Source organism: Mustela putorius, unplaced genomic scaffold (genome assembly GCF_011764305.1).
Source record: "Mustela putorius furo isolate JIRA1106 unplaced genomic scaffold, ASM1176430v1.1 tig00000056_pilon_pilon_pilon, whole genome shotgun sequence".
Taxonomy (NCBI): Eukaryota; Metazoa; Chordata; class Mammalia; order Carnivora; family Mustelidae; genus Mustela; species Mustela putorius.
Window position 1 is genome coordinate 3,026,071 of NW_025421263.1, and position 121,896 is coordinate 3,147,966.

At 40.2% G+C, this 121,896-nt stretch overlaps 2 protein-coding genes and 1 pseudogene across 3 annotated transcripts; 2 read left to right on the forward strand and 1 right to left on the reverse strand.

Moving 5' to 3' along the window:
• Positions 1 to 8,793: 8,793 nt before the first annotated feature.
• Positions 8,794 to 41,835, reverse strand: LOC123394171 (annotated as a pseudogene).
• Positions 41,836 to 48,195: 6,360 nt separating this feature from the next.
• On the forward strand, positions 48,196 to 121,182 carry MND1 (meiotic nuclear divisions 1). Of its 2 annotated transcripts, XM_045082456.1 has the most exons (8): positions 48,203 to 48,437; positions 55,745 to 55,810; positions 59,807 to 59,864; positions 64,233 to 64,381; positions 97,267 to 97,341; positions 100,149 to 100,263; positions 113,235 to 113,279; positions 120,943 to 121,182. In XM_045082456.1, the coding sequence occupies exons 1-8, from the start codon at positions 48,435 to 48,437 to the stop codon at positions 121,047 to 121,049; spliced, it is 618 nt and encodes a 205-aa protein (XP_044938391.1). In that variant the 5' UTR covers positions 48,203 to 48,434; the 3' UTR covers positions 121,050 to 121,182. The 2 variants fall into 2 exon arrangements, with proteins under 2 accessions (XP_044938448.1, XP_044938391.1); XM_045082513.1 differs by lacking the exons at positions 113,235 to 113,279; positions 120,943 to 121,182 and adding an exon at positions 110,791 to 110,880 and having other exon boundaries at positions 48,196 to 48,437.
• LOC123392787 (60S ribosomal protein L22-like) lies at positions 114,655 to 116,367 on the forward strand. Its single transcript, XM_045082596.1, has one exon. The coding sequence runs from the start codon at positions 115,320 to 115,322 to the stop codon at positions 115,704 to 115,706; it is 387 nt and encodes a 128-aa protein (XP_044938531.1). The 5' UTR covers positions 114,655 to 115,319; the 3' UTR covers positions 115,707 to 116,367.
• Positions 121,183 to 121,896: the final 714 nt, after the last annotated feature.

The following is a 121,896-nucleotide window of genomic DNA, read 5'->3' on the forward strand; positions in this document are numbered from 1 at the left end:
TCCTGAAGGGCTCCCAGAGCCACATCTCCTACACAGCCCTGCTCCTTGTACAATTATCCCTCATTCTATTCCCTGACCCTGACAGTCCACAGGAGTGTTGCATCCCCTACCTGTATATACTTTCTCTCTGGTACATATTAACTGTTATTTTATCTTTCCATGTCCTGCATACTGTTTATTTGTTTTAAATAAAATTACTTGTTTTTACTTGAACACATCACAAGCGTTAAGTGCATTCCCAATGCTGTGCCACACCACAGAACACTGCTACAGGACATCTCCTTCCCCAAAGGAGACCCTGAACCATAAGCCCTTCCTGCCTATTTCTCCTCCAGCCCAGCCTCTCACACCCTCTAAGCTGCTTTTTCTATGTTTATGTGATATAGAATTTCCCTTATTCAATATTGAAACCCTCAATGGATTACAGATGAGATGTAATCATAGAGGCTCCTTTAGGAATTATGAGCACAATCTCAGGGTCAAGACCTCTGTCCCTGCTGGGACACCACAGCCTGACCCAAGACAAGACACAGCTGGTTCCTCCTGTGGCCCACACAGAAACCGGGAAATGCAGAAAGCTGGCAGACACACCACAGAGGGCAAACACATTGCTCACAACCCAAGGCCAGAGAAAAGTTTCACTTGACTCTGCTCAAACCAGTCTCCAGGTCATGGGGTTCCACAGGGACAGAGACCAAATGCATGCAAGTCCAGATGGGAGGATAGGCATGTGGGGAGTATGTGTCAGAGATGCAGGAGCTCCCAGGGGAGGACTCTGGTGAAGGAAACCCTATGATGGCAGTGCTGGTCACCCTCAGAGTGGCAGGTATGGTCTGGGGACCAGCAGCCCTGGGAAGAATGTGAAGACCAGAGGTCTAATGCAGGTCCCTGGAGAGAAGGGTGACAGGCAGCCCTCTCTGGGAGAACAGCGAGCAGCATCCATCCCAGGCCACAGGTGCACCCATCCCCTAGCAGTTCTTGGCCTCAGATTCAGCCCCAGAAACTCTGGCATGATTTTTCACAGATGTATTTTCAGGAGTGTTCAGCACAGCAAGTGGTGAAGAGAGCAGGGAATGGAACAACGCTAATGCTCAAGAAGATGCATGGGATCCACAGTCCCAGTCCTCATGAGAGAATGTCCTATAGCTACTGTCCCAGGGTCAGCTAGGCACAGGATCTGGGAAGCCCCTCCTAAAACACCCCCTCCTGCCACCCTGCTCCTTGGAATATTCAGAACTGTTTGAGGAGGTGAAGAGGATCCACGATGACAGCAGGGCCAAGGAGAAGGAAGGTCAGCACTGGGAGGACAGATGGATGTGCCCTAAGCCACCATCCAGGGCCCAGGCTGTGATGATGCCCTCAGACCTCACACCCAGTAATGGCTCCTGATGTATGGACCGGACTTCTGCTCTTTCACTTCCTCCTTCCCTACCTCACTTAGTCACTGTCTCCTTCACTACCTCCTCTCCCTCCCCTACCCCTTCCTTCCCTCCCCGACTCCGTAACCCTCCCTGCCTCCCTCCCATCGCCCTCCCTCGTTCCCCTTCCTCCCTCCCTCTCATCCTTCCTCCCTCCTCCTCCTCTCTCCCTTCTCTCCATCCTCTTGCCTTCCCTCCCATCCCCCCTCACGCTCTCTTATCCTCCCTCGCTCCCTCGCTGCCTCCCCCATCCCTCCCCGCATCCCCTCACTTCCTCTTTTCCTTCCTTCCTTCTTTTCCCTCCACTTCCTCCCTCCCTCATACCCTCCTTCATCCAGCGGAAGGTCTGGGATCCCTGCTCTGTACTGAGCACTGGAACACTCCCCCCAACCTACGTGGTCATGTCCACTGTGGGAGGTGACAGGGGGCAGTCCTCAGGGCTCACAGGAATGATGAGCACCAGGAATCCACTCCTGAAAACAGGCCCGTTGCACAAAGAAAAGAATGGAAAGACCCAAGCTTAGCACTTCCTCTAGAAAAATCTAGTCCTGAAAAGTGATGAAAAGGGACGCCTGGGTGGCTCAGTTGGTTGAGCGGCTGCCTTCAGCTCAGGTCATGATCCCAGCATCCTGGGATCGAGTCCCGCATTGGGCTCCTTGCTTGGCGAGGGGCCTGCTTCTCCCTCTGCCTCTGCCTACTGCTCTGTCTGCCTGTGCTCGCTCGCTCTCTGACAAATAAAAGTGCTCTGACACTTTTTTTTAAAGTGGTGAAAAGTAAATATACCCTAGACTTCATGCAATGTGAGTGTTCATGGCCCATACACCCTGATTCCTAGAAGCAACAAAGCAAATCATCCAGTGTCATCTGGGGGTTTGTGACACAACTTTTCTGACCAAATGGCAGCATTTCAGCCAATATCTCCAGAAACTCCAAGTTTTCCCAAGGGTCTCTGTGATCCTCTGACTCTTCCATCAACCTCCTTGGGAAGCTCTGTTCTGTTGTCTTCCTTGTCTCCTGACTTTTATGCAACCTTTCTGTGATCTCCCCACTCCCCACCAGGGCCACTCTCACCAGGATTCCCCATGCCCCTTGGCTGGGTGCCCACATCACACACTGGGCTCCATGAGCCCTGTGTTTTGTGCAAGGCCTGCATGCTCCCTCTGGGGTCACCTGGTATCTCCCTTGAAGTGGCCTGCACCTTCCTCCACTGGGTCTCTTCTGATGAGTCTGTGAGGTCAGCCTGTGCTGACCATGTCATGGGCATGGAAGCATGAGTCCAGAAGGTCCAGATAACCTGCTCCCAGTCCCAGCGTGTGGAGCCTGGGCCAAGACTAGGGCCTGAGCAGAGGGGGAGTTAGGCCCAGGGAGCCTGAGGGAGGACATGGCACAGTGAGCCCTCAGGAGGAGAGTGAGCACTGTGAGAGCCTGGCACTCAGGCCTGCTGGGAGACCATGTCCCACCCATACTGGATCTGTCCCCAGGGCTGGAGGTCGTTGGGGTATCCACCCTCCAAGAATGTAGGCTGGCAGTGACTGGTATAGGAGGGGCACAACTGGTGCAGGAGAAAGCCCTCAGTTAGAGAGGAGGGGGCAGGCGCTCCCCCAGCAGCAGGTGCACTGGGGTGGTCTGAGGGGGCATCAGCAGACAGCAGTATCTGCAGCTGGGGTTTCCACACAGACCCCCTCCTGAGGCTCAGGACAAGCTTGTCTGGGTGGCCTATGTCCCCAAACACAAAGTCTGGCCCAGGACCTCTCCTCAATCTCCTACTCCCAATCCTTTGTACTCTGCTCAAGTACAAGAAATGACCAATAGTTTAGGTGGTGCTGGGCGCACAGAGACATGTGATTTTCTGGCCCATGCTGTAACATTTCTGGCTTTTAAAGATCTCAGGCCTTTGATTCAAAAATGGTAGAATGCCAGGGACCCCAGACAACTTTCTGGGAACCTGCCTCTGTGTCTTGCAGCCCTCCCACCCCACCAGCTCTGTTCAGAACCCCACCAGACCACAGACCCATGGTCTTGGGTCCTCAGATGGCCCAGACAATGTACCTTCAAAAAGCAATCCAGATGGGGCACCAGGACACACTGCGGATTCCGGTAAACCCCCTCCCAGAAAGTGAGGGTACTGCTGGATAAGCTGTCTGAAAACAGCCAGATCAGTGTTTCAGGAAAACACCAGAGGCACAGGAGTAACTGAGGAGCATCTGAAGGTTATGTAGGGACAGTGGGAATCTCAGGTGGTTTTGCTCAGGGACAGCTCGCATCCCCTTAAACCCTCAATGTGATGACTCCTCTGGGGGATGGGGAAGGGACCATGCCTGGAGGACCCATGGCTCCACTGTAAGAGGTGACCAACCTGATCTGTGCACAGGAGGGTAAACCCCGCCACACCCCAAAGAATTTCTGGAAACAGTAGCCATCTCAGTGGCAGCCAGCCTGGGAGGTCAGCCTTTCAGCTGCCTGAGGTGGGATTGAGCCACAGATCATCACAGTAGCCAGAAATGGAAGGAGAACCAGTTCTTCATTTCAATAGTTTCTGAGTTACTGGTTTGTTCCTATAATTATTATACTTTGCAAGGCCTTGAAAATATTCTCCTCATGTTCTCTGCTGGAGAAGTTTTTGAAAAATATCTGGTTCTTAGGTAAAATCATCCAGAATTGACCTTGGTTGGCACAGCCATGCTGGGAAAAGTATGGAGCTTCCCCCCAAATACTAAAAATAGAACTCCTGTATGATCCCACTACTGGGTAGACATTGGCAGGAAATGAATTCAGTTTCTCAAAGAAAGATTTGCACACTCTCACCCAATCTTCCTGAGGAGGGGCGGCCACCCTTTGCAACAAGGACAGCTGTGTGGGAAGCCATAGACAACCCTCCTCTGGATGCAGGTGCCTCCCTGGAAAAGGGGCTGCCCCAGGGCTGGGATGTCTCCACAGCAACACACTCAATGTCCTGGATACTAGGAAGAGACATAGTACAGCACCAGGCCAGTGAGGATCAGGACACACTACCCCAAATATGACACCTTGGCAAATTAAATATAGAAACTGCAAGAATTTTGCATAGAGAAGAAGCAGGAAAGTCCCTCTGATCCCCAGCCTTTAGCCCTTCTTCCCTGAAGCAGGTCAGAATACTCCCATGTGGCACTTTCTCTCCCCAGACTGCAGGGAGGACATGCTGATCACCGGAGTCAAGGAAGTTAGGGCCACAAAGGCTATAGGAACAAACCTGGCTAAACTAACCTTTATCTTCCTAGTTACTTTTTTTTTTAACCATTTACCAATCCTAGCTCAAACCTCTGTGTCTCTCAAGTCTTCACAAATGTATTGCTTCTTTGCCTAAAATGTAGAACTGTCTTCTCCAACTGCCTATCCTGGTCTCCATGTTCTTGTGAGACTTCCACCAAAAAAAAAAAAAAAAAAAAAAAAAAAAAAAAAAAAAAAAAAAATTCCAATACACTTGGCCACCTTTTCTCCTTATCTGTCTTTGTCAATTTCCAGACCCAGCCAGGGACCTTAAGAGGAGTGGAAGAAAACTTTCCTCTCTTGCAGCCCTGGGTGGAGGGTGGTGGCAGGTGGAGTCAGGAAAATCTATCCCATCTTCCTGACCTTGGTTTAAACTGCCCTCTTCTGGGAAGCAGCACAGGACTGTGCAAGGCTGGGGTAGCTAGGGAGAGGCAGGTGGAACCTGTAGGAAGCTACCTGACCCCTAGCCGGGGGACTTGGCCCCACTGACAAGTCCACAGTGTGATGATGAATATTATAATGGAACCATCCTGAATATCAGAACTTCCTTATCCCAGGCTTCATTATTGCTGCTCATTGTGGTTGCTACTATTGGCTTAGTGGCTTTTCTGAACTAACTTTGTCAAGTCTGTGTTCTTTGTTATGTGTGGCCACTGAATCCCTGTGCTGTTAACTTAGTGGCCAACCAGTGGCTGGGCAGAAAGGTCACCCATGTTTCTGCGCTATGGCTACAGATTGGAGGGCCCCACAACCTCTTACTCAGGTTTGAATAGTCTGCTTGAGTGGCTCATGGAATTCAGAGAAACACATTACTTAGTAGATGACCATTTAATTAAAAGGACAGAACTCAGGAACAGGCAGCTGGAAGTGATGAGCAGAGCAAAGTGTGTAGCAGAGGCTCAGAGCTCCCCCACTCTTGGAGTGAAAGAGGCTTTTACCCACCTCCACTCTGACCTTTATCTGTACTTCCTAACCGATAACGTCCCTCCTTCAGGCTTATCTGTTAACTCAAGTCAAAGGCCTGGCAGACACCAAAACGATCCCTCAAGCAATAACCACAGCCTGACATCAGCAAGGCCCTGTGTGATGGACCCCAAGACAATGATTGACTGGAACTTTACTGACCTCCTGCACCTGCCCACCAACCTTTGTCCTATATTTTCCTAATATAAAAACCCAGGAGTGTTTTCAACACCTTGAAACCATGCCAGTCCTTGGGATTCCAGTGTTAGCAGCACTGAAATACATTCCTTTCCTGTGTCACCACCACTTATCTCTCTGCCTTTGGATCTGAAACACTGTGAATAGTGTAACATAGCAAGTCAAATATCAGTTCTTCCTTGCCCCCAGGGTTCACTGCTGCTGCTCCTCTCACTGCAGTTCTGCTGTTGGCTTAGTGACATTTCTGAACTGATTTTGTCAAATCTGTATCCCTTGTCATGTGTGGCCACAGAAGTGTCTGATCTGTGAATGTAGGGGTCAGCTGTTGACTGGGTGAGACTTGCTTAAAAATCTGGAAACTGCTCTCCTTCTGAAAACAACACACACACACACACACACACACACACACACACACCCCTTCCAGTCTTTGCAGATGGGGAGGAGGGCTCTGAACTAACTTTGTGTGGGCGTTGGGATACACCTTCAGCACCAGCCAGTCCTCTTAGCACTCTACCTTGGCCTTTACTTCCTACTTGCCAAGTCTGACAATCGCCAGAGGGCAAAGCCTAGGGCCTTCTCAGGTTGGCCCTGAGCAGGCACCCAGTCCATGCATGCAGTGTCCCAGAGGCTCTGTAATAGGTCAGAGCTTCCAGGACCTTCTTTCCTAAAGCTCCTTATTACTCAGTCTTTATTCTAGTGATTCTGCTTGGTTTCTATTTGCCCCAACTCTTATCCATTGCCCTAGGCAGAAGAGACTCACATATGCCTTTAAATGGCTTGGACATCTAATGTCCTCCAGTATCCACCTCACGACTCAGAGAATTGGTGGAAAGCAACAAGTCACAGAAGAATCCAAGGGTCTGGACTTGGTGTTTCTCTCTCCTGAGATGGGGACATCTGTAAGAGGAGCATGTGGCCAGATGGTTGGTGGGGTGTGCAGGCACCTGTCGTGGACATGACAGATGGGGTAGGTGAGGTCTGAGACCCCTGGGATATGTTCCTGGCATCTGGACTGAACTGGTCTTCAAAGCTGCAGGTTGTTTGGGATAATCTTCAGGCTTAGGAGGAAAATGAGGGGAGCAGAGGAGACTGAGAAGGCTCAGAACAGACACATAAAAAATTCCTCAGCCTCCCTCAATATGAGGGAAATACAAATCAAGACCATAATGAGATACCACCTTACACCAGTTAGAATGTCTAAAATTAACAAGACAGGAAACAACAGGTGTTTGCGAGTCTATGGAGAATAGGGAACATTTTTACACTTTTGGTGGAAATGCAAGCTGGTGTAGTCACTCTGGGAAACAGTATGGAAGTTCCTCAAGCAAGTTGAAAATAGAACTACCCTATGGCCCAGCGATTGAACTCCTGAGTATTTACCCCAATGATACAGATGTAGTGAAAAGAAGGGCCACCTGCACCCCAGTATTCATAGCAGCAATGTCCACAATAGTCAAATTGTGGAAAGAGCCTAGATATCCTTCAACAGATGAATGGATAAAGAAGAATGTGATCCATATATACATGGGAATATTCCTCAGCTATCAGAAAGGATGAATACCCACCATTTGCATCAACATGGATGGAACTGGAGGGGATTATGTTGAGTGAAATAAGTCATGCAGAGAAAGACAATAATCATATGGTTTCACTCATATGTGGAAAATAAGGAATAGAGCAGAGGACTACAGAGGAAGGGAGGGAAAACTGAGTGGGAAGAAATCAGAGAGGGAGACAAACCATGAGAGACTCTGGACTCTGGGAACCAAAATGAAGGTAACAGAAGGGAGAGGGTGGGGGATGGAGTAGTTGGCTGACAGGTATTAAGGAGGGCATATGTTGTGATGAGCATTGGGTGTTACAGGCAACTAATGAATCACTGAACACTACATTAAAATCTACTGATGTACTATATGTTGGCTAATGAATTTAAGTTTTAAAAATTAAATTTAAAAAATAAAACCGAAACAGAAACCATACATAACTCAGAGGGCTCCATGCTCCTGGAGGCTGAACTAGTGGCTACAGCCAAGGCCTCTGGCTTTCAGGGGACTGAAGGTCTGAGAGGTGGCTCAATGCACCCCTGCCCCTGAAGCCCCATGGCCATGGCAAAGTGGGTTGACTGGGAGGAAGACCCAACAAGAGGCCATCCTTGGCTCCATGGCCACTGCAGGATCACTCCCAGCCCCACAAGGCTGTGTCTGTCTAGAACCAGGAAGAAAACCTTTTCCCTTATTTGTTCTTTTTAAAGATGGTTGCTCAGCATTGACACAGAAAAACATATGACATAAAACTGGAGCCATTCCCAGCTGCAAATGACCCAGAAGTTATCAAAATGTAGTGATAACAAAGAGAGGACATTGCTATCCCAGGCAGGCCTCCTGTGTGTGGGTGCAGCTGGGGGCGCTGGGCATGCCTGTGTGGGTGGGGCTGGGCTCCATGGTCTCCCTTGAAGAGACAGAAGTAGGAACTTGCTCTGACAGCTCTGCTCGGGGAAGCACCCCCTGATGGAGACGGGGACAGCCCCTCATGAGTCCCAGATGTCCTGTTGATTCTTGTGCATGGCCTGAATCTCAGCTTCTTCATAAGCCGGGGGGGGGGGCAGCCCAGGCACCATGGATCCCACAGGTCCTCCAGGGGACAGCCCAGCCACCACGCATCCCACAGGTCCTCCTGGGACAACCCCTCATGAGTCCTAGATGTCCTGTTGATTCTTGGGCATGGCCTGAATCTCAGCTTCTTCATGAAGTAGGGGGGTGGGGAGGGCAGCCCAGGCACCATGGATTCCACAGGTCCTCCAGGGGACAGCCCAGCAGCCACGGGTCCCACAGGTCCTCCTGGGACAACCCCTCATGAGTCCCGGATGCCCTGGTGATTCTTGGGCATGGCCCAAATCTCAGCTGTGTGAAGGGCTGGGGAGGGCAGCCCTTCATGAAGGGTGGGGAGAGCAGCCCAGTCGCCACAGGTCTCACAGGTCCTCCGGGGATAGCACATCGGTGGGCTTGTGGTCCAGGAGTTACCTTTTCAAGTGAGTCTCATCATGCCACACAAACTTGATTCTATTAGCCAGGTCAACCCCCATCACCTAGTGACAGGCCAAAGTCAGTCAGTGAACTTCCACTACCAACCCTCCAAAAAAGGTCTCATGTAGTAAATATCGCCCTGGTACTTGGGGATGCAGGCCTGGGACTGTGGCCAGCACTGGTAGCTGAAGTCTTCATGGGACACCTGGTAGGAACTAAGGTGCAGGGTGTCAAAGAGGGGGAACAGGATCTCCATGCCCACATGGTTGCAGAACTTCATGTCCATATCTGTACACACCAGCACATCCACCTCACAGAGGAAGCACTGCTCACAGAAGCAGCTGACCATTACCATGTGCTGCATGTACACATCCTGCCAGGGTGGAGTTCCAGGGACCTCGGGGCCCCAGAGGACCTCCAGCCCTCCCAGGGGGGGCACATGGGCCTGGCATCTGGTTGGTGATGACCTAGTAGGTGACCCTGTGTCCCACCATGATGGGCTTCTTTGCCTCTGCAGGAAAAGTTCCAGGAAGACCACCTATCTATAGGGATGAGGGACAAGGTGGGAGGAGGGTCAATGTCAGAGGCTGGCGGGAGTACGCCAGAGCTTGGGGCTATGGATGTGTACACTTTTTTCAAGGGGGCAGGACATGGGCTGCTTTAAACAACAGCCACTCTCCCAGCCTGTCCTGAGCAAGTCTGCTCATGGGACCTCCCTACCTCTGCTTCCTGAGATGGAGGCCATCAGGACCCCATCATACAAAGGGGAACCTGAGGATTCAGAGTCAGGAAATCAACCCCGCAGTCAGTATTCTGGAGTCAAAAACACTCCCCCTGTGCCAAGCTCCTAGGCAAATCCTGCAGGTACCCTCCCCAGCCAAACTCCTGCAGGTCCTGTCCTCACCTGCCAGGAGTGTAGCACCTTTGGGTAAAACCCTCTTTTCTATGGCCTACAGGCTGGCTAGAATCAGCAAGACTGGCCTTTTATCCCCACTTTGCTTTGAGTGGGTTGTCTCTGGCCCTCACAGAGCTGTCTCCACCCCCCATAGGCTTCTCCCTTGAAGGCTACTGGGCCTCTTGCTAACAAAGTCTGTATGTCAACCACTGCTATTCCTAGAAGCAGTCACCCTCAAACTCCCCCAGGTCAGGAATTAGGTCCAGCCCATCTCCAGAGAAGGGGAAAGAGGAATGCTGGAAGAAGAGAGGACTTGCTTAGACCCCAGCCATGAATCCAAGAGTGTAAGCTTCCAAGTCCAGGTCTACATCTCCCGGGCTCTGAGAAGTTGGAAGTCTTGTCTCTCTGAGGGGACTACCTGAGGGGACAGCAGCTTCCCCATTGTCAGCAAGTGTGGTGGAACCCCTCTGAGACTGATTTTTTAAGGTTTTATTTATTTATTTATTTATTTATTTATTTATTTATTTATATGACAGAGAGATAGAGACAGCTAGGGAGGGAACACAAGCAGGGGGAGTGGGAGAGGAAGAAACATGCTCCCCGCTGAGCAGATAACCCAACATGGTGGAGTTTAATCCCAGGACCCCAGGATCATGACCTGAGCCAAACCAGATGCTTAATGACTAAGCCACCCAGGTGCCCTGAGACTGGGTTTTTTCACACAGGCACTCAGGCTACTTGCTTATGCCTGCCCCATACCTGGCAGCTTAGTAAATCGCTCACACAGGGAAAGTGGGCATTACATTTAAATAAGGGACAAGACCACACACAGCTGGCAGACATAAGTCAGGGGACAAGTCCAGGTCTAGCCAACAGGGGAACAAGCCAAACACGAAGCAGGGGGAGAGAAGAGTGCTCCTGGCAGAGGGCAGAGAGGATGTAAAGGTCTGGAGTCAGACCCAAGGCACATGTGGATGACCACACACACCTGGGAGGCCCATGAGGGTTGGGGGGATAGGGTGGAGAGGAAGGCTAGGACAGGCAGCTGGGGAGCAGATCACAGAGAGGCTCAAAGGTTATGCTCTGAAAAGAACACTCGGCTGGTTACTGGAGAAGAATGGGCTCTGTACAGCAGATTACAGGGAGACCCTAACCCTAAGCCCTAACTCTAGTCAAACATGCTCAATTTTGAGGACTGACAGATGTACTCTGAAATCACAAGCAAGTCCATTATGCTGGCTTTCACTTCTTGCCCAGTATTGTACTGAAAGTTCTATCCAGAACAATAAGGCAAGAAATAAGGAATCCACATGTGAAAAGAAACAGTAGAACTAGGTCTATTCAGAAACCAGAGATGGCACATCATCTTATATAGAGATCTTCCTAAATAATAATTTTTAAAAAATGATTACAGCTAGTTCCCTAATTCCTCAAAGTTACAGGACAAAATATCAATATACAAAAATCTCTCTTATTTGTATACACTAGCAATGAATCATCCAAAAAGGAATTTAAGAAAACAATTCCATTTTAGGGAACATCAACATTGGTGAAATACTTAGGAATAGATGTAATCAAGGTGTACATCTTGTACACAAAAAATTATAAAACATTGTTGAAAGAAAGTAAGGGAAACCTAAATAAATCTGAAGACACACCATAGTGATGAAAAGACATACTATTGATTAGATGGCAACAGTACACAAAGCAATGTGGAAATTCAATGTGTTCCCAAAAAATTTCACAAAGGCCTTTGGGAAGAAGTGTACAAGCTAATCATAACAGTCATATGGAATTTTAAGGGATCACAAAATAGCCAAAACATTTTGAAAAAGAAAATCAAAGGTGAGAGGTCACACTTCCAAAGTTCAAATCTTAATACAAAGCAACAGTAAATAAAACATTGTGATACTATCATAAAGGGATGCATGCATATACCCTGAAACAAATAATACATTATATGTTAATTAATTGAATTTAAATTTACAAAAAGAATTTTTAAATAAATAAAAGAAAAATTTTTTAGAAGTATGTAACTTTACGGTCAACTAATCTTCAACAAAGCAGGAAAAAATATACAGTGGGAAAAAAGACAGTCTCTTCAACAAATGGTGCTGGGGAAATTGGACAGCTATGTGTAGAAGAATGAAACTCGACCATTCTCTTACACCATACACAAAGAAACACGAAATGGATAAAAGACCTCAACGTGAGGCAGGAATCCATCAGAAACCTAGAGGAGAACATAGGCAGTAACCTGTTTGACATCCGCAATAGCAACTTTTTTCAAGATATGTCTCCAAAGGCAAAGGAAACAAAAGTGAAAATGAACTTTTGGGACTTCATCAACATAAAAATCTTGTGCACAGCAAAAGAAACAGTCAACAAAACAAAGAAGCATCACACAGAATGGGAGAAGATATTCACAAATGACAATACAGACAAAGAGCTGATATCCAATATCTATAAAGAACTTCTCAAACTCAACACATACAAAACAGATAATCATGTCAAAAAAATGGGTGGAAGACATGAACAGACACTTCTCCAAAGACATACAAATGGCTAACAGAGACATGAAAAATATTCATCATCACTAGCCATCAGGGAGATTCAAATCAAAACCACATTGAGATACCACCTTACACCAGTTAGAATGGCCAAAATTAACAAGACCATAAACAACAAGTATTGGAGAGGATGTGGAGAAAGGGGAACCTTGTTACACTGTTGGTGGGAATGGGAGTTGGTGCAGCCACTTTGGAAAACAGTGAGTGTGGAGATTCCTTAAGAAATTAAAAATAGGAAAAAAAAAAAAAAGAAATTAAAAATAGAGCTACCCTATGATCCTGCAATTGCACTACTGGGTATTAACCCCAAAGATACAGATGTAGTGAAAAGAAAGGCCATCTGTACCCCCAGTGTTCATACAGCAATGGCCACGGTTGCCAAACTGTGGAAAGAACCAAGATGCCCTTCAATGGATGAATGGACAAAGAAGATGTTTTCCATATATACAATGGGATATTAAGCCTCCATCAGAAAGGAGGAATACCCAAATTTTGTATCAACATGGACAGGACTGAAGGAGATTAGGGTGAGTGAAATAAGTCAAGCACAAGAGTCATTTATCATATGGTTTTGCTTATTTGTGGAGCATAAGGAATAACACGGAGGACATGGGGAGATGGAAAGGAGAAGGGAGTTGGGGCAAATCGGTGGGGAAGACAAGCCATGAGAGACTGTTGATTCTGAGGAAATAACAGAGGGTTTTGGAGGTGATGGGGGTGGGAGGTTGGGTGGGCCTGGTGGTAGGTATTGTGGAGTGCACATATTGCATGGAGCACTAGGTGTGGTGCATAAACAATAAATTCTGTAACACTGAAAAGAAATTTAAAATAAACAAATAATTTAAAAAGTAAAGAATGCATACAGATCAGTGGAATTTAACTGAGAGCTCAGAAATAAACCCCTTCATCTATGGTCCACTGAATTTTGACAAGGGTACACAACATTACACTGGGGGGGACAGAATGGTCTTTTCAACAAAGGATGCTAGACAGTCAGCTATCCATGTACAGAGGAATGGAACTGGACTCTTACCTTACACCACATATAAACCTTAACTCAAAATAAGCTAAAGGCTTAAATGTAAGAGGTGAAATTATAAACTCTAGAAGAAACAAATAGAGATAAATCTTCATAACCTTGGATTTAGCAATGCTTTTAGATCTGACACCAAAGCATAAGAAGGGAAAGAAAAAAATTGATAAAATAATATCCTCAAAATTAAAAATCTGTCCCAGGTGCCTGGGTGGCTCAGTTGGTTTACCATTTGACTCTTAATCCTGGATCATTCATGATATCAGTGTTTAAAAGATCATGTGTTTAAAATATTAAACACAGAATTCCACTACAGCCTATATGCCCCCAAGAACTGAGAGTAGAAGTACCCATATTCAGGGTCATGAGATTGAGCCCCATGCCAGGCTCCACACTGAGTATGGCGCCTGCTTAAGATTCTCTTTCCTCCTCCCTCTGCCCTTGTCCACTTGCACACTCTCTCTCACTCTTAAAAAAGAAATGTAAAAAAAAAAAAGTAAAAATATGTGTACATCAGAAGACACTATCCAAAAGAAGATGTGGTCTATATACACAATGGAATACTATGCAGTCATCAAAAGAAATGAAATCTTGCCATTTGCAATGACAAGGCACTAGAGGGTATTATGCTTAGCAAAATAAGTCACTCGGAGAAAGACAACTATCATATGATCTCCCTGATATGAGGAAGTGGAGATGCAGTGTTGGGGAGTTGGGGGGTAGGAAAAGAAAAAAATTAAAGAAGATGGGATTGGGAGGGAGACAAACCATAAAAGACTCAATCTCAAAAAACAGACTGAGGGTTGCTGGGGGGAGGAGGGAGGGAAGAGGGTGGTGGGGATATGGACATTGGGGAGGGTATGTGCTACAATGAGTGCTATGATGTGTAAACCTGGTGATTCACAGACCCATACCCCTGGGGATAAAAATATATGTTTATTAAAAAATAAAGTAATTAATTAATTTTTAAAAAAGAAGATACTATCCAGAAAGTAAAAAGACAGCCCCCAGAATGGAAGGAAATATTTGTACATTATCTTTCTAATAAGAGTCTGTTGCTCAGAATATGTAAAGAGCTTCTACAAATCATCAAAAAGACATCCCCATCTTTAAAATGAACGAAGAACTTGGATAGACCATTCTCCAGAGAAATCATACAAATGGTGAATAGCACATGAATAGATGTTAAACATTAGTTAAACTAATGAACTAATGTTTAACATCTATTCATTAGTCTTTATGGAAATGAAGATTTAAACCAATTACCTGTCCTTTTACACAAGTAGAATCACTGACCAAGAAAACTAAAAATAACAAAAGAATGTTGAGAAACTGAAACCCTTAAACCTTGCTTATGAAAAATGGTGCAATCTGCATAAAAAATAGTATGGCATTTACTCAAATAGATCAGAGAATTACCATATAGTTCAACAACTGTAGTCCTAGATATATACCCCCCAAATTAAAAACACTGGTTCAAACAAACAAACAAATAAAAATGTACAGGAATATTCATAGCAGTAGTGTTCATGATAGGCAAAAACCAGAAATTATGAAAATGTCCATCCTGGGGAAAAGATAAACAAAATGAGGTAGATCCATAAATGGCTATCTTGTTCTGCCCTTTGAAGCAATGAAATAAAATGGTTCATTTGTGTGGAAAAAATATGGTGGTTCCTTAAAATATTAAACACAGAATTCCATTGCAGCCTATATGCCCCCAAAAACTGAGAGTAAAAGTACCCATATTCAGAGCAGCATTTCTCACAACAGCCAAAAGGTGGAAGCTACAAGTGTCCACCAACAGATGAATGGATAAACAAAATGTGGTTTATACACTATGGAATATGATTCAGCCTTAAAAACAAAGGGAGTTCTGATACAGGCTACAACACGGGTTGAACCTGGAAGTCATTATGCTCAGTGAAATCAGCCAGTCACAGAAGGACAGATACTGTATGATTCCACTTGGATGGGGTGTCTGGGACACAAAGCTAAATGTGGCTGCAGGGGGCAGAGGGGAAAAGATAATGGGGAGTTGGGGTTTCATGAATTCAGGCTCCCTCAGGGAGAATGAGAAAATTCTGGAGAATGATGTACAACCATGGGAACTCAGCTAAGGCCAGAGAATTGTGTACCTGAAATGTTTTAAAGGGTCAATGTTCTTATGTTTAGTCACTGTGAAAAGTGAATGAAGGACTGATGCATGTCACAACATGGAGGGACAATGAAAACAGCCCCAGTGACATAAGCCATATAAAAATACCACTCAGATTGGAGCCATCTGTGCTCCTTAAGTCCATCAAGTTTACCCAAATAAGGGAAAGTCCTGGAAGAAGTTCCAGAAGAAGAAAACTGGATTCCAATGGATAAGACATTTCAGACCATTGGGCAGGTGGTGTCAGCTGAAATGGACCTGTGGTCTGGGTTCAAATATGGAAACCATCATGATTTCCTCACTTGAAGTTATGTGGTGGTTCCACAGGACAGTGTCCCTGTTTGGTATAAAATGCACCAAAGTAGCCCTTGTGAAGTGGCAAATGTGGTAAAGAAATGACACCTGGGGAGTCTAAGTGTGGAGATAAAGTGTATTTGTGCTCCTGTGACAAGTTACTACAGATTTGAAATCATTGCAGAGGAAATGACTCTTCCAAACATCCATGTTAGCACCACATCACAAAAGCAGAGAGGACATCAGACTTCAGGATGGAGGCCAAGCCCTCCCAGATCCAGTTCACCCACCATGGAAAGGCCACTCACCCTTGGAGGAAGCCACAGGTTAGCAAGAGACTCATGGGAGGATTAAATCGGGCGCTCCTGTGTCTTGGGTGCAGTAGAAGCAATGGGATTTGGTATTCCAATTCCCCACAACACTCCACCACAACCTGAGTAGAACTGTGAAAAAGCATGAAGGGAAGCCTCAGTAAAGTGCACTGGGGATGCCAGAAGGGGAGGCTGAAGGGGTGCCTGCCTCTCAGTGCCCATTACAGACCCCACATTACAATCCCCCACAGGAAAGACTCACCCATTCCAGGCCCTATAAGGGATGCTGGAGGGTACAGATACAAGAAATCCACCATCCCCACAGCTCAGCCGGTGAGAATCCTCCATCACCCTGAACCCCTGCCTTTCTCCAGTGGGCTTTCCCTCCAAGTAACCCTCTCAACTTCTTCCTCCTTCTCCATGAAATAATGTTCCTCTCCTTTGTTTCTTACACTTGCCTGTGATTTGACCATAGCTTGCTCATCCCAGATTGCCATTCTCTGCTATGCCCAAATAAACCCATTTTGCTGGCCAAATACCTGGGAGCTTGAGTTTAGGGTGAACAGAACTAAGAAATTCAAGAAACTTGCAAGGAACAAAATCAATGTACACAAATTAATTGCATTTCTACATGTTCTGAAGGAACCATCAGAAAGAGACTATGGAGAATAATCTCATTTACTACTGCATCCAAAAGAATGAGATACCTAAGAGTCCCCTGAACAAAGGAGGTGACAGACCTGTCTTCTGACAGCTGTGAGACACTGATGACAGACATGGAGGGAGACACCCGTGATGTCTGGGAAGACACTGTGCTCAGGGAAGAACTGACACTGGGAAAATACTTACTGTCCCCAAAGCTGCGCTGTTGCTCCCAAACTTGCAGACTTTGGACCAACCCTGAAGTGTGTGTGGACACAGGAAGGACCCTGCGGCCCTGGGGGGTGGGGAGCACAAGAACCTAGGTGGGCAGCAGCTCCCTGACTGCAGACTGTCTGAGGAGCCCCAGGAACCAAATCCGCGTGCTCACAAACACAGCTAAGGGACCCAGGGCACACATCCGAGCCCAGAAAGGGGAGACCCCCAGCCCCACGCACAGCACCACGGGAGGCCATGTCACCACACACAAAACTACGGAAGTCCCAGTGTCTACAGAGCATGCCCTTCCTCCATGGGGTCCTGAGACCACACACACCCTCGCTAGTCTCTGCTCAGGTGGCTTCTCCTCCAGTGGCCTATCCTGAGGAGGCTGAACTGCTGTCATTGTGGACGCAGCCCCACATCCTCCACAGTGGGTCCTGTCAATGTGGATGTGGACCCACATCCTCCCCAGTTTGTCCTATCAGCATGGGTGTGGTCCCACATCCTCCAGAAGTCTCCACAGTGGGTCCTGAGGAGGCCAGGCTCCTGTCCCAGCTGCAGCTGCATAGGCCAGGCTCAGGGCAGGGGCTGGGGCCCTGCACCCTCTGTAGGTGGTGGAGGCAGTGCAGGACTAGGGGAGCTTACCCTTCAGTGGAAGCACCTGCTCCCTCCAGGGGTTCAGCTGAAGCCATTTAATTCTGGAAATTCAAGCTGCATGGAGCCCAATATCCCCCAACTTCTCCAAAAATAGCTAAGGAACAATGAATTGGAAACAATATGGAATGACAACAGTCCCTGATCCAAACAGTGGCACCGAACATGACCATGGCTCTGACGCAGACCCACACTCTGACCTCAACTTGGCCTCAAGCCTGACCCTGACCCCATTCCAAGAACCTAACCCTAGTCCCGAACCCAAACAATGTTCATAAGAATCAAAAGGTAGAAACTGCAAATATCCATCAGTGGTGAATGCATGAACAAAGTGTGGTGAAGTGTTTGAATTTGGGTTCAGGTTCAGATTTCAGTCAGAGTTCTAGATCAGGTTTTGGGTTTAGGGTCAGGGTGAGGATTTAGAGTGAGGGGCAGGGGAATGATTAGAGTTCAGGACTTTAGGTTTATGATTTAGGATTTAAGAATCAGGGCTTTGGGATTAAAGTTCAAGGTCAAATTTGGGGTTTGGGTTCATGCTGGGATTTGGGTTCAGGGTTTGTGGCTCAGAGTTATGGTTTAGGGTTTGGGTTCATGGTTTAGGGCTTGGATCCAGGGCTCAGGTTCAGAGTCTAGGCTTCAGGTTCAAATTCAGGTTTGGGATTCAGGGTTCCTGTTTGGGCTTTAAGGTCAGGTTAGGTTTTCAGTGTTAAAGTTAGGGTTTAAGGTTAGGTTTAGGGGTGACACATTTTCTTCAGCTGTCATTATGGACAAAAAAATTCTATCTGAACTTTCTAAATCTGAAATATATTTCATCAAGGTGTCAGGAGCTGGTTTAGAATTTAAGATCTCGGTAACTCCCTACTGACAGCATTCTGATCCTAGGGTCTCCCAATCACCCAGAATTCATTTTTGTCCTGGCTTAAACATACTCTTGGCAGAGAAGGGCAAGTTGCTGCCAAAGTTGGGATGACTTCACAATGGTAGAGGTGTGAATCCAAATATTGTGGAACTGTTCATGGAAAATAAAACAGGAGACAAATATTGGTCTACTCCTGATTTTTCCACAATAACAAAGACCAAGTTCCAATAGAATCTGATAAAGTTCTCTAGGAAGGTCTATGGCACTCATTAGCAGTACTGAAAGAGGGCCCCCTCCCCTGACTTAAACTGAGAATCACAGCAGGATACTTCCTACTTTGTGTCAAAAATAAAATTTTATTATTTGGCTGTTCCAGTGGATAATTTGTGGAATCACTGACAACATTTTCTTTTCTCAAATCCTCATCTACACAGGTAAAATGGAGGCAATGTTGTAATGCACTGCTCATTGGAATACTAAGTACAAGGAGGGCTATTAGAAGCAATAAAAAAGATATCAAATATGAAACTCAGAAAAAGCATACTTGATGGGCACTTAATGAGGATCCCTAACCATAAGATCTAACTCTCATCCTATGGAATTCACCCATAAAAATCATCAATAATAATAGCCTGCTGACCACTGTAACCACCTCACCATTAATCTCTAGACTTATAATATACACTCTAACCATTAGAGACACACTTCTCAGCAGCAGAACAGGACTTGCCCACTCCCAGTGAACCAATTCATAGCGAAGTCAAAAAAATCCCACTCCTTGGAAATCCCAGCCATTAGGACAAAGTCACATAAACCACACCCAGAACTCAATAAAGGACAGACATCTCATGAAACGGATGCTGCAGATCACCACCACTCCCACGAAGTAACTACAGTGGACTCCAGATCTGTCCCCTTCCCAGGATTACACAGGGCACTGCATTCTTCGAATACTCCATCCTCAGAACAAAACTGTGAACTGTCCTCATCAGCTCTGTGTGCAGGCTTACAGTGAGCCCTATGAAAGCCAGACACCTTCATGAGAGCACCCAGCCTCTCACACCTATCCTAGCAGGTAGAGGGTGCTGCTCTCCCTGACTTCTATACCAACTAGAGAATATTTGGAAAAAGTCTTTCCATACTCCATGCAAAAGGCATATTCTTCATCTGCAAAATGATGGACAGTGAAATGCCATGAATTCTCTTCACCTTCTTGAACCTAGATAAGTTGGAGATTCACCTTGGCCAGAGCTATTTTCCCCAACCCCCTACACACACACACACACCCTTCCCTTGTGCACTGCAGACCAGTTTCCATCCACTTTGCTCATTCTCAGCCATTTTCTCTTCAGAATAGAATAGTAGTACTGAGGTGCTAGGTGCTAAGCCCGCACCCTGGATCCACTTACATCAGAAATTAATATTTGTTTTATTAATAGATGCATCGCAGAAGAGCTTGCCACCACAGCCATTAGAAAAGTCATTACAACAGAGGTCCTAATAAACTCCACAGTGCCACTCCCTGGCTCCAGGGATTGGTTCATCCTTGGCCATGTGACCTGGTTCCAGCCAATGAGGTGGGAGGAACCTCGGGTCTCAGCCTGCAGAGCCAAGCATAGGGTGGACCTCCCAGGCCAGGGGTTTTTCCATTACAACTGCTGAAGTGGCCTAGGCCAGGCCCATGCCAGTGCCACAGAGGGCCCAGGAAGCCAGGTTCTCTATAACATTGCTGAGGGCTGTCAGACTCATTATGAAGGCCCTGCTAGCTGAAGCCAATGAAGCATATGCTAGATCCTCCACTAACTCAGGAGAACCCTAAATGTGCTCATGGTCTTGGCCTGAAGAAGATGACCGTCTGTGTGATATATGACCTGTAAAATATACCCACCAGGCAATGAGGACATACTCAGCCAAACAATACTTACATGGAATTCAACCACAGACAAACATTTTGTGGGAAGCTCGAGGCCTCCAGAGAGAGATGGGAGAATTCCTGAGGCCTTAATTATTGGCCAATCTCACCATCATCTTTTTTTCCTTTCAAGTGGTGGGGCCAGGGTCAGGCAGGATAGATCCCAGTGTATTCCCAATCTGCCACTGGAAAAGTATACTCCCACTCTACCTTTGGAAAAGAAGAGTCCTCTCCACCATCGTCCATCACGTTGCAGATCTGAGATGTAGGAAACTACCACCCATGGACCAAATGGGACCTCCCCCTGTGTTCTGTCAATCAAGTGTGGCTGGAATTTTAGTTATGGACGGTCTGTGGCCACTTTCAAGCCACAGTGGAAGAGTGGAGTCATTGTCAGAGACACCACATGGACTGCAACACCTAACAGAAAATCTTTACAGAAGACTTTACAGAAAAGTCTGTGCCGATCCATGGTCTCAAAGATCCTAGGATCATGTCACTTTTTTGAGTAGAATGTACACCTTCTGGGTAAAATCTGATTTCACTCCCAGAGGTGAGGACTTCCATCCTTTTAGTCTGAACTCCATATCCATCCTCCTCTATTTATGCCTTGAATGGCACGTCTACATGCCTGCGGCCTAATGGGAATTCAGTTTAGTTTACATGGTAGTAATGCTCAGAAACGGAGGTGTAAGTGTGAACTTGTGAGTGTGAGCGTGTGTTTTCTCTTTGTTAGCCACAGTGTGCAAGTAGAACACAACACAGTAGTATGCTTTCTGTCCCACAGAAACAGCCATGCAATGTGTTTCCATAATGGTCTCAGAAGGAATCCACCTTCATAGAATAAACTTCACCTGGGAGGACTTCCAAATCCCATGTCCTAGGCACTATGTTCCACCAATGCTGGGGGCACAGAGAGGAACAGAGACTCCCCCTGCCCATCAGGATTTTGAAGGACACCTGCTGTTCCAGGACATAAGATCCCATAACCATTCATCCACCTGTCATCCAGCCAGGCATCTGTGAAAGAGATCTACTCCAAGAAGAAAATACAGACAGAGAGACAACAAATGACAGCCTTGTGTGACAAGTGCCACTTGTTACAGGAGGACGGGGGGGTGTGCAGGTTTGGCCAGACCTGGGGGTAGGGAGACTGGGAATGTTCCAGGAGGGTGATCATAATTATGCCACTAGAAGGGATGCTCAGAAAGATGGGGTGTGCAGGATTGGCCAGACCAGGGAGCAGGGGAACCAGAAGTGCTCCAGGAGGATGTTACAGTTGTGCCCTTGTGTGGCTACACATGTCAGTGTGACTGGGCATTGGCCAGACTGGAAATGACAGGGCAGGTGAGGGATGGTGTCCCTAAACTGTCTTCTGCAAAGCGAAAGTTCACTAATGAAATTTCTTTCAGTACAATTTCACTTCACATGCATTTGTGAGTCCCTAAAGCTGAGTGTGTAGAACACAAAGTACGTAGTTTGCCATTTCTTTCAAGCCTGAGGTGCTGGGGGCAGAGCACACTTGATATTTCTTTTTGCTCCTTTCAGAGTATGATGATTTTTCCCACCTTCATCTCTGACCCAAGGACAGGGAACAAAGGCAACACAGATCTACACCTCAAAATGTCAACAGAAATCTGCAAACCCAAGTTCTCACAGGAGCTAAAGGTTCAGGACCACAGTGACAGAAAGAGGAGGCAGAGAGCAAGGAACCAAAAGAATGCATAATACACATGTGAGCGGGCCCACTTCTCTACGTGCTGGAAGTAAGTCATGCCTAACAGGATGGAGTCATACCTGCGCCTAGTCTGTCCGTTTGCTGCCCTTGAGCAGAGCAGAGGATGTGCTGAGATAGGTGTGGGTGTCAGGAGGAGATAGCCTGGTGGCCGTAAATGCTACATGCCAAGTACCTGTAGGACCAGCTCCTGGTCCTCAGCTAAGATGAAACAATAATTATGTCTAGTTACCTATTTCCTGGTACAAGTAATGTCCTCAGTGCCTTGGTGACTACATCCTCTCCCATTTTATTTTTTAAAAACACCTTAAGCAGTTAAGATTGGCGTACATAATCTGTCCATAGTTAATGTATGTAACTTGACCCTGACCCTAACCCTAATCTCTTAGTTAAGATATACTCGATTTAGAATATTGCTCATAAATTAGAGCATGGTTTTTAGGAGCTAAGGAATTCAGGGACCAACCTTCTTCTGTCTTATTCTCCCTTGAATCTGGTAAATCAGAACACATTCAGCAACGTGCTATCTGGAGAGTGGCCACACGGGGGCAACAGTGAGTAAACATTGCCCCAAACTGCCCTGCAAAGCCAAATCCTCCTTCATCCTGTCAAATCTTGTTCAATGTTTACAGATTATTGTATAGATTATGAAAAGTGTGACTTTGATGATTTTTTTTAAAAACCAAACTACTTATTTCAGCCTGTTAAGAATAGAAGATGTTTTCTAAAATCTTGGAGTTGGCTAGCAGATGAAGGCCAATCTATTCAGGTCTATTTAGGAAACAAGGATGAATTCTATTTCACGTCTTTTCAGGAAGAATTTATGTCAACTAGCAGCACTAAATCTACACAAAGTAGTGCAGCTCAGAGGAAAACAAAGGAGAATCAATAGCCTCCAGAAGCAGAGAAAGAGCCACACCCAGGAACAAAGACATACCATGAACACTTGGCTCAGGGCAATTTCAGTCTGGAGCTAGAATGTCCCCAGTGCCCCTGGGGGTCATGGGTTAGGCAGAGAGCACACCTCGATGCTGCACTGTTGTAACCCGTGACAAGCCTCCTGGTCCCTTCCCCCATGAAAAACCCCCTACCTCCTGAGGATTCCAGCCTGCTTCTTAGAATTCCTATTCCCCTTCCTGACCCCACTGTTCACTTTTTTCATCATTGCCATAGTACAGAAGACGTTTAACTACTAACTATTCTGTCATTTAAATTTTTTTTGTCATGTATGCTGTGAAACTATACCTTGCAACATCTACCCTGATGTAGAATCACCTGTTGCATTGCATGACTTAACTGTGGACTCTCAGTGCCCTCACAGTGTCATCATGGGGCTAGTGTCCTGGGCAAGGTCCTCACTAAGCCAGTTAAGCTATTTCAGTGAAGGCCTGATCCAGGCACTGCTATTTTTGTGCAAGTAAGACAGCACATCCAAAACCTTGGTTTGGGTTCAGAATCGCTCATGGTCCCTCAACCACATCAGATGACATGAGTGCACATCCTGAAGACACTTGCTACTCCAGTGTTGCCCTGGGGAACTTCCATGGAACAGCTATTGTGTCCAGTGGGGGAACTCAATAGGAGTGGGGACAATGGAAGTCAGAACTCCTGAGATAGAATCCATCTTGGAGACTGCCCAGAACTTCCTAGTTCATTCCATAGTCTTGAATGAATCAATTAATCTAAAAACATTTTCTCATTTTAGAAATGATGAACTTCAAGCTCCGAGGAAGTGACTCTCCTAGGTCATATTGGAAATCAGCAAAAGGGCCAGACTGAGATGTGTGATGGTCTACAGCATGATCCCCAGAGTGGCTTTAGCTAGAGCTGCAATCACCCATTTATCTTTCCTGGACTCCCAGACACTCATGGGATTCTTCATGGGGCATATTCTTGGAACAAAGGTCATGTCAGAGTCATAGAAAGCTCTGACATTGGTTATAATGAGACTCCATGTAGTCAATGGAGACCCAAGCCATAGGCCATCTCAGAGTTTGTCTGCAAACATATGGCTGGTGGGAAACCCACATGCTGACAGAGGGTAGAGGAAGATGGAAAAAGCTAGGGAAAGAGGGGTGCTCACGTCACATCTGGCCCCAGATGACATGGTGGTGTCTAGCAGGGCAAACTCCCAAATGCCCCCAGCAGCTTCACAGAACTAACCCCTAAAGTTTGAAGCTGAGGTTCATACATGGGTCATGAGCACTCCAGCTAACTCAGGGAAACATGACACAGGACATAATAAAGTCACAGCCTTGAGAGAGATATATTTATGGAGCAATAGCTTTCTCCAAATATATTCTGATATGGAAAAAATTCACTGATAAAACATGGATATTTTTTATTAAAAAGAAAGCCATACTTGTTGAATTAATAAATATTTATGGATTATCTACTTCATGCAAATGTATAGCTCTACTCCCACCTGGGAGCTTGCAAAGAGTGTGGGTTATAATCAATGGATCAGTGATAGGACGGAATGAATGTAGGCTAAGGGCTAAGAGAGTCATTCTATTTAGAGAGGCCTATTAAGGAAATCCACTAAGAAGATGCTTTTAGCTAACACCAGAAAGACAGACCCAGTGAATTCATCTGGGAGAAGAGTCACAGAGCAATTCAATTTTTCATTATTTTTTTAAATTTTTTCCATTTTTATTATCTCTCATTTATTTTTTTTTAATTTTTATTAACATATAATGTATTATTAGCCCCAGAGGTACAGGTCTGTGAATCATCAGGCTTACACACTTCACAGCACTCAATATAACACATACCTTCCCCAATGTCCATAACTCTGCCACCCTCTCCCTACCCCTCTCCCCCTGGCAACTCTCAGTTTGTTTCATGAGATTAAGAGTCTCTTATGATTTGTCTCCCTCCCAATCCCATCTTATTTCATTTTTGCCTTCCTTACCCCCCAAGCCCCTCACTTTGCCTCTCAAATTCCTCATATCAGGAAGATTACATGATAATTGTCTTTCTCTGATTGACTGATTTCGCTCAGCATAATACCCTCAAATTCCATCCATATCATTGCAAATGGCAAGATTTCATTTCTTTTGATGGCTGCATAGTATTCCATTATATATATCCCACCTCTTCTTTATCCATTCATCTGTTGGTGGACATCTAGGTTCTTTCCATGGCTTGGCTATTGTGGACATTGCTGCTATAAACATTCAGGTGCCCGTGCCCCTTTGGATCACTACATTTGTATCTTTAGGGTAAATAGCCAGTAGTGCAATTCCTGGGTTATAGGGTAGCTCTATTTTCAACTTTTTGAGAAACCTCCATGCTGTTTTCTAGTGGCTGCACCAGCTTGCATTCCCCCCAACAGTGTAGGAGGGTTCCCCTTTCTCTGCATCCTCACCAGCATCCATCGTTTTCTGACTTGATAATTTTAGCCATTTTGACTGGTGTGAGGTGGTATCTCATTGTGGTTTTGATTTGTATTTTCCTGATGCTGAGTGATATGGAGCACTTTTTCATGTGTCTGTTGGCATCTGGATGTCTTCTTTGCAGAAACATCTGTTCATGTCCTCTGCCCATTTCTTGACTGGATCATTTGTTCTTTGGGTGTTGAATTTGATAAGTTCTTTATAGATTTTGGATACTAGCCCTCTATCTTATATGTTGTTTGCAAATATCTCCTCCCATTCTGTCAGTTGTCTTTTGGCTTTGTTGATTGTTTCCTTTGCTGTGCAAAAGTTTTGATCTTGATGAAGTCCCAATAGTTCACTTTTACCCTTGCTTCCCTTGCCTTTGGCGATGTTCCTAGGAAGAAGTTGCTGCGGCTGAGGTCAAAGAGGTTGCTGCCTGTGTTCTCCTCAAGGATTTTGATGGATTTCTTTCTCACATTGAGGTTCTTCATCCATTTTGAGTCTATCTTCGAGTGTGGTGTAAGGAAATGGTACAGTTTCATTTTTCTACATGTGGCTGTCCAATTTTCCCAACACCATTTGTTGAAGAGACTGTCCTTTTTCCACTGGACATTCTTTCCTGCTTTGTCAAAAATTAGTTGACCGTAGAGTTGAGGGTCTATTTATGGGCTCTCTATTCTGTTCCATTGACCTATGTGTCTGTTTTTCTGCCAGTACCATATTGTCTTGATGATGACAGCTTTGTAATAGAGCTTGAAGTCTGGAATTGTGATGCCACCAACTTTGGCTTTCTTTTTCAACAGCCCTCTGGCTATTCGAGATCTTTTCTGGTTCCGTATAAATTTTAGGGACTTCCTCAAGATCAAAACTTTTGCACAGCAAAGAAAACAATCAACAAAACCAAAAGACAACTGACAGTTGTTCCATTTCTTTGGGGGAAAAAATTGATGGTATTTTAATAGGAATTGCATTAAATGCATAGATTGCTTTAGGTAGCATAGACATTTTCACAATATTTGTTCTTCCAATCCATGAGCATGGAACATTTTTCCCTTTCTTTGTGTCCTCCTCAATTTATTTCATGAGTACATTATAGTTTTCTAAGTACAGATTCTTTCTCTCTTTGGTTAGGTTTATTCCTAGGTATCTTACTGTTTGGGGAGCAATTATAAATGGGATTGACTCCTTAATTTTTCTTTCTTCTGTCTTGTTGTTGGTGTATAGAAATGCAACTGATTTCTATATAGAAATTTTTGTATAGAAATGCACTGATTTTATATCCTGACACTTTACTGAATTCCTGTACAAGTTTTAGCAGATTTGGAGTGGAGTCTTTTGGGTTTTCCACATAAATTATCATATCATCTGCAAAGAGTGATAGTTTGACCTCTTCTTTGACAATTTGGATGCCTTTAATTTCTTTTTGTTGTCTGATTGCTGAGACTAGGACTTCTAGTACTATGTCGAATAGCAATGGTGATATGGACATCCCTGCCATGTTCCTGACCTTAGCGGAAAAGCTTTCAGTTTTTCTCCATTGAAAATGATATTCACTGTGGGTTTTTCATAGATGGCTTTGATGATATTGAGGTATGTACCCTCTATCCCTAAACCTTGAAGAGTTTTGATGAGGAAAGGATGCTGTACTTTGTCAAAAAGGAGAGGTAGGTTGGGGGCAGAGTAGTTGGATGATGGGTATTAAGGAGGGGACATGTGGTGATGAACCCTGGGTGTTATATGCCACTAATGAATCATTGACCATTACCTCAAAAACTATACTTTGGCTAACTGAACTTAAATTATAAATGTGAAAAACTTAAAAAAAAAAAAGCCACTGGGTGTGGTGCAAAAACAATTAATACTGTTACGCTAAAAAAAAGAAAGAAAGAAAGAAAGGTGAGCTATTACAATAAATATCAAAAAAATACAAAATATTGTTAAAGAATACTATGGGCAAGTAGAGGCCAACACCTTGGACAGACTAGAAAAAATGGATAAGTTCCTAAAAATAATCTAGAATGAAGTGTGAAGGGAAATAAATCTGATCAGACTGATCACTAGGAAAAGGATTGATTCGATAGTCAAATCCTCCCAAGAAACAAATGTCCAAGCCCAGACAGTTTCACTGAGGAGTTCAACCATAGAAGAATTAATACGAACCCTTCCCAAACTGATTTTTTAAAAAGGAGAGAAGGGCATACATCCAAACTTATTTTATGAAGGCAGCATTAGCCTTCTACCAAAACAAGACAATGATGCTACAAGAAAAGGAAAGGCCAATATCCCTCATGAGCAGAGATGCAAAAATCCTCAACAAATTATTGGCAACATTAATTCAACAATACATCTGGAGAATCACACAACATGATCCAGTGGGATTTATTCCAGGGATGCAAGGATGATTCTGCATATGCACATCCACCAATAGCAAACATCACCTTAAACAAAACAAAAGATAAAAATCCTAGGATTCTTACAATAAATGCAGAAAGAACACTTGACAAGATTCAATATGCATTTATGGTAAAGACTCTAAACCATCTGGGTATTGATGGAACATACCTCAACCAAACAAAGACCCTGTATGAAAATTCCACAATTGACATTATACTTGAGGGGGAAATGCTAAAAACTTTCCCACTACCAGAAAGAACAAGATAGAGATGCCCACTCTTTCCAGTTTCATTGATTATCATATCAAAAGCCCTAGCTGAACTATTTTAAAAAACAAACAAACAAACAAACAGAGAGATATAAAATCTAAATAGGAAAAGAAAATGGTCACTATTTGCAGATAACATGATACTATATGTAGAAATCCCTAAAGAGTCCACAAAAAAATAAATTTTCTTATTAACAAATAAATTTGAATACATCAGGATAAACAAATTCAGTAAAGCTGCAGGATACAAAGTCAATATATGGAGACATGTCACATCTCTTTTTTTTTTTAAAGAATGTATTTATTTCACACCGAGAGAGACAGAGTACAAGTAGAAGAAGCAGCAGAGAGTCAGAGAAAATCAGACTCTCTGCTGAGCAGAGAGCCCAATGCCCGGACTCATTCCCAGAACCCCAGTATCAAGACCTGACCTGAAGGCAGACACTTAACCAACGGAGCCACCCAAGTGTCCCAACTTGTATTTCTATATTTCTATATACTGATGACAAACTTTCACAAAGAAAAAAGAAATAAATGCCATTGACAATTGCATCAAGAAAAAAAAAACTAGGAATAAAAGTAACTAAGAATGAGAAAGATCTGCTATACTGCCACATGGTGGAAAAGGAAGGAAAAATATGTGCATGTTGGTGGGTGAATGTTATGGGCTAAAGATTTGGAAGATGACTCAAATAAATGGAAGCATATGTCATTCTCATTAACTAGAAGAGTTAATAATGTTAACATATCCACCATACCCAAGGCAATTTGGAGAAAGAAGAAGAGAGAGAGAGTCCAAGATGGCAGAGGAGTATGACACCTTTATTTCATCTGGCACAAAGAACTTAGCTAGAGAGCTATCACACCATTCTGAACACCTGTAAACTCAACCAGAGATCCAAGAAAAGAGTAACTGCAACTCTAGAAACAGAAAACTAACCACTTTCCACAAGGTAGGAGGTACAAAAAAGTGAATCTAAGCTGATAGGTGGGAAGATAAACTCTGGGGGGAGGGAGCCTCTGTCAGCCAGGTATTGCCAAGTGCTAGGGGCAGCAGAGCACAAAATTGGAAATTTTAGAAGTCTGCTCTGGTGAGGGATGTTGCTGTGGCGACTGGAACCCTCGATGGGACAGTGTGGTCTTGGGATCCTTGGGGTCCCAGGAAGACCAAGGGCACTTGAGGGCAGCAAATCTCCCAGGTATCGGAGCAGGGAAGCCAGATGCAAAGAGTAATCCCAGGAGTAGACTCTAAGCTGGAGGTTGCCATAAACTGTGATTCACAGCACAGTCTGGCCACTGCTCTTTGAGAAGGAGCCCAAGAAGCTGAACAACTGGGGAGAACCCCCCCCACCACCACCAGGAGGAGTGGTGCCTGAGCATGCTGCAGGAGTCTGATGTGTTTGGAGATTCCAAACTGAATTTTGTGTCAGAGACAGAAATGCTTGGTCACAGGTCTGGTGAGCATGGAGTGTCAACAGAGACCAGGGAGACATAAAGGACTGACCACTTTTCTGTGAGAGAACACTGAGGAATGGAGCTCTGAGCTCTCAGCTCCAGGCCAGAGATAGGGAGACCACCATGTTCATTCTCATCCCAAAAGATTGGGATCATTCCCTGCATATTTTCAGACCATGATGCTTTGAAAATGAAACTCAGTCACAATAGGAAAGGTGGAAAGAAACCCAAATACATGGAGGCTAGAGAGCATCCTACAAAAGAATGTATGTGTCAACCAGTCAATTCAAAATGAATTTTAAAAATTCATGGAAACATAGGAGAATGAAAACACAGTCATTCAATATCTTTGGGATGCAGTAAAGGCAGTCCTAAGAGGGAAGTATACAGCACTACAAGCCTTTCTCAAGAACCAAGAAAGGTCTCAAATGCACAACCTAACCCTACACCTAAAGGAGTTGGAGAAAGTAGAAAAAGAAGAGAAATAATAAAGATTAGAAGAGAAACTAATGAAGTAGAAACCAAAAGAATAGTAGAACAAATCAACAAACCAGGAGCTGCTTCTTTGAAAGAATTAATAAGATTGATACACCCCTGGCCAGACTTCTCAAAAAGGTAACAGAAAGAACCCAAATCAATAAAATCATGAATCAAGAAGGAGTGATCACAGCCAACACCAAAGAAATACAATTATAAGAACATAGGATGGCAACTCTATGTCAACAAATCAGACAGTCTTGAAAAAATGGATGCATTCCCAGAAACATAGAAATGACCAAAACTGAACCGAGAAGAAAAGGAAACCTGAAGAGACTCATAATCAGCAACAAAATTGAACCAGTCATCAAAAATCCCCCAGGAAACAAGACACCAGGGCCAGATGGCTTCCCAGGGGAATCCCACCAAACATGTAAAGGAGCTTTAATACCTCTTCTTCTGAAACTTTTCCAAAAAATGGAACTGGAAGGAAAATTTCCAAACCCTTTTGATAAGGCCAGCATTACCTTGATCCCAAAACCAAAGACCCCAAAAGGAGAATTACGGACCACTATCCCTGATGAATATGGATGCAAAAATTCTCACCAACATACTAGCCAATAGGATCCAACAGCCCATTAAAAGGATGATATACCACAACCAAATCGAATTTATTCCTGTGCTGCAAGGGTGGTTTGACAACTGCAAACCAATCAATGGAATCCACTATATTAATGGAAGAAAGAACAAGAACCATAGGATCCTCTCAATAGCTGCAGAAAAAGCATTTGACAAATAAATGTATCTCTTCTTGATCAAAACTTTTCACCGCGGAGGGATAGAGGATACATACCTCCACATCATGAAGGCCATTTATGGGAAAACCACAGAAAATATAATTCCCAATGGGGAAAAACTGAGAGCTTTTCCCTTCCGGTCAAGAACATGACAGGGATGCCCATTCTCATCACTACTGTTCAACAAAATACAGAATTCCTAGCCTCAGCCATCAGACAACAAAAAGAAATAAAAGGCTTCCGAATCAGTAAAGAAGAAGTCAAACTCTCAACCTTTGCATGCAATAGGGTACTTTCTGTGGAAAACCCAAAATTCTCCACCTCAAAACTGCTAGAACTGAAAGAGAGATTAAGGATCTCTTAATGTATAATAATTGTACCCAAAACCATAGGATACTTAGGAATACACCTAACCAAAGAGGCAAAGGATCTGTACTCAGAAACCCATACCATAGTCATGAAAGAAAAGGAGGAAGACAAAAAGAAATGGAAAAACATTCCATGCTCATGGATTGGAAGAACAAATATTGTGAAAATGGCTATGCTCCCCAGAGCAATCCACATATTCAATGCATACCCTATCAAAATACCATCCACATTTTTCACAGAACTGGGATAAATAATCCCCAAATTTGTATGCTAGTAGAAAAGACACCGAATAGCCAAAGGGATGCTGAAAAAGAAAACCAAAGCTGGTGGCAACACAATTGCAGACTTCAAGCTCTATTTCAAAGCTGTGACCATCAAGACAGTACAGCGCTGACAGGGGTGCCTGAGTGGCTCAGTGGGTTAAGCCTCTGCCTTCAGCTCAGGTTATGATCTCAGGGTCCTGGGATGGAGCCCCGCATCGGGCTCTCAGCTCAGTGGGGAGCCTGCTTCTCTCTCTCTGCCTCTCTGCCTACTTGTGATCTCTGTCAAATAAATAAATAAAATCTTTTAAAAAAAAAGTACAGCACTGGTACAAAAGCAGACCCATAAATCAATGGAACAGAAATGGACACTCAACTCTAGGGTCAATTAATCTTCCTCAAGGCAGGAAAGAATACCCAGTGGCAGGTGGGGGGAGGGGGCTCTCTTCAACAAATGGTGCTGGTAACATAGGACAACCATATGCAGAATAATGAAATTGGACCATAGCCTTATACCATATACAAAAAATAGACTCCAAATGGATGAAAGACCTCAATGTGAGACAGGGATTCATCCAAATCCTTAAGGAGAACAGAGGCAGCAACCTCTTTGACATTAGCCACAGCAACTTTTTGCTAGATATGTCCCCAAAGGCGGGGGAAACAAAAGCAAAAATGAACTGTAGGGATTTCATCAAGATAGCAAACTTTTACACAGCAAAGTAAAGAGTCAGCAAAATCAAAAGACAATAAACAGAACGAGAGAAGATACTCTCAAATGACATATCAGATAAAGGCTAGTATCCAAAATCTAGAAAGAACTTACCAAATTCAACACCGGCAGGATAAAATAATCCAATCAAGAAATAGGCCAAAGACATGAACAGACATTTCTCCAATAAGACATCCAAATGGACAACAGAGACATAAAAACTGCTCAACATCCCTTGACATTAGTAAAACACAAATCAAATCCATAATGAGATACCACCTCACACCAGTCAAAATGGCTAAAATGAATGTCGTCAGAAACAGCAGTTGTTCGTGAGGATGTGGAGAAAGGGGAACACTTTTATACTGTTGGTAGGAATGCAAGCTGGTGAAGCCACCCTGGAAAACAGTGTGATGTTTGCTCAAGAAGTTGAAAATAGAGCTATTCTACAACCCTATAATTGCACTGCTGGGTTTTTACCCCAAAGATACAAATGTAGTGATCTGATGGGGCACCTGCACCCCAATGTCTATAGCAGCAATACCCACAAGAGCCAAAGTATGCAACGAACAGACATCCATCGACAGATGTAAGGATATATATGGATATATCTGCCACTGAATATTATGCAACCAGCAAAAAATAAAATCTTGCCATTTGCAATGACATGGATAGAACTAGAGAGTATTATGCTAAGTGAAATAAGTCAATCAGAGAAGGACAATTATCATATGATCTCACTGATATGTGGAATTTAAGAAACAAGACAGAGGATCATAGGAGAAGAGGGGGAAAAAAAAAAAGGGAAGGAGGATGGGGCACCTGGGTGGCTCAGTGGGTTAAAGCCTCTGCCTTCGGCTCAGGTCATGATCCCAGGGTCATGGGATCGAGCCCCGCATGGGGCTCTCTGCTCTGCAGGGAAGCCTGCTTCCTCCTCTCTCTCTCCCTCTCTCTCTGCCTACTTGGGGTCTCTGTCTGTCAAATAAATAAATAAAATCTTTAAAAAAAAAAAAGGGGGGGGGGAGGAGGACGAAACCAGAGAGGGAATCAAAGCAAAAGAGACAATCTCAAGAAACACATTGAGGGTTTCAAAGATTTTACTTATCTATTTGACAGAGAGATCACAAGTAGGCAGAGAGGCAGGCAGAGAGAGTGGGGGAAGCAGGCTCCCTGCTGAGCAGAGAGCCTGATGTGGGACTCAATCCCAGGAACCTGAGATCATGACCTGAGCTGAAGGCAGAGAGAGAAAGAAAGGGAGGGAAGGAGGGAGAGAGGAAGGAAGGAAGAAGGAAGGAGAAAGAAAGGGAGGGAAGGAGGGAGAGAGGAAGGAAGAAAGAAAGAAAGGAAAGGAGAAAGAAACCTCAGAAACTAACCCACACACATGTATGGTCTTAACTTATGACAGCAACAGAAAATATACAATGGGGAAAGGACTGTCTCTTCTGTGAATGGTACTGGAGAAACTGGACACTAAATGCAGAAGAATGTGACTTTCTTACACCATACATACAAATTATGAATGGATGAATGACTTGAACATAAGAATTAAATCCATAAACCTCCAGGAAGAAAACACAGGTAGTAAGTTTCTCAATATTGGTTTTGGGGAAGCATCTTTTACATCAGACACAAAAAGCAAAGGCAACAAAAACAAAAATAAACAAGTGGAAGGACATCAAACTGAAATTTCTCCATGACAAAGAAACCATCAAACCCTAAAAGGCAACCTCCCCAATGAGAAAAAAATATCTGCACATCCTATGTGTGATAAGAGGCTAATATCCAAAATACACAAAACACTCCTTCAAATCCAAACCAAAACTGAATAAAAACTGGGGAGAATATGTGAATAGATACTTTCCAAAGATGGCATACAGGTGGCCACCAGACACAGAAAAAGTTGTTCAACATCATTAATTGTCATCAGGAAAACATAAGTCAGAAGCACAATCAGCTATCACCTCACAACTGAGGGAATGGCAATCATACCAGAGACAGATACCAGGTGTGGTCAAGGATGTGTACACAAAGGGGCCCTGTGCACTGTTGGTGGGAATGGAAATTGGTGTGGCCACTGTGACAGATGCTGCAGAGGTTCTGGGGGAAAAAACAAACACAACTACCACATGACCCAGTAATTGCTCTACTGAGTATTTCTTTGGAGAACACTAAAACACTCCCTCCAAAAGAGAGATGCACTCTCATGTTCACTGCAGCATTATTTATAATAACCAGACATGGAAACATCGACCTTGAGAGCATTACGCTTAGTCACTCAGACACAGAAAGACAAAACACCAGAGGGTCTCATGGATATTCCACATGAAATCCAAAAAGTACTGAATACACATATACTGACAACAGATTGGTGGTTGCCAGATTCAGGGAAGGGGGGAAAGGGGTGAAGGTGGTCCAAGGTGCCATGTTTGAGTAATAAAATCTGCAAGTCATGGAATGTTCTGTGCAGCATAGATATAAAAGCTAACCCTGCAGGATGGGGTACAGGCTTCCTTGCTACTTGAATGTACAGTGTCCTAGGAAACCTTGCACAGAAGAAATGGTGTACACTGAAAAGGGAATGACCATTCATTTCTACAGAAAAATGAGTGAACATGCTCAGACATGAAAAGTTCCTTCTCTTTGGCTCTTCTTAGGCCTCAGTACACAACATCCTAACGGATACCCAAAATAAATGGAGATAAAGCACAGCAGATGCTCATAGACAAAATTCAAAGTTCTGGTGGCTGGATGAGGAGACCAATGCCCATGAAGGAGCTGGTTGGGTACACACCTCCTCTGTAGTGGTTCCCCACAAAACAGATGGTGAATGTGATGCCCACTTTTTGACTTTTTCATAAGAGGGAAATCCTCTTCAGGTTTCTTCCTGCTACTAGAGCTGGGTAATAACATACATCTTTTCAAAAAGCCAGCCGTCTTACCATGAACTTTGAGAAAAGTGTGAAGACTTGTACTTGAAAGTTGCTGAGGGGGTAGAAGTTCAAAATTCTCCCAGACACAAACATCAGCATGTCCACTGTGAAAGGCAACTTCCTCAGCAGGTGGAACATGAAGCACCTTCTACCCCCAGAAACCTCCTCCTTTGCCTCACTGGGGACAACCCACAGGTGCTGGGGGTTACCTCAATTCCTCCTTTCTCCCATTCCCAATATCGAACCCATTGGCAAATCCTGTGAGTTCCATCTTTGACAGGTACCCAGAATAGGACTCACCCCTCCTTCCAAGGCCACCTGTCTGGTCACACTGGAGACCATCTCTTGCCCGAGTTCCTGGAAAGTCTTCATCATTGTCCTCTCTTGGCCATCCTCAACACTTAGGCATCTGTTCTTAACACTGTAGCCAGGATAGCTCAGTGAAACAGGGTCCCATGGGGTCACAGTCCTGCAATGGCTCTCTGTCACCCTACTGTCACCTCCCTAAGGTCATGTCCTAAACTGTCTACTCTGGCCAGAGGGCCTTCCTGCTGCTCCTGGATATATCTGGTATGCTCCTGCCCCAGGACCTTTGCATATGATTTCCCTTCCATTTAGAAGGTTCTTGATGTGACATCACTCACCTTCTTTCTAAGCTAACTTAAGCTTCACCTTCCTAGTAAAGTTCCACCTGGACCCTTCATGAATAACAAGTACCACTGCCACTTCCCCATCAGCACCACAGCCCTGTCTCGTGCTTTCTATCTCCAGAGCAATTATCACAGTCACCAATCTATTTCAGCAAGGGAGAAATGGAGGCTTACTTGGGTGGCTTAACCACGAACTCCCTCCGATTTCCCAGACCAGAGCCCTGAGGGAAAATGTGATCAGAGCTCTTCCACAGCCAGGATGCCTGGGACAATGGGTCCACCCACAGAACCCTGAAGACCATCAGGGAAATGAGTTATAAGAGGAAACCACTTGCACATGAAACCTGAAAACACCTTCCTCAATTCCAGGTGAGCACACACACTTCCTACCTTTGCCTGATGTGCTCATCTGAGAAAGCTGAGCAGAGAATCATCCCAGGGTCCAAATCTCCCTCTGACCAAGGAAGGGATGCCTGGGAAACAGACATTTCTCCTCCCTGCACCAGCCACCTGGGATAGGCATCTGGCATCCTCCTGGGGTGGGCCAGAATGATGCACCTGTCCCTCTTTCCTGGGATGTCATCACAAACCAAACTTTGCTGTGATATTTCAGGAAGGAACCTGCAGCAGCAGCAGCAGCAGCAGCAGGACTCCCAGGTTCGGCCTCAGTCTCAGACTGCAGGCCCCATGTGGAACTAGAGCTTCAAGGAGACTGCTGTGCCATGTGGTCTTGGAACCTAATGGCAGCAGCTGAGATTTCAATTCCAAGTGAAAAGTGTCCTCTTCCACACAACACAGGAAAGTGGAGGATTTCTCAGGGGTGTGGCTCTGGAAGAATTGCTTCTCCTGACTGAATTCAAAAACACCAGGCAGAGGACGCCTGTGGTGCCTCATCTGAAGAAGCAAGGGACACACTAAGCAAGAATCCATAATGCTGCCTGTTGGGCTGCTTCCCACCAAGCCCTCTGCTGAGAGGCGGGTTTGAGAATACAACAAGAAGCAAGTTTTGTATCACAGGGACAGCAGAAGAGTTGGCCAGGGAGCAGAGCCCTGTCCCCTGAGCAAGCTGACCTGTGCATCAAGAGTGATGGCCCACTGCCATTGTCTCACAGTCTCCCAGCTATCTGATCTGACTACCCTGCCAGGCTCACACCTGATGACACAGTGAATCCTAAGATCCAGAGACTGCTTTCCACCCCAGCTCAAAGCTACTCACAGAGAAGCAAACTCCAGTCTCAGAAACATGTTCATCATTAGCTCTGGAATTCTCTGGGTTTGTCTAAACTGGCCCACCCAGGTGTCCCTTCCGAATCATTCCTCCAGTGTCCTAGGGTTTTAAGCCACCTTGGAGCCACCTGCCCTTCAAAAGTCAGGAATGGGTCTATTTAGGCAGAGCAGCCAAGTGACTCTGTGCAGGAAACTCAGACAACATCCTACCTGAACACCAACGCTCCCAAGTCCAAGCTTCAAACCCTCACTCCCTGAGCATGGAGCACCACATCAGCATGAACACTGCCCTTTTAAATTTCTTGTTTCTCATTCTTTAAAATAAGAAGCCAATCTCCAGTCACCACTCTATTTTTCCTTCAGAAAAGTAAGGAAAAAGACAGAATAAAACACTACATGTGCACAGCACACTTCTATTTAAATAGAGTTCCTTGTTCTTTCTCATATGGGCAGCCCGACATTACCCATACTAATGAGAGATACCACAAGCTCAGTCCTCATATATATATTGGACCTTATATTTTTCCTTTTGATATTGGTATCCCAAAGTGAATGTCTACATTGCTTTCTTAAAATAACAAGAATAAAAATGGCATGGTCACATAAAGGTCTGGATCTCCATAACCAGGTGACATGGCTCTGGTTTGGATAAGGATGAAGACAAAACCTCCTCCCATGAAGCAAAACCCACAGCTTTCGGGACCCTGACATACCTCATGGGTGAAGAGCTCCTTTGCTCCATGGAGTTGTCTGAGTGCAAAGAATACAAGCACCCTCCAGGGTTCATTCTGTTTTCTTCATAAATTTCCCAGTTGTAAGTGTTTTACCAGGTCAGGTTTCAGAGCCCAGGATGGGCCACCAGGTGAGCAGCAATCATTCCCCACCCCACTGCCAAGGAAGGCTAACAGGGGTTTGTGTTCCATTGGGAACAAAATGAGCCACTCACCAGGCTCCTAAACAATGTACACTCCTCCTTCATTTCTCCCCCTCACAAAGGGCACTGCACCATGTTACAGCTCTGAGCCTGTGCTTTAAAAAAAAAAAAAAATCCTTTTTAAAAAAGTTTTTATTTATTTGTTTGACAGCAGGAGAGGGAGCACAAGCAGGGGGAGCGGGAATGGGAGAGGGAAAACCTGGCTTCCCGCCAAGCAGGGAGCCCAATGCGTGGCTCAATCCCAGACCCTGGGATCAAGACCTGAGCCCAAGGCAGATGCTGAAAACACAGTCACCCAGGTGCCCTTTAAAAATAATTTTGAAGGGGCACCTGGGTGGCTTAGTGTGTTAAAGCCTCTGCTTTCGGCTCAGGTCATGGTCCCAGGGTCCTGGGATTGAGCCCCGTGTCGGGCTCTCTGCTCAGGGAGTCTGCTTCCCTTCCTCTCTCTCTGCCTGCCTCTCTGCCTACTTGTGATCTCTGTATGTCAAATAAATTTTTAAAAAAATAATAAATTTAAAAAATAATAATTTTGAATATCAGAAAGTGGTTCACAGAAGAGAAAAATATGAACCCCCACAAAGGATTCTTTGACTATTTCAGAAAGCTGTTTTCCCTTTGTTTAATTAAAACAGGAAAAAGAGGGACGCCTGGGTGGCTCAGTTGGTTAAGCAGCTGCCTTCGGCTCAGGTCATGATCCCAGGGACCTGGGATCAAGTCCCACATCTGGCTCCTTGCTCGGCAGAGAGCCTGCTTCTCCCTCTGCCTCTGCCTGCCTCTCTGTCTGCCTGTGCTCGCTCGCTCTCTCTCCCTCTGTCTCTGACAAATAAATAAAATCTTTAAAAAAAAAAAAAAAACAGGGAAAAGAAACACACAGATGCCCCTTCCACTAGCAGGTCTGATCCACTTCAGTGACTGGAAGAAAAGCAGGAAATAAAAGAGGAACAGATGTTCTGATGACCTGTCATTTCCACCATCTAACTTTTGAAACTTCACCCACACACGAAGAATGAAGCACAAACCAACATCATGGACAAGTCTGAATTGGAGTGACAGGGAGAGACGATGAGGTCATGTGTGTTGGCTGAGGCTGGTGGCACAGAAGAAGGTGCTCTGCCAACTCCCCACCTGTGCTTTACCTGTCCTCAGCCAGGAATATGCTTACAGCCCTGACCTGTCACAACTGTCACACAGAAGACACACAGCCACCCTGGAGCCAGCCCTGCTCACTCATTCCTGAGGAATGCATTCCACTCTTCTCCAGAACCCATCAGCTTTACCCAGACTTGGAACTCCCCTATCTGCTGCAAAGCTCCAAGATCCTCTCCCCACTTCTTCCAAATTACCCTGACCCAAGTCTTTCATGAGAAAGGGAGAAGGCTACCTCCTAAATGGTTAACACCTCTATTCCTCTTCTGTCATATTTCTCTCCATTTTACTTTCTGCCTGGGCAAACTGAAAGTAACATATCAATGGAACATGAACATGCTCTGAGAGCTGAATCTTTCATTGCAGCTTTCCGAGGACTCCTTATGCAGTAAGACACTAGTGTATCCTACATCACTGTGTTTGAAAACTATCATCTACACAATAGGAGAGTGAAAAATCACTCTATTTTTGAAGCAGAATATCTTTTTCTTTTCTTCATTGACAAATTCCAGTTAGTTTCCATGCAGTGTTAATTCCTTTGCTTCAGGGGTAGGATTTCATGATTCCTCACCTGCATAGAATAGTGAGAGCTCATCACAAGTGCCCTCCCTAATAGCCAGCACCCATTCAACCCTACCCCCAACACACCTGCCTGCTAGCAACCCTCGTTTGTGCTCTGAGGTTGTGTCTGTTTTCTTATTTGCCTATCTTCCTCCCCGCGCCACTATATTCATCCATATTCTTTCTGAAATGCCAGAGTAGCAAAGTCAGTGGGTATTTGTCTTTCCTTACAGAATTTGTTTAACTTAATCCACTCTGGATGCATCTGCATCCTTGCAGATGGTAAGAATTCATTCTTTGTGAAGCTGGGTCCTACTCCATTGTATATCTATCTCCCATATCTTCTTCCTCCACTCATCAGTGAACAGATGCTAGGGCTTCCTTCATAGTTTTGATACGGTTGATAATGCTGCTATAAACATCACGGTGCTTGGACCCCCCTGAATGTGCATTTTTGTGTCCTTTGGGTAAATACCTAAGAGTGCAATTGCTGGATCCTAGGGTTGTTCAATTCTTAGCTTTTGGAGGAACCACGATACTCTGTTCCAGAGTGGTTGTAGCAGCCTGCATGCCCACCAACAGTGCAGGAGGGTTCTGCATTAAGCAGAACATTACCTGCCAGCAATTTCCTAAGGAGGAAATGGAAAACCTGGGGGGATAACCTGATTCACCAGCATCAGGCAAGTAGTTCCAGAAATTCACCCAGGGTTCCTGATGCCAAGCCCGTTGAAGCCACCAGCATGCCTCTATCTCCTTCTGACTTCACCACCAATGAAACTACAGAGAAAATATGGCATATCCAACTATCTAGATGATCCATTTAGTGAAACTAGAAAGTCAAGCTTCACTTTTAAATCGTCAAAGACTCCCTGGAATCATTTTGACTTTTGTCTCTGGTATCATTGTAACTCTTTGGATGAAAAGACTAATCAGTTAGGAAACTTCACCTTTGACAAATGATAAGACATCATCCAAGTCTCTATCTGACCTCAAAAAGCCACCTAACTCTAGATGCTGGCCACTCCATCACAACCTATGCCCAATGGAATAAACACTGTTAGATGAAGGAACACATTCTATGTTAAAAATACACAATAGTCAATCTCATCTTCCCTTTCCAATCAAAGTGATTTCCTAGGAAAGAGATGTTCCACATACCTTCATAAACCAGAAATGAGCAGATAAAATGGGATCCCCTGTAAAGTTCTCTCTGCAGGGAAAATCAGGAACTCTTGCACCCACTCTAGATTGCTGACAGCTACTTCAGTTTGACTTTGTGGCTCCACTAGAGACAAGAGAAAATCCCAGGAGGTTTGGGGTGAAAGAGAAGTTTTACCTCCCATCTTGACATGGATATGACATTGCATCCAATGTACCTGCTGCTTTCTCTGAATGTTGATGTCCTGTGACAAGCTGCATGACTGACTCAGATGCTGATGTTTAAAACTTTGGGTCTCATGAAGCCAGAGTGGAGAAGTGTTGTCAGGTGGGGATAAGAAGGTACCTCTGACCTAAGGCTTGAACACCTGCTGCAGTTCCTTGAGAAGGGGAGACACATGCTTGTTTCTTAAGTAGTAATTAGTTTCATTCTAAAGTTGACCAATGCCATTATCCTTTTTTTTTTTTTTTTTTGGAGTAGTGAAGCTACTCTCCCAAAAACACACTCAACTCATCTGTTCCAAATGCAACATGAGTCAGGACTGGTTTCCTCCAGGCTCCAGACCCTCATCTGGAGGCCCCTCCTACCCCATCGTGACAACTCATTACCACCAAACTCAGGGACATGGGGCACAATGCTGAGTTGGTGGATGGCTCTAGCTCACTCCTGAACTTGGGGAAACAGGATATAAAGCTCACCACTGCCTCCTAGAGAAACAAGCTCCAGCGCATTACCTCTCAGGGTCTCTCACCCAGCACCTCACCATTGCCCTCAGTGTGAACAGGCTGTACGGAATCATCTTTGACCATCTTTTGCACTGCAGCTCGCCACTGCCTCCAGTGGTGGCAAGCAGCATTGCCATGCCTTCCAGTGACTATCTGTAGCTCACCACTCCCTCCAGTAACACCAACCTGCACTGTCAGACCTTCCAGCGTCCTGCAGTGCAGTTTGCAACATCCTCCACTGGTCTCAAGCCACACTGGCATGTCTTCCACCATCACTCAGACTGCAACTCAGCACTGCCACCAGTGGCGTAAATCCACACTGTGTTTCCTTCCCACGCCTTACACTGTATCTCTCCACTGCATCCCTTGTTCGGAAGTGCCAGTGGTACATATTCCAGTGTCTCACCCACTGCAGCTCAGCCCTGGCTCCCTTGGTGGCAAGCTGAACTGCCCCATCTTTCAGCATCTGTGGCACTGGAGCTCATCACTGCCTCCAGTGGTGGAAAGGCGAATTATTAGAGCTGCTTGATGGCATGGCAGTGCAGAATTATGTCGTTGAAGGCAGTGCTGAGCTGCATTGGGAGAGCTGCTGAAAGACATGCCAGTGCAGTTTGCAGGCACTGGAGGCAGTGGTGAGCCACACTGTGAGACCCTGGAAGAAATGGAAATGTCGGTTCCCGCCCCTGGAGGCAGTGGTCAGCTGCAGTGTGAGGGATGCCAGAAGGATTTGTAGCGCTTTTGACAGCCAGGAGAGAAAGTGTTGAGATGCAGTGCAAGAACATGGATGGCATGCCTGTGGAGCTTGTTCCCATCGGAGGCAGTGTTGAGTTGCCACTGGAAGGAGTGACAGTGAAGTACCTCGCCACTGGAGCCACTGGTGAGCTGCAAGGAGTGGCAGTGCAGTTTTCTACCATTGGAGGCAGTGTTCAGCTGTAATGCAAGGCATGACAGACGGTTTTGCAGTGCTCATTAACGCCACTAGAAGCAGTGAAGATCTGCAGTGCGAGACAATGAATGGCATGCCGGTGCTGAATATGGCCACTGGAGGCAGTGAGAGGGCTCCTACCTTGGGAAGAGTTCACAGGAAGTTTCTGGCCAATTCTCACAAGCTTTCTAACCAAACTGATATTGATTTGGCTAGAAAGCTCGTCAATATTGGCCCACGTTGTCCCGTGATTAGGGCGACCCACTCGGTGTTTGGAATGAGTTCTGGAGAATTGGTTGAGACCTCGCAGGATTATGGGCCAAGTCTGCACCATTCCCCTAAGGGGCCCCACTTTCCGAAGAGTCCGCCTGAGGCTTCCGGTCAATTCTCACGAGCTTCCCACCTAAATCGATACCAATTAGGGTAGAAAGCTCGTGAGAAATGGCCCGCGTTGTCCGATTTGAACTGCGTGCTTGCTTAGTGTTGGGAATGAGTTCTCAGGAGGTTCTGGCCAAGACCTCTCGGGCCAAGCCTGCGTGATAGCTCTGAGGGGCCCCCGCCATTGGAAGCGAGTTTACCAGAGGTTTCTGGCCAATTCTCACGACCTTTCTACCGAAATCAATACCGACCCACATTATCTGGTGATTTGGGTCAGGAGCGTTGGGTATTTGGAACGACTTCTCTCGAGGGTGCAGCCGAGACCTCAGGGGATTAGGTGCCTAGCTGTGCGATTCCCTTGACGCCCTCCGCCATCGGAGGACAGTTTGCCAAAGGTTTCCAGGAATTTCTCACAAGTTTTTTTACCCAAATTGATAGCAATTTGGATAAAAGACTCATGAAATTTGGCCTGCATTTTTCCACCATTCCGCCTACCCGCATTCGACGTCAGAAACGAGTTCTCGCGAGGTTCCAGAGGAGACTTCGCGGGATTACCGGTGAACCCGCGTGATTGCCAAGGGGTCACCCGCTGTTTGAAGAGAGTTTGTGGGACGTTTCCCGCCCCAAGCATTCTGCCCAAATTGAAATCGATATCGATTTGGGCAGAATGCTCCGGAGAATTGGCAGGAAGCCACTGGCAGACTCGCTTCCCATGGCGGGGGCCCTCAGGGGAGCTGCCTGGGGCTAGACTGTGGTCGAAGGCATTGCAACAAGAACCTCAGGACAAAGTGCTCCATACGCGCCCCCCACACCGCCTGCCAGGCCCAAGTCCCCACAGAATGCCAGCCAATTCTGACGAGCTTTCTGCCCGTATCAATTTGATTAGAAAGCTCCTGAGAATTGGTCAGAAACACCCAGCGAACTCGCTTCTGGTAGCGAGGGCCCCCACGGGCGCCGCCTTCCCCGGACGGTGGTCCCGCCCAGTCACGCCGGAACCTGGTGAGAATACGCTCCAAACGCTGGGCACATGCTCCCATGGCCAGAATTGCTGCAGCATGCCGACCAGTTCTCACCAGGTTTCCGCTGATACCGAATTTCCGATATAGATATTCCAAATCGATATGGATTTGGGCGGAAAGCTCGTGAGAATTGGCTGGAAACCCCTAGTGAACTCACTTCCATAGGCGCAGGCCTTCAGGGGAGCCGCCTGAGCCCCACCGTGGCAGTCCAGCGCAGTCGCGGCAGGAGCCACGTGGGAGCACGCTGTAAATGCCACGTGGTCTGAATTTCTGCAGAATGCAGGCAAATTCTTACAACTTTTCTGCCCAAATCGAATTGGGCAGAAAGCACGCATGCGCTGCGCTTTTCTTGTTCTAATAAATTTTAATGAAACTTTGGCCCCTAGAAACAGTAGTTACATGTGTGGCCTCTGCTGCCGGAAGCGAGTTCGCCGGGGTTGTCAACCAGTTCTCGTTAGCTTTCTGCCCAAATCGATAGGGGAAAAGCTCATGAGAATAAGTGCACGTGAGAACTAGAAAGGGACCACACTGTAACTGCAATCTTTAGGGTCCAGAGCTTAATTAAAATTCATTATAATAAACATCAAGCTGACGGCCAAGCATTTCCAGAAGTATTCACAGCATCTAAAGAATATGTTGGACAGTCCTCTGGAGGTTCTGTTGTAAAAGAACCTGATGCTGGCTGTACAAATCATGGGTTATCACTACATCCTAGCTTTTCAAAGAGATTAATTTCTGTCTTTCTTAAGTCAAATAAAATTTAAATTGGTCTCCATTTATAATGTCAAATTTGTCATTTTAATGCCCCTTAGGCGCATGCCAGTAAGTTCCCTATGAGACTTGAGGATAGACAAGCTCTCGATCTTGAATGGTGTATGGATTTGGTATTTGGTCTTTTGTTCTATGAAGGACTTTTGTCCTTCTTCATTGTGTAAACAAGTCATAGGCTTGCATTTATGTATACAGCTTTTTTTCCTGATGTATTTATAGGCTTTTTGAATTTTCATTAAGTCTGTGATTTATATTTTGCTGTGATGGAATGAATATTAAAATTTATCTTTTGAGTGTCCTTTCTGAAAACAATGGAGGGACACTAAAAATTTCTTGTTTGTTTGTTTGTTTGTTTGTTTTTTTGATGATTAAAAAAATCTATAATAGGTTATAAGTCTAGAAGAGGACCCTCAATCAGTTTTGGAAGGAGAGCTAAAACAGAAATGAGAAATAAGCCAGATGGGACGCTACCAACTGGTAACTGTGAATATTAGTATTTTTGAATCCTGCTTCTATTCTTCTATTTCTTTTTGTTTTGTTTTGTTTAATCAAGCAGGGACCATTGCCATCGTGGGCTCTTTGGAAGTTTCCAGAAGCAAAGATATGGCATTCTTAATATAGGCCAGTTGCCCCACATATAAGCATATTTCTAATTGTCCTTTGAGGACTCACTTCACGTAAAGCCAGATGCACCCTTTTCCAGAGCAGACAAGTTCAATTACAGTTGTGGTTTATTATTGCTTAAGTGAAGAGGCAGGAAGGGCAGATGACATTCTATCCTCTACCCAGCCCTAATGTCTTTTGTTATTATCATTGCTTTTGTCACTGAACAAAGGTCTAAGCACTTGCTATACACCAGGCTTTAGGGTAGGTGTAAGGATATAAGGATGAACCAAATCCTATAACCTCTAAGAGCTTACAATTTGGTTAGTGAACCAGGCCAGGCAATTATAATACCAGAAGCTGCTTTTATACGTATTCACTGGCAAATATTTATAGAGTCTAGTTAACTACTGGGGAACAGTAGCGAACTAAAAACTCCCTGTTCTTATGGAGCTTTATTCTACTGGGGTGAGACTTAAATGAATATATATATATATATATATATATATATATATATAGTTGGATACGTAACAATTTGTGGGGACTGGTGCAAAGTGGAAAAACAGAAGCCTTTCTTCAAAAAGAATGTTACAAGGCTTTCCCCTTTTTCCTGTGGCCTCTTGACCTACAGTGATGGTTTTCATTTGCTATCAAATGTCACACAGTCTTGGACATAGGGATACTTGCTAGGTAAGTAGAGACCCTCATGGGCACCTAGGGCCCCACTCAGACTCAACTCAGACCCTTCTGGGCTTGCACCCAGGTACCCTGCCAGGAGTGGAGGGTGGCAGGAGTCGCTGGGTGGAGCTAAGGAAGTGGGTAGCTAAGAACTCACCCCAGAGGAACACAGAGGAGGGGTGTTGGAAGTGGACCACTGATGAGCCAAGGCTTGCTGAAAGAGGGCAAGAGAGCATAAGTTTTCTAGGGAAGAACAGAGACCAAGAAATGAGAGGTGAGACAGGATTACAAAGAAAAGGAAGTTACCTACTCTGCCTGTTCTCCCAGATGGAAAGATTAAAAGAGCATCAGTAACTCTGATACAGAGCAAATTAAGGTAAGAAGCATTAAGTGTTATTAATATAGCACTATGGAAGTTCCAAGTTATCACATGATTGATGGGGACAATACTGATTTATGTTTGTTGTCCTCACATAATGATAAATACAGTCCCTTTCGTCCAGTTTGGATGATAAATTATATACTTATTCTATACCAGTGTTTCTCAACATTTTTTCCATTGTCATCCCTCTCAGGAGACATTTTTTTCTAATCCCTCCCACCCCTACTCTATAAAATTTGAATACCAGAAATATGTCATGTATCTGTTTAGGTACTATAGTCCTTTGGAGGGCCACAAACCATCTGACATTTTTTCATCCTCCAGGAACCAGTTTGGGTATTATTTCTGTTGGGACGGCTGCTCTGTGCGAATGACACAATTGCTTTGCCATTTCTAACTCAGGGCATGCCATGTGACTGAAAAAGGTGATCATGTTAACTATTTCTTGTTGAAGTTTCTCCTCTCTTGGTTTTTTTCATTTTCCTACTGGTTTCCCTACCTTAAAGATTTTCCTGTCTCTTTTTAAATGGCTTTACCTTCTTTTCCTGCTTCCTAACAAGTTTCCTCTCAAGGATGCACTTTCCAGAATTTCAAGGAAGAACTAAGAGAAGGTTCTTTAGTTCAGGGTGCATTTCCTCGATGGAGTCATTCTGAGGTTTGGTACTCCAAAAACAGTTCTAAAATGAATGTGGTGTGCTATGATAAAACTGCAGAGTACTGTAGCGTACCACAGAAGGGACCCTATCTGCTGTGCCGTGGGAGTGGGGAAACAGAAAGATTCCTGAAGGTTACGTCTAAAGCGGTGTAAGAGTAAGCCAAGTGAAGAAGGACCACGTCTGATGGAGGAACAGGTATGGCAGTCTCAGAACCAAGACAAGCCTTCCCCCAAACGTCGCCCTTATGATTTTTGTCAAATCTAGATACCACTAGGCAGTTAATATTTTTCTTAAATATCACTTTCATTTTTTCAGACAGGCGTGTTTCATCCATATCTGGAGGAATGTGTGAGAAATCTAGAGTATAATGTGTTGCTTATGTTTTTTCTAGTACATAGTAAAACATGTACTAAATGGCTACCCATTTACTATTTAAAATCACCTGATGTACCGTCGGTCATATAGTACTGTAATGCAATCTATAACAAACTAAAGTAATGGAACTCTATGCAATCAATATATCCCTTCTTCGCTTCCTTTTCTTAAAGAAGCAATAGGAGATACAAATTCCCACTTTAGATGCCACTCTTTATGCTTTCAGTAAAGTTAGAATATTTTTAAATGGTCCCCAATAACATAAAATAATTTTCAAAACAATTGACAAGTCTGAGTTAATTTTGTAGCGACTTTAGGCGAAGGGGCGCAAGCTTTAGACCCAATCCCCATCTATCCTCAGGTCATGAAGGAGCGAGTTTCCCACAGCTTTCATTTCAAATTCATTCTCTTGGTTATTTAAAAAAACAACAGACTATACATAAACAAGCCAAATATACAAAGGGATTTTTTTTTTTAAGATTTTATTTATTTATTTGACAGAGAGAGAAGTAGGCAGAGCAGCAGGCAGAGGGAGAGGGAGAAACAGGCTTCCCGCTGAGCAGGAAGCCCCGTGCGGGGCTCGGGGCTCGTTTCCAGGACCCTGGGATCATGACCTGAGCTGAAGGCAGCCGCTTCACCGACTGAGCCGCCTAGGAACCCCAAACCACCTCCCCCCCCCCCCCACACACACACACACCCCTTTTTTAAAGCAAACTTGAGCGGGTTTCTGCAGCGCGAAGAAAACACGCACTGAAGTGTCGGCTCAAAGACTTTCTCAGAGAGAGAAAAGGAGTCACGCACGTTCTACACAGGGAGAAGAGGTGGGAACAGCGCGGGGACCAGTCGCGCCGAGCCCCCAGTCCGCCCCTCTCCGGCCGGCCTCTCGGAACCGCCACCAGAGGTCCCCGGGGCCGCGGGTCGGAAGTCAGCTTCCCTCCTACTTCCCTCCCACCTCGTCCTTGTAGCGGCTCCGCCCCGCTGCGCCGTCCGCGCCAAAATCAAACCCGCCTGGGCCCGCCCCGCCCCTCGCCTCCCGCTCCGGCCCGGCCACCGGAAGACCCGCCGCCCGAGCCATGGTAAGAGCTGAGGCCGCGCTCCCGGGTGCCGCGCCTCCCCAGTCTCCGGGCCGCGAGTCCCCTACGCAGCTTGGGGCCTCGGCGGCCTTGGGGTGCTTGGCTCCTCTGTTGGGGCCCCCGGGCCGACATAGCTGGGGCCCGGGGTCCGCGACCCCTGGGCCTCTCCGCCCCTACCCCCGGTGCTGCCCTCGGAGCACACCCGAGAGGCGTTCGCGAACGTGCCCCGGTGTGCCTCGCAAACTTAGCGACCAGTCAGAGCACGAGTCGCTTCAGAACCCGAGCCTCGGGCTCCCGGGGTTTGGCCGCCCAAGCTGCAGCCTCCTAGGAAGTACCGGGAAGGGTGTGAGCGGGACGGACCGAAGCCTTGGATCTTAATGGCTTTTGTGTTTTGACAATTGAGGGTTGCCGTGTATTGTAGTTCTTCGAGCACGTTTCTGAATGGCTCACGATTTCAGCAGTAACCTAGCGAGTCTTTTATGCCAGTAAGATTTCTTTGAAGATCGCTGCTTTTTCCCTAAAGTTCAGGGGTCGATGCCCTTTTGTGCTTCGGATTGCTACTTGTTTGGCCCCTTTATGAGAGAAGCACTGAATTCGCCTTCCTTGCATACCATGATAGGTTAAGTCCTGGTAAGATTCCAGATAGACCTTTTATCTTGGTGAATTTAATGCCTTACACCTCATCAAATCATTTTCATAAACCTTGAGTTTGGTGTCATTTTTTTTTTCTACTTCTGTTGGCAGAGAATCAACATCTAATTAAATGGATCTAAGATTTTAATATCTTAATTTAGTTAAGTGGTCGTTTTTTTTGCTGGGCACGATCTAGGTTGTACGGTATTTATTTGAAGATACTTGCCCAGATGCAGTTACAACTGATAACGGCTTCTTTGTGGTTAAACTAACAACGCAGCCACCTGGGCATAAAGTGGTCTCAGAAACTACAGGACCACAGTTAAATCTGTTGCCAGTGCTGTGTGATTGCATGTTTCTCATAGTTACTAATACAACGGACAGAACTATGCAGCACAAATGCATTAACTTTACCCTTTTATCTAATCTACCTTTACATTTTAATCACCTTCTAATACTAAATGGTAATATGCTGTTAACTATTTTCAGATGATTACCTCTGATAATGAAGAAACATGAAATAAATTAGAATAAAATTTTGAGATACATGCTATTTTTTATGTATGCTGAAGAAGTAAGTTTAGTGTTACCTTGATCAGAGACAAGACAAACCTTTGTTCTCTTTCCTAATTGTGAGTTAATAGCTGTTTGTTTTGATTTGGTTAGGCTTCGTGAATAAACAGTTATTATAAATCCAGGCATATTTTTGGAATCGGAGAAATGCAATGTACTCTCTCAGTTTTGAGGGCAACAGATATTTTCTATTTTAATTTCTCTAAATTTTATTGTAATTGGGAAATGGGGCTGATTTGAGGAATTCTGTTAACTCCTAATTGGAGGTTTCTTAAATGTATGGTTTTTTAAGTGGTTTAAAATACAGGTTTCCAGGGCAACTGGGTGACTCAGTGGATTAAAGTTTCTGCCTTTGGCTCAGGTCATGATTCTGGGGTCCTGGGATCAAGCCCCACATCGGGCTCTTTGCTCCGCAGGGGGCCTGCTTCCTCCTCTCTCTCTGCCTGCCTCTCTGCCTTCTTATGATCTCTGTCAAATAAATAAATAATATCTTTTTAAAAAAATACAGGTTTCCCCCACTCTTTGAAACTAGCATTCCTATGAAGCCTTTCATAATCTGAAATGGCATGAGGTGAGGAAGCAATTATTAATTTATATGGAAAAAATTTTTGAGCATTCCTAGACCCCAAAGAATAACTTCTTAGGCTTAAAAAAATTATTTTTTTTTCCTCTCAGGCTTTTGGGATACCTTAGGACAGAACTTACTAACAGGGGCACAAAATAAATTGAGATACAGCCCAGATTCTCACCGACAGAGTTCAAAGCTGTGGCGGCTTATGCTTGAGGTGCTGAATGTAGTTCCCAGGGAAGGAACATGGTGGGCCCTTCGCAAAACAAACGCTCAACACTATTTTCCTATTTTCGCTTTTTGCCTTTTTTCATACCAGTGAAAATACTCTTACAATTTCTTTTGATTAGTGAAAACAGGTACTAATGTAGGTCTTCTGAAAGGTGGAGATAGCTGTATGTTGGTCAGCCCAAAGATTTGTTGTCCTCAGGTCAGTTCTTGAGTCTCCTGACTTACTAATTTGAAAGCATCTCTAACTTACGTTGTCAGCACATTTTCTTTAATATTAAGTATTAAATGAGCCCCTGTTGATTTCTAAATATGAATTAGCATGGCATCCTTTTTACATTAGTTATTTTAATTCTGGCCATGATGCTGTCCTACTGTGGTTAATTATAAAAACTATTTCCAGTCATGAAAGACACTAACAAATTAGCCTGAAAACAATGTAAATGAATGTTACAGTTCATCCATATTTCTTGAGTAACTATTGTAGCTACTGAACTGAGTGATAAGAGCTTTTGCCAAACTGTTTGCTTCCAGGACTCTACACTGTCTCATAGTCTGTGTCTTGGTGGCAGATTCTTGTGGAGTCTGTGAGTCTCTCGGGGAGCAGTTTAACAATACCAAAATATCTGCAGCTTTTCCTGAAGCTTTGGATCTGTCTTCCACTGATGCAGCCACAGACTAAAGCCCTAAAGGGATCCTCACCCTGACTTGCCTCTAGATTCTGGGGTGAGAAGAGCAGTATTCTCAATCCCAGCGCCAGGTAAAGTACCTGGAGAGGCTCTTAAAAAATTGCAGGCCCAGGCCTGGTCTCAGAGATTCTCTTTCAATTCATATAGCATGTGCCTTGGCATCAGTACTTTTTAAAAGCTCCTGAGATGATTCTAATGGCAGTTTGAAACTCACTAGACTAGAGAAATGAGCCAAAAGAGCCTTCTTAACTGAGTGTGAATTTCATGCTTGGTTATTCTGATACTGCTGAGGCCAGTGCGAAGGGGTACTAATTAAGGCAGGATTGAATGCTGGCTCTTGACTCTTGATTTAGTGAATAGGTCTATATGATTTTTTAGAGATTGTTTACTTGGGATTTCTGTGATTTATCTGTCCAAGAAAGGCACCAAGTAGTTATCACAGAATTTTTTGTTATTAATTTACCCTGTATTGTATTTATGTGAGTGCAGTGGGTGTTATGGGATTTGGGAGATTGAACAGTCTCAAACTTTATGGTTGGGGCTTTAGATACATGGCTTTGAAGTCAAGGGCTGGCCTTTGTGTCTGCTCTAATCTAGCACTAAGCTCTAGGAAAGCATGGGTGGTGTGTGTTCTGAAGAAATTTACAGTCGGCTGAGTCGGTTGAGAAAGAGAAGTATACCAATTGATTTGATGAAGGTGTATTCTGGGAACACATGGAATGACACTCAGACTGTCCTATGAGCTCAGGGAAGCTCTTTTACAGAATAGTTGAACTAAGCCTTGGGAGACTTTTGGGAATTTTAAATAGGCAAAAGGAATGAGTGTTTTAGAACAGTTTTCTCTCTCTCTTTTTTTAAAGGTTTTATTTATTTATTTGACAGATAGAGATCAGAAGTAGGCAGAGAGGCAGGCAGAGAGAGAAAGGAAGAAGCAGGCTCCCTCCTGAGCAGAGAACCTGATGTGAGACTTTATCCCAGGACATTGGGATGCCATGAGACGAAGGCAGAGGCTTTAACTCACTGAGCCACCCAAGTGCCCCAGAACAGTTTCTTTAAAACACAAAGTTGGGAAAGAGCATGCTGGGAGTAGAGAATTACAAGTACAGATCTTCATCGGGACGCCTGGGTGGCTCAGTCGGTTAAGCTTCTGCCTTCGGCTCAGATCATGATCCTAGGGTCCTGGGATTGAGCCCCACATCGGTCTCCTTGCTCAGTGAGGACCTGCTTCTTCCTCTGCCTGCCACTCCCTCTGCTTGTGGTCTCTCTCTCTCTGGAAAGTAAATACATAAAGTCTTTAAAAAAAAAAAGTACAGATCTTCCTCAGCCTGCAATGGAATTACATGGTGATAAACCCATTGTAAGTAAAAAATATCATTAAATAAAAAATGCATTTAATACACCTAATGTATGGAACATCATAGCCTGCTTTAACCATGCTCAGAACATTTAGACATTAACCTATATCTGGGCAAAAACATCTAAGACAAAGCCTGTTTTATAATAAAGTATTGAATATCTCATGTGACTTGTTGAAAACTATACTGAAAAGCAGAATGGTTGTGTGGGTATAGAATGGCTGTAAGTGTATGGGGTTGTTTACATTATGGTCCTATGGCTGCCCAGCATCATGATAGTACCGTATCACCTATTGCTAGCCAGGAAAAAGGCTCGAATTCAAAATTCGAAGTATGGTTTCTACTGAATGTGTGTGGCTTTCACACCATCACAAAGTTGAAAAAGTCAGATGATGGCAAGTCAGGGACTGTCTAGTTTTTGTATTACAGCTCAAGTTGCTTAACTCTCCATGTTATGGTAAAATATGAGGTGGAGAGTGGTATTGGGTAGATTGGGGTCGGTGGGAAAGGGCCTCGTGTATCACTGCAGAGTGATTGGCTACTTCCAGACGGTTCGGAGCCACTGAAGGCTTTTAAGCAAGGGAGAGGCTTGGTTAGATTTGGTTCTTGGCAGGGTGGAATTTGAACTTAGAGGGTGAGACAAAGTGTGGCCAGAGGGCTTACCTACCAGTATGTTGCTGGAGGCAGAACCTGTAATAAAGGCCTGAACTGAGGTCAGAGTTGTAGGGATGGAGCAGACGGTGGATTTGAGAAATATTTCACCACTAACCTTGGCAGAACTTGGTGACTGGTCTAATATGGAGTAAGAGGGATGAAGAAACCTGGGATGAACGCCAGGCCTCTGGCTTGGCTAACAAGGTGATATCTAACTGAGTTCAGGATCTAGAACAGCAGGATTGGGGAGTAGATATAGGAGAAGAAGAGTTCAGTTTAAACCTTCAGAGTTTGAAGTCTGTCCAGCGGGCAGGTAGGCACTTGAGATTGAAGCTCAGGAGCATACTTCAGAGGCTGATGTAAAGATTTGAGGATTCAGCCTAAATGTTAGTTGAAACTGTAAAGGCAGAAGAGATTAAAGAAAAGGTGTGAGGAGATGTGGGGGATCAGTAGAGAACATTGGAGGGTTTTTTTTTTTTTACCCATACAACTCATCAAGGAATGCCAGATAATTTTATTGCTGTGAAAATGAATTAGTGGAGGTACCTGGGTGGCTCAGTGGGTTAGAGCCTCTGCCTTTGGCTCAGATCATGATCCCAGGGTCCTGGGATCGAGCCACAAATCGGGATTTCCACTCCGCAGGGAGCCTGCTTCCCTTCCTCTCTTTCTCTCTGCCTGCCTCTCTGCCTACTTGTGATCTCTGTCTGTAAAGTAAATAAAATCTTAAAAAAAAAAATGAGTTAGGGGTTTTGTAGGTTGTATAAGTAGAATAAAGACTCATGTACCCTGGTATGTATTCATAATGGCAACTTCAAATCCCTTTCCCCATCTATCTTAGGCTTTTCATTTTCTGATGGAGTATTTGGTTGGACAGGCTCAGTCTTTGTTTTTTATGTCTGCTTTATTAGGTGGTGTAAAGTGTTTCTAAGTTCTTACTAAACAGTTTATGTTGCCTCCTAATCTTCTGTGATTTTTGAGAAAGATGCAGGTCACTTAAACATTAGTGTGGAATTCTCCATTAGAGATGAGATTTCTCTCTTTTGTTATTTTCGGTGAATCTTCACCTTGAGAGAATTTGGCTTTTATTTTTTTTAAGGTTTTATTTATTTACTTGACAGACAGAGATTACAAGTAGGCAGAGAGGCAGGCAGAGATGGGGGGGGCACGAAGCAAGCTCCCTGCTGAGCAGAGAGCCCGATGTGGGGATCCCAGGACCCTGGGATCATGTCCTGAGCCGAAGCCAGAGGCTTTAACCCACTGAGCCACCCAGGTGCCCCAGAATTTGGCTTTTTAAAAAAAAATTTGTATTTCACCTTTGTGTATATATCCTGAATACAATATATAGTAAAATTCATTATCAACGGATTTTAGTTATGTGTTAACTATCTTAATTTTAACTTGGCTAAACTGTAGATATAGAATAATAGTAAACTGCAGTAGGCTTCCATTTTCTACTTGGATAGGTTTTTCCATTCTCCATCCTACGCTCCACAATGCTACTAAAATGTCATCTTACTAAAATATAGCTGTAATCTTGTCACTCTCCTGCTTTTGAGGTTGCTCAATAGCTTCTCACCATCTAGAATAACATACATTCCCTTGGGCCGGACAGTCAGCATCCCATGATCTGGCCCCAGACAACTTTTTTCCCCTTCCCTACCACTCCTTCTCTAGGTACCACACAGCAGTCATCCCTGAGTTCTTGTCTTTCTGGAACATTCCACGAACTTCCATAACATCGTGCCTATGTGTGTGGTCTGCCCAGGACACCTTCTCACCATTTCTCAACTTGCCAAAATCCTTTTCATCTCCAGCCTTTCTAGAGAGCCTTCAGCCTTCCCCAGGGTAGAATTCATTCTGTCCTTGTAGCAATTTGTGCAATGATCTTTCCATCATTTATTAGTTATGTCTTTTTTCTCCGTGAGGTTGTAAGTATTTTTTGAAGGTAAATATAGTGACATATCATTGGATCATTTGATAAATATTGAGTTTCTGTAAACTGCCAGACTGTACCTTAACCACAGTTCTTTTTGTTTGTTTGTTTGTTTAAAGATTTTATTTATTTACTTGACAGAGAGAGACACAGTGAGAGAGGAAGAAGCAGGCTCCCCGCCAAGCAGGAAGCCCGATACAGGGCTTGATCCCAGGACTCTGGGATCACAACCCGAACCAAAGACAGATGCTTAACAACTAAGCCACCCATGCTCTATTTCTTTTTTTTTTTTTTTAAGATTTTATTTATTTATTTGACAGAAAGAGATCACAAATAGGCAGAGAGGCAGGCAGAGAGAGAGGAGGAAGGAGGCTTCCTGCCGGGCAGAGAGCCTAATGTGGAGCTCCATCCCAGGACCCTGGGATCATGTCCTGAGCCGAAGGAAGAGGCTTTAACCCACGGAGCCACCCAGGCGCCCCCCAGACTCTATTTCAACCACAGTTCTTCTTACACAGGCAGCACTAATCACAAGTCTTGGCATGTAGTAGTTATAATGAGTCTTTAGAGTTATCAAACCCATTGGCAGACAAGACCATAACATTGCAAACCAAGTTGTTTTAAAATGCAGTCTTTTTTTTTTTAAATGCAGTGTTTACTTTTTTACTTTTGTGCTTTAGTCGAAGAAAAAAGGACTAAGTGCAGAGGAGAAGAGAACCCGCATGATGGAAATATTTTTTGAGACGGTGAGTTGTTTTCTATAAGATTTTTAGTATTTTATGTAATCTTCTCCTTAAGTGTATATCAGTGTTAAACTGTACCTTTTTCATTAAATATCAATGCTGATCAGTTTCCTGTGGAATGGATAAAATTCTGCAAACATTTTTTGTTTCTCTGAAGCTGTGGAGGAAGGAAGAACCCTACCCCAATGTTCCCTTCTGTCCAGAATGATCTTTCTGAAGTGTATATTTGATTGTGTCCCCTTTCTGCCTGAAAATGATAATAGTTGACATCTACTGATTGCTTCCTAGATGCCAGTCATTGTTCTGACCACTTGGTGTATGTTATCTGATTCCTTCTTTCTTAACATCTTCTTTCTACAGATGAGGACCTCTGAGACACACCCAAGTGCATGGGATCTCAAAAATTAAAAACGTTAGTACTAGGATTCAAATCCCGGGACGACCATCTGATTTTTAGAGGCAGTGCTAAATGCTGCCTCTTTACATTGATAAATCTGTCTGTAGTGTAATATATATATATATCATGGTGCATAGGCTCCCTTAATTTATTCCAGATATTTGTGCCTGCCACTAAGAGGAAATAGGTTTGAAGTTTTAGGTCCTAAGTCACAAAGTCAGGATTCAAACCCAGGCACCTGGCTCTAGAGGCTGTTTTCTTTACCATGTTGCTTTATGTTGCCTTTTTTTTTTTTTTTTTCTTTCTAACAGGTTCAAGTCTAAATCTTTGGCTTACAAAAAACACTAACTTCAACTTCCTGTGTCTTAGTGTAATACTTGACTATAACTTCAAAGTCTAGTCTGGCCCCAACCTATGGCTGCTTTCATTATATACAGGTGTAAAGATGTTGGGGAAAATGGCAAAGTAGAATATGAAATTAATAAGATAATTAGTGATATTACTTGACATTTTCATTTTGATAATGCAGATTATCAGTAGAACAAGCAAAACATTCTGGGGAGTTTTGTTTTAAAAACCACCCTTTAAGTGTAATCTTACTAATGTTAACTGCCTGGAATGACTTACCAAAAGTCATTGGCAATTCAGAACAGAGTATCATATTAATAATTATGATTATTAATTAAATAATTGATTGTTTAATTATTTTAATTATTAATTATTGATTAAATGATTAATTAAGAGGTGCCTGGTGGCTCAATCAGTTATATGTCTCTGACTCTTGATTTCAGCCCAGATCATGATCTCAGGGTCATGAAATCAAGCCCACCATTGCTCTGCACTCAGTTCCAAGTCTGCTTTAGAGCCTCTCCCTCTCCCTTTGCCCCTCCCCCTGCTCACACACATTCTCTCTCTAAAATAAATAAATGGAATCTTTAAAAAAAAGAATAATGATTAGAAAGATAAATTGATGAAGTTTACATGTGATGATTATGACTATTCTATTGAGTCTGAATATTTTTCCTATGATCTCAGCAAGAAGAGTAGACTTAATTCTTGTTAGGCAGTGGAAAGCTGGGAAGAGTGGTGGGGGGAATGATTTTGTCCTTTATGATGTTGTTAATTTTCTCAAGTATCAAAATTGGCTGTTTCAGATTGAAAGTTTTCAACCCTGATATCAATTAATAACATGATACTGATTAGTATTAACAGCTTCCAGAAGTTCAGTAGTCACTGAGTTTTTATGTAAAGCTAAAAATTGATACTGGTTTCAGTTCATTTATTCTTGTATATTCATTCGTGTGTGTGTGTGTGTGTGTGTTTGTGTTTGAAGTTGCTAATGTAATAGAAAAACTGAAGAATGGCATGAGAACAATATAACTAAATGAGAAAGCACTTGCACCTGAAATCTATTTTACTGAATAGCTTTGTGAGCTTAACCAAGAACTTGACCTATGTCTCAGCTTCCTTGTTTATTAAAGAGGATGGTAATAATTGTACCCAGCTCACAGTTTTGGTGTGAGGGTTAAATAAGATAACCCATGTAAATCATCACAATGTCCAGGTCGTAAGTACTTAATTAAACATTATCTAGCTCTAAAACTATGTGCCTTCCATGGTATCTTACACATGCTTTTATTTATTTACATATATAAGTTTTATAAATTATAAAAATGTGTATGTATGTATGTGTGAATACACACACACACACACACACACACACACACACACATATATATATATATAAAGAGCTAGAGCCCTTTCTGTTCATCTCTCCTTTATTACCTCTGTTTAATACTGTGGAGAACTAATATTTCCTTAAGACCATTTTCTCTGTTCACTTAAGGGACCACAGTTTAGTTCTGAGGTTAGTACTCTGTAAGCCCACTTATTTACATGGTAACCCCACAGGGGCAGCCAGTATGTTCAAAGCTCTTCCTTGAGGACCACATATAGGCGGAGATCTCAGTGAGTTCATGTTCTTTTTTCAGGAAATCTAAATGTTTGCAGATAGATTTGATTGATTTTTAAAAATGCATTAGAGGCCAGAAGGCAGTAATTTATTGCATGTTTTCTGAGATCCTGAAGTATTTTCTTTAAATGGTTTATTTATAGATGTGCAAAAATTGTTTTCACACTGTAAGAGCAATGACAATGTTTTTCTTAGTTTACTAAATCTTAAGTGTAGTAAGATGAAGTTACTTCTTCCCATATTTTATTATGAAAGACAAAAGAATTTGATAGTTAATTCCTGGATGCCCAACACCTAGATTTTACCATTAACATTTTACTCTGCTGACTTTACCACATATATATTCATCTATCCTCTCCTTTATTCATTGGTATGTTCATTTTTGAGGGGGAGGAGAGGGAATACACTTTAAAAGAATTCCTTATACATGCTGGGTACCTGTCTTTTGTCAGGTATGTTTCATGAATATTGCCTTCTGGTCAGTATTTGTCCTAAGTTTCTTAACATGCCCTTGCATAAGTGGAACTTTAAATTTTTATGAAGTCTATTTTCTATCCTATTGAAGTTACCTTTTCAAGTTTATTTTAAAAGAAATAGATCCTACATTTCCATTTAAAGCAATCACAATAATTCTGTTATAATTACTGAATACTTGAGTCTTTTCAAATATTTCACTTTTGTTATTTAAGCACTTTTCACCACTTCAATCAAGGCTTAGTACAAGAATAAAGGAGTGTTGGGGATGCCTGGGTGGCTTGTTCACCTAAGTATCTGCCTTCAGCTCAGGTCATGATCCTGGAGTCCTGGGCTCTAGCCCCGTATTGGGCTCCCTGTTCAGAGGGGAGTCTACTTCTCCCTATAGGAAGAGTGCTACTCTGCCTGTTTGTGGGTACTCTCTCTCTCTCTCTGACAAATAAATAAAATCTTTAAAAAAAAAAAAAAGAATAAAGGTGTGTTCTACATAGATTTTTTCCAACTACAAGTAAGATTAAATAGTCTATGTGTTTATCTTCCTATAATTTTTTTTTAAGATTTTGTTTATTTATTTGACAGAGATAGCACATAAAAAGCAGGAAAAGCAGCAGGCAGATAGAGAGTGATGCATGCGTCCCACTGAGCAAACAGCCTAATGTGGGGCTCCATCCCAGGACCCTGGGATCATGACCTGAGGCCACTGAGCCACCCAGACACTTCTCTTCCCATAATATTTTGCTTTGCATGTGGTGCACGTGCCACCTGTATAGGTGAATCATTGATAGGCACACATGAATTGTATAATTTCCCTGTTGTTTAGGCATAGCTCTTCCATGAAACCTTAAATGGAAACAAATCTTGACAGTTGTCTGTAATTTTTATATTTCATTAGGAAGATGTTCTTAACATTCTGCTTTCCAGTGACTTTAAAGAATTGTATGTTCTTGCAAAATCTGTCCCTTTAAGTTCTGTTGGAGCTATCAAACAGGATAATTGCAGTTTCTTCTAACCCTAAAATGCTTGATTTCTGTTACACTGTAGATTACCAGACATAGCTTTTATAGTACAATGTTTTATTAATATATGATGGTAAATATAAATATATGGTAGAAGATAAATACATGTTTTTCATCTCTTTTTTAACTTTTTTAAACAGAAAGATGTATTTCAATTAAAAGACATGGAGAAGATTGCTCCCAAAGAGAAAGGCATTAGTGAGTATCAAAGACATGCTGAGACATTTTGGGAAATATTGGTCATCTCTTCTGCAATGGTCTTTCCTTTATGAAAACATAAATTTCTAGGGATGAAGACTGCAAAAACACTTCCATGATGTCCTTGGGCCATTGCCATGATTCTCATGTATGAAGTGTCTGCTTTAGAAAAATTTAAATGGAGTATGCATGCATACTTATGCACACACACATGCATACACAAATGCACACATTTATTTATATGCAGAATTTACTTCAAAAGAAGTAAAAAACTATTCGTGTATGTTCTGGTATTTCTTAAATGTGACTTCATATTTTTACATGGTGTATTAGTTTTTTGTTGGTGTTTAACAAATTATTCCAACTTGGTGGCTTAACACAGTAGAATTATTCTCTCATAATTTTGGAGGCCAGAAGTCTAAAATCAAGGTGTTGGTAGAATTGGTTCCTTCTGGAGATTCTGAAGGAGAATCTATTTCATGCTTTTCTCCTAGCTTCTGGTGGCTATCAGTAGTGCTTTGCATAATAGACACATCATTCTAATCTCTGCCTCTGTTTTCACATAAACTTCCCCCTTTATTTTCTCCCTTTCTGTCTCTTATAAGGACATATGTCATTGGATTTGGGACCTACCCTAAATCTAGGATGATTTCATCCTATGATCCTTAATTGTACCCTTGCTCCAAGTAAGGTCACATTCATAGGTTTTGGGAGTTATCTTTTGAAGAGTCACTGTTAAACCCACTATATATGATATATTTATTTTTTAAACCTTGTTTTCCTTGTATAAACTATACATGTTTATTTGAACAAATTTGAAAATTATAAAGTATATTATCAAAGTAAAATTTGTCATAAGCCCTCTTTTCTGGGATCACCTCTATTAACATTTTGGTGTATTTTGATTTCTTATTCTTAGATTCTCTCTGTCTGTGTATGTATTTATCTGTCTTTTTTTTTTTCCCAGAGAGAATCATGCTGCAAATACAGCTTTGTGTTCATGTATTTTTTCACTTAACATTATATCATCTACATTTCCATATGTCATTTGCTTTTTTAAAAAAGATTTACAGCATTCCATTGTGTATATATACCACAGACCTGTACCCCTGGGGATAAAAATATATGTTTATAAAAAATAAAAAATTAAAAAAAAAAAAAAGATTTACAGCATCTGCATCTCTAATATTTCATTCTGTGACCACCTACTGTACCATAATTTGTTTAGCCTGTTACTGTTATTGAATACCTAGATGGTTCCCAAATTTTGCTGCTAAAATTAATGTGTAACATGCTATCTATAATTTTTTTTCTTAAAGAGCAGTTTTAGGTTCACAGCAAAATTGAGAGGGAGGTATAGAGAGGTCCCATATGCTTCCTGCTCCCCCTCCTCACATGCATAGCTTCTCCTGTTGTCAGCATCACTCATCAGTGTTACACTGCAGTTGACACATTATAATCACCCAAAGTCTATGGTTTACATTGGAATTCACTTTTGCTGTCATACATTCTGTGGTTCTGGATAAGTGTTTAATGACACAGCTCAATCATTATGGTATCATGCGATTATTTTCACTGCCCTAAAAACCCTCTTTGCTCCATCTATTCATCCCTTTCCCTCCTCACCCCTAAATTTTTTTCTACATCTCCTATTACTTCATTAGGAAGTGTTCCTAGAAATAGAATAGAAAATAGAGACTTGGGTCACCTGGGTGGCTCAGTCATGAAGCATCTGACTCGGGATCCCAGCTCAGGTCTTGATCTCAGGGTCATGAGTTCACGTCTCACACTTGGGAAAAAAAAAAGAAAGAAAGAAAGAAAGAAAGAAAGAAAGAAAGAAAGAAAGAAAGGCGGGCCTTGTGTAGTTTTAGGCATTTAATACATACTCTCAAAGTGCCTTTAGGGAAGGTTATACCAAATTATATTGACGTTCATTTCTCAGAACTGTGTTTTCATTTTTAAAATTCTTTTTTTTTTAATTTTTTATTTTTTATAAACATATAATATATTTTTATCCCCAGGGGTACAGGTCTGTGAATCACCAGGTTTACACACTTCACAGCACTCACCGAAGTACATACCCTCCCCAATGTCCATAGCCCCACCCTCCTCTCCCACCCCCCTCCCCCCAGCAACCCTCAGTTTGTTTTGTGAGATTAAGAGTCACTTATGGTTTGTCTTCCTCCCAATCCCATCTTGTTTCATTTATTCTTCTCCTACCCCCTTAAGCCCCCATGTTGCATCACCACTTCCTCATATCAGGGAGATCATATGATAGTTGACTTTCTCCAATTGACTGATTTCGCTAAGCATGATACGCTCTAGTTCCATCCACATTGTCGCAAATGGCAAGATTTCATTTCTTTTGATGGCTGCATAGTATTCCATTGTGTATATATACCACATCTTCTTGATCCATTCATCTCTTGATGGACATCTAGGTTCTTTCCATAGTTTGGCTATTGTAGACATTGCTGCTATAAACATTCGGGTGCACATGCCTCTTTGGATCACTATGTTTGTATCTTTAGGGTAAATACCCAGTAGTGCAATTGCTAGGTCATAGGGCAGTTCTATTTTCAACATTTTGAGGAACCTCCATGCTGTTTTCCAGAGTGGTTGCACCAGCTTGCATTCCTACCAACAGTGTAGGAGGGTTTCCCTTTCTCCGCATCCTCGCCAGCATCTGTCATTTCCTGACTTGTTGATTTTAGCCATTTTGACTGGTGTGAGGTGATACCTCATTGTCATTTTTAGAATTCTTGATATTTCATTTCACTTTGTACTTCTTTGCAAGTGAGGTTGGATGGTTTGCACACTTGGTATCGATTTTTTTTTTTATTTATTAGATCTTTAGTTTTCTGATAGATTTTATTATATTTGGGGATTTGCTGTAGGAAAAATTGAAGCAGACATTAAAATATGGATAATTTTGGGACACCTGGGTAGCTCAGTTAGTTAAGCGTCTACCTTCGACTCAGGTCATGATGCTGGGGTCCTGGGATCGAGTCCCACATCAGATTCCTTGCTTAGTGGGGAGCGTGCTTTCCTTCTGCCCGCTGCTCCCTCTGCCTGCTGCTCCCCCTGCTTGTGCTCTCTCTCTTCTCTCTGACAAATAAATAAAATAATAAAATATGAACAATTTCTTGGTACAGTTTTACTTAATACAAAGTAAGAATAGAAAAAAAAAGAAAGTAAGAATAGTTTGTGAATTTCAAACATTTATGAAATGACTTCACATTTTTATGTTATTTTTAAAAGCTTTCTGATTTTTTAAAAGATGTTATTTATTTATTTGGCAGAGAGAGAGAGAGAGAGACAGTGAGAGGGGGAACACAAGCAGGGGGAGTGGGAGAGAAAGAAGCAGGCTTCCCACTGAGCAGAGAGCCTGATGCAGGGCTCGATCCCAGGACCCTGGGATCATGACCTGAGCTGAAGACAGATGCTTAATAACTGAGCCACCAGGTGCCCCTCTTTCTGATTTTTTTATCTTACTCCTACCTATAACATTCAGTTCATAAGTTTGTTTTTTTTTCTTTTTTAGTTTTTTTTTTTTAGCAAAAAAAGGCAATACATGTTCATTTTTGGAAAAAATTAAGAAAAATGAACCCAAAAAAAAGGAAATAAAAACTGTCTCTTACCCACAGTTTAAAGATAACCACCGTCTAATTAATGCCTGGTGTTTTTAAATTTTATATTTTTTTATAATTCTACAAAGTACATTTTAATGCATACATATATATATATATGTGTGTATATATATATATATATATATATCCATGCCATTAAATACTTTGTAACATAAATTTAATGATTACGTATAGTATCCTATCACAATAAAATACTTTGAAAAGTCCAGTTATTGGACTGGCTTCCGGATTTTTTTCTGTGGAAAACAGTGCTTTGACAAGCATCTCTCTGCATGTCCATCATTATTTTCTTTGGCTGAATTTTTAACAGTGGAATTTCTAAATAAAAGGTATGCATATATCTAAGGTTTTAGATACATATTGCCAGATTTTCTTCCCATATTGAGAGTACCCATTACCCTGAATGTTTTACTATATTTTTTAGATATATTTAATTTAATAGTCAAGAAATCATATCTCACTGCTTTACTTTGCATTTCTTCAATTATTAATAGAGTTGAATATTTTTGTTTATTGACTGCATATTTTGTAGATGTCCACTGATACACTTGTTTTTCTGTTGATGTGTTTTGCCTTTTTTGTTGTTATTTTTAAGAGCTCCTTATTAATTTATTAATCCTTGATCTGTAATATTTGTTGCAAGTGTTATCTTCAGTTTTAGCCTTTAATTATATTTATGATGTGTCAATATAGCATCTTTAAAAATGAACTCTTTTAGCTGCTATGTCAGTGAAAGAAGTCCTTCAAAGTTTGGTTGATGATGGTATGGTCGACTGTGAGAGGATTGGAACATCTAATTATTACTGGGCTTTTCCAAGTAAAGCTCTTCATGTGAGAAAACGCAAGTTGGAGGTTCTGGAATCTCAGGTAAGCCACCACAGTTAAAAATTACAGATCTGCTTTTTAGAAAAAGATTTTGTTTCATTATCTTCTTTTCATTTAGTGGTTTCCATTAAATTTTTAACATGCATTTTTTTAAATTTATTTTTTAATTTATTTTCAGCATAACAGTATTCATTATTTTTTCACCACACGCAGTGCTCCATGCAATCCGTGCCCTCTATAATACCCACCACCTGGTACCCAATCTCCCACCCCCCCACCACTTCAAACCCCTTTTTCAGAGTCCATAGTCTCTCATGGTTCACCTCCCCTTCCAATTTCCCCCAACTCCCTTCTCTCTAACTCCTGTTTGAGTCCAAATCTAAGGATAATCAAGATCTCTTTCTCTTAAACAGTACAGGCTGCTTAGAATGTTTTAACTTTCATTCTTCCATATGCCATGATATTATTTTATACTATTTTAGTTTCTATTAGGGTTACAAATTGGATGGGAAGCTACAGAGAGTTCCCAAATACAGTTGATTCTTTAACAACATGGGTTTGAACTGTATGAGTCCACTTCCACATGGATTTTTTTGATACATGTAATATTGTAAATCTATCTTCTTTCATATGATTGTCTTAACATTTTCTTTTTCCTAGCTTCCTTTATTGTAAGAATACAGCATATAATATACATAGCATACAAAATATGTGTTAAACAACTATTTATATTATTGGTAGGGCTTCTGGCCTACAGTGGGCTATTAGTAGTTAAGTTTGGGGGGAGTCAAAAGTTATATGTGGATTTTTGACTTCACGAGGGTCACTCCTCACCTCTGTATTGTTCCGTGGTCAACTGTTTAGTTCTCCACTAACCAAACATGGAGCATTCTTATGAAACCTTTTGTAAGTTAAAATGGCATAGAGAAAAAGCAATTACCATTAATCTATATGGAAAAAATTTGAGTGTCCATGACCCCAAAAGTAGACTCTGTTAGGTTTTTGTGATACCTGTAAGACACCATCTTGCTAACAGAGGCATAAAATAAATCAAGATAAAGCGCAGATGCTCATAGATACATCTCAAAGCTGTGGAGGATGACACTGAAATGCTGAGTATCATTCCCAGAAAAGGAACTTGGTGGGGCTACGCTCAGTGATCTGAGTACTTGCTACCTCTATACTGGTTTGCTACAAAATGAACACTGAGACATTATTTTTGCTTTTATCTTTTTTCTGTAAAAGCAAAAATACTCTTCAGATTTCTCTGAATTAGCAAAATAGCTACGAATATAGGTCTTTCATAAAAGTAAAACGGCATAACATGAACTTTTGAAAAGTGATTTACATTTTGCATTTAGTGTGGTACATTTGTTACAGTTGATGAACCAACACTGGTCCTTGTCATTAAATAAAGTATCATACTTTATTTATGATAGTTTACATTAGGATTCACATTCTGTATGTTATATGAATTTTGACAAATGCATAAATGTCATGTATCCGCACTTACAGATCAAACAGAGTAGTTTCCCTGCCCTAAAAATCTCCTGTGCTCCAGTATTCATCCATCCTTCCCTCTCCCCTAATCCCTAGCAACCAGTGGCATTTTTTACTATTCTGTAGTTTTGCCTTTTCTGGAATGTCCTATTGTTGGAATCATGCAGTTGGTAGCCTTTTCAGATTGGCTTCTTTCACTTAGTAATATATATTTAAGTTTCCTCCATGTCTTTTGGTGGCTTGGTAGCTCATTTCTTTTTATTGCTGAACAATATTCCATTGCATAGATGTGCTGCAGTTTGTTTATGAATAAACAAAACTTATTTTGTTGCTTCCAAGCAACATGTATTTTGTATTCTTGGTTGCTTCCAAGAACATGTATTCTGTCTGCATTATGAGATTCCTCTACATTTGAATTTTATTTTTTTATTCTTTTATGCAACTGAAGGGGTGAATTATCATGTGGCTTTTACAGTGTATGCAAAAACTGGAACTTTGGGAAATGGGCTTTGGACTTGTTTTGGGATGAGATAGGAAGAATTCTGATTCTCTAGAAGATAACAGGAATAGGAAAAGTTAATCAAGAAGAGTAAAGGAGATGAATTTTTTTCTGTCTGGAAAGAATATGGGATTACATTTCTTCACAGGAAAATTCTGAAACACCACTTTTTTACAGTCTTGCTCCTGGATTTAAGGTCAAAGTTTATAGGCAGCCCTTGGTCAGTCTGTGCTTTTAATCATAAGCAACACAAACTGAGTCTGGCTGCGTTTAGCAGAAAAGGAATTTATTGGAAGATACAAGAAGGACTTACAGAATCACTGGGAAGGCTAGAAACCTAGTTCTAGAAGTAGGCAGGAACTGAGGGAAGGTGCACAGCCAGGCCACAGCCAGAGTTACACCATGAATCCTGTGTGGTGAGGATTCTGCTGCCCCAGAACCATGCCATGGCCCCTGCACCTAGCTCTATTGACATTGCTGCCCTCAGATGATTCCACTGGTGCTCCTGACCCTAGCTAAAGAAGCAGATGTTGCTGCTGCCCCTCCCCCCCTCAAAAAACCTCAAAAATTAAAAAAAAAAAAAAAAAGAAACTTCTGGCCTAGCTATCAGTCACAGTTTTGGGAAGTACGAGTGATTGGCCAACTGGGTTACAGGCCCACACTCTAGTTGTCAGGGGAGCTGGGAAAATAAATAATTGGTGTTTCTAGTTCTGTGATGGGCGCTAGCTCCCTCTTGTTGGCCTCAGCATTTCCTGGAAATAGGAAGGGGTTTTGTATGCTGAGTAGCACTCTCTCTTCTACCAGGATAGATATTTGAAAATAAATCAAGGGAAAACACTGGAAAAAAGCACAGGACTTAGACTCAGAATAACAACAACAAAATTACTGAATACCTTCTGTCTTCTGTGCACCAGGTACTATTCTAGGTACTTGGAATCCATTAGTGGACTACGAATGGAAGTAAGGGAAACCAGTAGATTAAGTTATTGGAATAAACCAGTTGTGAAGTAATAGTAGTTTAGAGCAAGGTGATAACAGTCCACCTATCCCTCCTTAGCTGTAGGCAACTAGTAAGCTACTTCTTTCTTTCCTTTTTCTTTTTTTTTTAAAGATTTTATTAATTTTAGAGCACATGTGAGCAGGGGGAGGGGCAGAGGAGGAGGGGGAGACTATCAAGCAGCCTCGATGCTGAGTGGGGAGCCTGACTTGAGGCTCAGTCTCAGGGCCCTGGAATCATGACCTGAGTCAAAATCAAGAGCCAGACACTCAACTGACTGAGCCATCCAGGTGCCCCCCAGTAAGCTACTTTCTGGGTCTTGTAAATTTTGCTTGTTCTGGACATTGCAAATGAATGGAATCACATAATGTGTATCTTTCATGACTGGCTTATTTCATTTAGTAGTGTAGTGTGCTCAAGGTTTGTCCATGTTGTAATATGCATCAGTACATCATTCCTTTTTATGGCCAAATAGTATTCCATTGTATGAATATACCACATTTTATTTATCCATTCATCACTCGATGGCCACTTGTGTTGTTTCTACCTTTTAACTCTTATATGCAATGCTGCTGTAAACCTCATGCACAAGTTTTTATGTGGACATATGTTTTCATTTCTATTGGGAATTGCTGGGTCATTTGATAACATGATTAATTGTTTAAAGAACTTCCAGACTTCTTTCTAATTTGGCTGTACCATTTTACATTCTTACCAGCAGTGTGTAAAGCTTCCAGTTTCACCACATCCTCACTGAAACTTACCATTACCTGACTTTTTTGACTCGAGCCATCCTACTGGTTGTGAAGTAGCATCTCGTTACGGTTTTGCTTTCCATTTCCCTGGTGAATAATGATGTTGTGCAGCTTTTCATGTGTTTACTGGCCATTTGCGATCTTCCTTGGAGAAGTGTCTATTCAGATCCTTTTGCCCTTTTTTTAAATCTCTTAAACATGATGATGCATTTGTTTTCTCTGCTAGGAAACAACATGCATATTCATCACTGAGCAGCTTTTTTTTTTTTTTTAAGTTAGTTATAATATCAAATGCTTTATACAGAGTAATTTACTTTTAGGCCTTATTGCACTTTCCTGCCTTCATGGTTTTTGCTCTTTTATCCTCTTAGAGAATTCCCTTGCCTTTCTTTTCTACCTAGCCAATTTCTAACCATCTCTCTTCTCAGAAACCATCTCAAGCTCCCATAGCTTACAGTGTTTTGGGCCTTCTCTTAATCTATATATTTTTTGGTTTTACCATAAGATAATGTATTGCTTTAGCACATACTGCTGGTTTCCTATGTAATAAACATTGCCCCTTTCTTTTTTGCTAACAAAACACTTTGTTGAGGCAGCAGTGTGTCTTGTGGAAAAAATGCTCATCTTCCCACACTCCCTTTCAACTAAGAGTGACAATGGGGCGCCTGGGTGGCTCAGTGGGTTAAGCCGCTGCCTTCAGCTCAGGTCATGATCTCAGGGTCCTGGGATCGAGTCCCATATCGGGCTCTCTGCTCAGCAGGGAGCCTGCTTCCCTCTCTCTCTCTGCCTGCCTCTCTACCTACTTGTAATCTCTCTCTGTCAAATAAATAAATTAAATCAACTAAGAGTGACAATGGAAAACAGTTCTCATGAGTGAGATGTAACTGGAAGACTAGCTTTGAGGTTTGTAGGAAAGTGTTTACTTTCCTCATAAAGGCAAAATCTTTTCCCCTTTTCATGATGGGGACATGAGATTATATTGTAACCCTACAATAACAGACATTAGGAGGAAGACCTGTTCCTTAAGAATGTTAGAGCCTGAATAAAAAGGACTTGAGTTTCTGGTGGCATTTTGAGATATGCACTAGCCTTGGACTGATTAACCTTTGCTTAATCCAGTTTTAGTCAAATATTCTGTTATTTTATCAGAAAGTATTCTAAATGGATACAATTGCTTTGAAGACTTCTTTTCCATAAAGGTAACTTAGATTTTTTATTAGTTGTTTATTAGTTTGTAATAAACTGTGTACTCCAAACCTTTGGGGCTTAAAGAAACAAATATCGATATTTCACAGTTTCTGTGGATCCAGGCATGGCTTAGTTAGGTACCTCTGGTTCAGAGTCTCACATCAGGTTGTAGTCAAACAGTTGGGCAGGGCTGCATTCTCATCAGAAGGCTCATCTGGGAAAGGATTTGCTTCCAAACTCAATCAGATGGTTATTGGATTTAGTCCCCTGAATGCTGTTGGACTGAGTTTAGACAGAGACCTCCCTCATTCCTTATATGAAAGGCTTCTTCATAGGGCAGCTCACAGTATGGCAGTTGCCTTCCCACAGAGCAAACAGGGGCATCCAAGACAGAAGTTACTAGATTTGTTAACAATTTAATCTTGGAAATGATATTTCGTTACATCTCTTACATTCTATTTTAATGAAATAGTCATTAAACACAGCCCACACATAAGCAGAGATTGCAGATGGGCATAAATACCAAGGAGCAGGAAACATTGGGGCCATTTAGAGGATACAGACCACAGATTTTAAATTTTGTTTAACCTTTCACATGTATAAGTCTTACCTTCTTGATTAGTTTTTAACAGCTTTATTGAGGAATAATCGACATACAAAAACTGCTCACATTTAAAGATTATAAATTGGTAGGTTTTGGCATATGTATACATCCATGAAACCATTACCACAGTCAAGATAATGAGCATATCCTTCATCCTTAAAGATTTCTTCATTCTCTTTTTTAATCTTTCTCTCTTCCCTTCCCTTCCCTGCTTTCTCTGCCCCTATCCCCAAGCGAGTACTGATTTGCTTTCTGTCACTATACATTGATTTATATGTCTTAGAATTTTATATAAATATAATTATACTGTATATACTCTTTTTTCCTGGCTTCTTTTACTCAGCATAATTATCTTGATGTATCCATGTTGCTGTATTATTCATTCATTTTTATTGCTTAGTGATATGCCATTGTATGGAGATATGACAGTCTGTTTACCTTTTGATAGACGTTTAGGTTTTTTGTTTTAGTTTTGAGCTATTAGAAGTAATGCTGAAAAAAAAAAAAAGAAGAAGAAGTAATGCTGCTATATATATTTATGTACAAGTCTTTGTAGGGACATATATTTTTATTTATGTTGGATTAATACCTGGGAGTGAAATGGCTGGACCATATGGTAGGTATATATTTAACTGTTTTCTAAAATTCTATGTCATTTTACATTCCCACCAGTAATGTATGAGACTTCCAGTCCTCCCACATCCTTGTCAATACTTGGTATGAAACCCATTCTAATAAGTACATAGTGATATCTCATTATGTCTTTTTTTCATTCCCCCCAAAACTAATAATGTTGAGCATCTTTGCATGTCTTTATTTGTCATCCATATGTCTTCTTTTGATGAAGTATTGATACAGATCTCTTATTTTTAAAATTTTTTTTTCTTTTTTCTTTTTCTTTTTTTTTATTTTTAGATAGAGCACATGTATGAGTTGGGGGTGGAGGTTTGAGGAAGAGGGAGAACCTTAAGCAGGCTCCACACTGAGCGTGGAGCCCAGTGCAGGGCTCAGTCTCACAACCTTGAGATCATGACCTGAGCCAAAACCAAGGGTCGAATGCTTACCCAACTGAGCCACCCAGGTGTCCCTTTTTTTGGTCTTTTTTTTTTTTTTAAGATTTTATTTATTTATTTGACAGAGAGAGATCACAAGTAGGCAGAGAGGCAGGCAGAGAGAAAGGAAGGGAAGCAGGCCCCCTCCCGAGCAGAGAGCCCAATGTGGGACTCGATCCCAGGATCTGAAAATGAAGATCCCAGGATCTGAAGCTGAGCCAAAGGCAGCAGCTTAACCCACTGAGCCACCTAGGTGCCCCTTTTTTTGGTCTTTTTTAAAACTTGGTGTTTTTTTTTTTTTTTAAAGATTTTATTTATTTATTTGACAGAGAAAGATCACAAGTAGGCAGAGAGGCAGGCAGAGAGAGAGAGAGGAGGAAGCAGGCTCCCCGCCGAGCAGAGAGCCTGACGCAGGACTTGATCCCAGGACCCCGAGATCATGACCTGAGCCGAAGGCAGCGGCTTAACCCACTGAGCCACTCAGGCGCCCTAAAACTTGGTTTATTTTTATTTTTGAGTATAGACAATTCTTTATATATTCCGGATGCAAATCCTTTATAAGATAATTGTCCTCTGAACTTTTTTCTACCAGTCTTTTGTTCTTTTCATTCTTCTTCCAGGTAATTATTTCTTTATTAGTAGGTAATTAATTCATTACCTTCTTCCAGGTAATTATTTATGCCCGAAATTGGGCATAACAGGTGCTGATTAAATATTTCTTGGTTGATTTCTTAAGCCAGAGAAACTCTTTATCTTTCAGGGGGAAAAAGGCTTAATGTACATTTTTTATTTCTTTGCCTCTGGATTTTGCATGATATCTACTTAAAAGGGGAGGAGCTTGGCAAACCTTAGTAGAAGTAAGGAAGAGGTCTAGTTAGAATCTCTAGTTCAGTGAATCTGTTTTTAAAAAGTGAACTTTTTATCACTGTTTGCTCTGAATGTTTGAGGAATAGGATGTTCTGATTAGTTACTATTAACATACTCCTCTCCCTACAGGTCTGAGAGTTGGCATCAGATGTATTTGTGATACACCTCTCTCTCCACTCCCCCATTTACAAGCTGGAGGTCAAAGATTAATCTCACACACATGCTCAGAAATCAGGTCAAGTCAGAAGAGAACACCAAGGCAGTAGTCCTATACCTTCTGTTCTAAGCACTCCAGAAGTAAATGAAAAACATGATTTTGATAAATCATTTGTAAAAGGTTGATAACCCTTGACATTTGCTATAAATAGTTATTTAAAAAACAAACAAAACTTAATGCCTTTTCACTCACCTAAACCCACTTTATTCTTTCACTAAAATTTGAGATGGCATGTCAATATCAGACGGTGCCCCTCAACCATGGTTCTGAAGATCACTTATTTTAAAGAAGCAATGTGGCTTAATGGAAAGAGAAGTAGTTCAAAGTGAGACATAGATTGAAATCACAACCTCACTTCTTACTAGTTATAGGATCCTCCAGAAAATTTCTTAGACTTTTTAAAGCCTCAGTTTCCCAGTTGTAAAATAAAGATTATATTTGAAAGGGTTGTGACATAGATTAAGTGATATGGTGCTCAGTATGTGGTAGCCAAAGATTCAGCTATATTTTATATTCTCCTATACCTAAGGGTATACACTGTAAGTTTATTCAGTCAGAACAAATATTTGAGGGTCTACCACATGCAAAACATTTTATCAAATACTGGAGGTAGCTTGTAGAAGTAGAAGTCAACATTCATGCTTTATAAGAACTTGTAACCTGTGCTAAAGATAAGATATATGCCCATGAAAGAGTGAAATTAAGAGTGAAAAGTATAATAGAGTTGTGATTAAAAGTGCTGCAAGAGATGTTGGGATTTATATAGGATAGAAAGTACTCACTTAGTGTGGCAGTGAATCAGATTCTAAATTCAAGGTTGCGCGTGAAGGATTAGTTTATTTAGCATATTGCCAAAGTGAAAGTTTAGCTTCCTTTGAGTTTCTTATTAATTACTTCCAGATTAGAGAGAGAGTGGAGGAACTCTAAATTTCCTTCTTTCATTTCTTTCTTTCTTGTTTGTTTTCTGGCTTTCTTTTTCATCATTCTGTTCTGCTTTTTTTTTCTGCCAGCGATTATGTACAGGAATGTATTCATCTCTTGAGAATGGACATTCTCACAGTAGATCCGAAAATTAAATCAAGAAACACGTTTTTTTTTCTTCCTTGCCTTTAGGTTGTATGCATTGATCATTATTAAAGACAGTCTAAAAGCCTCATGGTTATAATTTATGTTTCTCTTTAACATTTTCTAAGGTGCCAAATAAGCCATCAATTATGCAGCGCAGTGTGCTAAGTTCTTTGGGCAATATAAAAATATTCAAATTTGTGTCTCATGTTCTGTACTTGGTAAGGCAAATAATAAACATTTTATGAAAGTTAAGCATTACATTTCGAAATCCACGCTAAGCTGGATTTCAGACACAGTGTGTTGATTTGGAAGACCCTAATAGATTATCTTATAGTAATTTAAAGATGCTGCGGCAGGCATCGAAACTGATGAGAAGGACATAATGATAAATTAGGTAGTTCCTGTCCCCAGAACCTCACAGTCTAGTGAGGAGGCACATGTCCACAAATCATTGCATGGTGGTGTGATATGTGTTATACTGAAGAAGATGTAGTACAAAAGGAGGTGAAGGTTAATTCTGCTGAGGATAGCCTTTGCAATTAAGGAAGGAGACATTTAAGTTGGTTCTGAAAAGAATTACAGGAGCTCATAAGGGTCTTGAGGGTGAAGGGCATAGTGGGTAACAGAGACCAGTATGTTAAGGCAGTGGCCTAAGAGAGTAGACTCCAGACCAAGATTCCTTAGATTCCAATCCAACTTCTTCCATTTACTAAGGATCTCTTTTGCCTCTTTTTTCTCATATGTAAAATGTTCCTAATGTTTCCTACTTCACAGGGTAGTTGTGACAATCAAATGTGTTATATATAGCTGCTTACAGCAATGACTAATACATAGAAATGTGTTTTGTTTTGTTTTGTTTTTAATGTAAAACTCTATGCCCAATGTCAGGCTTGAACTCACCACCTGAGATCAAGAGTCATGTGCTCTACAGACTCAGCCAGCCAGGTGCCCCAATACATAGTAAAGCTTTAGCTTTCATTATTTTATGCAAAGACCCAGTATGTATAGAACTAGATAATGTGTGATAGAATCTTTATTTTTTTTTTTAAGATTTTTTTTTAAGTCATCTCTACACCCAACATGGGCTTGAACTTAAAACACTGAGGTTAAAAGTCACATGCTCTAGTGACTGAGCTAGTCAGGCACCTCATGTATGAGGTGTTGTTCTGTACTGCTCCATTTTGTGTAAGGGATGAATGAACTATATAGCTGGTAAGCAGATAATAAAGGACTCTTTCTCAGTTGAAGGATTTTGAGTAGAGACGTGAGATAATCAGAGCCTTATTTTATTTTAATTGTTTTATTTATTTCTTAGAGCATGAGCTGAGGGGAAGGGTCGAGGGAGAGGGACAAGCACAGCCCTGCTGAGTGGGGAGCCCTGACTCCAACTCCAACTCCAACTCTAACTCTGGGCAGGATCCCAGGACCCTGAGATCATGACCTGCACCGAAGGCAGCCACTTAACCCAGCTGAGCCACCCAGGTGCCCCTCAGAGCCTTATTTTAGAAAAATGCTTCTGTTGGCAGAACAGAGTGTAAGTTGGAATGTCCACTGTAAAATTGTTCAGCTAAGAGACGATGAAGTCCTGAAATAAGACACTGGCTTTAGGGGGGAGGAAAATAGGCTGGGGAGAAGTTTAGGAGTAGAATCCATAGTCATGAGTAGTGTACACTTTGAGACTACAAAGCTCAGATTTTTAAAAAACAGCATTTTTAACCTAAAAGTGGATTTCCCTTTTGTTGCTTGTCTGTGTATGTGGATGGAGAACACATGCTGTCTCTCTATATTCTCTGAAAGGTTCAGGTAGCATAAATGATGACAGTGATAAGGGTTTTGGGTAAAAATATATACAGACACTTACATAGCCAATATAAATGCTCAACTTACAAACTCACATGGGCAAGAATTAAACCTAAGTTCAAATTTGAGCCTATTCCACCTGGTAGTAAAAAACGAAGTCACCTGAAGGATTTCTCAATAAACTGAGGTAAATTCAGCCAGTTTGGATTCTTCCTCCCCAGCGGCCCACTTTCTCTTTGGGGTGAACATATGTATTCTGGCTTACATAGGAACGGTTTTGGAAGAAGTGTCTGGTCCTTAGCATTTACCCAGGCTGGCATCACCTGAAATACCAATGTTTCTTCTTAGTTCTCTGCCTTGCAGCTGCGTCTCCTACTCGAGTTAGTGCACTCTTTCTCTTCCATGGGCATGGGCACCCTATCTCCCAGCGAGGTCTCCCAGACCACTCTGGGTCTGTAAAAATAAGATGAAGCAGTTTGAGGCCCACTGTGCTCCTGAAGACACAGGCCAGAGTGCTGCTTTGCACCTCCTGTGCCCTAATAGTGTGGACAACAGCTGTAGATAGGTCAGGGTTATCAGAAATCCTCACCAGTGTCTAACTTTCACTTGCTCTCTGGGTTTTCTTCTTCCTTTCCCACTTTTTGTTGATCATTTGGGACGAAAGAGTAGGACTGGTCCTGGTTGGTCTTAGAGTTTTCTGATTTACATCTAGATTTTGAATTCTGCAAAAACAAAAAGAAAAAAAATCTCATAGTTCCCCTTTGCTATTATTGAAGTCTGTTCATGCTCTATTAGAGCATTTATCACACTTGTCATATTTACACCTCTCTTTCTCATATTAAGGTTGTGGCTCAAACTAAGAGACTTTTTTATCTTCACCTTCTCTCCCCCAAACCTAACATGAAGCCTGATAGAAAGTAGGCATTTAGCAATTTGAACAAATAAAGGAACATATCATACAACTGATCAGCTTCTAAACTCCATTCTTATTAGCTTTAAAGTTTTCAAGGAGGTTTGATAAAGATTACTTTTGTCTGCAAGTAATTGAGTATCTGACTAATGGTGGCTGAAATGGAAGTTTATTTTTTTCACATACAGTCCAGAGGTAGGTGTGTCTTACTCTTGATCAGTGACACACTATTATCAGAGTCGGCATCTTTGTGATCCCCTTGGCCTTTCCATCATGACCATGACATGGCTGCCACAGTTCCTCTTGTCATATCTGAAGAATGGTATGGAAGAGGGGAAAGGGAACTTGCTGGAATGGCTGTCTCTCTGGGCAGGAAAATGAGAGCTTTTCCAAAAGCTCTCTAATAGGCTTTTACTTAATTTTTATAGGTCGAAGTATTGTCACACTGCCACTTCTAGCTCTGGAGGAAACTGGGAATGGAACTGGGTACAGGAGGAAGGAGGTTGGAGGTAGACTAGATGAGGCAAGTGAGCCAAAAGGGTTGACCTCAGGCCAGTTATTTTATGGGAGTATAAAGTTCTATAACTGTAGCATAATTGATCAGATAATAAAGTGTTTACTGATAATGTAGTCCATTCTCTATGAATACCTGAGTTATACAGAAAACACTCTGCTTTATCTTTGATTTTTCCCCCCTTTTGGTGCACTAGTGATGCTGGGCTAAACTGTTATAATTAACAAATAATATTTGTGTTTTCATTCTTCCTTGAAATATGGTAATACTTGACCATTTTCTTGTATAATTTTTTTTGCTAGTTTTGCTATACAAATACATTTTCATTGGTGTATGTTTATACTTCTACAAATATTGTCTGCCCAAGGTTTTTCTACTTTTTTAAATGCTAGAGGGTCTTACTTATTGAATAATTTTGATTTCAGCTGCATTGAAAAGTGGTTCTCTTTTTTTTTTTTTTTTTTTTAAGTTTTATTTACTTATTTGAGAGTGTGAGAGAGAGAAAGCCACAGCAGGGGAGGGGCAGAGGCAGAGGGAGAGGAAGAAGCAGTCTCCTAGCAGTCCCCTAGCTGATCAGGGACTGGATCCCAGGACCCTGGGATCACGACCAGAGCCGAAGCCAGACACTTAACCAGCTGAGCCACCCAGGCGCCCCTGAAAGGTTCTTCTTGACCAAAGATACCGTTTTATTTTAATATGTTATTTCAAAAGATTAATCTTAGCTAAGTATATGCTATATAGCTCAAAATATAGTTTGTTTTTGAAGATACCTCATTTGAAATTGTTCTGGACATTGTTTTGTTTTTTTGTTTTTTTAAGATTTTTTTTTAATTACACTGAGAGAGAAAGAGAACACAAGCAGGGAGAACAGCAGAGGAGAGGGAGAAGTGGTCTCCCTGCAGAGCAGGGAGCCAGATGCGGGGCTTGATTCCAGGACCCTGGGATGACCCAAGCCAAAGTCAGACGCTCAACCGAGTACTCAGGTACCCCTGTTCTGGACATTGTTTATTAGTATTTAAAATGTTGACAGATTTAACATATGATACCCACAGGGACAGGATTCTCTTTGGAAAGCGTAGATTTTGATAGCTAGGTGACCTCAGTTCAGCTAGCAATATTGCCATTTACTACCGAGTCAAAATTACCTACTGTCTCTGGATTTCCATTTCTTAATCTGTAAAATGGCAATATTAAAATCTCCAATGAGATCATGTGTGTACTATGTCCCTTACAGGAACTGGCTTGCTAGAGGCCCTCATTGATACCTAGTGTAACAGTTTAGTTGACTCTTCTAATAGCAGAAAGCACAGGGAGATTGTATGGCTCATTGTATTTGTAATTTGTTGCTCTTGTCATTATTTTTACAACATGAAGGAAGAAAAAAGAAAATGACAAAAGAACGTAATAAATAAAAATTGCTTGGAATGACATTACTTGCTGTGCTAGTATTATCAACTTATGTTCAGTTTGTTAAAATGTTAGTTTTGTAGAATTCAGTGCAGCTTTCTATCAGTAAAATTTATAGTTATCTCTCTTGTAAAGTCTTCTACTCCTTTGTTAATGAGGAAAGAAGAGTAATGCCATTGTTTTTCCTGTAGTAAGCCAGAAAATCGTCACTTAATGGCATAATCACCTTATAAGCATCAATAATTATGCCTAACTAATGTTCCAAAATGGACTTCTTTTAGGAAGTAAAATCCTGAGAAGTAATATATCAAAATCAAGCTGGTTTTTCTCAGTGGAAGTTCTGTCTTTATTGTATTAATCATTTTCTGTTCATAAGATGTTCAATAAGGAATAAAGTCTAGCTAGAGAAATTGTAATAATTCCATTCCTTTTTTTTTTAAGATTTTATTTATTTATTTGACAGAGATCACAAGCAGGCAGAGAGGCAAGCAGAATGAGACAGAGAAGCAGGCTCCCTGCTGAGCAGAAAGCTCAATGTGGGGCTCAATCCCAGGACTCTGGGATTATGACCTGAGCCCAAGGCAGAGGCTTTAACCCACTGAGCCACCCAGGTGCCCGTAATAATTCCATTCTTGATTTATCAGTTTTAGTATTTCTTTCAGGTAAGAAGGGACTTTGATTTTTGTGGAATTTGGTTTCTTTAAGGTCACATTATATCAACAAAGTAAATAGTTGGCAACTATTTCTCCTCTTTAGTAAGCTAAATTACAAAGCTCCTTAATATTTGTAGTTCTTAAGTAAAATTCAGTCTTTCAGGAGTTTGTTTTGTTTTAAGATTTTATTTATTTAATTGAAAGAGAGGAAATGAGAGAACATTAGATGGGAGAGGATCAGAGGGAGAAGCAGATTCACCACTTAGCTGGGGGCCTGATGTTGGACTTAATCCTGGGACTCCAGGATCATGACCTGAACCAAAAGCAGTTGCTTAACTAACTGAGTCACGCAAGTGCCCCTTTCAGGAGCTTTGATAATTGCATTCTACTTGATGGAGAAGATTGAGAGAGTCAGGTCTTACTTCCCCAACTTTCACACGTGGAGATGTTCGTTTATTGTTCATGTATCACATCCCTTCTTTCTTCACCAAGGCCATCTGTGCTCAAGCATAGCTATGGTGAGTCTGTATGCTTTCTGTTGGCTTCCTCCTTACCAGCTTTCTCTTCCTGGGCTGAATTTTTTCAATATCTTGATATGATATATCCTCAAAGACAGTGCTGAAAACGCTTCACCACACCTTCCAGAAGACTCACTTTCTGTCTCTCCCCATGATTCATTTGTTCATTCATCTAAGAAGTATTTATTGAGCTTCAGCTCTGTGCCAGGCACTATTTTGGGCTCTTGGGACATGTGTCGGTGAGTAAAACAGATAAAGATTCCTGCCTTTGTGGAGCTCATTTTCTAGTAAAGGGAGACAGATATAAAACAATAAACATAGTTACCATAATTACATGCAGACTGTGTATTATATGAATAGGTGATGGGTATATGAAAAAAAAAAGAGTAGTGCTAGAGTTGGGGGAGAGGGTGCAGATTTAAAAATCAAGTGGTCAGAGTAGACCTTACTGAGAAAGCAAAGTTAGAAGGAGAGGGAGTTAACCTATGATATCTTGGGGAGGAATATCCAGAGAGAGAGACCTATCTAGACAACGAAAACAGCAGGTGCAAAGGCCTTATGAACACATTAAATTTACAAAACATGAAACAGGCCAGTGTGACTAGAGTAGAATGACTGAAATGGACTGATAGGACCTTAGGGAGTTAAAGGGGGACAATGGCCAGACAGTGGAAAGCCATCCACCCAATTGGAAAGCCGTTACCATAAGAAGTGGGGAGCCATTCAGTCCTTCAAAAAGTGTTGGTGCTCTTGCTCGGTCCTGTAATACCATGCTAACCATGTCCTTGCAAATTCATATTTTGATTCAGAAGGAAACTAGACCATAAATGAATTGCATGTTAACATGTTCAGCTAAAGAGAAATGATCAGGTACTATTCCATAGTAGCAGAGAGGGAGCAAACTCTTAATTCATTATACTACTGCCTCAGTTTTTTCTCCTGGATTTCACTGCTTCTGGTGCCAATACTTAATGCTTTCAGTGCCTTTCTGCTGGTTTGCTCTCTCCTCATAATTTCTTCCTTCTATGGGGCGCCTGGGTGGCTCAGTGGGTTAAAGCCTCTGCCTTCGGCTCAGGTCGTGATCTCAGGGTCCTGGGATCGAGCCCCGCATCGGGCTCTCTGATCATCAGGGAGCCTGCTTGCTCCTCTCTCTCTCTCCCTGCCTCTCTGCCTGCTTGTGATCTCTGTCTGTCAAATAAATTAAAAAATCTTTAAAAAAAAAAAATAATAATAATTTCTTCCTTCTACTAGTTCTGACAAGGTTGGCTGCCTTGTAGAGCTCCTTACTCTTGATAATTAAAAGTTCTCTGGCCATTCCATGGTGGTCCCCCCCTTGTCAGCAGTTTTGCTCTCCGTGGTATCCGGAAACTGAGGAACCTCTTTCTGACATGTGGTCACGAGGCCCACAGCAGCCTAACGCCATGTCACGGTATCTGTGTCCTTCACATCACATTATCTCATCACTCAGACGTTTTCTCATCTCACTTCATCACAAAAAGAAGAGTGAGTCTTGGTGCCATAAGACTTTTTGAGAGGGGTAGTGATCACATTCACGTAACTTTTATTATAACATATTGTAATTGTTTTATTGTTGCTGTTGTTAATCTCTTCTTGTGCCTAATGTATTAATTAAGCTTTATCACAGGTATCTATGTATAGGGAAAAACAGTATATGCAGGGTTCAGTACCACCTGAAATTTCAGGCGTCCACTAGGGGTCTGTATCCCCTGCAGATAAGCAGGGAGTACTACTCTATTATCATTTATTGATGTTTTCTTCTCTCTCATGTCCTTCAAGATTGATTCTAAAGAATGTTTTCTCCTCCACACTTATTCCCTTAGACTACAGTTTTAATCTGTATAACCAATATCTGAGTAAAATCTGTAACTCTAAAAGAAACTTCAAATTCTTTACAGACTTCAATTTTTAACTGAGCATGTCTAAGAATATAGAAAATGGAGATCAGGGGCGCCTGAGTGGCTCAGTGGGTTAAGCCGCTGCCTTCGGCTTGGGTCATGATCTCAGGGTCCTGGGATCGAGTCCCGCATCGGGCTCTCTGCTCAGCAGGGAGCCTGCTTCCCTCTCTCTCTCTCTCTGGCTGCCTCTCTGTCTACTTGTGATTTCTCTCTGTCAAATTAATAAATAAAATCTTAAAAAAAAAAAGAAAAGAAAATGGAGATCATCCTGGCATCTGTCACTTCCATAATTCTGGTGCCTTCACATTGGAAGATTAATTTTGGTTCTATTTACCTTTTATGTAATCCATTACCAATTGTTGTCAGTTACCTTTAGTTAGTTTAGTGTTTCTTGTACTTGCCCTATTTTCATTCCTGTAATAATCTTAGTCTGGTGTTTTACAAATTATTATCAAGGCCCTATTTTAGATTCATGACTATTATTTCATTCCTATTCCTTTTTTTTTTTTTTCATTTTTTCAACCAGAGATCTAAGTGACACCAGTAAGAGCTCTACAAAATTGATGTGAAATAACTAGTGCGAACATATTTAGCTGATATAAATCTAAGCTTTAAAATATTATTTCAGTCTCCCTAATTGTAAGGAAGAGTTTGCATATTCTTTTTACCCGAGTCTCATTTTTGAAGAACTATCATTTAAGACTACCATTCATGGGACTTTAGCCTAGGTGGCTTCTGTCTTAGGATACAGGTTTTCTGTGAAGATTTTTGAAATAGGGAAAAATAACTCAAATTCAAGCAACTTCCTTGACAAACTAGGGATCCCTAGGCTGGTCCACAGCATTCTCTCCTCAGTCCCTCTCCCTTCGTGCTTTGAGCATTCTTGGGAAATCTTGTCTACTCCTGTGACTTCCATTGCCACCTGCATACCTCTTCTTTCCCAGTTTTTATCTCCTACCTATACCTCTGCTTTGAGCTCCACACTTGTGTGTTCAGCTACTGACTAGACCTCTCTCCTTGAATGACTGACAGGCAAATTGCAGTCATACGTTCACAGCTCAGTTCATTACCCAAACTTGATTTTGTATCTCCTAGACCCTGGAACTACTGTCCTCTTAGATACCCAAACTTGGTAGTTATCCAGCTCATGCTAAAACCTCAGTTGATTCTACAGTGGTATCTCTCAAATGTCTCTCTGTCTCCAGCCCCATTGCCACTGTTTGGGCTTAGATTTTCATTATCTCTGGCCCCAAATTTTGGAATTATTTTCTTCACCAGTCTCTCTCTCTCTAGTCTTCACTTTCTCCTATCTGCTATAGTTGTTATCTTTAACGTCCTTTAGATTTTTCTCACTCTTGAATAATAAAGTCCAGATTCCTCAGACTGGCTTAAGGCTTTCTGTAATCTAGTTCCCGCCACTAGCCAGTCTAATAGCCTACTGTTACCCCTTTGCTAGCCCTACAGACCAGTTATACTGAATTGTTTATAGCTTCCTAAGTGCTACTCATTTTATATCTTTGTGTTTTTACACGCTGTGCCTGGCTGGCTTTTTTTACTAGTGCAACTAACAGACTCCGACCTGCACGGCAACCAGAGACATATATCCATTAGAACCCACCTTAAGAATCTTTTCTGAGTATTATCCCCTCCTCCTCAATAGTTTAGAACTTATTTGTGCTTTGACCATCTTATATATATTCCTTTTATAGAGTGAAGTCTTTATGTGCCTTATTTCCACAGCAGACGTTCTTTGAGGGCAGAGATATCTTAATCATGCTTTCTCCCTAGCATTTAATGCAATTATTGAGACAGGAAGAGATATAATAAATGTTGAATGAAAGCGTAAATCAATACAGCTCTGTTCAGTTTCAGTCCCTAATACTGTGTTCTTGGTTTAGGAGCCTTCCTTCTTGGCCTAAAGGTTTTCTTTGTCTTTCAGTCTACAACATATAGCAGTAAAGATGATTTCCACTACGTAATCATGATTATAGTAATTTATCATGGGGAAGATTTAGCCTCAGAAATATCATGTATATGTATGATTAAGCATGAATTTTAAACTCCACACTTTCTTTTTACCACTTTTTACCATACTTTCTTTTACCACTTTACCTGAGTTATGATTTGCGGGACACTAGCTCATCATTACCCAAAGTAATTCTGTGGAATGGATGTATAATAGGTGTTAGTTAAAAGGAAAGTTCTATAACGAAAAGTATTGGAGGATTCTGGATTTATAATAAAGATACACTAGTTTATTTGAGCTCTCAGATCCTATAATATGATGGCATATGCATTGTGAATCTTACTTGACCCATTTTTTTTTTTTTAAGATGATTTAGTTATTTGAGAGAGAGAGCATGAGCATGAGAGAGGCCAAGGAAGAGGGATAAGCCGACTCCCCACAAAGCATGGAGCCTGCCATGGGGCTCAGTTCCAGGACCCTCAGACCATGATATGAGCCAAAGTCATGCTTAACTGACTGAGCCACTCAGGTACCCCTTAACTGACCCATTGTCATGAGGGATTAATGTTCCATTGGGAAATGCTGCCCAACATTATGGGTTTTTTTATAAACATGAATCAGGATATTTTCAGCCACAAATAACAGGAAAGTAGATCCAAATTGGGTTAAATAGTATGGGTTCTTATATAAGAAGTTTGGAGATGGGCTGTCAGAATTGGTTACTCTAACTGCAGATTGATCACTAGCTGCTCTGCCATTTTTTGGCTTTCCCTTTTTGGATGCAGGTAGCTACTGCAGCTAATATGTCTTCTGTGACAGGGTTCAAAGCTGAAAGAAAGATGGATTTGCTTCTTGTACATCTCTTTTTTTTTTTTTTCCAGGAAAAAAATCCCAGAATTCCCCCTTTCCCAATTAGGCTTTTCTTTATGTTCCTCGGTCAGCTTTGAGTCACATGCTCATGTTGGAAGGGTAAGCCATCATAATTCATCCTCAGGGACTGGGAGGGGACGCATTTCTCTCTGAGCATACTAGTACCCCAATCTGAACAAAGCTGGAGTTCTGTTTACAGAGAAGGGCTGTAGAGAAGCAACTAACAGGGGCACCTGGGCGGCTCAGTTAGTTAAGCATCTGCCTTTGGCTCAGGTCATGATCCCAGGGTCCGGGGTTCCAGTCCCACATTGGGCTCCCTGCTAAGAGGGAAGCCTGCTTGTCCCTCTCACACTCCCGCAGCTTGTGTTCCCTCTCTCACTGTCTCTCTACATCAAATAAATAAATAAAATCTTTTTTTAAAAAAAAGATGCAACTAAGAGGGTCTGCAAAATTATATCTATATGCACTTAGAAGTCATGTCTTCTACATTGAATGTTCGTATTCTCCTTGTCTCAGATAATCAAGAATAAATATATGTTTGATGAGTTTGAGTGACTAAAAAATTCAGAGTGGATGGAGTATATAAACTAAGTTATTTTTGTTGGTAAAGAACCTAATAATTACAATGGGTAATATTACAGCTGTCAAACTTGCATGACTTTTTCCTCAGAATTCAGAGATTTTTGATAAGACTCATGATTTCTCTTTTATATTTATTTATATTTTCTTTAGTAGTAGGTAGCTTTGGACTAGGCTTTTTAAACTTTTCTTCAGGAATTATTTTCCTTTGTTATTGGAGCTAGATGCTGGATGTTTGAAAAGCCTGACTCTAGAGCTATAGAATTCTCTGTACTCTTCTGTGCTTCATGTGAGTTATAGGTTTGTGACCTCCATTCTTCATTCATAACTATCTTCTCCCCAAATCAGCCAACCTGGAAGAGATGGACTCCACAAAAAAACTCAGCCTACAATTTTGATATCATGCCACCAGGTGGTGGCAGTGTCAAGATAGAAAAATATATATGTATTAATTTCTTGGGATAGCCCTAAAATTTCAATTAGTTTGACTTGCTTTACCCATAAAAACATCAATATTTTATATATTTTAATGTTTCAATATTTATAATGTCTGTGGCTGCTTTATCTATTTAGAAGTTTCACCAGAATGGCCCTGTTAGTTAGGTGTTTTTTGTTTAAGTATGTTTCTTACTTGACCAAAGGTGTGGTTCAAACTTCCAGGACTGTATTTCATCAGATTCAAATATAGGGCTTTGGTCACGCTCCCTAGTATTTGTATTTATTGTAAGTGTTGGTTTAGATTAGATGCAAAACAACCTCAATTTTAAATTTTGTTAATTATTACCTTTTTTTTTTTAAGATTTTATTTATTTATTAGAAAGAGAGTGAGCGAGTGCAAAAGCAGGTCAGTGGGAGAGAATCTCAAGCAGACTCCACACTGAGCACATAAACTGACATGGGACTTGATCCAAGGACCCTGAGATCATAATCTCAGCTGAAACCAAGAATTCAACACTCAACTAACTGAGCTACCCAGGCACCCCTAATTATTATATTTTTAAAACTTACATCTATCTCACCTTTCAATAATTTCTAACACTTAAACTTGCTGTAAATCTTAGTTTGGTTGATTATTCTTGACTCTTTAGTTCACCATCTGAATGTGTTGGGTTCCCTTTATTCTGCTAAAGCTATTTTGGCTATGGAAGAGAAACTATTAGGTTACCTTTTTAATCCCTTGAAATCCAAGTTCTTGTGAAACTTTTCTACCATAAGAGGCAGAAGTAGAAAAAGAAGAATGGACTTTATTTTCTTGAAAAGATGAAAGCCTTTTATGAGCAGGTCCTCTAATCACTTTCTCAACACTGTTGTCTCTTTATGACTTGTTCTTTGGCTTTGTAAATTTAATGTGGAGTTTATTATAATATGACTGGGGCGCCTGGGTGGCTCAGTCTGTTAAGCATCTGCCTTCGGGTCAGGTTATGATCCCGGGGTCCTGGGATAAGCCCCACATCAGGCTCTCTGCTTCGTAGGAATCCTGCTTCTCCCTCTCCCACTTCCCCTGCTTGTGTTCCCTCTCTCACTGTCTCTCTGTCTGTCAAATAAATAAATAAAATCTTTTTTTAAAACAAAAAAGTAAATCTTTAACATGACTTAAATAGAAATTTGAAGTTTTACATTTAAAGTCTGTATTTAAATTAAATAGTACTTTGAGCTTAAACTCTTTAACTGATGCTTCTTAGCAAGTAATTTGTTGTATTTTAGATTGGTAGCTTCTAATGAAACTAAATCACTTAAAGAAACTGAGTAACTTATTGGATCAAAAACATTCTAAATAACATTTCAGCAATATTTTTATTAACAATTTTAATAGTGGACAATCTTAATTCTTGTAAGTATTCAGAAATGGTGAGAGTAAAATTTGGGCATATTATTTCCCAGTGCTCTTGAAAGACTGTACGAAAATAGCCAATTCCTTATGTAAAAATAATTTTGCTGATTTTACCATCTATGTATTGTTTGATTCTGTCAATTATTACATGAAAGTAAGGAATTGGCCAGCAATCCTGGAGTGTGTTGGGTATAAGTGTCTCCATGGGCAACATGTGAGCCATAGTCAAAAGTGAGAGAGCAAGAGGCACTGGAGCTACATTCAATTCCACCCACAGAGCACTATAGAACCTAGCATAAAGTCTGTGTGGAATGAACTTCTGAAAAATCAGACTGGCAGGGAATGAGGGGCAAGCTAGAGAAGGGAGACGGTGAGCCAGTGGACTGTTGTGTAGCCCTCAGAGGAATGTACCTTCTGCATTGTGGGGATTATGATTAGGAGGACGCAAAGGGGAAGCTTACAAAGAACCCAGGAGTGTAGCTTTGCAAGAGTTTAGCTTAAACATCTGTCAAGCCCAGAGAGCACTGAGACATCTTAGCAACAGTACCTAGTCTGTGCTATTTCCTATACCTTTACCTTTTTTCTTTCCCCTTCTCCAGGCAGTGGACTGGAGGGAGAACAGAAACTCTAGTCTAGGAAAGAGAGGAGGATATTGTCCTTCTTCTAGCAAAAGACCCACTGGCAGCAAGCTGTGGCTGAAAAGGGAAATCTTACCTTTAAATCAAGATTGAAAGTATTATTTTGTTAGTGTAATTTCTGATTCAAGGCTTTGCTTCACAGCTTAAAATCACTGTAGATAGTAAGAGTTATCAGGGAAGTCATGGACTCCTACCTCCTCATCCAGTGGCAGAGAAGTACTTCCCACATTGAGCTGTTTTTAAAATGGCATTTGGGGGCAGAATTAAGTTGCTTTTATGACTTTACTCCATGAGTATAGTGCAAAATATGCGTAGAGGTTTTTTTAATACAAAAATATTAATACAAGTCTCATCTTTATTTTTTTTTAAAGATTTATTCATTTGACAGAGAGAGAGAGAGAGAGAAAGGGAACACAAGCAGGGGGAGTGGGAGAGGAAGAAACAGGATTCCCACTAAGCAGAGAGCCTGATGTGGGGCTCGAACACAGGACCCTGGGATCATGACCCAAGCTGAAGGCGGACACTTAATGACAGAGCCACCCAGGCACCCCCAAATCTCTATACCTAATTCTAAGTCTCTCCTTGATTTAAAAAAAAAAACAAAAAACAAAAACAAAACTCATCTATTGAAGAAACAAGTATGTCTATTCCAAATAATTTTAGGCTTGCCCTTCCAAGTGGATTTTGGGTTTACTTCTCAAACAGATGAGTTTCTTAATAGAGGTTTACTATCTAGGAGATATTCTTGCTCACCCCACTGACAGACGTACTAATTTGCATTTATTTTCACTATTCACTGGGGTCCTCTTACAAGGAAGAGAGGATGTTGGTAGACAGTAACCTCTGCTGCATACCACTTATCTCTGAGTTTATCATATTAGAACCCAGTTCTCATGTCTGAAGAGTCTAATTCTCTGTAATTTTGTATCTAACCTGCTTCACTTCGTCAGTTGGATTTTTCATGTTTTTGGCTTTCAAAATATCTGAGGGACTTTTAATTGGATTCTGACTGTAGTTACAACTTCTAAGTCTGTTTTCACTACACTATATAAGGCTTCTGTTGGACTTGTTTTTATCTTCCACATCTTTTAACTACTTTTTAATTTTTTATCACTTCCTAGAAATCAAAAATAGTTCATTTTCAGATAGTTCAGCTTCAAGTAGTTCATTTCCGAATCTTCTTGCTTTTTCCTTCTTGTAATTTCTTTAGTTTTCAATTTCTCCTCTTATTACTTAGTCTTATTGAACATACATACTCCTAATACTCCTAATTGAAAGAATGCTTATTTCCTGTTTGTTGTGCACTCCTCTGACTCATAGTTCATTTCCTCACACTGTAATTTTGATTGTCGTGATCTCATCTTCAGCAGGTATATTGTGTGTGAGTTTGAGTTCCTTGGCTTCTCAAGTATGCGCTTATCAAGTGGCTTCATTTTCCCTTTATGTTGCTTTCTTTTATTTTTTTTTTTTAAGATTTTTTTTTTTTTATTTATTTGACACAGAGATCACAAGTAGGCAGAGAGAGGAGGAAGCAGGCTCCCCGCTGAGCAGAGAGCCTGATGCGGGGCTTGATCCCAGGACCCTGGGATCATGACCTGAGCCAAAGGCAGAGGCTTTAACCCACTGAACCACCCAGGCGCCCCTGTGTTGCTTTCTTAATGGGATCCTCATTGTTAGTTCCTAAGTCCATTATTTAAGATTTCTGGTATACTTTTCTCATTTCCAGGTTATTTAGTGTGCTGCACAGTTTGGATTGCTGGAAATGTGATCTCCCTTTTAAGTAGAGTACTGATTTGCTAGCTTCACAGAGTGTTGTTGTTGTTGTTGTTGTTTTTTAAATGAGCAACTATCTTATTGCATAAGGAAAAAATTCAAAAATACTCAAAAGTCAGTGCTCACTACATGCCTTGAGTTATTCATTACTATATCAATTTAGTGAAAAGATTCAAGCTCATATTATTAAAACTGTATATAGTGGGCACTTTATAAAAGCTTATTGAATGAAGAACCTTCCTGGCATATGTCACTTTATTCCACCCACTCTTATTCTTTGAGACTTAGTTCTATAACCCAATATAGAGGAATAAGAATGTTTTAAATTTGTTATCTTCAAAAATAATTCACAGCATTCATTGCTAGCCAGTAGTAAATGAAATAGACTATTATTAAAGCTTTATCTGTTGTAATAGTTAAGATGTTTACCATGGTAATGGCAGAACACTTAAATTTACTTGGCATGAATGATAAAGGTAGAATTGACTTAGTGACGCATTTAAATTAAATTTTTTCAAAAGTAGAACATACTTTAGGCATTGTTTAATCAAGATTGTGACTCTGTTTCTTTGCATTTATATTAGCTTTGCCTTTTATGTGATACGTCCTAAAGTTGGCTTTCTAGACTGTTGTGAAATGGCTGCCAATAGTGATCTGGGCTGTTTGCTTCCTTGTAGCCTTGGAGTTTACAATCCAGATGGCAGGAGAGAGTTTTTTCCCATAACCATTAAAAAAAGACTGACTTTATTCAGATTCAGTAACACTTGAGATCAACTACTGTTACAAAGAACATTCCATACAGTGATAGACTTAGGCAAGAGGTCATTGGCTTCCCTCAGTAGCACCCAAAACAATATTAAAATCTAAAAAGTAATGGTCAAGACATACATGAAGAAAACTACAAAACTCTACTGAAGGACGTGAAAGGGTGTTTTAAAAATGGAGCAATAAATTCACAAATGAGAAAACTGCAAAAATGTCTATTTATGTCTATATAGCTAATGTGATAATCAAAATCTTATTAGATTATTATGGATGATACTCAAGTTCATGTGGTAGAGAAATTGTAGGAAGAAACAAGTAAGTATTAAAGAACAGTGAGGTGACGGATGCCTGGATGGCTCAGTCAGTTAAGTGTCTGCCTTCGGCTCAGGTCATGATCCTATGGTCCTGCGATAGAGCCTGTCAGGCTCTTGGCTTCGCAGGAAGTCTGCTTCTCCCTCTACCTCTACCTCTGCCCATCCCTCTGCTTATGCTCTCTCTCTCTCTTTCTCTGACAAGTAAATAAATAATCTTTAAAAAATATATATATTGCCATAGTAATTAAAACTTGCTACTTGTGTAAGAATAGACAAACATAAGTAGAGCAGTGAAGAGAAACTGTAAACAGGGTTATGCATGCTTGTTTAGTTTATGACAAAGATTCTATACATCTTTATCGATTCAGTAGAGAAAGGACAGACTAGTAAATGAGTTATAGGGATAATTGGATATCCATCAAAATGAACTGAATTTAGAACCCTGGCTCACATCATTTCCAAAATAAACCAGAGGCCTTTTACAAAGTGAAAGATCAAAAGAATACAAATAATAGAAGGAAACTATTTGTGCAGTATTAGATTGAGAGGCTTTTCTGTGCAAGACATTGTATCTGAAAGCCAAAAGATAGATGATTTGCCCAAAAAAATTAAAACTTGTACATTGAAAGACATTAAAAGTCAAACATATATAACCAAGTGATTACCATCTATCACAGTTTCTAAAAATATTTAAGGAAAGGATAAACTGGGGTGCCTGGGTGGCTCAATCAGTTAAGCATCTGCCTTTGGCTCAGGTCATGATCCCGGGGTGCTGGGTTTGAGCCCCGTATCTGTCTCCCTGCCCAGCAGGGAGTCTGCTTCTCCCTCTCCCACTCCCCTTGCTTATGCTCTCTCTCTTACCCTCTATCAAATAAATAAATAAAATTTTTTCCCCCAAAAAAGGGTAAACAATGCAATAAAATAATGGTCAAAGGGTATTAAGTCATTGAAAAAATACATATGATCAGTAGATAGATGAAAAGATGCTAAATCTTGATAATCAAAGACATGCAATTAAAACAATAATGGAATATCATTTTCAGGCATCAGATTATCAATCTTTTAAACTACCAGTAACCACTTTGGGGAAAACTGCAGGGAGTAAGCTTGTTATATACTACCAGTGAAGGGCAAAATGACTAAATTCAAAGTTAAACACTTACTTCACATATGTTATGTAAGAAAAAATTATAGATAACAAATGTTGAAGAAACTGAAACCTTGTGCACTGCTGGTGGGAATGTAAAATTGTGAAGCTATTGCGGAAAACAGTCTAATATTTTCTCAAAAATTAAAGCTTGGAGTTAACCATATAATCCAGCAATACCGCTCTGAAGCACATGCCCAAAAGAACTGAAAGCAAGGAAGGGACTCAGATACTTGTATGCCAGTGTCCATAGCAGCATTATTCTCAATAGCCAAAAGGTGGAAATAATCCAAAAGTCCATCAACAGATGAATGGATAAACAAAATGTGATACATACATAAAATGAAATATTATTCAGCCTTAAAAAGGAATGGAATTCTGACATGTGTTTCAGCATGGATGAAACTTGAATACATTTTGCTAAGTGAAGTAAGTCAGACACAAAAGGACAAAAATTACATGATCCACTTAAATGATGTACTTAGAATGGGCAAATTCACAGAGACAGAAGGTAAAGTGAGATCACAAAGGGCTGCATGGAAAAGAGAATGGAGAGTTATTCTTTAATGGGTATAAAGTTTCTGTTTGGGGTGATGAAAAATTCTGAACGTGGGTAACGGTGATGATTGCTCAACATTGTGAATGTACTTCTACTGCTGAATTATACACTTAAAATGGTTAAGATGTTTAAGTTGAATGTGAATTTTCCACAATAAAAAGTGCTAACAGAAAGTTACATGTTTGTGTCTTGAGCCAGCAATTTTGCTTATACTATACCTCAGAGAAAGACTTGCACATGTGCACAGAGGTTTATGTCAAATGGTGGGAGTGTTGGAGCCTTGCCATAATGGAAAATGAGACATTAATAAAATAGCTATTGACAAGAGAATAATAAAGTAATAGTATGTAGACACTAGAGAAAGAAAGAACCTACCACCAACTACTAGTGAGGATGTGGAACAATAGGAATTCTCATTCACGGCTCTTAGGAATGCAAAGTGGTACAGCCACTTTGAAGGAGAATTTGGCAGCTGATTATAAAACTGAACAGACTATTATGATCCAACAGTTGCACTCTTTGAGATTAACCCAAATGAGTGGAAAACTCATGTGCATGTCAATTTTATAGTAGCTTTATTCATAATTGCCTAAATTCAAAAGTGACCACGGTGTCATTCAGTAGGTAAATGCATAAATAAGCTATGATACATTCGGACAATGGACTGTTATTCAGTGATTTAAAGAAATGAGGTATCAAGACATGAAGAAACATGGAGGAGCATAAGTGCATATTTATGCATTCATACTAAATTAAATTCATACTGAATGAAAGAAGCCTGTCTAAAAAGATTACATAATGTGTGAATCCAACTATATGGCATTCTGGAAAGACAAAACTATATAGACGTGAAAAGGATCATTGGTTGCCAGAGCTTGGCAGGAGTCAGGGATAAATATGCAGAGCACAGAAGATGTTAAGGGCAAAATACTTTGTATGTACCATACCGATGAATACATACCATTATGCATCTGTCACAACCATAGCATGTACAACACAAAAAGTGAACCTTAATGTACATGGACTTTGGGTGATAATAATGTGTCAATGTAGGTTCAGTGGATCACTTTGGAGGCGGGGGTTGAAAAGGGGGGTTTCATTTGAAAATGAAAATAAATCTGGTACTTGTGTCTGTGGGGGCAGGGGTTACTTGGAAAACTCTCTGTGCCTTCCATCCAGCATCTAGAAGTACTCTGATAAAATCTATTTAAAAAAAAAATTAGGAACACTAGGGTGGCACAGTCAGTTAAGCATTTGACTCTGGATTTCAGCTCAGGTCATGATCTTAGGGTGGAAGGATTGGGCCCTGAGTCAGGATCTGCATTCAGTGGGTACTTGGTTTGAGAGTCTCTCTTTCTCCCTCTGCTGCCCCTCCACCCCCGCCACTTGTGTGCACAAGCTGTCTCTAAAATAAATCTTTAAAAAAAAAAAAAAAAAACTAGGGTGCCTGGGCAGCTCAGTTGGTTAAGCATCTGACTTTGGAAGGGGTCATGATCTTGGGGTCCTGGGATGGAACTCCTCATTGGGCTCTGTGTTCAGCGGGGGTTCTGCTTGTCCCTCTGCCCCACCCACCCTCTACCCCCTGCTTGTGCATGCCCTCACTCTCTCTCAAATAAATAAATAAATAAGATTTTTTAAAAATTAAGTAGACCTATGTATGTATGTTGACACGGAAGTTTCGATAAAAATAACAAGTTACAGAACATAACGAAAGATAAACCTGTATGTGTTTGAGATATTCTTTATATTGACCTATATCTGAAAATAAAGCAGAGGAATGGGAAAAGAAGGATGCCCTTTAGACTTTACAGGATGCCCCTGTAAAGAGGGGATTCTGGGGATGGTGCAAAAGTGGGAGTAAAAAGACACTTTTAAATTCTTCTGCACTGTTTGAGTCTTTTAAAATAAAAATTACTCATTTCTTGAGAATATTCAAATATTGCTTATAATGGGAAAAATTTTTAAATAATAATGATGTTTGCTTATTATATAGAAAGTTTGAAATTATGTTCCACGATACAGAGGTAATCATTTTTAAAATTTTGTGCATTTTATTGCAGTTTTTTTTGTCATAGACTCTGAAATGTATTGATGGTTTTGTTTCCACCTTTTTAAAAACTCTATTCTATTTTCAGAGTGTCATTAAAAATTCTTCCATAACATTTCCTTTAGCTACATAATCGTGACACATTCATACCATGAAATATTGATTTAAGATTTCTCTATTGTGGCAATTTCATCTTTATATATATAAAGGGAACTTACATATATAGAGAGGCAATTTTTATATATATAAAGGCTATATTTTTTTATATATAAAGGCAATTTATAAGGCAATTTTCATTATATATAAATGTCTTTACTATCCATAGTTTCCTTATGATTGATGCCTAAATGAAATATCACCTTAAAAAGTGAATTTTAAAGTTGTAGATACTCTAACAAGATTTTTTAAATATATAAAATACCAAAATAAACGATACTGCTTTTTTTTTTAAGGAGGAATAAGACATAGAACTTATTTTTCCCTATATAACTGTATGTGAATTTTGATAAAGCAGTAGACTCATCTGGTTTCTCTTGCTGTTACCTCTTTTCCACATTCCCTGTTGCCTGACATTCTTTCCCACCTATGAGAACTTCTATATTCCTCTGCAGTGCTTTGAAATTTTTTTATTTATTAAAAGGAGCAAATGAGAATTCCAGTGCAGACAGCTTGAATCAGTCTTTCTGTTCTTATGAACAGGCAGTTCCTCCAGGCAGTGAATTAGCCCTTTAGAAAACATTGGCATTATGTTTCTTAACCCTGAGTGTCTGTATAGGTGGTCTGGAAAGCATTAAAGAGAGGCATTGTATCAGATCCTCAAATCTAGAGATGAAATCCTCTTCTTGCTAATCATGACATTTTTTTGTTGCTATTGTTGTTCTGAATCACTGGGTTTTACCAAATTATTTAGTGAGGGTTGTAATGGGTTTGGTATAGCATATAGTTGGCTCTTTTTTTATTAGTGAAAATGTATATAGAAAGTTCTTCAAAGGAATTTTATGGTAAATAACGTTCTGGACAAACCAAACATCACTTGTTTTTCTCTATTTGTAAATGCAAACTTTTATATTTCTTTTAGTGGGAGAATTACTAAAATATTTTGTTTGTTTCTAGTTCAGGCTACAGTACTTAGCAGTAATTCATTTTTGCTGAACTAGAAAATATTCTCCCATATACTAATATCTTGTGTATTTGTAGTTGGGTTCGTTATTGTAACAAAACAGGTTTTTGTTAAGGTCAGTAGTTCTCAAAATCGTGGTGCCCAAGAATGCAAAGCATCGGCATCACCCATCACCTGTGAGCACATTAGAATACGGATTACTAGGTTCTACTCCAGAATACTGTTCAGAAACTGGGAGGTGTAGCCCAGGAACCTGTGTTTTAACAAGCCCTTCAGGTGATTCTGATATATGCTAAAGTTTGAGGACTGGTTTAGATAATATCTGCACAGTGGCTACAAATTTCAGTGTTTATCCCTTGAAAGCCTGGGTTTGGTTGAATTCCAGGTACCTGTTAAGAACTCTAGTGGTGGGGCACCTGGGTGGCTCAGTTGGTTAAGCGACTGCCTTCAGCTCAGGTCATGATCCTGGAGTCCTGGATTCGAGTCCCACATCGGGCTCCCTGCTCAGCAGGAAGTCTGCCTCTCCCGCTGACCTCTCCTCTCATGCTCTCTCTCTTTCATTGTCGCTGTCTACCTCTCAAATAAATAAATAAAATATTAAAAAAAAAAAACTCTAGTGGTATTGCTTCTAAGAGATGTGTAGATGAAAAGCTGTTAGCCAGGGCTACCTTGCAAGAGTTGGTTTCACTATTTCTGGTAGCTGAGATTTTAAGAACAGAGCACCAAGAATCCTTCACTATGGAGCTGAACCAAGTTGCTTCAGTACTTAGGAGGGTTAGCAGAAGCTTCTCATTTGATAACATCATCTAAGTTGGTCTCTCCTCCATTACTGACATACTTAAAATGACAAACCGTGAGATCACATTTAAAGCAGATAATATTTTCAGAGTTAAGGAATTACTGAATTAGCTCTCTTTCAAATGTTTTTGAGTTATAAATAATTATAAGCGGACATACAGTACCTGGAAGATACTTCATTAATATAACTAAGATATATATCCATTAATTATTGGCTTATTTTTGTAATTATTAACTACCTGGATAACATCTACCTATCAGAATATTTTAAGAGCACTTTTAATGGAAATATGTTATGCCAATAGGTTAATGTATTTTTTTCACTGTATGATTCTCTATTCCTGAATTTAAATGTCACATGAAGGGGCGCCTGGGTAGCTCAGTGGGTTAAGCCTTTGCTTTCGGCTCAGGTCATGATCTCAGGGTCCTGGGATCGAGCCCCACATGGGCTCTCTGCTCAGCAGGGAACCTGCTTGCTCCCCTCTCTCTCTGCCTGCCTCTCTGCCTATTTGTGATCTCTGTCAAATAAATAAACAAAATCTTAAAAAAAAATCACATGAATTTATTAATTATTTCAGGTGAGTCCTGCAGGACAGATTATTAATGTTTTAAACATGGTGTTATTTTATAAATGAGAACTGTTGTTTTAAAAAACCAGATCTCCTTGTTAAATTTAGGACTTTAAAGCTTTATTTTGACTCCTAAATGTATAGCAGATTTTTTTTTTTTTAATTATTAGGAAGGTAGTTACCCTCAGAAGAGGTATAACTGGTTTGGTGGTGTTGTCTTCTTGGCATCACAGATGGATCTTATTCATGGTATGGATTAGAATCAGTGACTAGAGAACAATTAAAGGAAAGTTGACAGCGTTTCCTTTATACAAATTGAGTAATGGAAGATTTCCTAAAGCCAGGGTAAAGCTAACTTTTTGAAGATATTGTTTGTGATTTTTTAATCTATGACACATAGTATTATTTACCCTATACACATAACTAGGTCATATTATAAAAGGTCAGCTTCTTATAATCAACTTAGAGATATCGTTCATCCAATTATTATTTTCCAGATGTTTGTAACTCAAGAGTGAGTAAGAAGTAAATTATGTTCTAAGGAGGTTCTTACCCAATCATATGAGTCTGAAATTTCCAACTAGCAAAAGATGTGGTGGAAAATTTAATACTGGGAAAATCCTGTGGTTATTTATCTAGTCATGGGCCCAGGTGAGATTAATAAAATTGAGAAGCATGGGGACTGATGTTCTGAAATTAACCAGTCCTATTTGGTGTGGGCTCAGCCACATGCTAATGAATATCCTGTATTTATGGTCTCTTTATGCTGGTTTTATTTGATCCATTTCTACATAAAATTTACTATTTTCTAGGCTTAGTACAATACTTGAACTGATCACTTTTAAAGTATGTAAAACATGCCTAAAATCAGCAACAGGCTCATATATTTTTTTCTTCTTTAAGAATTTAGTATATCATGTATGTAATTCCTCATAATGTACCTGATTTAAGAATAATAAGTGATGTCTTATTTTCAACTCTATGTTAGTGAAACAGGCCATAATACTACAAGCCTATAAGAAACAGTCTAAGATGTTCTCAAAAGACTTAGGCAGAACGGAAATGAAATTTGAAGAAAGAATTCATATAAAACATTTTTTTTTTAGTTTTCAAATTCAATTTCTAACTACATAATATACCTCAAGTTACTTGGCATGGAATTAGGGGACTTGATAAAGATTGCAGGTAAATAAATAAAGATTGCAGCAGATAAATCTGATGGGATGAGAGGAAACGTTTTTGAACTTTTTTTTTTCCATTCTGCCCTAATGATTCATGGTACTTGGTTTTCTTCAAATTAGGGAAGTTAGTTTCCATTGTAGTCTTGACTTGTTTGTTACAAGTCAAGTTAGTTCCCATTGTAGTGTTCACTTGTTTGTTGCACTGCCTTGGGCTAAAAAGTCAAAATCTCATTTTGACTTCTTGACTCATAAACTTCATGTTAAGCAAGTTTATCTTAGAAAGCCATTTTATTTTAATTCTCCAGGTATCTGAGGGAAACCAGAAGCACACAAATCTACAGAAAAGCATTGAGAAAGCTAAAATTGGCCGACATGAAACAGTAAGTTTGTCTTTAGAGTCTTTAATAGTGTCAATTCTAAATAGAAGAGTAACTGGCGCCTGGGTGGCTCAGTGGGTTAAGCCTCTGCCTTCGGCTCAGGTCATGATCTCGGGGTCCTGGGATCAAGTCCCACATCGGGCTCTCTGCTCAGTGGGGAGCCTGCTTCCCCCCCCCCCCCCGCGCCTACTTGTGATATTTCTCTCTCTGTCAAATAAATAAATAAAATCTTTAAAAAAATAGTAAATAAATAAAATCTTAAAAAAAAAAATAGAAGAGTAAGAATTTAGAGCTTCCTGTGAGGAGTGTACCATTCCTACCAGAAGAGAGATGAGTACAGCAAAGGACATGAACATTGGACCTGGTAGGATTCACTAATTGTAATCTAGGTTTATTTTTTATTATTGTACTATATTGTATATGGCAGCATAGCATAGAAGCATAAACCCTGGAGCTAGACAGCATGGGTTTGAAAGTCTCCTAAATTCTCTGTTCTTAATTATCCCAGCTGTAAAATAAGGGATAAAATCTACCTCATTAGGTTACTGTGTGGATTAAACTAGCAAATATTTGCAAAGCACTCAGAAGAGTACCTGGCACAAAGTAAGCCCTTTATAAATGTTTATGTAAAATTTTAAGAGTCATGCTTTTTAAGTCTTTGGCATAGAACAAATTGAAAACTATCAATTTATTATCTTTGGGGCTTTGTAACATTTCTAAATTATTTAAGTGAATATTGACATTATTTATTTCACAAAGTATAATGTTCTCTGAAGTGTTATGTTAGGGGTTTCTAAAAATCACTTTACATTCTAATTTCCTCATTAATCTCCAGTATGGATTTATGACCTGAAAAAATGTTGAAGATCTAAATGCACCACTAAACATTCCATCTAGGCCTCTATTTGTACCACTTAATTGTGAAAGACTCAAAAACAGTCACAATGTAGAAAAGAATACACCATAGGCTTATCGTGGCTTTTCAAAATAATTTCACATAACTTCTTTTATGTGAATAATCAGCAGTCACAGATAAGAATTAGAGAGTGGTAATTTTTGAAGAATTTTTAAGGAAAGGTAAGTTCTGGGCATAACCTGAAGCTGTTATCTTTAACGGACCGTAGCAAATACTCTTTCTTTATTTGATTCTTTTTTTCTTCCTTAACGTTGGCCATAAATTATAGATGCACCTTCAACTAATATCCATGCCCAAAAGTTGTCTGTTGAGTGTTACCCAGTCCCCTGGCTCCATTGCACCTGGGAAAAATCCTTATGGATGCTGCAGGGCTTGGAGGAGTACAACAGTTTAGAAAGGCTCCTGAGAAAGATGAACTCTCGTGTTCATCCTGAGCACACCAATCAGGATCTTTCAGAAACATCTAGCTCCCATTTACTAGGCATTATTCATGGTCATGATGATGCTGCTGTCAATGAAGGAGAAATAGCTAACATACATAATCTGCTTACTGTGAGCCAAGCAAGTATATCCCAGTGCGTTTTATATTCATTGAATCCTGCCAATAGTGCAAGGAGGTACCCACTATTACTATCTCCATTTTTAATTCAAGAAACTAAAGGCACAAAAAATTAAAGTAATGTGGCACAGATCTCAGTGCTAGTAACAGTCTGAGGTGTTCCTAGTTAAGGGTGTCTAGAGAGTTATTGCCTTCACACAGATTCTTTACCATTTTGCTCAATTTTCATAGTGGAGCATGTATAATTTTGGGTGTGGATGGCAAATAGCCATCTTATATTGTAATTACTTTTAAATCTCTTCTGAGTTATGTTAATACAGTATACACTGTAATCATATGTGGCTATTTACATTTGAATTAGAAATAAATGCAATTAAATTCAGTTTTTCAGTAACAATAGCCATATATCATATACTCAGAAGGTCCATGTGGCTAATGTTTCCTGCATTAGAGAACACAGATCTAGAACATTTCTATCATTGTAGAGTTCTGTTGGACTCTGCTGCTTCAGCCCATGCTGCTCCATACAATGCTCTGCATTCCCTTGTACAAACGCTAGCAAAGGAGCCTTTCTTCACTTTGGAACAAAAGAGAACAGTTAAAGGCAAAAGGCAAAAAATACAAGTACCAAATATAAGCTAGCAAGGAACCTTAAATAAGTTCCATCAAGGCAGTTGAACTCTGCTTGGCTTTGCTTCAGGCTTATCCTATAAGTTTGTGTCATAACCGTTCACACATATGAATTGAAAACTGTGGCACAGTGACTTCCACCTGTTAGTGAGAACTATGGCTAGAAATTTCAAATGTGTTTATTGGATCCTGTTGTTTTAAAAGCTTTATTGTGGTTTACCTTTAAAGGAAAATGATAGGAGGCAATAATTTCTTATTTCTGATATCTTTAAATATTTTTAAAGGCTAATCATCCTTAAAGGTCGAAAAATTGTCTGTCACACTTTTAAGGAAAATTGCATAATGATGATGTTGCCATAAAATATTACTTATACTGACACAATCTTATGAACCTACCCAAGAGGCAGTATCTTTTCCAAACATTTGATAATCAGTGGTATGATAATCGTCTATTTATGACTGGTCGATTCTACATATTAATTCCCATTCATCCAGTCAAAATATATGAAAGATGCTTGAGATATCAGAGAAAAATGTCAGTTGAGTTTGTTCTTATACTGTGAATATAGGTATGTGTCTGTATAATACTGTCTAAAAGCCTAGTGCACATTAGTTATGAGAAATAAAATGAAATGTTTATAAAATGTATAACCTTACAATGGCATTTTGTTTGTCTTAATTTACATAAAACTATGTTGAATGCAGGAAGAGCGAACCATGCTAGCAAAAGAGCTTTCTTCACTTCGAGACCAAAGGGAACAGCTAAAGGCAGAAGTAGAAGAATACAAGGAATGTGACCCACAAGTTGTGGAAGAAATACGTAAGTTTATATCACACCTAGAAGGTTTTTAAAAAAATTTTTTTAAGTTTTAGAGTGAGGGGAGGAGCAGAGGGAGAATCCCAAGCAGGCTCCATGCCCAGTGTGGAGCCAGTCAGAGGGCTTGATCTCATAACCCTGAGATCACTACCTAAGCCAAAACCAAGAGTCGAATGCCAAACTGACTAAACTACCTAGGCACTTCCTTTTTTTTTTTTATTTTAATTTTATATTATTCATTTATTTATTTTTTGATAGGGCACACCTGAGTGGAAAAGCAAAGAAAATCTCAAGCAGACTCACACCTTGAAAGTTTTTGACTTTGTCAATGAGACTTTGTACTTCTAGTTAGTAACCATTCTCCATGTATATGAGAAAATCAAGCCATGAGCAGTTTTAATATTGCATTAGTGTTTCCATCAAAGAGTCTTAAGGCATTGAATAGTGATAACTCTGTGAAATTATTTTAAGAAGAAGAACAGTAGATAGGGTAGGAGGATAAAGACAAAAATTAAGTTTAGGAAACTGAGAAGTCAGAGCAGTTAAGTTGCCCCCAAGTATATTGACTTGAGAACAAAACCCACCATTATCTTCTAGGCAAGATAATACCAAAAATATGATGTTGCAAGTTACAGAAAATCAGTCTGTGCATTGACTTGTCTTTTGAACATACCAGTGATGTTTTCCTCTACTTTAAAACCAATCTTTATTGGTTTTATAAAAACCAAAGCTTTATTTTGAATGATTTTAATATATTTATGTAAAGATATGAATTTGAACATTTAAGAAAGTAAAAGAGTACATTATAAGGATACTTCATTTAATTGCTTAGGAAAATATGTATAACTTTCATCACATTTTTCTGTCTTAGCCTGTCTTTTCATTTAGGGAACTCTACCTAGTGAAATGTTTGTAATTGATTGAAAGCTTTGAGAGAAATCTAAAATATTTGGTACCTTAAAATTAGCTTGAGAATAATTGGATTACAATTACGTTGTTCCTGATGGTTGTCTTTGCAATTAAAAAATATTTAAGCAGTTTAGTTCCTGTAATCTGAAGTTAAACTCAGAGACAGGTCACTGGTTTGCACATCTCCATGAAGCATTAATCCCATACATGTAGTCCCCAGTCTAGATGTGGCATGTATTGGCCCTGGTTCAGCCAGGATGACTGAGAGGTGGAGTCAGAACAACCTCTCCACCCCTGAGCCAATCATTTTCTGTAAATCAAGTATTTACATTTTAGAGAGACATGTTAGCTCTTTCATGCTGCCCATAGATTAATTCATTTATCATTTATCAGCATCCTTCAGAAAAAGGTGCTAACCAAATCTGCTACAAAATTAACCAGTTTAATCAGTCTTGAAGTTTTAATTAATATCAAATGACCTTCCGCAAACACAAGTACTTCAAAGCAGCAAGAGGCAATTAGGAGTTTACTATGAGAAAGCTAGGCCTGCTCATGAATCATCTTTAAAAGGAAGTGCATACTGCTTGATAAAGAGGACATCAACTGTGTCATGAAAGAAAACTTTGAGAACAGTTTTCTTTCCCAGATCGAATGCCTTCAGGTAATTTAGTTTTAGGATCAGCATGTCTGTGCCCTCTAGCAGTTCATCATGAAAATTCTGTTTTCACAGTAATCAAATCTGATCCTATGTATATTACTCTAACTTGGTTCTGCCTTCCTTTGTGATTTCAGTGTTGTGTAGTTAGGGACTTTTTCCTTGATGATTCCAATTCTTTTCTTACCCAGTTTCATTCTCTTTTCTTTCAAGGACTTAAAACTCACAGCCATACCCAGTCAAGGCTCTGCTTTTCTACTTTGTGGCCCCCATTATATTGCCATTGCTCTTTCCCTGGGCATATGACCATGACTGACATCACCTCTCCTAATGACCTCCTATTTTTACAGTCCTTTTGGTTACTTCTGATCCCTGAAGAATCGCTAAAACTTACTTAGTCTTACAAAACTCCTCTGACCTGCCCTGGTGATGATCCTCAGCCAGTGGATCGTCTTGAGTTGCAAGAAATCGACAAGGGCAAAGAACTGTGCCAAACTGATTCACTGAGAGGGAAGTAATTTATTTCAGGCATGTGATTTCAGATGTTGCCATTCCTTGTATCTCTGAATCAAGCAGCAATTTTGGCATTCGCCTCACCTCTTAGAGAGCTGATGAAATTTGATGGAAGAAGTTTCAGGTGATATAAAGGATGATGAATTTTGTGGAGAGTAGCATAGCATAGTTGAGGAGGAAGTTCCTCAACTTGACCTCTATTCTCCATCTTAACCCTTGTGGTTGGTCATTTATTTTTCAACCTAAGGAAAACATGTCAGAGTGTATGAGTATTAAGTAGGCTATGAGGTCTAAGTCAGTGAGAAGAAAATGTTTTCTAGATAACAGTGAGTTAAGAAACTTTATCAGTTTTCATCAACATCAGACCTAGGTTATCTTTTTCTATGGCTGTGAGTTTTAAGATGGGTCTGTATTTGGATCCTGTAGAATTTTGTAATGATGAATTCATGTGTATTAATTTTTGACATTTTTACATTGTGCATGTCTGATCTTTATAGGGGAGTGAGATACTAACGGTCCTTCCTGGCTTTGTATTATTTTTGTTTCACTCCATTAAAAATTTATCTTTTTTTTAAATTTTTTTTTTTATTTCTTTTCAGCGTAAAAGTATTCTTTGTTTTTGCACCAAATCCAGTGCTTCATGCAATCTGTGCCTTCTCTAATACCCACCACCTGGTTCCCTCAACCTCCCACCCCCCGCCCCTTCAAAACCCTCAGATTGTTTTTCAGAGTCCATAGTCTCTCATGGTTGACCTCCCCTTCCAATTTCCCTCAACTCCCTTCTCTCTATCTCCCTTTGTCCTCCATGCTATTTGTTATGCTCCACAAATAAGTGAAACCATATGATAATTGACTCTCTCTGCTTGACTTATTTCACTCGGCATAATCTCTTCCAGTCCCGTCCATGTTGCTACAAAAGTTGGGTATTCATCCTTTCTGATGGAGGCATAATACTCCATAGTGTATATGGACCACATCTTCCTTATCCATTCGTCCATTGAAGGGCATCTTGGTTCTTTCCACAGTTTGGTGACCATGGCCATTGCTGCTATAAACATTGGGGTACAGATGGCCCTTCTTTTCACGACATCTGTATCTTTGGGGTAAATACCCAGTAGTGCAATTGCAGGGTCATATGGAAGCTCTATTTTTAATTTCTTGAGGAATCTCCACACTGTTCTCCAAAGTGGCTGCACCAACTTGTATTCCCACCAACAGTGTAAGAGTGTTCCCGTTTCTCCAGATCCTCTCCAACACATGTTGTTTCCTTTCTTGCTAATTGTGGCCATTCTAACTGGTGTAAGGTGGTATCTCAATGTGGTTTTAATTTGAATCTCCCTGATGGCTAGTGATGATGACCATTTTTTCATGTGTCTGATAGCCATTCGTATGTCTTCATTGGAGAAGTGTCTGTTCATATCTTCTGCCCATTTTTTAATATGTTGTCTGTTTTGTGTGTGTTGTGTTTGAGGAGTTCTTTATAGATCCTGGATATCAACCTTTTGTCTGTACTGTCATTTGCAAATATCTTCTCCCATTCCGTGGGTTGCCTCTTTGTTTTGTTGACTGTTTCCTTTGCTGTGCAGAAGCTTTTGATCTTGATGAAGTCCCAAAAGTTCATCTTCGCTTTTGTTTCCTTTGCCTTTGGAGACATATCTTGAAAGAAGTTGCTGTGGCTGATATCAAAGAGGTTACTGCCTATGTTCTCCTCTAGGATTCTGATGGGTTCCTCCCTCATGTTGAGGTCTTTTAACCATTTTGAGTTTATCTTTGTGTACGGTGTAAGAGAATGGTCGAGTTTCATTCTTCTACATATAGCTGTCCAGTTTTCCCAGCACCATTTATTGAAGAGACTGTCATTTTTCCACTGTATATTTTTTCCTGTTTTGTCGAAGATTATTTGACCATAGAGTAGAGGGTCTATATCTGGCCTCTCTATTCTGTTCCACTGGCCTATGTGTCTATTCTTATGCCAGTACCATGCTGTCTTGGTGATCACAGCTTTGTAGTAAAGCTTGAAATCAGGTAACGTGATGCCCCCAGTTTTATTTTTGTTTTTCAACATTTCCTCAGCGATTCAGGGTCTCTTCTGATTCCATGCAAATTCTAGGATTATTTGCTCCAGCTCTTTGAAAAATACCAGTGGAATTTTGATCAGAATGGCATTAAAAGTATAGATTGCTCTGGGCAGTATAGACATTTTAACAATGTTTATTCTTCCGATCCAAGAGCATGGAATGGTCTTCCATCTTTTTGTGTCTTCTTCAATTTCTTTCATGAGTGTTCTGTAGTTCCTCGAGTACAGTTCCTTTACCTCTTTGGTTAGGTTTATTCCCAGGTATCTTATGGTTCTTGGTCCTATAGTAAATGGAATCGATTCTCTAATTTCCCTTTCTGTATTTTCATTGTTAGTGTATAAGAAAGCCACTGATTTCTGTACATTGATTTCTGTATCCTGCCACATTGCTGAATTGCTGTATGAGTTCTAGTAGTTTGGGGGTGGAGATTTTGGGTTTTCATATAAAGAATCATGTTATCTGCAAAGAGAGAGAGTTTGACTTCTTCATTGCCAATTTGGATACCTTTTATTTCTCTTTGTTGTCTGATTGCTGTTGCTAAGACTTCTAATACTATGTTGAACAGGAGTGGTGAGAGTGGGCATCCTTGTCGTGTCCTGATCTCAAAGGGAAGGCTGCGAGCTTTTTCCCATTGGGGATGATATTTGCTGTGGGTCTTTCATAGATAGATTTGATGAAGTTCAGGAATGTTCCCTCTATCCCTATACTTTGAAGCATGTTAATCAGGAACAGAAGCTGGATTTTGTCAAATGCTTTTTCTGCATCAATTGAGAGGACCATGTGGTTCTTCTCTCTTCTCTTAATGATTTGTTCTATCACATTGGTTGATTTGCGAATGTTGAACCATCCTTGTAACCGAGGGATGAATCCCACCTGGTCATGGTGGATAATCTTTTTAATGTGCTGTTGGATCCTGTTGGCTAGGATCTTGCTGAGAATATTAGCATCCATATTCATCAGTGATATTGGTCTGAAATTCTCCTTTTTGGTAGGGTCTTTGCCTGGTTTGGGGATCAGGGTAATGCTGGCTTCATAGAAAGAGTCTGGAAGTTTTCCTTCTGCTTCAATTTTTTGAAACAACTTCAGGAGAATAGGTGTTATTTCTTCTTTGAAAGCGTGGCAGAATTCCCCAGGGAATCCGTCAGGTCCTGAGCTCTTGTTTTTTTGGGAGGTTTTTGATCACTGCTTCAATCTCGTTACTAGATATCGGTCTATTCAGGTTGTCAGTTTCTTCCTGGTTCAACTTTGGGAGTTTATAGTTTTTCAGGAATGCCTCCATTTCATCTAGGTTGCTTAGCTTATTGGCATATAACTGTTGATAATAACTTCTGATGATTGTTTCTACTTCCTTGGTGATCTCTCCGTTTTCATTCATAATTTTATGAATTTGGGCTTTCTCTCTTTTCTTTTGGATTAGTGTGGCCAATGGTTTATTGATCTTATTGATTCTTTCAAAAAACCAGCTTCTAGTTTCATTGATACGTTCTACTGTATCTCTGGTTTTTACCTCATCGATCTCTGCTCTAATCTTGATTATTTCCCTTCTTATGTGTGGAGTTGGTTTGATTTGTTGTTGATTCTCCAGTTCTTTAAGATGTAGAGACAGCTGGTGTATTCTGGATTTTTCAGTTTTTTTGAGGGAGGCTTGGATGGCTATGTATTTCCCCCTTACGACTGCCTTTGCTGTATCCCATAGGTTTTGGACCAAAGTGTCTTCATTCTCATTGGTTTCCATGAATTGTTTAAGTTCTTCTTTGATCTCCTGGTTGATCCAAGCATTCTTAAGCAAGGTGGTCTTTAGCTTCCAGGTGTTTGAGTTCCTTCCGAACTTTTCCTTGTAAAAATTTATCTATTTTAATAAAACACATTAATTTTGGAGAATTTCAACTTATTTAGTAGATAGAAGTTATGTAAGATAATTTTCTTATTCCCTAAGTATATTTTAGACGTGAAGGTAGGATATTTTTTCCTGTGGAAAGCTACCAAACTATAATCAGAGGGAAAAAAAAAAATCTTATCAAAACCTGTATACCTAACTTTAGACTAACTTCCATTCATACTTTTAGAGGGAAATGTCCATTTCCTCTGTTTTAAAATTCAGAATAGCTAACAAATAAAATTTTATTCAAATGTGACACTTCTACTTCCAGACAAAATAGAGTAGTAATCGATGAGATTTATCTGCCCACCTAAAAAACAACACATAAAATATATGAAATGGGTTTTTAAGATATGTGATATCAGACAATAAAAGACAATGATTCTTAGAGAAAGGGAAGCAGACAAAGTAAGTCTTAAAATTGTGTCAGCTTATTTTATCGCATTTCTAGGCTGTAGCACAAGAAAGGAGAACCTAGGCAGAGCCCTGCAAAGGGTACTAAGAATCAGGGAGACCAGTGTGGCTAGAGTTCACAGGACAGCATACTAAAGAGAAGTTTCAAAGAAAGAGATCCCTGGGTATCCACAGAGGGTTCCCCTCAATTATGCGGTGAATGCTAGTGAAATAACTACACAAAGCTGGGGAAAGAACAATTTCAGAGAATTAGAGGGAACAAGTGCTTGACACTCACATGGGACCAAGAATAATGCCTATTCTCACCAGGCAAATTGGAAAAATTTACAGTTCACAAGGCTTTAGATGGAGCACTCCAGAACATCTTGCCTCCGTTAGCAAGCATTAATTACCCATAGATTGAGCTTTGTTCTCCATTCAGCTCATAGACCATAACAGCCAAGTCTTGAAAACATCCAACTATTGCAAAGTAACTTAAATGCACCCCAGAATAAAACTAAGGAATATTTATACGGATACAAACATACCCAGCACCCAACAAAATAAAATTCATAATGTCTAGCATATAATGAAAGATTACCAGGCATGCAAAGAGGTAAGAAAATATGTTCCTTAATGAAAAGAATAATTCTTCAATCAAAACTGACCCAGAACTGACACAGATAGTAGAATTAGAAGACAACAACATTAAAAGCTATAATAAATGTATCATACAGGGACACCTGGGTGACCCAGTCAGTTGGGCGCCTGATCCTTGATTTTGGCTCAGATTGTGATCTCATGAGTTATGAGATGGAGCCCTTCATCAGGGCTCTGTGCTCAGTGGGTATTCTCCTTGGGGAGTCTCTCCCTCTGCCCTTTCCCCTTCTCCCTGCTTACATTCTTCCCCTGTCTCTAAAATAGATGACTAAGTCTTAAAAAAAAAAAATGTATATGTTCAAAAAGTTAAGTAGAAACATGGAAAATATAAAAAAGATCCATGTTAAACTTCTGGAGTTGAACACTACAATGTCTGAAATGAAAAATAGCATCCATGACATGTAGGACAACTTCAAGTGACATGTAGGACAACTTCCATGACATGTAGGACAACTTCAAATATATTTGTAATCAAAGTCCCAAAAGGAGTGTATGCTGGGGGTGGGGAGGGTGTATATGTGTGTGTGTATCTTGGGAGTGTGTATGTGTGTGCGTGCATTCCTGCCTGAAAAATATCTGAAGAAATAACTATCAGAAGAAATAAAGACTATTATTTTTTCAAATTTGATATAAACTATAAACCCACAGATTCAAGAAATTTAAACATTTAAGTAGTAAATGGCAACAATCTCCTTATTACTAAAGCTAGAGAATTTTTTTAGATTTTAACCCTATTCCCCCAAATGAGATTATTTCCTTTTCCCAAAGAGATTATTGTTTTTAAAACATGCTTTTTGATAATGAAGGGTTTCATAGGATTTTGGTTGTCATGTTCTTGCAGAACAGATTACAGTGGATTAAAGGATTATGAGTTTCACAAATTATTTTAATAAGATTTGTTTCTTAATAGTGTGGTTATAGCACCCATGTCACAATAATCAGGCTAATCTCTAAATCTATCATGATTTATTTTGAAACAGTTTTTCTGCGGAGAAGAGCTATAACATTTATATTCATGTAGACATAGCTATGTATAATCTTTTACTTATTTCTCACTAACTCTTGCAGGAAACATTTATATTTCATCAGACAAGTTGACTTATTGATATCTATATTAAATAAGTTTTAGCAAGATTGGTTGCAAACATCTAAGAAATGAGAAGTCAAGCAATAATATATAAAAATGAAATTTAATTTTAACTACTTTGACCATTATTTAAGGTCAAAATAAGTTGTGGTAAGAATTGAATCCTATAAAAATACTTGAAAGTAAATCTTAGAAGTACTTAGAAACTTTCTTAAAAATGCCAGGATGACAGTGAAAATGATGTAAGGACCTCTGAAAATTTTCCTTCCATGAAAGCTGGCAAAAAATGTTGCAACTTTGCCAGAAGTCTAGAAATTCACCAATGATTTGCCTATCCAAGAAAAAAATGGCTATATCTCAGCAAGAATAATAAGCCTTATGGTGTTTTAACTTTTCCTATTGTCATCCCCTACTCTCTAGCTCAGCACTAACCTTAAAAAATAACAGCCATGCATTCCTGGTACCAGAGGGAGTAAAATGGAACTGGAGTTCTTTAAGACCCTCATTTCCCCCAAACTGTTACTATTTGACATCTTCGGTGGTTTTCTGAAAGCCACCAATAGGAAGGATTGTCCTTATTTGATCTGGCTTGTAGTATGACCAGTGCTAACAGCCTCTTTTTGGGGAGCATTAGTCTAACAATTACAGGCAAGAGTTTTAATTTCACAGCTATTTTAGCTGGCTTAACAGTTAAGCCAAATAGTAGACTAATCAAAGAGCTTAAAAGGAGAGGCTGGAATGTCCAACTTTCAACAAAAATTTGCGAGATGTTCATATGTGCCTTGAAAAGCAACATATTTTTGGAAATATAGAAAGCCAGATGCATCCATAGGGCTGTGCACCTTCTCAGGAAAGTCCTGGGAAGTTCCTAAACTCCCACCTCTAGCAGACTGTAGTACTCTGCATACAAGAAGCAAAGACCAAGGCAGAGTTGTAAATTGCCTAGCTGAGTGTTGAATCCTGCCCCAACACACATACAAAGCCTCTCAGCGAACACTTCAAGTTTTAGTTCAGGTGTTTAAGGAAACCTCTATTCAATTATTAGCTGCTTGGTAAGCAAATTAGAGACTTTAGTGTCCATACATAACAAAGAATACAGACTTTTCAGAATTAGTTCAGAGAAATCACTGAACAAACAAGAATAACAAGTACCAAAAACAACAACCCTGGGAAGGGGGGAGGGAAGTATCTGATTTCCAGAGTTGCCACATTATATTATTTAAAATGTCCAACTTTCAACAAAAATTTGCGAGATGTACAAAGGAAGCATGGTTCATGCACAATGCATGATGTTGGACTTGCTAGACCGAGAATTTCAGTCAGCTATTTTAAATATGTTACAAGAGCTAAAGAAAAACATGTCTGAAGAACTGAAGGAAAGTCTGAAAATGAAAACTCACCAGGTAATCTGCAAAGATACAGAAATAAAAAAGAAATCAGATGAAATGCTGGAGTTGAAAACCATAATAACTGAAATGAAAATTTCACTCAGGATTAACAGCTAATTTAAGCAGGCAAAGGAAAGAATTAGTAACTTGGAGATAGTTCAATAGAGATAATTCAATCTGAGGAACAGAAAAAAAAATGAAGAAATATTGACAGAGTCTCAAAAGACCTGTGGCACACCATCAAGAGTACCAACATATACATAAAGGAAGTCCCAGAAGGAGAGGGGAGAGAATGGGACTGAAAGAATAGTTTTTAAACAATAAATAAATAAGAGCTGAACCCTTCTCAAATTTGATGAAAAACAATCTATACATCAAAAAAACTTAAAAAACTCTAATTTAGAACAATCTTAAAAGATCCACCGATAAGCTTCTTATAATCAACTTGTCAAAAGTTAAACAGAGACTCTAGAAAGCAGCCAGGAGGTGACTCATCATACAGAAGGAATTTTGAATCATATTAACAAGTTGTTTCTTATTTGAAGCCATAGAGGCCAAAGTCATTGAGATGACATATTCAAAGTGAGGAGGGGTAGAATAACTGTCTACCAAGATTTCTATATCCCGACATATTTTTCTTCAAAAGAGAAGGACAAAGTAAGATAGTCCCAGGTAAACAACAACTGGGAGAGTTTGTCACTAGCAGACCTGCCCTAAAAAAATATGGGAATCTTTTTCATTGAAGTAAAAGGACACTAGATACTGACACAAAAAAATAAAGAATACTGGTAAAGTCAGCTTCATAGGTAAATATAAAAGACAATATATATGTATTTTTGTTTTTGTCTCCTTAGCATTCTCCTATTTGATTTAAAATACAGATGCATAAAATAATAATAAGCTATCTTGTTGGACACACAATATATAAAAAGTAATTTGTGACACTAACAACATGATTTTCTCATTAGACAAAGGAAAAGTATTTGAAAAAATCCAACGCCCTTTCATGATACATTCAACAAACTAGGAAAAGAAGTGAATTTCCTCAATTTTTTTTTCAAAGTGAGTTTCCTTTTTTTTTTTAATTTTTAAAGATTTATTTATTTATTTATTTGACAGAGATAGAGAGATCACAAGTAGACAGAGAGGCAGGCAGAGAGAAAGAGGGAGGCAGGCTCCCCGCTGAGCAGAAGCCCTGATGTGGAGCTCAATCCCAAGAACCTGAGATCATGACCTGAGCCCAAGACAGAGGCTTAACCCACTGAGCCACCCAGATGCCCCAAACTTCTTCAATTTTTAAAAGGGCATCTCTAATAAATCTAAAGCTGATATCATTTTGAATGGTAAAAGGCTATATGCTTTCCTCAAGTCTGGCCTCCCTAACACTTCTATTCAACATTGTACTAGAAGTTCAAGCCAGGGCAATTAGGCAAAAAAGAGAACTAAAAGTCATCCATGTTGAATAGTAAGTGAGGTCAGCAGGTTGAAGCATATAAAAATCAATATATAAATATCACATGTATCTTATAGATTAACAATGACCAATCTGAAAATGAAATTAAGAAAAAATGTATTTACAGATGAACAAAAAAATTAGTCAAGGAAGTGCAAAACTTACATGGAAAACCATAAAACACTGAATGAAACTAAAGACATATAAACAGAAAGACCTTCTGTGGGGTGCCTCCATGGCTCAGTTGGTTAAGCAACTGCCTTCGACTCAGGTCATGATCCTGGAATCCCTGGATCGAGTCCCACATCAGGCTCCCTGCTCCACAGAGAGCCCTCTTCTCACTCTGACCTCTCCCTTTTCATGTGCTCTCTCTCTCTCAAAAAAATTAACTAATTAATTAATTAAAAAGACATTCTGCATTTATAGAAAAACTAAAATAATTGTTAAAAGACAATATTGTTAAGATGAATCTCTGTATCTTTGGATGAGGCAGCAGTTTCTTGGTTAGGACACCAAAAGCTCAAACAACCGAAGGAAAAAACAGATCAATTTGACTTCATCACTATTAACTTTTGTGTATCAAGTTACCTTACCAAGAAAGTGAAAAGAAAACCCACAGAATAGGAGAAAATATGTACAAATATTGTACCTGACAAGTGTCCAATATCCAAAATGTGTATATTTTTAAAAATTACAGCTGAATAATATTTAAAAACCCAATTTAAATATTGGCAAATTATTAATTTTTCCAAAGAAAATATACAAATGGTCAGTAAGTATAGGAAAAGATGCTCAGCATCATTAGTTACTAGGGAAATGCAAATAAAAACCAAAATGAGAAACTATTTCACAATGCATAGAATGGCTATAATAAAAATAATGGAAAATAATTGTTGGTGAGGATGTGGTGAAATCAGAACTCTTAGTTTGCTGGTGATATTGTTAAAATGATATATCCACTTTGGAAGACAATTTATCTATTCCCCCAAAATGTTATAGTAGAGTTACAATTTGAGCCAGCAATTCCACTCCTAAATATATATATATCCAATTCAAGAGAATTGAAAACATGTTCACATAAAAATTATTAAATTATTCATATTAGTAATAAACAACCCAAATGTCCATCACCTGATGAATAAACAAAATATGGTATATCCATGCAATGAAATATTATTTGATAATAAAAAGGATTGAAGTATTGATACATGCTACGACATGATGCTAAGTAAAAGAGGCTAGTCACATATTGTATTGTTTCATGTATATGAAATCTCCAGAATAGGGAAATTCGTTGAGATGGGAAGTAGATTAATGGTCTCCAGGGGCTTTTAAAAATCCCATACTCATGGGTATGGGATTTTCTTTTGGGTGATTAGAATGTTTTGGAATTAGGTAGTGGTAATGGTTTTACAACCCTGTTCTAAAACCCACCAGATTATGCACTTTAATATGGTGAATTATGTAGTATATAAATTATCTTTCAATAAATAAATGCCATCATAATAAGTAGTATTTGTGCTCATTTGATCATGGCACTGTTAATGTGCTATGTAGATTAACTTGAGAGACATAGACATAGGTAATTTAATAGCAAGACATATAAATTTTTTTAAAGTCAGATTCATTATAATCTAATACATACACTCTAAAATTCTTATCATTAAATTTAAATTATTTTATCCTCTTGATGTTATAATTATTTCAGAAAAACATCTCACACTTACCTTTAAGAGGAACAAGTACAATAATAATGGACATTTAAGGGAAATTCTTTACATTGACTCTTCATGACTAATACAATTGAAACTAAAATCTGAGAAGTTAAGCAGGATTGTTGGATGCAATATGCACTATTTGAACTTTTAACATAAACTGTTATTTGTATAACATTTTATTCATGTTTTTAAAAATCTATAAATAGATGAATATGACTATTTATAAAAAATTTTTTTTCAGGTCAAGCAAATAAAATAGCCAAAGAAGCTGCTAACAGATGGACTGGTATGTATTATAATGGTACTGATAAGCTATAGTTAAGCTTTTTCCACACTTACTGTGATATATGAAATGCAGAAGCTATTGTGCCTAGTTTTGTTCAAGAAAAGACCTTTCTAGAAGTGTATGTATTAAGTTTTGTTTTTTGTTTTTTGTTTTTTTAAGATTTTGTTTTTTGGGGCTCCTAGATGACTCAGTCAGTTAAACATCTGCATTAGGTTCAGGCTATGATCCCAGGGTCCTGCTCAGCCTGCTTCTCTCTCTTCCACTCTCCCTGCTTGTTTTCCTTCTCTTGCTCTCTCTCTCTCTCTCTGTCAAATAAATAAATAAAATCTTTAGGAAAAAAAAATAAAGACTTTGTTTATTTTTAGAGAAAGAGTGCACACAAGTATGAGCAGGGGGAGGGACAAAGGGAGAGAGAGAGAATCTCGAGCAGACTCTGCACTGAGCGTGATACAGGGTTCAATCCCATGATGCTGGGTTCATGACCTTAGCCAATACTGAGTTATACATTTAATTGAGTGAGCCATTCAGGAATCCCGGTATTGAGTTTTTATTAACTCATTATATTAAAGCATTTTAGTTACTTAAGTTTGTTGGTTTTTTTTTTTTTTTAAGATTTTATTTATTTATTTGACAGGTCACAAGTAGGCAGAGAGGCAGACAAAGAGAGAGAAGGGAGGAAGCAGGCTCCCTGCTGAGCAGAGAGCCTGATGTGGGGCTCGATAGCAGGACCTGAGATCATGACCTGAGCCGAAGGCAGAGGCTTTAACCCACTGAGCCACCCAGGCACCCCTACTTAAGTTTTTTTTTTTTTTTTAATTGTACTGTGAGTCATTTTGTATGTAAAATACAATGTATTTTTGTAAAACCAATGACTGCTTACAGTTTAACTTCTGTGTAATTTTTCCTAGATAAGTCACTTGGGCTATTACTTAAGCTTTATGATTTTAGTATAAGATAAAACTTCAGGAATTTCATGAATTCTAAAGATTTGTCTTCTTGTTCATAATAATAATAGCTAACATTTGTTGAGGGCTGGACTATAAGTCAGGCATCACAAAGAGTACCTGTGGTGCATTCTCATTTTATCTCAGCAACAATCTTGTGAGTTAAATAGGATTATCATCCCTAATTTTAGCAATGGAACTGAGGCCATTGGGAGCCCATGGCGACACATGGGCTAGGCAATGAACAGGAATTAGAATCCAGCTTTCCTGATCCCAGAGTCTAAGCTCTTACCACTACATGATACTGTCTTCTCTGTATACCTGCTTTCATATAAATATTTCGTTAATCCATTTGCCAATGGATATACACTCTGGTCTACACAAGAGATGTTCTAAGAAACGAGAATTAATAAGGTATTTTCCCCTGTGTCTTAAAGCGTAGAAGATAATTAATAAGGATTGTTATCAAATATATACAGGTATGATCAGTATTGTTAAAACATGTCTACAAATTACACTGACGTTTTTCTAGTGTTCTAAAGTAATGGTAATTCAACTTTTACCATCTGGTAAGAGTCCGTAATACCGTCACATGTACCACTCATCATCATTCTGTTTATCTGGGAGAGTATGGGTAAAACTGTATTGACACAGAGACGCAGAAAATTTTAAGTGATGCCTTGAGTCAAAGGTGATTAGTCACTGGATGTACAAAGGTTCGAGCCAGGTTTCCTGACTCTGTGTTGAGGCTTCTGTATGTCACACAACATTCATGAATCACGTGTCCTTGTCTATTTTAGAATTAAGTAGGTTGATAAAATAATTGTAATTGTCTTTTTGTTCTGATAAATTTGCAATCTTATTTATTACAAAGTAATACATTTCATAAATATTCTAATGTTTTAGTGATGAGAACAGACGAGGGTAAAAACAGTAAGCTAATATTGACTAAAAGAGAAAAATGAGATGTGTGTCCAATAACTATAATTAAATAATAAATACAATGATATCAATAGAAAATTTGAGAAATACAAAACTTTGAGCAAGGAATACAAGTGGACTCATAGGTTAAAAATAAGACAAAGTGGCAGGCGCCATGGCACCCCTGAAAAAGCTCGTGGTGAAGGGGGGCAAAAAAAAGAAGCAAGTTCTGAAGTTTACCCTTGATTGCACCCACCCTATAGAAGATGGAATCATGGATGCGGCCAATTTTGCGCAGTTTCTTCAGGAGAGAATCAAAGTGAATGGAAAAACTGGAAATCTCGGTGGAGGGGTTGTAACCATTGAAAGGAGCAAAAGCAAGATCACTGTAACTTCCGAGGTGCCTTTTTCCAAAAGGTATTTGAAATATCTGACCAAAAAATACTTGAAGAAGAATAACCTCTGTGACTGGCTGTGCGTGGTGGCCAACAGCAAGGAGAGCTACGAGCTGCGCTACTTCCAGATCAACCAGGACGAGGAGGAGGAGGAGGACAAGGATTAGAAGTCCTGTGTTGGGATATTTTGTATAATCTTTAAATAAAATCTAGGAATCACCAAAAAAAAAAAAAAAAAAAAAGACAAAGTGAAATCCTGCAATAGCTCTCGGGAAAGCAGCTCAGTAAGCAGTAGGAACAAGCAGCCTTTGTATATGGTGAGAAGAACTTCACTTTGAAAGGAATGCAGATTGTGTGCTTTATTTAGCTGCTGTATCACTTACTGAACTTCTCTGAAGCTGCTTCCTCCGTGTAGATTATATCTACCTTACATTTTGGGAGAATTAAATAAAACAGTTTGTAAGCCCTTTCACACAATCTTAGATAAATAGATAAACAAATACTCCCCTTTCCCGTTCTTCTCTTAAAAAATCCTTTCATGTTTTCCACTTGATCATAAATGTCCAGTTATGGAAAAAAGAATAATTTGAACTTTTTCCCCTTACGTTATTAGTTGAGAAAGAACCTGAAACTGTTAAAATCATATAGGAAGGAAGATGTTTTTAGCACAGCAGAAACAGCTGTTGGGAGCCATATTTCCATTTGAAGTTACAACTTGATCCTTCCCATTTAAAAGTGTTAAGAAAAGCATGGAGTTTAAAAACAAATTACACCTCAGAAAACCAACCTGTCTTCAAAACAAAAAGAAAACATTGGTAATACTTGTAACCAGAGATTTTATCTACTTATTAAAGTTTTGCTTTTTTTTTTATCTAAAAAGTTTCTTAAAATATGTTTAGAATGGAAGATAGTTACTGTTCAGTAATTCATTATTTCAGTTTTACAAAATGAGAGATGATCTTAGGGTATAAATATAACTGGAAATATCATATCTAAATGATTTATGGCATTAAATACACCTTTTTTTTTTTAAAAAAAAGATTCTATTTATTCATCTGACAGACAAAGGGGTATGCAGAGAGGCAGGCAGAGAGAGGGGAAGAGAAGCAGGCTCCCTGCCTAGCCTGGAGCCAGATGCCAGATCCAGGATGCTGGGATCATGACCTGAGCCGAAGGCAGAGGCCTTAACCCACTGAGCCACCCAGGCGCCCCTTAAATACACCTTAAGTGTGATTTAACAATTTATATAAAATCTGGCATAATAATTAAGATAGTGGGAGTTTTTATGACTTTCTGTGAGAGGCATCTCCGTGAGTGAGGAGGGGGATAGGTGTTGTGAGGTTCTAAATACAGATTCACGTTTATGATTTTGCCCATCTTTATTTCTGCGTATATCCTGGGGATGCCACCATGGAAATAAGCAGAAATCCTACTACTCTTAAGGATGTTTCTTTAAAGGAAAAAACAACAACAACAACAACTATTTTTTATCCATTTATAAAAATTTCCACATAATAGGAGAATTTTATTTGACAGGGAATAAATCATCAAGATCGCAGGTAATATTGTCTTGAAGGCAGACATCCAGCAGGCCGAGACAGCTTTAGTCAGTCTTTTTGAGTTGGTCCATGAAGCATTGTTGTGGATAGGCTTTTGTTTGGTCTTCTGTTCGTTTTAATATTTGGAGATTTAATCGCTTCTCGGCCTTTTGGCAAAGATCAAGTGTAATCTTTGGATGTTTATAATAAAATGGTTCCTTGCATTCATGTGAACCAGCAACTCCTTCCTGCTAAGCCTGTAACCTTACTGTGCTGCCTTAGTTTTCTCGCTCCTAATCCAGGTTTGAAGTCTGTTCCTTCATGCTTCCTACAGTGTTGCATCTGTTCTCATTTGCTGGCAGTCTTTCTGTGCTCTTGGAGCCTGTTCTGGAAGCTATACACATAAGGAGCCTGTTCTGGAAGCTATACGTATAATACTTTCTCTTTTTAACATACATAACCCTTTGGAATTATCTAGTAATAAGTTAATGTTTCTCTCTCAACTCTTGTGTCAGCTTGAAGGTGTAGTCTGTCTACCTTATAGGTACCTGTAATAACTTCATACCCGTCTCACGCAGCAGTGGGCCCCATGTATTTAACTGTGACTGACAAGAATGTATGGTTATGTAGGCTCTAGGAAAACGAAACAAATCATTCTGGAGTGCCTCATGTTAGTAGTGGTCTTTCATAGGTCCCCAGGAAAACTAAAGATTTGCTTTAAATTGTTACATAAAGATTCATTTTTTAACATCTGCTGATATTCCATTACAGTTTAATTTTAAAAACTGGGGATGTTTTGTTAACATTCTATTTGATGGAGTAGTAGTCACTTGAGAAACAAACTTCATCCCAAACATGTAATTATTATTCGTTACTTGGAATTAAATTTCCCAAAATGATATATTTAAAGGTGATCAAACTTTAGTCTGTTAAAGGTAACAAATTACCCTTAATTTTTTAAGGGTAACATAATAAAATAGACATAGCTCAGAGATATTATAGGTTTGGTTCCAGACCACTGCAGTAAAGTGAATATTGCAATAAAGTGAGTCAAATCAATTTTTTGCTTCCCAGTACAGGTAAAAGTTATGTTTTTACTATACTGTAGTCTATTAAGTATACAATAGCATTATGTCTAAATAAGTAAGGCACATACCTTAATTTAAAAATAATTTATTGCCAGAAAGCATTAACTATCTGAGCTTTCAGTGAGTTGTAATCTTTTTGCTGGTGGAGGGTCTTGCTTCCAGGCTAATGGCTGCTGACTGACCAGGGTGGTGGCTGCTGAAGGTCACGATGGCTGTAGCAATTTCTTAAAATAAGACAACAAAAAAGTTTGCCACATTGATTGACTCTTCCATTCACAAACAATTTCTCTGTAGCGTGTGATGCTGTTTGTTAGCATTTTATCCACAGGAGAACTTTCAAAATTGGAGTCCATTCTCTCAAACCCTGCCCCTGCTTTAACAACTAAGTTTATGTAATGCTGTAAATTCTTTGTTGGTCATTTCAGCCGTCTTCACAGCATCTTCACCAGGAGGAGATTTCATCTCAAGAAATCGCTTTCTTTGCTCATCCATGAGAAGCACCTCCTCATACCTTCAACTTTTAACCTGATATTGCAGCATTTCAGTCCCATTTAGGCTCCACCTTGAATTTTAGTTCTCTCGTTGTTCCCACCAGATCTGCAGTTACTTCCTCCACTGAAGCCTTGAACTTCTCAAAGTCATCCTTGAGAGTTGGATGCCCACTTCCACCACACTTGTTAATGTTGATATTCAGACCTCTTCTCATAAATCATGAATGTTCCTAATAGCACCTAGAATGGTGAATGCTTTCCAGAAAGTTTTTAATTTACTTTGCTCACATTCATCAGAGGAATCACTCACTATCTATGGCAACTATAGCTCTGTGTAGTGTATTTCTTAAGAAGATTTGAAAGTCAAAAATACTCTTTGATCCATAGGCCACAGAATGGATGTTGTGTGAGAGCACAGGCAGAGTCGATCCTTCAGGTCTTAATTTGAACAGAGTCCTTCAGGGCTCTAGGATTTTCAGAATGGTAAATGAGCATTGGTTTCAAGTAAAAGTCACCAGCTGTTTTTGCCCCTAACAAGAGAGTCAGCCTGCTCTTTGAAGCTTTGAAGCCCAGCACTGACTTCTCCTCTTTAGCTACGAAAGTCCTAGATGGTGTCATCTTTCAGGAGAAAGCTGTTTCATCTATATTGAAAATCTGTTGTTCAGTGTATGATCTTAGCTAGATCTTTTGGAGAACTTGCTGCAGCTTCTCCATCAGCACGTGTTGCTTCTTCCTGCATTTTGATGTTATGAAGATGGCATCTTTCCTTAAACCTCATGACCCAGCCTCTGCTGGCTTCCAACTCTTCCTTCTGCAACCTCTCCAACTCTCACTTCTCAGCCTTCAGAGTACTGAGGAGACTTAGAGCCTTCCTCTGGATTAGGCTTTGGTTTAAGGGAATGTTGTGGCTGGTTTGATCTTCTATCCAGACTACTCCAATTTCTCCATATCAGCAATGAGGCTATTTCACTTTCTTATCATTTGTGTGTTCACTGGAGTAGCACTTGTCATTTCTGTCATGAACTCTTCCTTTGCATGTACAACTGGACTGCCTGGCACTAGGGGCCTAGTTTTCAGCCTGTTTGGCCTTTGACATGCCTTCCTCACCAAGCTTAATCATTTTTAGCTGTTGATTTAAAGTGAGGGAAATACAATGCTTCCTATCCCTTGAACACTTAGAGGCCGATGTAGGGTTTATTCTTTGGCTTAATCTCAATATTGTTGTGTCTCAGGAAATAGGGAGGCCCGAGGAGCAGAGATTGGAGAACAGCCAGTTGGTGGGACAGACACACAAAACATTGATGGATTAAGTATGCTATCTTATACAGGTGCAGTTTATGGTGTCCCAAAACAATTACAATAGTAATATCAAAGATCAATGCTCATAGATCACCAGAACAAATATAATAATATTAATGAAAGAGTTTCAAGTATGTGAAAATTACCAAAATGTGGCATAAATATATGAAGTGAGCAAATGCTATTAGAAAAATGGTGCTATTAGACTTTCTCTATACATGGTTGCCATAAACCTTCAATATGTAAAAACTGCACTATCTTTGAAGTACAATAAAGTGAAGTACAATACATGAGATTAGATAGTTATATTCTTTTTACTTTTTCTTTTATTACATTGGAATAAAGATTTAACCATAAGTCTTTGTACACAATTTATTTTGTTTCCTTGGGATAAATCCTTGTAGGTAGATACAATACCTCTTCTGTGGCAAAATGCATTTTTAATTCCCCTCAGAGGACACAAAAGATACCTCTGCTCCTATCTTAGTCTTAAAATAGGAGAACTACCTTCTATTCTCCTCTCCCCTTCTCCTCACACTGACCTGAATATCTGGGAACCATCATTATCTGTGGGGCGAGGAAAAAGTCTAGAGAGAATGTGTACCCTTTGGGAACAGGAGCAATTTAATTCCTGAGCCTCTGCTGTGGAAATGGTGGTAGAAACACCATTGTTATCCTTTCCCTGTTTTTGGATTATTCCTAAATTGAGTATTCTTTAATGGCAGCTAATCTGCTGCATTTTTAAATATGTAATCTCATTGCTGAAAATTAAAAGAATTTTAAAGAATTAAAATTATTAAAGAAGATTAATTTAATTAAAGAATATTCCTTCTTCAGAAATGAATTGCCTTTACTTTTGAAAATAAAGCACATTTGCTATGTTGACACTTCTGAAGGTAATAGAAGTAACAAAAAAGAATATTATATTTAACATGTTTTATGATTGTGTTTTTAATTCTTAAAAATATTTCTCAATTTTCTTTATAGATAATATATTTGCAATAAAATCTTGGGCCAAAAGAAAATTTGGTTTCGAAGAAAATAAAATTGATAAAAACTTTGGAATTCCAGAAGACTTTGACTACATAGACTAAAATGTTGGTAAAGGATCTATGTACTTGTGAATATGTAATTTTTAAAATGTTATTCAAATGTACCGAATTGCCATTTACCTATAATTGTGTTTATCATTTAATTAATTTTAAATAAAGTACAAAGTGGACATGATTTTCTCTTTTTTTGATCTATCAAAAGCAGGATTATGACCATATTCCCAGGTGGTCATCAAAGTAGGATAATGCAAATAAAATCATCTACTTTACAAATAATTATTTAGGGGTCACAGATATCATGACATGATAACATTTTTTTAGTTTCACTCAAATAGTAAACATTGAGAACTAAGGGTACCTTTGAAGGTCCTATTACAGACATAAACCCACACATAAATACTTGGAAAAAACCTTTAAAACTTTAATGGGTTCTCTACTATTTTTCATTATTTAGTGGGAAATGTATGTGGTTGATTTTCATTATACTGCATCATGTTTGTGAATTTACTATAGAAAAAAATACAAAATGTTGGTGTACTCAAGTTTAGAGTTAGGTAGTAATTTCTCAGTCATGAAAACTTCTTTTGACTTTTTGATGCCCTTTTACTCTAAAGAACAAGCATGTGACCCTTTGTCCCAATTTATGCACTTTTTTTAAGATTCAGTGGCATTAGCCTGCCACACATCACCTATTGGAGTTCAGGGATTTTCTTTTTTTCAACTACATTTTAAAAAAGCAAATTAAAAATAATTTGTTTTGTGTGTATAACTTTTTTTCCAGTTCAGCTCGGGTATTTAGAGTATGGGCAGGCACTCTAAGAAAAACTTAAAAAAAACAAAACTAATGTGTGTAATGCTCTTTACTCACATGCCTTAATTTTGTCTCATA

What these genes read in the sequence shown, in the direction of transcription:
- LOC123392787 (XM_045082596.1), top strand. Translation starts at nt 115,320, where the DNA reads ATGGCACCCCTGAAAAAGCTCGTGGTGAAGGGGGGCAAAAAAAAGAAG.
- MND1 (XM_045082456.1), top strand. An exon ending in TGGAGGTTCTGGAATCTCAG is followed by an intron (nt 64,382 to 97,266) that starts GTAAGCCACCAC and finishes TTAATTCTCCAG; the next exon opens with GTATCTGAGGGAAACCAGAA. An exon ending in AAATTGGCCGACATGAAACA is followed by an intron (nt 97,342 to 100,148) that starts GTAAGTTTGTCT and finishes TGTTGAATGCAG; the next exon opens with GAAGAGCGAACCATGCTAGC.